Source organism: Haliotis cracherodii, unplaced genomic scaffold, assembly GCF_022045235.1.
Source record: "Haliotis cracherodii isolate W230 unplaced genomic scaffold, xgHalCrac1.p SCAF_21, whole genome shotgun sequence".
Lineage (NCBI taxonomy): Eukaryota > Metazoa > Mollusca > Gastropoda > Lepetellida > Haliotidae > Haliotis > Haliotis cracherodii.
In genome coordinates this window covers 10914397-11058575 of record NW_027266277.1, presented here as the reverse complement: position 1 = coordinate 11058575, position 144179 = coordinate 10914397, and the positions used below count along the sequence as shown (strand labels likewise).

Here is a 144179-nt window from a genome sequence, read left to right as displayed (position 1 = left end):
GGAGAGCGAGAGAGATATAAGGGAATGGAGGGTGGAGAGGGAGAGAGAGAGCGTAAGGAGAAAGAGAGAGAAATAGAGAGAGAAAGAAGAGAGGGCGAAAGAGGGGAGAGAAGGGGATATAGAGAGTGGAGAGAGAGAAGGGAGAGAGACAGATCCTGTTACCGGAGAGAACTAAGTCATTTGAGCGAGAGAGAGAGAGAGAGAGGGAGAGAGAGAGAGAGCGAGGGAGAGAAGGGAGTTAGAGAATGAGGAGAGCGAGAGAGAGCGATAGAGAGAGAAGGAGATAGAGCTAGAGTGAGAGAGGGGGGAGAGAGACAGAGAGAGGGGAGATAGAGAGTGGAGAGAGCGAGAGAGAGAGAGTGTGTGTGTGGAGAGAGAGAAAAGGGAGATAGATGGTGGAGAGCGAGAGAGGGCGAGAGGTGAGAGAGAGAGAGAGAGAAAGAGAGAGAAGGCAGATAGATAATTGAAATAGCGAGTGAGAGTGAGAGGAGAGAGAGCGAGGGAGAGAAGGGAGTTAGAGAATGAGGAGATCGAGACAGAGCGATAGAGAGAGAAGGAGATAGAGCGAGAGTGAGAGAGGGGGAGAGAGAAAGAGAGAGGGGAGATAGAGAGTGGAGAGAGCGAGAGAGAGAGAGTGTGTGTGTGTGGAGAGAGAGAAAAGGGAGATAGAGGGTGGAGAGCGAGAGAGGGCGAGAGGTGAGAGAGAGAGAAAGAGAGAGAAGGGAGATAGATAATTGAAATAGCGAGTGAGAGTGAGAGGAGAGAGAGAAGGGAGTTAGGGAATGGGGAGAGCGAGAGAGAGGGCGATAGAGAGAGAGGGGAGATAGAGTGGAGAGAGCGAGAAAGAGAGACGGAGAGGGGAGATAGAGAAAGAGAACTAACACGACGATGGACCGTTGACCCTCCCAAGGCCAACATTCACCATTCAATTTGGCATTAACATTAACAACAATAGCCATGTGTATATGTGTAAGAAAGTGTGATGCAACGTTCAGTGCTCCAGACCACAGGACCAACCATGTCCTCGGGAGGAGAGAAAGTAAGTCTGAACGAGTGATGGAGACAGAGCAGACAAAGGAGAGATGCACGTTCTAGAAACAACGGAGGATAGCGTATGTGCATATGTTGTTTGCACAAAGGATGATTTAGTGAGCTTGGGAAAGACTTTGTTCGATCAAAGCAAACTGCACGAATAAACCTCAAATATTAACCAGTGTATTAATGAAGTAATACAGCCATTAGAATGTTTCGCTTTTAACATATTTAATTTGGAGTCTCTGTATCTGACCTGTTTACTTGGTAGCTTTTATTCGTTAATCTGGTGTTATCTGGTTTATTGATGAATCACTGTCTTCACGAACGCACATGGTAGATGAATTAATTGCAATTACTTTAAAAGTACCTTTCTCAAATATTTGACATGCCTAATATGAGTCACGGGCCACCTGTTGTTGATGGAGGAAAGGGGAGGAGGGGGGGGGGGGAAGAGGGGGGGGGGGTCAGGGACATGGCAGTTGATGGAGTGGACTAGCGGGGTGCGGAGGAGGGACTGACTGGGTAGATTAAACATCCACAGAATATACAACGCTTTCCATTCACAATATCACATAAAATGTAATATATTATTCGTCGTTTTGAATACCACACAAAGGCATTCATATACAACAGTATAACCCAGTGTTCCAGCCTATACAATACCCCCAAACAAACACAACGGACAGTGATACACCCCCTTGTAGCGGCAGCAACAGCGTATCTTCGCAACTGGTTCTGGGTACGTATGACGGAGCGTCAGTCACTTTGAACGCGCGGGAGGTGCAAAAGAAGGGGATCGGTGACATGTTTACCGCGCAATAGGATATGCTTTTATTTCGAACGATGAAGTTTGTAAATCTTATGAGTCATATTCTCCTGGATGTACAAGCTGCTGAAACAGTCACGTCACATATATTCCAGATCGGCTTCACTGGCAAGGTAGGTACTTATTCTATCTTATGTGGCAGGCATATATTTTGAATATGGTAAATAAGTAAATACATAAATGTGTAGTGTATGGAGTCATCGCTGTGTGTTTGATGCTCTCCACTACAGTGAGAAACAGATGGTTGATTCAATACCTTTAACATTACAACACTCCATACAGATCAATAGAAAATACGTATAGATTAATAGTACATAGGTTCAATTGTATAACACCCCATACAGATCAATAGAGGTTATCACGCGAGTGTGTTTGGGGATGGTAAATATCCTGCATTAGGAATAAACATTGTATTTAGCGAGCCTTGGCGAGCTAAATACATAGTGTTTATTCCTAATACAGGATATTTACCATCCCCAAACACACAAGCGTGATAACCTCTTTATCATATAATGTCATTCTTTAATTCTGTGCTTCAAAATCGCTTTCCCTCTCTCAAAAACATTACCGAAACATTACGAGTTTTCCTGGAATGCGCGCATTAATATTTATTACGTCACAGGGTAAGTTATGTGTCAGTCGGACAGTGACAGTAGCCAATATAGTTCCAACTGAAATCTGTTTCTTATACTGTGGCGAAGCAACATATTCGCAAAATAACAGTTGTTTTTAATTGCCTTTCGCGGCAATCCATCGGTCTATCCGCTAGAGTAACTGCCCCTAGTCTATGAGACGTCAGGGCCACGGTCAGACATTGTTGACAGTCGGTCTGTCCTGTCATTACGTAAAAAAGTGTAGTCAGATGTACACACAGCGACAAAACGAAACAAGTAACAATTCAAACATAGTTCGGCCCAATCCAACTTTTTTAATATGTGGAGAAGGTTTTAAGCCGGAGAGGTCTACAAGCACTGATCCCGCTTGGCTAGGCCTCGTGCCCTCGCAAAATTGTTTCAAAATGTATATCTCCAAAGTTGCCAAAACTTATAAAATGCCTTAGCTACGTCACAGTTAGACACTGATTCTCAGTATATTAGACTGTTCTTTTGATAATGATAGCAATTATCCCTGTATCCAGATTGCCCATGGTTAATTCTGACTCGATCGCCGAATGACGAGGGCGACGCCATGTTTGTTTACAAACAGTGAAAGTAGTCCTACTTGACCTTTGATAATTGCATCTCTATCCGCATATGACCCCAACGGATATCGTTTTTATCCGTTGGCTTTATCCTGCCGAGAAACCTACCCATTATATGATAAATAGAAAATACGTTCACTTGTACAAAAACATGTATAGATCAATAGTGAATAGGTTCACTTGTACAAAAACATGTATAGATTGATAGCAAATAGGTTCAATTGTACAACACCTTATATAGACCAAAAGTCAACTGGTTTAATTGTACATTACCCTATACAGATCAATAGTGAATAATTATGTTCAATAGTACAACACATTATATTGATCAATAGCAAATATATTCTGTGTAGATCAATAGCAAATAGGTTCCAGTGTACAACACCCTTTGTAGATTAATAGTAAACAGGTTCAATTGTACAACACCCCAAAGAGATCAATAGTAGATAGGTTCTGTTGTTCGACACTCGATCCATATTTTAATACATATTGAGTGAGTGAGTGGGTGAGTGAGTGAGTGAGTATGGTTTTATGCCGCTTTTAGCAATATTCCAGCCATATCACGGCGGGGGACACAAGAAATTGGCTTCACTTATTGTACCCATGTCGGGAATCGAACCCGGGTCTTCGGCGTGACGAGCAAAGGCTTTAACCACTAGCCTACCCGACCGCCGCTTAATACATATTGAACAATGCCAGGTTGAATTAAGTGTTTTGCTCCAAAAGTAACGACTGGTCAATCATGGATGACATACAGCCTCGATGACTATTATAAGAACGTACAAACTAGTGGAGAGGAGGTAAGCACAATATATGCCGTCTTATACCAGTTTAATTCGATGCGAGAGAAGTTCGAATCCAAACATTCCAAATCCAGGCATAGAAAGGACATAACTCGTAACTGGTGGCGCTACGATCTAGCCCGGGAATTCCAGCAAAGTTCGGCAAGGGTGGAAACTGGACTTTTAAAGTCAGTTAACTCTCTTGCCTCGGGGAGATGGTGAGAGCGGACAACGTCATCAACCATTCATGCAGCGACATAGAAATGAAGCGCACGTAAATCGGGGAAGCGCGATGTTTTGTTTGTTTGTTGTTTAACGCCGCACTCAGCATTAGTCCAGCTTTATGATGGCGGTAGACAAATAATCGAGTCTGGACCAGACAATCCAATGATTGACATCATGAGCATCGATCCACGCAATTGGAATCGATGACATGCATCAACCAAGTCAGAGAGCCTTACCACCCGATCCCGTTAGTCGCTTCTTACGACAAGCGCAGTTGCCTTTTATGACAAGCATGTATGGTGGCCGATGGGGGGAATCGCCGAATGCGCGTGGCGGATCATGGCAATACGCTCTAAATATCATGGCTGATTGTATTGCAAAATACAATCTTGTAATTGCGGGTGTTCTCGGTAGTATATGATGCTACAGTGTGTCATACTGTTGTCCGTAAATATTCTTTTTTACATTTGATGTATGATCAATTTGAATTGTGTCTCTTGTCTTATGCAAAGTATATGTACTTGCATATAGTAATTTGATAAACACCGCTGTGAGTGAGTGAGAATGGTTTTACGTCGCTTTTTAACAATAATCCAGCAATACCACGGTGGGGAACACCAGAAATGGGTTTCACACATTGTACCCATGTGGGGATTCGAACTTGGTCTTCGGCTTGACGAGCGAACGCTTTAACCACTGAGCTATCCCACTGCCCCCGTCGCTGGGGTGTTATCAAAGTTGGTATGTGTACTTGTGTAAACTACACATAAGGAGAGACATCGTAATTAGTGTGGGCACATAGTTAACGTTGATAACGATATGAAGGACGTTACTATGATTATCTTTAACATATGTTAAATCAGCTATCATTGTAAAATGTTATGTTTGTCTTAAGTATAGTTTTATCGAAATTATATATGTGTGTGTGTGTCTGACTCATTGTCTGCGAACATAGGTGGTGGATAACTCCATAACTCAAATCAGAGCGCACAATTGTTAACCATACAGTTAACAGATAGAGAATTGTTACATAAATATGTATATTCCTGCTTGAGCCTATACTATAATCAGATATCCAGTCTCCCCAAGCGGGAAAGTTCCAAGCACATTAGCATAAAATGTAATTCCCGAAGACAGTTTGATCGAAAGGAATTATAAGAAACATGTTGTTTTAAAATAATATTTACAACGCATTTCATTTCTATTGTCCAAGGAATGTGGTTACGGGTTAATGACGCTCTCAAAAGTCGTATATGTGACTTAAGGTAGAGACATATATCTTATCGATTTGTATTTAGTGAGGGAAACATAACTGTGTACATGTATAACATTTGTCTGCATAATGTACATGCATCTTTATCAATATAATTGTCATTCCGAAATCTGACGAGCACACCTTCTGCTTCAACTCCAAATCTGATGACCGACAAAATAATTCTTTGGACATTGCAAACAACAAATAGTGGCTGATAAAACGGACAATTATTTGTCAATCGCTTTCTCGCTCTATCGCTTTTTCGAATGAGTAACCATAGTCATATGAAAGAATCGGGTGTTCTTTAACTTCTTTTGAATAGTAGGTACTGTAAATCTTGAAATTTACGTTAGAGTTAATTATAACTGCAAAAAAATGAGAGTAGACTTAATTAATTAAACTTTGCATTTATGCCTCAGAAATAACTGCTGATAAAGACGGTCTCACTGCACTCTTTGAATAGCGGAAATACCAACTTGAATATAAAACCAATCAACTATCTATTTCCACATTACGGTTAACTGAGAATAATTTGTCATTCAAACACAAGGAATCACATATGGACATCCGGTAGTATTACCATTGCTAGGGTGAGGACTTCCAGTTTCTACACCGCTAGGAGAATAAACATTAATATGACCTAAGTGTTGTTTTTAGGAAAACACTCTTGTTTTTTGGGAAGTACTCTACTCGGTGCTAATATGCGGTGTTATTTGGTGTTTGTTTTGGTATCCTAGGCCTGGGGGCGGGGGTCCAAAAAAACTCCTAAATAGGGCAGTATTCAATGAAATACCTTTTTTACGCAGCAATCCGTGGATTGTACCTCTGTACTGTTATATTATGTTTAAGTAGATAGTGAGAAAATGTCAACATTCCATCCATATGTATAATTTGAAATGTGACTGGAAACATCTCAGCTCTCTTTTATGATTAAAACCCACCTCAGCCTCCGCCCACTGAGGTCAGGTTCAACAATTCATTAATGTTGTTTTACGTGTATACTTTTTATCGTATAGAAACACATAACACATGCGACCCCTATAGTAGCCAAGAGGGGATATTGCTAAATCGCGAGAAAGCGACAGGGTGAGAAAGCGATAGAGCGATAAAGCGAAAAAGCGAGAAAGCGATGTCCCCTCTCGGCCACCATAAGCATGGGTTGCTGAAGACCTTTTCTACCCCGAACCTTCACGGGTCGGGGAAACGAGATGAGTTTTTACGAACGTGTAAAGGCAATTGATCATACCGATGAGTTAATACATGTTGCAACTGCAAAATTAATTTTCGAAGACAGCGTTCCGACTTAAGAGAATACAAACTTTTTAATAGTCTTGTCATTTTTAACAAGCAAAGACATACTTTTACTGGACTAACTGAGGCCACTAACCCGTGTCTACGGCGACCAGTGGTCTAACGCTGGGGAAGAACATTACGGTTCATGCCACGGCAAGAATCAATCGGTCGTGGGTTCGATTCCTAGATTCGAAACGATTACGATTCTTGATTCGTGGGCATCAAACGCATGACTGGGGTATTAACGAAGATGGCGCCTTCCACATGTTTCATTTTTAGTCTTTCTTGTCACGTTCAACAGCTATAACTGAAACATGGCGGTGTTGAACCCAAATCTGTAATAAACTATGTCATGTTGTTCTACACGGGATGTATGTGCGCGACAGCTAAGATATATCGGTCGGCTATAGCTATTACATGAATGAATTACATGACGTTACAAAAGTTTACACACTCCATTAAAACAAATGTATCGGCCAAATCGCTTTCAAATAAAATTAATTTGGCGCCAAGTAGAAACGACTCTTTGAGAGAAAGCATAAAATACACAGTGTAAATATATGAAAAACACAAAGCAAATACATCTTGTTGACGTTCTAAACCGAAGATTTTGATACAGGATAGACAGAAACCATTACAGTCTAGAGTATTTTGACAAGGTTTACGGAGGAAGTATCTACAAGAGATGTAAGCCTAATTCAACAGATGGAATTCTGATTATTCTGAGACCACACTATTGAAATAAACTGAACACACCAATTCTTGAAGGAGCTAAGCGGAGCTGTGCTTCCCCTGCAACGCACTCTAACACAACCTTTTCATCATCGCTTTACACCCACTTCCAACAATCACATTCCGCAGTGGAAAGTAGTCCCTGTTTGCTCAGAGTAATCAAATTTCTTTCGGGCGGTACGTAAAGAGACGAGGGCCACTTTATAAGAGAAGCACGCGGATGAGATTGGGGGGAGGGGAAATCAACACACAGGCTTTTATGGATGGTAGTTTGATCGTGAAAGTTGAGGAAAAAAATAACCTCAGATCAAGGTACCACGGTGATCATAATTACAATGTTAATGATATCCCCAAATTAGGAATGCTTTCATGTATAATAAAATAGCTATGCTATTGACGTCTTGATAGAGTTGATATGACGCTAGGGCAACTTGGTAAAATGATTAATTGTTCAGCGAATTATGCCTGATGACCTAGGCCACCCAATCTCCAATTTGATGTGATCGCCTCCGTGGTCTAGTGGAGAGAAGGTCAGGAGTTCGATCCCCAGAAGCGTCAAACCAAAAGACGTTAAAAGATTATACTTGTTGTTACCCTGCCTGGCGCTCGGCATTAAGGGGCTAAAACAAGAACTTCTCGGATCTGAGTCAATATATTGTGTGTGATAGGGGTATCCATGTTAAAATGTGGCATTTCTTAGTGGGCTAGCTCTAAAAAGACTGGCATTGGTCAGGACAGGTGCACACACACACACACACACACGCACGCACGCACGCACGCACGCACGTCACTATGTACTAGTACTGTGCAATAACCTTGAACGCGACCTACAACCCAATTTCACCTCATCTCCAATTTGGTGTCAGCATTCAATCGTTCTGCGTATTGTTCAATGCCTTGTCCAAATTGCGAACTGTTTCTTTGGATTTAGTGACACCACTATTTGACAGTGATACATAAACACATTCTCATGATAAGGTCGAAATCGTACAATGTCGTTTAAATTCATGGCACGTACTTGATCGGGTATTGGAAAACGATTAATACTTTAACAAGTTATATAATCGTCAAATACGCACACAAATATCAACCTAAATCATTTATTTTTTGTAGACGGTGATCTTGGTGTGTATTTATATGCATATATATTTTTTCGATATTGCTTGGAATTAAGGAAACTATGTTTATTTATAATTTTAAGGTTCGTCTACTTTCTCATTTGCACATGACACTTAATACAGTGATATTCTTAATGTTATAATGTAGGCGACAATGTTTTGCTATTGTAAACAAATTAATGTCAAATTCCAAACTGGTGATGCCTTTTTAGACTGATGCTTAGTCTCTAAAAATATACAACTCCATATAACTCCAAATAACTCCATTCAAATTGAAGAGGAGCCCCAGTGAGATTTGAGATTCAGAGATGAACCTGGGGAAAATCTAACTTGCTTCATATAGTGCTTTTGTGTTATAGAAAGGGCTAAGCGAAAGGGAAAATGATATGGTTCAGGGGCTTAGAGACCGACAAGTGTCAATTCTACGGATATCTAGGCTGCCACCCAAACCGATCCATACGGGATCCGAGAGCTTATTGTATGCTATGTAGTCATATGGAAGTGGACCAGAATTATACAATGTATTGCGCGCGATTATGTTCTTACATTTACTTTCAAGTCAGAAAAAATGTTTTAAAAGAAGAATTGTTAAATTTAATTATAAAATGCTTCCTTCACATATTAGATACTGGTAATACTATTCATTCTTCTATTTATGTCATGTTATATATTTATATCATGTTATATATATATTTAACGAATGGAAATCTGTAACTAAAGTTTATCGTAATTTTCTGCACTTCGCACCTGCTGAACAGTTGAACTTCTTAATGACATTGTAAAATTCCTGGCTGCTCCACTATCTATGATGTTTAGACGGAGTAAATCTATTGTGTCATATATAATCTCTGTTTACTGATATCTAATATGCACATATTGTAAAATATTTACGATGTTTTAAACGTGTAATTGGATTTGGTTTTGTTTATTGTGTTGTTTAACGCCGAACTCAGCAATATTCAAGTTATATTACGGTGGTCTGTAAATAATCGAGTCAGGACCAGACAATCCAGTAATTGAAATCATGAGCCTCGATCCACACAATTGGGATAGATGACATTCATCAACCAAGTTAGCGAGCCTGACCACCCGATCCCGTTAGTCGCCTCTTACGACAAGCACAGTCGCCTTTTACGACAAGCATGAGTTGCTGAAGACCTATTCTACCCCGGATCTTCACGGGTAGGAAGTTCATGTATTACAGATAGACTAGGCATCCCTGCAATTCCAAAGTAACACTGCATGGCTAAAATACGAAGTTTGACTTCGTATTCTTGAAGATACCACAAACGGACAGTCAAATATATGAAACAATGTGCAATAAAACGCCCAATCATAAAAATCGCTGATACACCTCTTTCCTGGTTTGCAAAATAGTTCATCTTTCTTCAGCTTGAAAGAAAAACAGGACCTGTTATTTTATTCAAAACATAACATTGACGCTTAATTGTAGGATTATTGAATCTATATATATATACTATAGATAATGGTTCCAAAGGCTGCAAGAAACTAGGTTGACATGGTGACATAGTACAGCTGTATGTCTTATCTCCTTCCCAGTCCACCACGTCTGTGATAGTGAAAAACATTCACCAAAAAAGGCAGCCATATGCATGTTGTGGCACCGCTTGATGGTTGTGCTGATTCTAGTAAGTACACACGTCCATTGCAAAAGGAAAAATGTATTATTTCTTGTGGCAGATGACATGAGACCAGATCTGGATGTATATCAAGGAAGAGACACTCCCTCCCCCGTCAGAGAGAAGGTCCACGCCCCAAACTTGAACTCTCTGGCAGGGAAGAGCCTTCTCCTCCGTCGTGCTTACGTCCAGCAGTCAGTGTGTTCCCCCAGCCGCACCTCCCTCCTCACTGGGCGCCGTCCTGACACCACCCACGTGTACGACCTTCACACCTACTGAAGGAAGGCTGCTGGCAACTTCACAACCTTACCCGAGTACTTCAAAAGACACGGCTACAATACCCTAGGCTTTGGGAAGATCTTGTGAGATAATGATCCAGTGTCATGGTCGGAGCCATGCTATGAAACCAGACCAAAGGTGAATAGCTTTGCTGATGATGGGAATTCATGGCGCGCGGTACCAACGTCTCTATTAAACGGCAATTCCCTTCAAGACACCGTCACTACAGACATGGCAATTCAGAAGTTGAAGTCCATTGCACCGAAAGCTCGATCTGGACAGGAACCCTTCTTTTTAGAAGTTGGTTATCACAAGCCACATCTTCCATTTGTCTTCCCGGAGAAGTTTCTAAGCTACTACCCAGATCAATCCATTCACGTACCTCCCAATCAGTACGCCCCTCTGGATATGCCCTCTCTCGCTTGGATCACGTACCCAGAGCTGCGGCTTTACAAAGACATTGCTGCTCTGAATGCAACAGGAGCGCCCAATACAACCCTGCCAGCCAATGTAGTAAAGAACCTGAGACGAGCATACTACAGCTGCATCTCCTACATTGATGAGGAACTGGGAAGGGTCCTAGCAGAACTGGAACACCAAGGGCTGGCAAATGACACAATAATATCCTTCTTTGGGGACCATGGATGGCAGTTAGGTGAACACGGGTTGTGGACCAAACACACCAACTTCGACATAGCTACCCATGCCCCTATGATGATACATATTCCCGGACTCACCGACAAAGGAATACCGACAGAAGAGCTTGTGGAGTTTGTGGACCTGTTCCCTACACTGGTTGAGGCAGCTGGTCTGCCGTCTCTTCACGTCTGTCCTGAAGATTCCTCCAGGGTGGACGTGTGCACAGAAGGACAGAGCTTCCTCCCTTTGATCAAGCAGCCCCAAACTGATAATTGGAAGAAGGCTGCCTTTTCCCAACCAATATCCAAGACACTCCCATGGTCGCCACAAGCTGATGGGTTACTCGATGACGACCGGTCGTTATCGCTACACCGAGTGGGTCGGATTTGATGCTTCTCATTACAAACCCAAGTGGTCAGTGTCTTCTGGTGCGGAGCTGTACGACCATTATCAGGATCCACAAGAGAACATCAACTTGGTTCATGACCCTGCCCACAAAGACCTGGTGGTCAAGCTCAGGCATCGTCTTCACGCAGGATGGAGGCATGAATTGACCACTCAACATGTACCGTCTATTATTGGGTAACTTTCGAGTAATAAATAACTGAAACTTGTTTCACAGTTTTTCTATATTAGAAGTAGAAAGACATGCATGCGTGAGTGAGTTTGGATCAATGGCGCTTTGAACAGTAGTTCAGTTATATCATGGTGTGACATTTTGATGTGGGAGACCTGAAGTGATGCAGGTCTTTGTCGTGAAACACTTGATTGATTGAGTGAGTCAGTTTGGTTTTCCGCGCTTTTAGCAATATTCCAGCAGTACCACGGCGGGGTACACCAGAAATGGGGTTCACACATTGTACCTGTGTCAGGAATCGAACTCGGGTCCGGGGCGTGACGAGCGAATGATTTAACCACTAGGCTACTCGTCTGCCCCATAACTTGAGTGAAATTCACGAGCACAGGTATAATGCTGGCAGTAATAAATGAGGTGAGGTGTTAAACGTTGTATTCAATAGTGTTACACTAACATAGGGACGTGCATGTACGTGTCTGTTGCTACTTGAATCAGTCCGGACTTATGCAGGTTTTATAGCGCTTGCCCACTGATCATGAGACACCATGCCACAGTTTAACATGGATATCCCACGTGGACAAGCACACACAAGCACACACACGCTGATTCGTGATTCGAGATTCAGATAGTTTTGTAATAACCATGCTCGAAATTACATTTTCGATGTTCGTGATGAAATAATAATAACACAAAAATAAGTGATTTCTCAAAAATGAACAGATTTAATACAATACCGTTCAACCTATGAGCGGATTGCCATGACCACCAGTCATCTCAGCTCTCCATCCAGCATGTAGGTGGTTCCTCAACCGGCTGCGAAGTCCTTGTTGGGCAGCATTGAGCGCGAGGTTGTGATTCTCCTCAGGATCAGCCAGATGGTCGTACAGCTCCACTCCATGAAGCTGGTCCCACTGAGGCATGTAGTGGGGTTTGCTGAGGAACGTCACCCATTCAGTGTAGCGATACCTGTCCGTGGTGATCGTGTAGCCCATGGCTGACGTGTTGTTATACACTCGTGGGTACTGCGAGAAGGCTGCGGTCTTCCACGAGGGCAGATTTGGGTGCTGAAGCAGAGGAACTAGACTCCTTCCTTCTGTGCAGGCGTGAGTTGATGACGAGTCTACTTGACACGTAGGCAGTGTGGGAAGACCTGCTGCTTCTACTAGAGTTGGGAACAGGTCTACAAACTCTGTCAGCTTTGTTGTGCTCATCCCATGGTCCGTCATCCCTGGGACGCGGATCATAAGAGGCGAGTGGGTGGCAATATCAAAATTGGTCTCTTTGCACCATTCCCCGTGTTCTCCCAACTGCCAGCCATGATCGCCGAAAAATGACACTATCGTGTTGTCAGCTAGACCCTGATTCTCCAGTTCATCTAGAACCCTCCCGAGTTCAAAGTCCATGAAGCTAACAGTGCTGTAGTAGGCTCTGCGTAGTTGTTTAACCACCTGGTCAGGCAAGGTCGTGTTTGGGTTGCCGGATGCATTCAGTCGGGCTATGTCAGCGTAGCTCCTAAGTTCATGATATGAATTCCAGGCAATTTCAGGCATGCCGTCAGGAGCTTGTGGGTTGGGTGGAAGATGGATGGAGTCTTCTGGGTAATAATCCAGAAATCGAGCTGGGAATTGGAACGGCAAATGGGGCTTGTGGAACCCAACTGCCAGGAAGAAATTCTCTCCATTCTTTGCCTTTTGGGTGATGTCCTTAATGACTTGCACTGCGTGGTCGGCTAGCATCGTGTCCTGCAGGGCATTGTGGCTGTCCAAAAGATTATCCGGTACTGCTTCCCAACTTGACCCGCCTCTAAGGGAATTATTTGCTCGATTGGCTTCAAAATATTTCTCAGACCACGAGATAGGATCATTTCCTCCTGAAGCCACGCCCTGGTGGAATATTTTACCAGCTCCAATGCTGTGGTAGCCGTGGTCCTTGAAGAACTGGGGAATGGTCGTGAAGTTGCCAGCAGCGTCTCTAAAGTAGGTGCGAAGGTCATACACGTGGGTGGTGTCAGGACGGCGCCCAGTCAGCAGGGACGTGCGGCTCGGGGAGCATAGAGCCTGCTGGGTATATGCCCTCTTGAAAACCATACTTTTACTGGCGAGGCCTTCTAGATTCGGGGCGTGTATTGGTGGATGGACTTGAGATGGACGATAGAAGCCATTGTACATGGGCAACTCTGGACGCAGGTCATCGGCGCACAGGAACAAGACGTTCATCCGGGCGCTGACGCTCGAGATGAAGCAGACGACATATATTCCAAGCTCCATGTTTGCGTCTTTTCTGTCGTTGGACGATTTAATTGTGTGACAGGTTTAAGGTTACAGTCAAACAAGACCATCTTATATACCTTGTCACGATATAGGATTGTCTTGTGCCGAACAAAAACGTAGGACACATGTCTGCATACGTACGAAATGATAACGTCGACAGTGTTCCTCCAACATGTTGTGGTACAAATGAACTCAGTTATAAGGTCAGTTAAGTCAGTTATTAGGTTAAGAGATTATTCAGAATATGTTTGATTCCTCAGATATTATCTTATTTGACTAACTTTGATGAGCTCAAACTAAAATATATTATTGTTTTGCAATGTTAATTGACTGATTGTTTTATATAGTTCGTTTCAAATGCTCCCAACCAAGAAGTCATTTGAGAGAGAGAGAGAGAGAGAGAGAGAGAGAGAGAAAAGAGAGAGAGAGAGTGAGAGCGAGAAGGGAAAGATAAAAGGGGCTAAAAGAGTGGAGAGCGCGAAATATAGCGAGTGGAAGGAGAGCGAGAGAGATATAAGGGAATGGAGGGTGGAGAGGGAGAGAGAGAGCGTAAGGAGAAAGAGAGAGAAATAGAGAGAGAAAGAAGAGAGGGCGAAAGAGGGGATATAGAGAGTGGAGAGAGAGAAGGGAGAGAGACAGATCCTGTTACCGAAGAGAACTAAGTCATTTGAGCGAGAGAGAGAGAGAGGGAGAGAGAGAGAGAGAGCGAGGGAGAGAAGGGAGTTAGAGAATGAGGAGAGCGAGAGAGAGCGATAGAGAGAGAAGGAGACAGAGCTAGAGTGAGAGAGGGGAGAGAGACAGAGAGAGGGGAGATAGAGAGTGGAGAGAGTGAGAGAGAGAGAGTGTGTGTGTGGAGAGAGAGAAAAGGGAGATAGATGGTGGAGAGCGAGAGAGGGCGAGAGGTGAGAGAGAGAGAGAGAGAAAGAGAGAGAAGGGAGATAGATAATTGAAATAGCGAGTGAGAGTGAGAGGAGAGAGAGCGAGGGAGAGAAAGGAGTTAGAGAATGAGGAGATCGAGACAGAGCGATAGAGAGAGAAGGAGATAGAGCGAGAGTGAGAGAGGGGGAGAGAGAAAGAGAGAGGGGAGATAGAGAGTGGAGAGAGCGAGAGAGAGAGAGAGTGTGTGTGTGGAGAGAGAGAAAAGGGAGATAGAGGGTGGAGAGCGAGAGAGGGCGAGAGGTGAGAGAGAGAGAAAGAGAAAGAAGGGAGATAGATAATTGAAATAGCGAGTGAGAGTGAGAGGAGAGAGAGAAGGGAGTTAGGGAATGGGGAGAGCGAGAGAGAGGGCGATAGAGAGAGAGGGGAGATAAAGTGGAGAGAGCGAGAAAGAGAGAAGGAGAGGGGAGATAGAGAAAGAGAACTAACACGACGATGGACCGTTGACCCTCCCAAGGCCAACATTCACCATTCAATTTGGCATTAACATTAACAACAATAGCCATGTGTATATGTGTAAGAAAGTGTGATGCAACGTTCAGTTCTCCAGACCACAGGACCAACCATGTCCTCGGGAGGAGAGAAAGTAAGTCTGAACGATGGATGGAGACAGAGCAGACAAAGGAGAGATGCACGTTCTAGAAACAACGGAGGATAGCGTATGTGCATATGTTGTTTGCACAAAGGATGATTTAGTGAGCTTGGGAAAGACTTTGTTCGATCAAAGCAAACTTCACGAATAAACCTCAAATATTAACCAGTGTATTAATGAAGTAATACAGCCATTAGAATGTTTCGCTTTTAACATATTTAATTTGGAGTCTCCGTATCTGACCTGTTTACTTGGTAGCTTTTATTCGTTAATCTGGTGTTATCTGGTTTATTGATGAATCACTGTCTTCACGAACGCACATGGTAGATGAATTAATTGCAATTACTTTAAAAGTACCTTTCTCAAATATTTGACATGCCTAATATGAGTCACGGGCCACCTGTTGGTGATGGAGGAAAGGGGAGGAGAGGGGGGGGGAGAGGGGGGGGGGGGGGGGGGGTCAGGGACATGGCAGTTGATGGAGTGGACTAGCGGGGTGCGGAGGAGGGACTGACTGGGTAGATTAAACATCCACAGAATATACAACGCTTTCCATTCACAATATCACATAAAATGTAATATATTATTCGTCGTTTTGAATACCACACAAAGGCATTCATATATAACAGTATAACCCAGTGTTCCAGCCTATACAATACCACCAAACAAACACAACGGACAGTGATACACCCCCTTATAGCGGCAGCAACAGCGTATCTTCGCAACTGGTTCTGGGTACGTATGACGGAGCGTCAGTCACTTTGAACGCGCGGGAGGTGCAAAAGAAGGGGATCGGTGACATGTTTACCGCGCAATAGGATATGCTTTTATTTCGAACGATGAAGGAAATGACAGTTTGTAAATCTTATGAGTCATATTCTCCTGGATGTACAAGCTGCTGAAACAGTCACGTCACATATATTCCAGATCGGCTTCACTGGCAAGGTAGGTACTTATTCTATCTTATGTGGCAGGCATATATTTTGAATATGGTAAATAAGTAAATACATAAATGTGTAGTGTATGGAGTCATCGCTGTGTGTTTGATGCTCTCCACTACAGTGAGAAACAGATGGTTGATTAAATACCTTTAACATTACAACACTCCATACAGATCAATAGAAAATACGTATAGATTAATAGTACATAGGTTCAATTGTATAACACCCCATACAGATCAATAGAGGTTATCACGCGAGTGTGTTTGGGGATGGTAAATATCCTGCATTAGGAATAAACATTGTATTTAGCGAGCCTTGGCGAGCTAAATACATAGTGTTTATTCCTAATACAGGATATTTACCATCCCCAAACACACAAGCGTGATAACCTCTTTATCATATAATGTCATTCTTTAATTCTGTGCTTCAAAATCGCTTTCCCTCTCTCACAAACATTACCGAAACATTACGAGTTTTCCTGGAATGCGCGCATTAATATTTATTACGTCACAGGGTAAGTTATGTGTCAGTCGGACAGTGACAGTAGCCAATATAGTTCCAACTGAAATCTGTTTCTTATACAGTGGCGAAGCAACATATTCGCAAAATAACAGTTGTTTTTAATTGCCTTTCGCGGCAATCCATCGGTCTATCCGCTAGAGTAACTGCCCTTTGTCAAAGGGAAGCTACTCTAACCCTAGTCTATGAGACGTCAGGGCCACGGTCAGACATTGTTGACAGTCGGTCTGTCCTGTCATTACGTTAAGAAGTGTAGTCAGATGTACACACAGCGACAAAACGAAACAAGTAACAATTCAAACATAGTTCGGCCCAATCCAACTTTTTTAATATGTGGAGAAGGTTTTAAGCCGCAGAGGTCTACAAGCACTGATCCCGCTTGGCTAGGCCTCGTGCCCTCGCAAAATTGTTTCAAAATGTATATCTCCAAAGTTGCCAAAACTTATAAAATGCCTTAGCTACGTCACAGTTAGACACTGATTCTCAGTATATTAGACTGTTCTTTTGATAATGATAGCAATTATCCCTGTAGTTTATCCAGATTGCCCATGGTTAATTCTGACTCGATCGCCGAATGACGAGGGCGACGCCATGTTTGTTTACAAACAGTGAAAGTAGTCCTACTTGACCTTTGATATTTGCATCTCTATCCGCATATGACCCCAACGGATATCGTTTTTATCCGTTGGCTTTATCCTGCCGAGAAACCTACCCATTATATGATAAATAGAAAATACGTTCACTTGTACAAAAACATGTATAGATCAATAGTGAATAGGTTCACTTGTACAAAAACATGTATAGATTGATAGCAAATAGGTTCAATTGTACAACACCTTATATAGACCAAAAGTCAACTGGTTTAATTGTACATTACCCTATACAGATCAATAGTGAATAATTATGTTCAATAGTACAACACATTATATTGATCAATAGCAAATATATTCTGTGTAGATCAATAGCAAATAGGTTCCAGTGTACAACACCCTTTGTAGATTAATAGTAAACAGGTTCAATTGTACAACACCCCAAACAGATCAATAGTAGATAGGTTCTGTTGTTCGACACTCGATCCATATTTTAATACATATTGAGTGAGTGAGTGAGTGAGTGAGTATGGTTTTATGCCGCTTTTAGCAATATTCCAGCCATATCACGGCGGGGGACACCAGAAATTGGCTTCACTTATTGTACCCATGTCGGGAATCGAACCCGGGTCTTCGGCGTGACGAGCAAAGGCTTTAACCACTAGCCTACCCGACCGCCGCTTAATACATATTGAACAATGCCAGGTTGAATTAAGTGTTTTGCTCCAAAAGTAACGACTGGTCAATCATGGATGACATACAGCCTCGATGACTATTATAAGAACGTACAAACTAGTGGAGAGGAGGTAAGCACAATATATGCCGTCTTATACCAGTTTAATTCGATGCGAGAGAAGTTCGAATCCAAACATTCCAAATCCAGGCATAGAAAGGACATAACTCGTAACTGGTGGCGCTACGATCTAGCCCGGGAATTCCAGCAAAGTTCGGCAAGGGTGGAAACTGGACTTTTAAAGTCAGTTAACTCTCTTGCCTCGGGGAGATGGTGAGAGCGGACAACGTCATCAACCATTCATGCAGCGGCATAGAAATGAAGCGCACGTAAATCGGGGAAGCGCGATGTTTTGTTTGTTTGTTGTTTAACGCCGCACTCAGCATTAGTCCAGCTTTATGATGGCGGTAGACAAATAATCGAGTCTGGACCAGACAATCCAATGATTGACATCATGAGCATCGATCCACGCAATTGGAATCGATGACATGCATCAACCAAGTCAGAGAGCCTTACCACCCGATCCCGTTAGTCGCTTCTTACGACAAGCGCAGTTGCCTTTTATGACAAGCATGTATGGTGGCCGATGGGGGGAATCGCCGAATGCGCGTGGCGGATCATGGCAATACGCTCTAAATATCATGGCTGATTGTATTGCAAAATACAATCTTGTAATTGCGGGTGTTCTCGGTAGTATATGATGCTACAGTGTGTCATACTGTTGTCCGTAAATATTCTTTTTTACATTTGATGTATGATCAATTTGAATTGTGTCTCTTGTCTTATGCAAAGTATATGTACTTGCATATAGTAATTTGATAAACACCGCTGTGAGTGAGTGAGAATGGTTTTACGTCGCTTTTTAACAATAATCCAGCAATACCACGGCGGGGAACACCAGAAATGGGTTTCACACATTGTACCCATGTGGGGATTCGAACTTGGTCTTCGGCTTGACGAGCGAACGCTTTAACCACTGAGCTATCCCACTGCCCCCGTCGCTGGGGTGTTATCAAAGTTGGTATGTGTACTTGTGTAAACTACACATAAGGAGAGACATCGTAATTAGTGTGGGCACATGAAGGACGTTACTATGATTATCTTTAACATATGTTAAATCAGCTATCATTGTAAAATGTTATGTTTATCTTAAGTATAGTTTTATCGAAATTATATATGTGTGTGTGTGTCTGACTCATTGTCTGCGAACATAGGTGGTGGATAACTCCATAACTCAAATCAGAGCGCACAATTGTTAACCATACAGTTAATAGATAGAGAATTGTTACATAAATAAGTATATTCCTGCTTGAGCCTATACTATAATCAGATATCCAGTCTCCCCAAGCGGGAAAGTTCCAAGCACTTTAGCATAAAATGTAATTCCCGAAGACAGTTTGATCGAAAGGAATTATAAGAAACATGTTGTTTTAAAATAATATTTACAACGCATTTCATTTCTATTGTCCAAGGAATGTGGTTACGGGTTAATGACGCTCTCAAAAGTCGTATATGTGACTTAAGGTAGAGACATATATCTTATCGATTTGTATTTAGTGAGGGAAACATAACTGTGTACATGTATAACATTTGTCTGCATAATGTACATGCATCTTTATCAATATAATTGTCATTCCGAAATCTGACGAGCACACCTTCTGCTTCAACTCCAAATCTGATGACCGACAAAATAATTCTTTGGACATTGCAAACAACAAATAGTGGCTGATAAAACGGACAATTATTTGTCAATCGCTTTCTCGCTCTATCGCTTTTTCGAATGAGTAACCATAGTCATATGAAAGAATCGGGTGTTCTTTAACTTCTTTTGAATAGTAGGTACTGTAAATCTTGAAATTTACGTTAGAGTTAATTATAACTGCAAAAAAATGAGAGTAGACTTAATTAATTAAACTTTGCATTTATGCCTCAGAAATAACTGCTGATAAAGACGGTCTCACTGCACTCTTTGAATAGCGGAAATACCAACTTGAATATAAAACCAATCAACTATCTATTTCCACATTACGGTTAACTGAGAATAATTTGTCATTCAAACACAAGGAATCACATATGGACATCCGGTAGTATTACCATTGCTAGGGTGAGGACTTCCAGTTTCTACACCGCTAGGAGAATAAACATTAATATGACCTAAGTGTTGTTTTTAGGAAAACACTCTTGTTTTTGAGGAAGTACTCTACTCGGTGCTAATATGCGGTGTTATTTGGTGTTTGTTTTGATATCCTAGGCCTGGGGGCGGGGGTCCAAAAAACTCCTAAATAGGGCAGTATTCAATGAAATACGTTTTTTACGCAGCAATCCGTGGATTGTACCTCTGTACTGTTATATTATGTTTAAGTAGATAGTGAGAAAATGTCAACATTCCATCCATATGTATAATTTGAAATGTGACTGGAAACATCTCAGCTTTTTTTTATGATTAAAACCCACCTCAGCCTCCGCCCACTGAGGTCAGGTTCAACAATTCATTAATGTTGTTTTACGTGTTTACTTTTTATCGTATAGAAACACATAACACATGCGACCCCTATAGTAGCCAAGAAGGGATATTGCTAAATCGCGAGAAAGCGACAGGGTGAGAAAGCGATAGAGCGATAAAGCGAAAAAGCGAAAAAGCGAGAAAGCGATGTCCCCTCTCGGCCACCATAAGCATGGGTTGCTGAAGACCTTTTCTACCCCGAACCTTCACGGGTCGGGGAAACGAGATGAGTTTTTACGAACGTGTAAAGGCAATTGATCATACCGATGAGTTAATACATGTTGCAACTGCAAAATTAATTTTCGAAGACAGCGTTCCGACTTAAGAGAATACAAACTTTTTAGTCTTGTCATTTTTAACAAGCAAAGACATTCTTTTACTGGACTAAATGGGGCCACTAACCCGTGTCTACGGCGACCAGTGGTCTAACGCTGGGGAAGAACATTACGGTTCATGCCACGGAAAGAATCAATCGGTCGTGGGTTCGAATCCTAGATTCGAAACGATTACGATTCTTGATTCGTGGGCATTAAACGCATGACAGGGGGTTTAACGAAGATGGCGCCTTCCACATGTTTCATTTTTAGTCTTTCTTGTCACGTTCAACAGCTATAACTGAAACATGGCGGTGTTGAACCCAAATCTGTAATAAACTATGTCATGTTGTTCTACACGGGATGTATGTACGCGACAGCTAAGATATATCGGTCGGCTATAGCTATTACATGAATGAATTACATGACGTTTCAAAAGTTTACACACTCCATTAAAACAAATGTATCGGCCAAATCGCTTTCAAATAAAATTAATTTGGCGCCAAGTAGAAACAACTCTTTGAGAGAAAGCATAAAATACACAGTGTAAATATATGAAAAACACAAAGCAAATACATCTTGTTGACGTTCTAAACCGAAGATTTTGATACAGGATAGACAGAAACCATTACAGTCTAGAGTATTTTGACAAGGTTTACGGAGGAAGTATCTACAAGAGATGTAAGCCTAATTCAACAGATGGAATTCTGATTATTCTGAGACCACACTATTGAAATAAACTGAACACACCAATTCTTGAAGGAGCTAAGCGGAGCTGTGCTTCCCCGTGCAACGCGCTCTAACACAACCTTTTCATCATTGCTTTACACCCACTTCCAACAATCACATTCCGCAGTGGAAAGTAGTCCTGTTTCCTCAGAGCAATCAAATTTCTTTCGGGCGGCATGTAAAGAGACGAGGGCCACTTTATGAGAGAAGCACGCGGATGAGATTGGGGGGAGGGGAAATCAACACACAGGCTTTTATGGATGGTATTTTGATCGTGAAAGTTGAGGAAAAAAATAACCTCAGATCAAGGTACCACGGTGATCATAATTACAATGTTAATGATATCCCCAAATTAGGAATGCTTTCATGTATGATAAAATAGCTATGCTATTGACGTCTTGATAGAGTTGATATGACGCTAGGGCAGCTTGGTAAAATGATTAATTGTTCAGCGAATTATGCCTGATGACCCAGGCCACCCAATCTCCAATTTGATGTGATCGCCTCCGTGGTCTAGTGGAGAGAAGGTCAGGAGTTCAATCCCCAGAAGCGTCAAACCAAAAGACGTTAAAAGATTATACTTGTTGTTACCCTGCCTGGCGCTCGGCATTAAGGGGCTAAAACAAGAACTTCTCGGATCGGAGTCAATATACTGTGTGTGATAGGGGTATCCATGTTAAAATGTGGCATTTCTTAGTGGGCTAGCTCTAAAAAGACTGGCATTGGTCAGGACAGGTGCACACACACACACACACACACACACACACACACACACGCACGCACGCACGCACGCACGCACGTCACTATGTACTAGTACTGTGCAATAACCTTGAACGCGACCTGAAACCCAATTTCACCTCACCTCCAATTTGGTGTCAGCATTCAATCGTTCTGCGTATTGTTCAATGCCTTGTCCAAATTGCGAACTGTTTCTTTGGATTTAGTGGCACCACTATTTGACAGTGATACATAAACACATTCTCATGATAAGGTCGAAATCGTACAATGTCGTTTAAATTCATGGCACGTACTTGATCGGGTATTGGAAAACGATTAATACTTTAACAAGTTATATAATCGTCAAATACGCAAACAAATATCAACCTAAATCATTTATTTTTTGTAGACGGTGATCTTGGTGTGTATTTATATGCATATATTTTTTTTCGATATTGCTTGGAATTAAGGAAACTATGTTTATTTATAATTTTAAGGTTCGTCTACTTTCTCATTTGCACATGACACTTAATACAGTGATATTCTTAATGTTATAATGTAGGCGACAATGTTTTGCTATTGTAAACAAATTAATGTCAAATTCCAAACTGGTGATGCCTTTTTAGACTGATGCTTAGTCTCTAAAAATATACAACTCCATATAACTCCAAATAACTCCATTCAAATTGAAGAGGAGCCCCAGTGAGATTTGAGATTCAGAGATGAACCTGGGAAAATCTAACTTGCTTCATATAGGGCGTTTGTATTATAGAAAGGGCTAAGCGAAAGGGAAAATGATATGGTTCAGGGGCTTAGAGACCGACAAGTGTCAATTCTACGGATATCTAGGCTGCCACCCAAACCGATCCATACGGGATCCGAGAGCTTATTGTATGCTATGTAGTCATATGGAAGTGGACCAGAATTATACAATGTATTGTGCGCGATTATGTTCTTACATTTACTTTTAAGTCAGGAAAAATGTTTTAAAAGAAGAATTGTTAAATTTAATTATAAAATGCTTCCTTCACATATTAGATACTGGTAATACTATTCATTCTCCTATTTATGTCATGTTAAATATATATATATATATATATATATATATATATATATATATATATATATATATACATACACACACACACACACATACATGTATATATATATATATATATATATATATATATATATATATATATATATATATATATATATATATATAACGAATGGAAATCTGTTACTAAAGTTTATCGTAATTTTCTGCACCTCGCACCTGCTGAACAGTTGAACTTCTTAATGACATTGTAAAATTCCTGGCTGCTCCTCTATCTATGATGTTTAGACGGAGTAAATCTATTGTGTCATATATAATCTCTGTTTACTGATATCTAATATGCACATATTGTAAAATATTTACGATGTTTTAAACGTGTAATTGGATTTGGTTTTGTTTATTTGTTGTTTAACGCCGCACTCAGCAATATGCAAGTTATATGACGGTGGTCTGTAAATAATCGAGTCAGGACCAGACAATCCAGTGATTGAAATCATGAGCATCGATCCACACAATTGGGATAGATGACATGCATCAACCAAGTTAGCGAGCCTGACCACCCGATCCCGTTAGTCGCCTCTTACGACAAGCATGAGTTGCTGAAGACCTATTCTACCCCGGATCTTCACGGGTAGGATGTTCATGTATCTAACATTACAGATAGACTAGGCATCCCTGCAATTCCAAAGTAGCACTGCATGGCTAAAGTACGAAGTTTGACTTCGTATTCTTGTAGATACCACAAACGGACAGTCAAATATATGAAACAATGTGCAATAAAACGCCCAATCATAAAAATCGCTGATACACCTCTTTCCTGGTTTGCAAAATAGTTCATCTTTCTTCAGCTTCAAAGAAAAACAGGACCTGATATTTTATTCAAAACATTACATTGACGCTTAATTGTAGGATTATTGAATCTATATATACTATAGATAATGGTTCCAAAGGCTGCAAGAAACTAGGTTGACATGGTGACATAGTACAGCTGTATGTCTTATCTCCTTCCCAGTCCACCACGTCTGTGATAGTGAAAAACATTCACCAAAAAAGGCAGCCATATGCATGTTGTGGCACCGCTTGACGGTTGTGCTGATTCTAGTAAGTACACACGTCCATTGCAAAAGGAAAAATGTATTATTTCTTGTGGCAGATGACATGAGACCAGATCTGGATGTATATCAAGGAAGAGACTCTCCCTCCCCCGTCAGAGAGAAGGTCCACGCCCCAAACTTGAACTCTCTGGCAGGGAAGAGCCTTCTCCTCCGTCGTGCTTACGTCCAGCAGTCAGTGTGTTCCCCCAGCCGCACCTCCCTCCTCACTGGGCGCCGTCCTGACACCACCCACGTGTACGACCTTCACACCTACTGAAGGAAGGCTGCTGGCAACTTCACAACCTTACCCGAGTACTTCAAAAGACATGGCTACAATACCCTAGGCTTTGGGAAGATCTTCCATCACGGAGACGCATCGGGAGATAATGATCCAGTGTCATGGTCGGAGCCATGCTATGAAACCAGACCAAAGGTGAATAGCTTTGCTGATGATGGGAATTCATGGCGCGCGGTACCAACGTCTCTCTTAAACAGCAATTCCCTTCAAGACACCGTCACTACAGACATGGCAATTCAGAAGTTGAAGTCCATTGCACCGAAAGCTCGATCTGGACAGGAACCCTTCTTTTTAGCAGTTGGTTATCATAAGCCACATCTTCCATTTGTCTTCCCGGAGAAGTTTCTAAGCTACTACCCAGATCAATCCATTCACGTACCTCCCAATCAGTACGCCCCTCTGGACATGCCCTCTCTCGCTTGGATCACGTACCCAGAGCTGAGGCATTACAAAGACATTGCTGCTCTGAATGCAACAGGGGCGATCAATACAACCCTGCCAGCCAATGTAGTAAAGAACCTGAGACGAGCCTACTACAGCTGCATCTCCTACATTGATGAGGAACTGGGAAGGGTCCTAGCAGAACTGGAACACCAAGGGCTGGCAAATGACACAATCATATCCTTCTTTGGGGACCATGGATGGCAGTTAGGTGAACACGGGTTGTGGACCAAACACACCAACTTCGACATAGCTACCCATGCCCCTATGATGATACATATTCCCGGACTCACCGACCAAGGAATACCGACAGAAGAGCTTGTGGAGTTTGTGGACCTGTTCCCTACACTGGTTGAGGCAGCTGGTCTGCCATCTCTTCACGTCTGTCCTGAAGATTCCTCCAAGGTGGACGTGTGCACAGAAGGACAGAGCTTCCTCCCTTTGATCAAGCAGCCCAAAACTGATAATTGGAAGAAGGCTGCCTTTTCCCAATATCCAAGACACTCCCATGGTCGCCACAAGCTGATGGGTTACTCGATGACGACCGGTCGTTATCGCTATACCGAGTGGGTCGGATTTGATGCTACTCATTACAAACCCAAGTGGTCAGTGTCTTCTGGTGCGGAGCTGTACGACCATTATCAGGATCCACAAGAGAACATCAACTTGGTTCATGACCCTGCCCACAAAGACCTGGTGGTCAAGCTCAGCCATCGTCTTCACGCAGGATGGAGGCATGAATTGACCACTCAACATGTACCGTCTATTATTGGGTAACTTTCGAGTAATAAAATTTAATAACTGAAACTGGTTTCACAGTTTTTCTTTATTAGTAGTAGAAGGACATGCGTGAGTGATTGATTGATGCCATTGAAAGAAGTAATTGAGTGAGTTTGGATTGATGGCGCTTTGAACAGTAGTTCAGTTATATCATGGTGTGACATTTTGATGTGAGAGACCCAAAATGATGCAAGTCTTTGTCGTGTAACACTTGACTGATTGAGTGAGTGAGTCAGTTGGGTTTTCCGCGCTTTTAGCAATATTCCAGCAGTACCACGGCGGGGTACACCAGAAATGGGGTTCACACATTGTACCCGTGTCAGTAATCGAACCCGGGCCCCGGCCCCGGACGTGACGAGCGAATGCTTTAACCACTAGGCTACCCGTCTGCCCCATAACTTGAGTGAAATCCACGAGCACAGGTATGGTGCTGGCAGTAATAAATGAGGTGAGGTGTTAAACGTCGTGTTCAATAGTGTTACACTAACATAGGGACGTGCATGTACGTGCCTGTTGCTACTTGAACCAGTCCGGACTTATGCAGGTTTTATAGCGTTTGCCCACTGAGACACCATGCCACAGTTTAACATGGATCTCCCATTCAGACACATTATAACTTTTTTTTGTTGATTCGAGATTCGAGATTCAGATAGTATTTGTAATAACCATGCTCGAAATTACATTTTCGATGTCATTGATGAACTAATAATAACACAAAAATAAGTGATTTCTCAAATGAACAGATTTAATACAATACCGTTCAACCTATGATGGGTCTGCCATAACCACCCGTCATCTCGGCTCTCCATCCAGCACGTAGTTGCCCCCTCAACCGGCTGCGAAGTCCTTGTTGGGCAGCATGGAGCGCGAGGTTGTGATTCTCCTCAGGATCAGCCAGATGGTCGTACAGCTCCACTCCATGAAGCTGGTCCCACTGAGGCATGTAGTCGGGTTTGCTGAGGAACGTCACCCATTCAGTGTAGCGATACCTGGCTGTGGTGATCGTGTAGCCCATGGCTGACGTGTTGTTATACACTCGTGGGTACTGCGAGAAGGCTGCGGTCTTCCACGAGGGCAGATTTGGGTGCTGCAGCAGAGGAACTAGACTCCTTCCTTCTGTGCAGTCTTGAGTTGAGGACGAGTCTACTTGACACGTAGGCAGTGTGGGAAGACCTGCTGCTTCTACTAGAGTTGGGAACAGGTCTACAAACTCTGTCAGCTTTGTTGTGCTCATCCCATGGTCCGTCATCCCTGGGACGCGGATCATAAGAGGCGAGTGGGTGGCGATGTCAAAATTGGTCTGTTTGCACCATTCCCCGTGTTCTCCCAACTGCCAGCCATGATCGCCGAAAAATGACACTATCGTGTTGTCAGCTAGACCCTGATTCTCCAGTTCATCTAGAACCCTCCCGAGTTCAAAGTCCATGAAGCTAACAGCGCTGTAGTAGGCTCTGCGTAGTTGTTTAACCACCTGGTCAGGCAAGGTCGTGTTTGGGTTGCCGGATGCATTCAGTCGGGCTATGTCAGCGTAGCCCCTAAGTTCATTATATGATCTCCAGGCAATATGAGGCATGCCGTCAGGAGCTTGTGGGTTGGGTGGAAGATGGATGGAGTCTTCTGGGTAATAATCCAGAAATCGAGCTGGGAATTGGAACGGCAAATGGGGCTTGTGGAACCCAACTGCCAGGAAGAAATTCTCTCCATTCTCTGCCTTTTGAGTGATGTCCTTAATGACTTGCACTGCGTGATCGGCTAGCATCGTGTCCTGCAGGGCATTGTGGCTGTCCAAAAGATTATCCGGTACTGCTTCCCAACTTGACCCGTAATTACTGGGTTGATAGTCATCAAAATATGTCTCAGACCACGAGGCAGGATCATTTCCTCCTGAAGCCTTGCCCTGGTGGAATATTTTACCAGCTCCAATGCTGTGGTAGCCGTGGTTCTTGAAGAACTGGGGAATGGTCGTGAAGTTACCGGCAGCGTCTCTAAAGTAAGTGTTAGAGTCATACACGTGGGTGGTGTCAGGACGGCGCCCAGTCAGCAGGGAGGTGCGGCTCGGGGAGCATAGAGCCTGCTGGGTATATGCCCTCTTGAAAACCATGCTTTTACTGGCGAGGCCTTCTAGATTCGGGGCATGAATTGGTGGATGGACTTGAGATGGACGGTAGCGGCCATTGTACATGGGCAGCTCTGGACGCAGGTCATCGGCGCACAGGAACAAGACGTTCATCCGGGCGCTGACGCACGAGATGAAGCAGACGACATATATTCCAAGCTCCATGTTTTCGTCTTTTCTGTCGTTGGACGATTTAATTGTGTGACAGGTTTAAGGTTACAGTCAAACAAGACCATCTTATATACCTTGTCACGATATAGGATTGTCTTGTGCCGAACAAAAACGTAGGACACATGTCTGCTTACGTACGAAATGATAACGTCGACAGTGTTCCTCCAACATGTTGGTGGTACAAATGAACTCAGTTATAAGGTCAGTTAAGTCAGTTATTAGGTTAGGAGATTATTCAGAATATGTTTGATTCCTCAGATATTATCTTATTTGACTAACTTTGATGAGCTCAAACTTAAATATATTATTGTTTTGCAATGTTAATTGACTGATTGTTTTATATAGTTCGTTTCAAATGCTCCCAACCAAGAAGTCATTTGAGAGAGAGAGAGAGAGAGAGAGAGAGAGTGAGAACGAGAAGGGAGATATAAAAGGGGCTGAAGAGTGGAGAGCGCGAAAAAGAGCGAGTGGAAGGAGAGCGAGAGAGATATAAGGTAATGGAGGGTGGAGAGGGAGAGAGAGAGAGAGAGAGAGAGAGAGAGAGCGTGAGGAGAAAGAGAGAGAAATAGAGAGAGAAAGAGAGGGCGAAAGAGGGGAAAGAAGGGGATATAGAGAGTGGAGAGAGAGAAGGGAGAGAGGCAGATCATGTTACCGAAGAGAACTAAGTCATTTGAGCGAGAGAGAGAGAGAGAGAGAGAGAGAGAGCGATAGAGAGAGAAGGAGCGAGAGTGAGAGAGGGGGAGAGAGAAAGAGAGAGGGGATATAGAGAGTGGAGAGAGCGAGAGAGAGAGAGAGAGAGAGAGAGAGAGTGTGTATGTGGAGAAAGAGAAAAGGGAGATAGAGAGTGGAGAGAGAGAGAGAGAGAGAGAGAGAGGGCGAGAGGTGAGAGAGAGAGAGAAAGAGAGAGAAGGGAGATGGATAATTGAAATAGCGAGTGAGAGTGAGAGGAGAGAGAGAAGGGAGTTAGGGAATGGGGAGAGCGAGAGAGAGGGCGATAGAAAGACAGGGGGAGATAGAGTGGAGAAAGAGAGAAAGAGAGAAGGAGAGGGTGGAGAGCGAGAGAGGGCGAGAGGTGAGAGAGAGGGAGAGAGAGAGAGAAAGAGAGAGAAGGGAGATAGATAATTGAAATAGCGAGTGAGAGTGAGAGGAGAGAGAGAGAGGGAGAGAAGGGAGTTAAGGAAAGGGGAGATCGAGACAGAGCGATAGAAAGAGAAGGAGATAGAGCGAGAGTGAGAGGGGGGAGAGAGAGCGATAGAGGGCAGATAGACAGTGGAGACAGCGAGAGAGAGAGTGTGTGTGTGGAGAGAGAGAAAAGGGAGATAGAGGGTGGAGAGCGAGAGAAGGCGAGAGGTGAGAGAGAGAGAGAAAGAGAGAGAAGGGAGATAGATAATTGAAATAGCGGGTGAGAGTGAGAGGAGAGAGAGCGAGAGCGAGAGAGAGAAGGGAGTCAGGGAATGGGGAGAGCGAGAGAGAGGGCGATAGAGAGAGGGAGAGATAGAGTGGAGAGAGCGAGAAAGAGAGAAGGAGAGGGGAGATAGAGAGAGAGAACTAACACGACGATGGACCGTTGGGCCTCCCAAGGCCAACATTCACCATTCAATTTGGCATTAACATTAACAACAATAGCCATGTGTATATGTGTATGAAAGTGTGATGCAACGTTCAGTGCTCCAGACCACAGGACCAACCATGTCCTCGGGAGGAGAGAAAGTAAGTCTGAACGATGGATGGAGACAGAGCAGACAAAGGAGAAAACCACGTTCTAGAAACAACGGAGGATAGCGTATGTGCATATGTTGTTTGTACAAAGGATGATTTAGTGAGCTTGGGAAAGACTTTGTTCGATCAAAGCAAACTGCACGAATAAACCTCAAATATTAACCAGTGTTTTAATGAAGTAATACAGCCATTAGAATGTTTCGCTTTTAACATATTTAATTTGGAGTCTCTGTATCTGACCTGTTTACTTGGTAGCTTTTATTCGTGTTATCTGGTTTATTGATGAATCACTGTATTCACGAACGCACATGGTTGATGAATTAATTGCAATTACTTTAAAAGTACCTTTCTCATATTCAAAACTTACCATTTGAAAGGCACAAAACAAATATTTGAAATGCATAATATGAATCACGGGCCACCTGTTGGTGATGGAGGGAAGGGCAGGAGAGGGGGGGCAGGAGAGGGGGGGCAGGAGAGGTGGGGGGCCAGGGACATGGCAGTTGATGGAGTGGACTAGCGGGGTGCGGAGGAGGGACTGACTGGGTAGATTAAACATCCACAGAATATACAACGCTTTCCATTCACAATATCACATAAAATGTAATATATTATTCGTCGTTTTGAATACCACACAAAGGCGTTCATATATAACAGTATAACCCAGTGTTCCAGCCTATACATACCACCAAACAAACACAACGGACAGTGATAAACCCCCTTGTAGCGGCAGCGACTGCGTATCTTCGCGACTGGTTCTGGGTACGCATGACGGAGCGTCAGTCACTTTGAACGCGCGGGAGTTGCAAAAGAAGGGGATCGGTGACATGTTTACCGCGCAATAGGATAGCTTTTATTTCGAACGATGAAGGAAATGACAGTTTGTAAACCTTATGAGTCATATTCTCCTGGATGTACAAGCTGCTGAAACAGTCACGTCACATATATTCCAGATCGGCTTCACTGGCAAGGTAGGTACTTATTCTATCTTATGTGGTAGGCATATATTTTGAATATGGTAAATAAGTAAATACATAAATGTGTAGTGTATGGAGTCATCGCTGTGTGTTTGATGCTCTCCACTACAGTGAGAAACAGATGGTTGATTAAATACCTTTAACATTACAACACTCCATACAGATCAATAGAAAATACGTATAGATTAATAGTACATAGGTTCAATTGTATAACACCCAATACAGATCAATAGAAAATACGTTCACTTGTACAAAAACATGTATAGATCAATAGTGAATAGGTTCACTTGTACAAAAACATGTATAGATTGATAGCAAATAGGTTCAATTGTACAACACCCTATATAGATTGATAGCAAATAGGTTTAATTGTACAACACCTTATATAGACCAAAAGTCAACTGGTTTAATTGTACATTACCCTATACAGATCAATAGTGAATAATTATGTTCAATAGTACAACACATTATATTGATCAATAGCAAATATATTCTGTGTAGATCAATAGCAAATAGGTTCCAGTGTACAACACCCTTTGTAGATTAATAGTAAACAGGTTCAATTGTACAACACCCCAAACAGATCAATAGTAGATAGGTTCTGTTGTTCGACACACGATCCATATTTTAATACATATTGAGTGAGTGAGTGAGTGAGTGAGTGAGTGAGTGAGTGAGTATGGTTTTATGCCACTTTTAGCAATATTCCAGCCATATCACGGCGGGGGACACCAGAAATTGGCTTCACTTATTGTACCCATGTCGGGAATCGAACCCGGGTCTTCGGCGTGACGAGCAAAGGCTTTAACCACTAGCCTACCCGACCGCCCCTTAATACATATTGAACAATGCCAGGTTGAATTAAGCGTTTTGCTCCAAAAGTAACGACTGGTCAATCATGGATGACATACAGCCTCGATGACTATTATAAGAACGTTCAAACTAGTGGAGAGGAGGTAAGCACAATATATGCCTTTATATACCAGTTTAATTCGATGCGAGAAAAGTTCGAATCCAAACATTCCAAATCCAGTGTTCCAGTAGACATAAATCAATATGTTCCCACTCTTTACAATCTGTTACCAAAAAGCACATATTCCAGATTTCAAGCAAGGCTATAAATAAAACCAAACAAGCGTGTGAGAGCCATCCCGAGGCAAGTGAGTTAACTGAAAGTCCAGTTTCCACCCTTGCCGAACTAGGCTGGTATTCTGGAGTTACATTTTGGCTGGACTAACGAGTCTCGTTATAGTCCAATCAAAATCGCGCTCCGAAATCGAAATCCGGTTCGTAAAGTGTCATGCAGATTTCGGTCGACTGCAGGATTTGCAAATCATGTGCACCGCTAACTCGTTGTCAACAGATATGTTCTGAATTTTTTCATGTTTATAATCAAGGTGCTCACGTGATTTGATGCACTTCGAGATGTAAGACTCGTTTTATCACAATATATATCTTGATTATCTATCAGATCGTTTTGACTGGGCGCCACCGTTTTGTTTGAAGCAAATGCAAGTGATACGAGAGGTTGAATCTGATTGGTCAATAGGAGAGGCATAGACAGGACATAACTCGTAACTGGTGGCGCTACGATCGAGCCCATGAATTCCAGCAAAGTTCGGCAAGTGTGGAAACTGGACCTTTAAAGTAAGTTAACTCTCTTGCCTCGGGGATATGGTGAGCGGACAACGTCATCAACCATTCATGTAGCGGCATAGAAATAAAGCGCACGTAAATCGGGGAAGCGCGATGTTTTGTTTGTTTGTTGTTTAACGCCGCACTTGGAATCGATGACATGCATCAACCAAGTCAGAGAGCCTTACCACCCGATCCCGTTAGTCGCTTCTTACGACAAGCGCAGTTGCCTTTTATGACAAGCATGTATGGTGGCCGATGGGGGAATCGCCGAATGCGCGTGGCGGATCATGGCAATACGCTCTAAATATCATGGCTGATTGTATTGCAAAATACAATCTTGTAATTGCGGGTGTTCTCGGTAGTATATGATGCTACAGTGTGTCATACTGTTGTCCGTAAATATTCTTTTTTACATTTGATGTATGATCAATTTGAATTGTGTCTCTTGTCTTATGCAAAGTATATGTACTTGCGTATAGTAATTTGATAAACACCGCTGTGAGTGAGTGAGAATGGTTTTACGTCGCTTTTTAACAATAATCTAGCAATACCACGGCGGGGAACACCAGAAATGGGTTTCACACATTGTACCCATATGGGGATTCGAACTTGGTCTTCGGCTTGACGAGCGAACGCTTTAACCACTGAGCTATCCCACTGCCCCCGTCGCTGGGGTGTTATCAAAGTTGGTATGTGTACTTGTGTAAACTACACATAAGGAGAGACATCGTAATTAGTGTGGGCACATAGTTAACGTTGATAACGATATGAAGGACGTTACTATGATTATCTTTAACATATGTTAAATCAGCTATCTTTGTAAGATTTTATGTTTATCTTAAGAATAGTTTTATCGAAATTATATATGTGTGTGTGTGTCTGACTTATTGTCTGCGAACATAGGTGGTGGATAACTCCATAACTCACATCAGAGCGCACAATTGTTAACCATACAGTTAATAGATGGAGAATTGTTACATAAATATGTATATTCCTGCTTCGGCCTATACTATAATCGGATATCTAGTCTACCCCAGCGGGAAAGTTACAAGCACTTTAGCATGAAATGTAATTCCCGAAGACAGTTTGATCGAAAGGAATTATAAGAAACATGTTGTTTTAAAATAATATTGACAAGGCATTTCATTTCTATTGTCCAAAGAATGTGGTTACGGGTTAATGACGCTCTAAAAGGTCGTATATGTGACTTAAGGTAGAGACATATATCTCATCCATCTGTATTTAGTGAGGGAAATATAACTGTGTACATGTATAGCACTTGTCTGCATAATGTACATGCATCTTTATCGAAATAAATGTCATCCCGAAATCGGACGAGCACACATTCGGCTTCAACTCCAAATCTGATGACCGACAAAATAATTCTTTGGACATTGCAAACAACAAATAGTGGCTGATAAAACGGACAATTATTTGTCAATCGCTTTCTCGCTCTATCGCTTTTTCGAATGATTAACCATAGTCATATGAAAGACCCGAATCTTGAAATTTACTTTAGACTTAATTATAAATGCAAAAAAAATGAGAGTAGACTTAATTAATTAAACTTTGCATTTATGCCTCAGGAATGACTGTTGATAAGACGGTCTCACTGCACACTTAGAATAGCGGAAATACCAACTTGAATATAAAACCAATCAACTATCTATTTCCACATTACGGTTTACTGAGAACAATTTGTCATTCAAACACTAGAAATTACATATGGACATCCGGTAGTATTACCATTGCTTGGGTGAGGACTTTCAGTTTGATGACATCTACTCCGCTACGAGAATAAACATTAATATGACCTAAGTGTTGTTTTTAGGAAAACACTCTTGTTTTTGTGGAAGTACACTACTCGGTGCTAATAAGCGGTGTTATTTGCTGTTTGTTTCGATACCTAGGCCTGGGGCCTGGGGTTCAATAAAACTCCTAAATAGGGCAGTATTCAATCAAATACCTTTTTTACGCAGCAATCCGTGGATTGTTATAAAAGCACCTACGTCTGTACTGTTATATTATGTTTAAGTAGAATGAATTACATGACGTTACAAAAGTTTACACACTCCATTAAAACAAATGTATCGGCCAAATCGCTTTCAAATAAAATTAATTTGGCGCCAAGTAGAAACAACTCTTTGAGAGAAAGCATAAAATACACAGTGTAAATATATGAAAAACACAAAGCAAATACATCTTGTTGACGTTCTAAACCGAAGATTTTGATACAGGATAGACAGAAACCATTACAGTCTAGAGTATTTTGACAAGGTTTACGGAGGAAGTATCTACAAGAGATGTAAGCCTAATTCGACAGATGGAATTCTGATTATTCTGAGACCACACTATTGAAATAAACTGAACGCGTCAATTCTTGAAGGAGCTAAGTGGAGCTGTGCTTCCTCGTGCAACGCGCTCTAACACAACCTTTTCATCATCGCTTTACACCCACTTCCAACAATCACATTCCGCAGTGGAAAGTAGTCCGCTGTTTGCTCAGAGTAATCAAATTTCTTTCTGGCGGCACGTAAAGCGACGAGGGCCACTTTATGATAGAAGCACGCGGATGAGATTGGGGGGAGGGGAAAACACACAGGCTTTTATGGATGATAGTTTGATCGTGAAAGTTGAGGAAAAAAATAACCTCAGATCAAGGTACCACGGTGATCATAATTACAATGTTAATGATATCCCCAAATTAGGAATGCTTTCATTTATAATAAAATAGCTATGCTATTGACGTCTTTATAGAGTTGATATGACGCTTGGGCAACTTGGTAAAATGATTAATTGTACAGCGAATTATGCCTGATGACCCAGGCCACCCAATCTCCAATTTGATGTGATCGCCTCCGTGGTCTAGTGGGTAGATCCTGTGCCCGGAGAACAGAAAGTCAGGAGTTCGATCCCCAGAAGCGTCAAACAAAAAGACTATAAAAGATTATACTTGTTGTTACCCTGCCTGGCCCTCGGCATTCAGGGGCTAAAACAAGGACTTCTCGGATAGGAGTCAATATATTGTGTGTGATAGGGGTATCCATGTTAAAATGTGGCATTTCTTAGTGGGCTAGCTCTAAAAAAACTGGCAGTCCGGACGGGTGCACACACACACGCACGCACGCACGCACGTTACTATGTACTAGTACTGTGCAATAACCTTGAACGCGACCTTAAACCCAATTTCAACTCACCTCCAATTTGGTGTCAGCATTTCTAAATGAAAACATACATACACTCTTAAAAAAAGACAGGCACAGGTAGATTTTTAGTAAATTTATTTTGCCTAATAAAGTCGATATATTTAATTTAATATCATAGATACGAATATGACATTTTGGAGCTCGATAGTCACATGTTGTCGTTGTGCAAAGGCATTGAAACCTGTTCATTGTCATGTCACATTAGGCCACAAGGTTGCGCGTATATCTTGTGACTGCTCCGGGCAGCAATCACGGCTCTGCATCTCTTCGGCACTGACTTGATAAGTGTAGGAATTCTGTCCTGCGGAATTCTGCGCCATTCTGCTTGTAACGCATTGACCCCTTGTGGGTGTGTCTGCGACGTATTCTGACGTTGACGCACACGTCGATCGAGTTCATCCAAGAGCTGTTCGATTGGGTTGAGATCTGGAGATTTCGACTGCCAGGGCAAGTCGTTGATGTTGGCATTGTGAAGGTAGTCTACCGTAACACGAGCTGTGTGCGGTGGAGTGTTGTCCTGTTGAAACAGCTACCTCTGGCGGTCAATTATTGGTAAAAGGTGAGCTTGAAGAATTTTATGTTGCGATTCATGTAGCGATTTGCTGTCAAATTTCCCTGAACCACAACAAAGTCAGACCCCGTGGTGTAGGATATGGTCCCCCACACCATGACACTACCGCCACCGAAATTGTCGAATTCACGTATACAATGTGGGGCAAAACGCTCATTTCGACGATGTTAACACTGAAACACGAAAACGTCGTTTTTTCGTATATGGTCACTGGACGGGAAAACGACGTTTTTGAACGCTTTCAAACCATCGTTTTTCCGTCCAAATGACGGCGTTATTTACATCGGAGTTACTGAAAGAGAGACAGAGAGAGCGATATCATCAAGCTCCCCCTTCTCTTGATTGACATTGACATTGTCAATCAAGCAACAGCTTCTATCGGTATTTCTACTTCTCAGATTTTCATTGGTCAGTTCTCGCGTGTTAGATTACAGGCCCGAGTTTGACGCTGTACTCGTAGCGCTTAGCGGAAGTGCTGAATTCAATCGTTCTGCGTATTGTTTAATGCCTTGTCCAAATTGCGAACTGTTTCTGTGGATCTATTGACACCACTATTTGACAGTGATACATAAACACATTCTCATGATAAGGTCGAAATCGTACAATTTCGCTTAAATTCATGGCACGTACTTGTGTATGGGAAAACGAGTAATACTTTAGCAAATTATATAATCGTCAAATACGCAAACTAATATCAACCTAAATCATTTTTTTTGTAGACGGTGATCTTGGTGTGTATTTATATGCATATATATTTTTTCGATATTCCTTGGAATTAAGGAAACTATGTTTATTTATAATTTCAAGGTTCGTCTACTTTCTCATTTGCACATGACACTTAATACAGTGATATTCTTAATGTTATAATGTAGGCGACAATGTTTTGCTATTGTAGACAAATTAATGTCAAATTCCAAACTGATGATGCCTTTTAAGACTGATGCTTAGTCTCTAAAAATATACAACTCCATATAACTCCAAATAACTCCATTCAAATTGAAGAGGAGCCCCAGTGAGATTTAAGATTCAGTGATGAACCTGGGGGAAATCTAACTTGCTTCATATAGGGCGTTTGTGTTATAGAAAAGGCTAAGCGAAAGGGAAAATGATATGGTTCAGGGGCTTAGAGACAGAGAAGTGTCAATTCTACGGATATCTAGGCTGCCACCCAAACCGGTCCATACGGGATCCGAGAGCTTATTGTATGCAATGTAGTCATATGGAAGTGGACCAGAATTATACATTGTATTGCGCGCGATTTTGTTCTTACATTTACTTTTGAGTCAGGAAAAATTATTAAAAAGAAGAATTGTTAAATTTAATTATAAAATGCTTCCTTCACATATTAGATACTGGTAATACTATTCATTCTTCTATTTATGTCATCTTTTATATATATATATATATCATGTCATATACATATCAGATATACATTAACGCCTGTTACACTTATAAAGTCATCCTCGCATATAACCTTTTATTGTTTGTGGTATCAAATTTTAATGAACAATATCAAGAGCAGCAATTTAAACTACTGAAACACCCCAAATCAAGGCTGTTAACAAGCGCTAGTGCAAACGTGATGCATCGTAAAAGCTGTATCGTGATATCTTCAGAAATACAATATCTTGCAGATGTATATACTACGAGATAGTAAGGCTAACGTTTGCTCACCGGTCGAACGTACACAATATCGCTGATACAGATATCATGTATTGGAATGTTAACACTAAACACTCGCATACGTCATTATTTGTTCAGTGAAGATATAACACTTATACGCGCTTATTAGTAACTTTAAACAGCTATGCTCTTCATTAAATAACTCTGTATTCACATATATATGTAGCACTACCCGACTAGTCTGACATACATAATTATGGGGCAGCTTTCAGTCTTGTACTGACTTAATCGGGTGTCACTGAGGAAAGCCTATCGGCTAGGGTGTTATACCCTGTATTTCTAGTAATCCTGTTCTTTTTTAATGGCAATCTGTTCTCTAGATCACAGCTCTGTCATAATGCATAACAATTAATACAAGATGAACATTCAGTTCACCATACAAGTAAATGAACGAGTGTGTTTAAACGCCAATGCTGTGCGGTTTGATGACACACTTCTACCAGGTCGAACATTGTGAATCCTCATTTCATCCGGATATTCCTGGTGACGAAAAAGCCCCCCACCCACCCACCCACCACACCCCCATGTACCTGTAATATTGTCAACAATATAACCATACGTGTCACTGACTACCGTAAGAGAATCATAGTTCATATGCTAATCCATCTCCAAATACTGTCCCGCTGAAGATGACTTTTCTTTATGTTAAAACCATCATCTATCCCCCTCCCCCCCCCCCCACACACACACACCCTAAGGGAATCTGCAGGGACCATGTACACTTTATAGCAAGCTGTGATCTATATTCACACTTCCGATATTCGTCATGGAAATCTGTAACTAAAGTTCATCGTAATTTTCTGCACCTCGCACCTGCTGAACAGTTGAACTTCTTAATGACATTGTAAAATTCCTGGCTGCTCCTCTGTCTATGATGTTTAGACGGAGTAAATCTATTGTGTCATATATAATCTCTGTTTACTGATATCTAATATGCACATATTGTAAAATATTTACAATGTTTTAAACGTGTAATTGGATTTGGTTTGGTTTATTTGTTGTTTAACGCCGCACTCAGCAATATTCAAGCGGTGGTCTGTAAATAATCGAGTCTGGACCAGACAATCCAGTGATTGAAATAATGAGCATCGATCCACACAATTGGGATCGATGACATGCATCAACCAAGTTAGCGAGCCTGACCACCCGATCCCGTTAGTCGCCTCTTACGACAAGCACAGTCGCCTTTTACGACAAGCATGAGTTGCTGAAGACCTATTCTACCCCGGATCTTCACGGGTAGGAAGTTCATGTATCTCACATTACAGATAGACTAGGCATTCCTGCAATTCCAAAGTAACACGGCATGGCTAAAGTACGAAGTTTGACCTCGTATTCTTGAAGATACCACAAACAGACAGTCAAATATATGAAACAATGTGCAATAAAACGCCCAATCATAAAAATCGCTGATACACCTCTTTCCTGGTTTGCAAAATAGTTAATCTTTCTTCAGCTTGAAAGAAAAACAGGACCTGTTATTTTATTCAAAACATTACATTGACGCTTAATTGTAGGATTATTGAATTCGTCAGTTGTGTATCTTGGAGAATGAGAACTCTGTTCTGGCTCTCTCATAATATGATGCTGTTTGGACAGTGAACTTCATCAAATACAGAAACTACCGTTACAGAGATGAATTAATTGATTAATCAAAGGCATAACATGACGAAACGGTAAAGGCAGGTTCATCAACAACTCTGGCACCACGACAGGGGAACTCTCGCTAGTCACTCTTAGAATCAGGAATTCCTATTCATTCAGAGTACAGAGAGCCTTTCAGATGAGGCTTGTATTTGAGTGGAACATTCACAATTACACTCCTTCGCGTCGAGTGCCATTAAAACCACCCTGGAAGATATTTACGAAAGCCCGGCTTTTGTTAAAGAATTTTGTTTGGATAATTCATTTAATTTCAGACACACTAAAATGAAATGTTTATCTATCATGCTACATATTGATTTAGGGAATTAGTATTGGCACATGGCGGCGTGAATGTTGGATTTCAATACAGTAATTTGCGAGAGGAAATGTTATAGGTAGAGACTTACTAAAGGCTTAGGCAGTCTCTTGGGGTGGGTGGGGTTGGGGTTGGGGGACGGGGATGGGGGCGGTCCTTATTACCCAGATTTGGGGAGGGTCGTGAAACAATGGACATTTTAGGATAAAGTATATAGTGCTTTTGCATTTTATCTTTTCGGGGAGTGTCATGATAAATGAACAAGGACGAGGGGAAGGTAATTAAAAAATCTTACCTCTGGCACCAACCCCGCCTCACCCCACTAGGCCAGGGTAATAACTGACCGATCCCTTACTTGATGGAAATGGTACCACCTGCAGTGTTGTTTTAAAGGGTATGGATTCAGCCTCATATACCACGCGATTCTTTCATATTACCATAGTTAATTTGCCCTGGTATGACATATTAACTATTAAATAAAGTTAAGTTAACTCGGCAATATTTCAAATATATGACGGCGGTCCGTTAATAATCGAGTCTGGACCAGACAATCCAGCGATTGGCATTATGAGCATCGATCCACGCAACTGGGATACGATGACATGTATCAACCAAATCAGCTAGCTTGACCACCCGATTCCGTTTGTCGCTTCTTGCGACAAGCATAGTCGCCTTTTTCGGCAAGCATGGTTGCTATGAAATAAGTAGTTTTTTGTGTAGTAATATTAAAATTAAAGGCGTCAGTTAAAAAGAATCCAACTGTGTGAATGTTGGTTAACGCCGCAGTCAGCAATGCGCGAGCTATATCACGGCAGAATAGAATCTGGACCAGACAATCGAGTGATTGAATGTATGATCAATGATCCAGGGTATCCGGGCACGATGACGCGCATTTAGTCATGTCATCGAATCTGACCACCCGATCCTATTTAGTTGACGTTTACGACACGCTTAAGACAGCTTCCTGATTGATGGGACTTAACTGTAAGGACTTCTGAAATACTCACCGCCAAGAGAAACGCGAACCATAGAAACATATAGAGAAGTATGTACGTTAAGAAGATATGTTTCCAATGTGTTCCACTTAATGACAATACGAACAATCAGCCAAGTGTTACCACAGCGTTTTTATTCTTTCACGATAACTTTCACGTGATTTCCAAACTTCACACGCCAATCCTACACAAAACAAATGGTGCATCTAGAGTCATGGATGTATGACGTCACATGTGAGATATCATTTTGATCCGCCCGATAATGATCATTGGTTTGTCAGCACAATGCCCGTGCGTGTGGGTTGTACCAAATTTGTAGCCGACTACGACCTGCATCATTTTGAGACTTCCTTCTACACTTAGCTGACACGTCGTATTATACTTGAAATAGAAGTTAAAAGCAGACTGAACTCACTCATTCGCTAAAGCATCCATTCTTCCACCACCCACTCACTCACTCACCCAGCCACCCACCAACCCATTCACTCACTCACTCAATCAATCAAGAACCAATCCTCCCGCTACCCACTCACTCATTCCCTCACTCACTAAATCACCCATCCTCCCAACCACTCACTAACTCAGACGCCCATCCACCCCTTTCACTCACTCACTAACCCACTGATGCACCCATCCTCCCACCACCCACTCACTCACTCACACACCCGTCCATCAATCTACCCAACCACTCACTCACTCACTAAAGCACCCAGCCACCCACTCACTCACTCACTTACACACCCGGTGTGTTATGGTTTAGTTTTGGGTTAGATCCAACCTTGTTTCTTGAATCACCACCGGTGTGAAAAATCGAAAACAGAAACGAGTTAAAACCAAATTCTATAATGCTTCATTTTTTCTTAATAAAGAAATACTGTTCAACTACAGAAAGTACACATCCGCATCCGCCGATTTGTCTAACAAGTTTTGAAAAGAAACGCGATCTTCCATTTCTTTCTCTAACACATTGTAAACCTTGTTTCGAAGGTGTGGCTCGGCAGCCATCTGCACATCGCTCTCTGACTGTACATAGATAGCATCTCTCAGGAGATGTATGTGTGTGGAGTGAAAGTCGTTTGCTTTAGATTTAGGAACTTGTTTTTCGGTGGGCGTTTTAGGAATAAACGCACTCATGCTTTGAACCATTGCAGCTAATGCCGACAAAAACGTCCACTTTTATAGCTGTGTCGAAAGCAAACCAGCTCCGGTAGAAGGTTTTCCTATTAGTAATTAACGTACATGCCAGACATGCTACGTGAAATTGGGACAGGTTGTGTCCTCGAAGAACGAAGGTAAACATTGCCAACACAAATAAATCAAATTCAAAATCGAACATTTCTTGTGACTAGCCTATTGGAAGGAGTTCTCGATATTCTTTGTGATTACTGAGTAGTCGGTTAAAAGATGGCACGGCATATATTTTTTGTTGACCGGATATCAAATTCTTTTTACCATTGAAGGAAGGAATGGTAATTATTGAAATTAAGATGTTTCGTTTCTCACGCATGTGTCCCCAGAGAGGAAGAGTCGATACCACTTCCGCTGGAGAGTACGACCCTCTCTATAAACGCGTTAGACAAGGAGGACATCAAAAGTGCCATGTGTGAGAAAGTCCTACGTTGCTAAAATGTTTGAACTACACAGAACAGTCTCCGATTACTAAAAAACATAATAAACTCAAAGACGTTCTCAGTCACTGGAAATACGGATATAAAAATGTCAAAGTGCCATTGAAGCGTGTCGGGCTGTTTTTCTGTTATATTTGTTCCATGCTGTTTTAAATGGTGTACATGCTTTATCTGCGGAAACCCCAAAGCTCATCTGACAAACAAAAACGTCTTGTCAGTGTCTCCAGTTGCAGTGTATAAGTTTAAATCAAACGGGAAAAGAGACGCTTTGTTTAAAAAGAGTTTTTCGAGAGTGCCATGTCGGCTCCCAGCATAATGTGCATTGCGTGAAGTTTTGTTTTCTGTAGCTACTGTGTACAATCTGATACAGATTTACGAGTTAAAGGACCACACTAGACGATTATGAAGGTGGTTACGAATAAAACAGAGGATAACTAACTGTTACCAGCTGAGTAATGTCGCATGCGGGTATTAAGGCACTTACACAAACATTCACACACACACACACAAGTGTATTCAGACACTCACACAAACACACACGTGTATTCATACTCACACAAACACACACGTGTATTCAGACACCCACACACACGTGTATTCATACTCACACAAACACACACGTGTATTCATACTCACACAAACACACACGTGTATTCAGACACCCACACACACGTGTATTCAGACACCCACACACACGTGTATTCATACTCACACAAACACACACGTGTATTCAGACACCCACACACACGTGTATTCATACTCACACAAACACACACGTGTATTCACTCACACACACACACACACACACACACACACACACACACACACACACACACACACACACACACGTGTATTAAGACACTCGCACAAACACACAAGTGTATTCAGACATATTCATAAACACACCCGTGTTTTAAAACAAATACATATATTTTCAAACATACACATAAACACACAAGAGTCCATTCATACAAACACACCAACACACATGTGTATTCAGACATTCACATAAATTCACACCTGTATACAGATAGAAACATAAATACACACGTGCATTAATTCAAATATAAGGAGATAAATCAAGGTCTGGTCAACTCGGTGTTCGTATGTATTACTGAATGGGATATTCATATGAACAGCGGCATTGTACCTTATTGGGACAGCACTACAAGCAACCCCCCCCCCCCCCCCCTCCCCCCACGCACACACACACAGGTCGCTATATAAGTACAATCCCATATTTCACATTAACTTACCTCACCCTGAAGCAAAAAATGCCCAGGATCCATGAGTCTCAAAAGTTATTTAGACTTCCTAAAATACGTAATATGCGATTTAACACACTTGCAATGAACTCTCTATTTAAAGTGCACGTCAGCTGGCGTGATCGCTTATCATGACCCGTCTAATGGAAACTCATAATGTGTGAAATGAGATGTTTAATAAACATATAATTGCTTTTAAATTATTTTGCAGTTTCCTTTGATAATAGGCTCAGCAGGTCAACACTCGGGGAAGGTATTTCACCTTTTCTCGTTGTCTTGAATATTTAACGTAAGTCTTTACTCAGCGACATTAATCACTACGAGATCCCATTAACGACCCAATTAAATCAATCATCGCAAAATAGAGAGAGAATTAAGCGTCAGTTTTATTTGTATGTAACACGACCTAGGGGCTGAACATAGTGCAGATTTACTGTAACGGACGAAATAATAGTACAGCAATCAAGACCGTTCTTTGTCAGAGTTGACTGAAAGACATGAAAAGAACGATGCGTGTTTCGTGTCGACACGACCCCATCACAGCTTCCCGTAGGAAAGTCTCCTCAACGGATGTCAGCACCACTCCATTCATGACCTCCAACGAAATCCTTTTTACTTCCATTCTGACCTGTGATGTTCCGTTGTATATTTATGCATAAGCACATGTCTGCATTCTTTGAATCAATAAAGATCAGTATTCGATTTATGACATCCAATCTGCCATGATAGCATGCGTACATGAGTCGGCATCAGATCGAGGTTCATCAAGACTATCTGTCATATGGTTCATTGTTATTGCCTCTCGTTAGTGATGAACACTAATGCGAGATTGCCGGATGGGTAAGTGAGGGAGCAGGATTTTACGCCGCTTTTAGGAATATACATATCGACGTGGGCAGAAATGGGATTGACACAATGGGGGGATTAGATTCCGGATCTTCCGCGTAATGAGCCATCACTTTAACCATTAGCTATAGGCTTCCTCCTCGCCCTGGCTGGTTAAGGAACGGATTAATCATACCAATTAAGAAATCTATGTCGCATACAACGGAACTCTGTTTATCTTGACGGTACAGTTCATAGTAACATTGTCCTCAGAATTTGTCTTCAGCAACCCGTGCTTGTCGAGGAGACGCACAGGGTCGGGTGATGAGGATCGCTGACTTGCATGTCATCGTTTCCCGATTGTGTAGATCGATGATCACGATGATGGTAACCGGAATATTTGGTCCAGACTCGATTATTTGCAGACCGCCGTCATATAGCTGGAATGTTGTTGAGTGCGGCGTTAACAGCTCACAAACAACGTGGAGAAACGTCCGCGAGGGTCTGAGTGAGTGCGGATGGTTTTACGCCGCTTTTAGCAATATACCAGCAATATCACGACGGAGGACACCAGAAATGGGCTTCACACATTGTACCCATGTTGGGAATCGAACCCGGGTCTTCGGTGAACGTTTATCCGCTATGTTACCCCACCACAGGGGTCGGAGATGTTGTCGATTTGATGAGCCCAATGAATACTGGACATTCAAGGATCATAATCGGTGCGAATCTGATAACTCCTATCACTGGATCCTGGTAGCTAAGGGATACAACTGCAGAGTCAATTACCACTTGGCCACCAGTGGCACTCGATGATATTGTGGAGCAACAAATAAATGTACGAATGAGAAAAAACTCCCTGTAGACCTCCCTGCACCCTGTCACACATAATTGTAGTTGCATCAATTATTTATACTTCTGTGAATCGCAGCACTCTTCGAACAATCGTCGCGCATCCCGACCCTCATAAGTGGTAATTTATTAGGCTGACCTATTGTATAACACGCGGCATGTATACGGAATAGTCTCCTTCAACGCACCAGCCACCAAGGTAACCATGCATAAAGTTAGTTTTTATCATTAGCTACCATAGTTGTGTGAGAGCGGGTGTTGCAGGCGGAATTCAGCATAGTGCATAGTGTTATATGAAATCCTAGAAGGAACATTGTCTCGTTTTTGCATTGTGGCCCTGACAAAAACAAGCCAGAGTGTCAAATTTAACCAAAGCGCGATAATGCGACAATGTCTCTTCTAGGATTCCATAGTATAACAATAATATCACGGTTGCCTGTAAATATATATATATATATGTGTGTGTGTGTGTGTGTGTGTGTGTGTGTGTGTGTGTGTGTTGTTTAACGCCCCACTCAGCAATATTCCAGCTATATGACAGCGGTCTGTAAATATTCGAGTCTCGACCAAACACTCCAGTGATATCATGAGCATCGATCCACGCAATTGGGATCGATGACATGCATCAACCAAGTCAGCGAGCCTGACCACCCGATCCCGTAAGTCACCTCCTACGACAAGCATAATCGCCTTTTACGACAAGCATTGGTTGCTGATGACCTATTCTACCTCGGATCTCCACGGGTTGACCTGTAAATGAAAGAATCTATGAACATGCCCTATAGTATAAGGTACGACAACGCAATATCAGCGAGGTCCCACTTTGTAGCGAGTGGTTTTTTATACGCTGTTTATAGCAATAATCCAGCAATATCATGAGGGGGACACCAGACATGGCTTTACACATTGCACCCATGAATCGAACCCGAGCCTTCAGCGTGCCGAGCGAACGCTTTAACCATTAGACTAACACTTTGTACTTTGTCGATTCACGCGACAGCCGTTCTGTACTGTTTAGTCTTGCTTTACTTATATCCTTGATGGGCAGGGAGGCCAAGTCGTCTAAGCCGCCACGATTCGCTCTGCAGAGTTGCGTCCCTTGGGCACGCCAGAAACCTAGGATTGTGGGTTCGAATCCCGGTTCGCCCCGATTATGTTTCTAGGTTTGTCCGCACCATACCCGTGCTCGTGGGTTTCACCGAAGTGGTAAACATCTCAGACCTGCATCACTTCGGGCTTTCCTCCCACATTAAGCTGTCACGCCGCGATATAACTGGAATACTGTTAAAAGCGGCGTTAAACCCAACTCACTCACTCATATATCCTTGATTAGGTTATGTCAAAGTCTCAACATTAGCGAGAAACCAGCATTTTGTTAAAATAAAATAAAAATGTTTCAAAGTCAAAATATGAAATCCTTTACGAATATACTTCCACATTACGGGCGTCTTGCGAAGCACACGACCTCTAACGCCATTCATACGTCATGGTTTCGATGCCAGTTTGAAAACTCCACACCTGTTTGGCAAAGTGAGCGTGTGTCTGCCCATCAGTTAACACAAGGATAAAGAGGTGGCTTAGAACTATAGGCAGCGATATAACACTTACCTCACCCCAGGCGAACACGTGTGTGTATCTGTGTGTTTGTGTGAAACTGGCAACGATAACCAAAGGGGAACAATAAAGGAAAACAGCAGCTTCACCCAACACTCCCGAGTTGTGAAAGCTAAAGCGCCACGGCTATCAAGTGTCCCCTCGGGTGTTTGGTCTGTCCTACGCGTCCCGTTCGTTGAAAGCCGAATAGCCGCTTTTTGTCTACTTTACGTCTAGTAGGAGTTACTTGTGTTAAATGAGATTATTCCACATGCATACATAAATTTGTCTGGTTTTATAACAGTATGAAACCTGTGGTGTTGTTATGGCTTTCTATGGTGTTCCACAAGTACGTGAGTGAGTGAGTGAGTTGGGTTTAATGGCGCTTTGAAAAGCATTTCAGTTTTATCGGGAGTATCTATGGAATACCGTGAGCGACATTCTCGCTTTCTCGCGATCCCGACCTTCAGAAACAATTGAAATATGCAAAACAAAGTGCAAGAACGCGAGATATTGCCAAATACTCGACCTGCCTCCAGAGACAACAGAATAATATGGTCTCTGCTGCCTGACTGCGGAATTTCTTCCCACATTAAACAGGCAGGAACTGATATAATTGAAATACTGTTAAAGCGCCCAAAAGCCAAACTGTACACATGTCAATATATTTATTAATCAGGAGTATTTATATATTCCATTGGTCACAGTCACGCTGTTGATGCAGTCACCGACCAGCTCTTAAATCGGATGTCACATTTAGCAGAAACACAGCAGGCACCGGGTAATTTGCCCACTGCTCAAACTGACCTTTCCTGCTTTTGTAAATCTTTCAATTAATTAATATATTATTCACCTCATTAGAATAATGATTTTAAAAATAAGAATACGTCATGTAGCGAAAGGTCAGTCTTCGCTACGCGGGTCAGTTTGGTGCATCTCCGTAGCCACACAACTCGCTCCATGAAGTGCAGTTTCACATGACCCATGCAGTAAATTATAATACATGTACGTATTATTTGATACCAGGCTTTGAAGCGTGGCCCTGCAGATGTGGGATACAGATGAAACTGTAGCTCGTAACAGTGATGTTTAATTAGCAGTTAGTCATAACTAGTAGACGTTACGTGTACTCCACAGTTGTTATAATAGAGCCTACGCCTCGGCGCACCTGCATCTTTGGCGGCGAGTTTAGGACAAGTCAAATAGCCCGTGCTGCCTGATTGAATTTAAGTTGTAGGAGTGAGTGAGTTGAGTTTAACGCCGCTTTTAACAGTATTCCAGTTATATCACGCGTGTCAGCTTAATGTGGGAGGAAAGCCGAAGTGATGCTGGTCTCACACCTTTACCACTTCGGTGAAACCCACGGGAAGGGGTATGATGCTGACAAACCTAGAAACATAATCAGGGAGAACCGGGATTCGAACCCACAATCATAGGTTTCTGGCGTGCCCAAGGGACGCAACTCTGGACAGCGAATCGCGACTTTTTCACTGTCAAAACATTGGGTATATGCATACATACATTGTTGTGTGTAATAGGGTTGTCGACCGCTTCCGTGGTCTTGTGGTAGAGCGTCCGCCTGGAGAGCGGAAGGTCCGGGGTTTGATCCCCGGCCGCGTCGTACCAAAAAGACGTTAAAAGATGGTACTTGGTGTTATCCTGTCTGGCGCTCGGTATTAAGGGGCTAAAACAAGGACTAGTCGGTTCGGAGTCAGTATACTGTGTCTGGGTGGGGTATTCATGTTAAACTGCGGCATGGTATCTCAATGAGCTAGCATTATAAAATCGGCATCAGTCTAGACTAGCACAAACAGCCACACACACTATGGACGCGACGTTAAACCCAGTTGTCCTCGCCTAATAGGGATGTATGCTATTGTATGGGTTAAAAGTGGATGTGATTGAGTTGGGTGATTATAGTGCCCCGTCATATGGACAGAAGCATTTGAAAACAAGTGTTCGGTTTAACGAACCATGGGTACAGAGTAAGGTTCTTTGGATATATTTTAACGCCCCGGTAATTGCCCGTAAATATAAGGTGTCGGATTAACGGGGTTGGGCTTTACGGGATTCAGTAAATACTGTAGACTCTGTATTGTTTGTTAGTTGTTTTACGCCTCAGTCAGCAATATTCCAGTTAAATGACAGCGATCTGTACATAATCGAGTCTGGATCAGACAATCAAGTGATTGACATCATGAGCATCGATCCATGCAATTGAGATCGATGACATGCAACAACCAAGTTAGCGAGCCTAACCACCCGATCCCGATAGTCGCCTTTTACGACAAGCAGTCGCCATGGGTTGCTGAATCAAGTCTAGTCTCGAGGCCTGCATCACTGATTTGTCTGCACTCACCTGTTCCGAAACACCTGTGGTGAGATCAACGATCACTGCACAGACGCTGAACATCAGCTCATGTTGCCAAACCATGGTCATTTCTCGTTACCTACTAACATCCAACTACCCCCTGTCAGAAAGTCGACTAATTAGTTCATCATTTCACCACCGAACCAAAACATAACAAAGTTCACCAAAGGAATCGTCTCGCGCCTCCCCGCTATAACAGGAACCCGGGAACAATGCCTCAACATTACAGCAACCCCAGGAACCATGCACAGATTGGATGGCTCTGTTTCAACGAACGCTGGCTTGAGTTAGCAGCGAGTTTAAGACAAGCCGGGCGAGAGGATTGCTACATTACTGTCAAATAGCCCGTACTGCCTGATTGATTTTAGAGTTGTCTGTTTCACCGAATTCCCACCTTAGTGTTGAGGATTTAAAGTTTTGTTCATTACGACAGTCGCGGATCAGGATTAACGCGCATTTAGGTGAGTACTGTCACGCTTTTTAAAAAAAGATGAATGTTACATAATTGCTGTACTTGCTTCTGTTCTATATTTCAGATTTTAAGCGCTAATACGTGGCGGTTATTGTTCATATTCTGTTTTCCGCATTTCTGGTTCAAATAACTTTGATTCAAATTTTAACTTTTTAGGAGTAATATTAACATCATTGCCTTTGGTTAGAATATTTACATTTTCATACGCGGTTTAAAATTTACTTCGAAATTAGCATTAGGTCATTTTAACCATATGTGTTATGGCAATAGGAATTCTTTAGAATCATATAATAAGATCTTTTCACATGCGGTTTAACTTGGAATTCGAACTTTGTAAAATGCCTGAACCATAGCAGTGTACAATGGCACCTGTGTACAATGGCGCCTGTGTACAATGGCACCCGTGTACAATGGCGCCTGTGTACAATGGCGCCTGAGTACAATGGCGCCTGTGTAAAATGGCACCTGTGTACAATGGCACCCGTGTACAATGGCGCCTGAGTACAATGGCGCCTGGGTACAATGGCGCCTGGGTACAATGGCACCTGTGTACAATGGCGCCTGTGTACAATGGCGCCTGTGTACAATGGCGCCTGAGTACAATGGCGCCTGTGTACAATGGCGCCTGTGTACAATGGCGCCTGTGTACAATGGCACCCGTGTACAATGGCGCCTGTGAACAATGGCGCCTGTGTACAATGGCACCCGTGTACAATAGCGCCTGTGTACAATGACACCCGTGTACAATGGCACCCGTGTACAATGGAACCCGTGTACAATAACGTTTATGAATGAAACAGAAAGTGAACTCTGACAGATGTAAGTAACATATATCATAAAAGCACACATGATTAGGAATAGTTAATATACAGTCACACTGTGAACCATTGTTTGCGCTGCTGTTGATGAGGGCTTAGCAATCAAGGACAGTATCCACACCATGAACTGGCGAAATCGTAACGTGAACTTATGAATACCGACACACTATTAACCATAACAGTGTGAATAACAGCAAGTTGGTATCAGCCTTGAGGTTGATCGATGTTCCCATGCCCGGGAATCAAAGATGTTCTTTGGTTGGTTAGTCTTCAGCGAAGTTGTCTGCAAAAACAGATTTGTCTGCCAGGGATGTAGATGTTTTATCCCTATGGTATATAAATAATCAATAGTCGTGGAGTTCCATTACTTGTTTGCAAGTTGCTGTGCAGTCATGCCATACATTCTAAATCGAAAGAAACGTTGTTTTATTCGCAGAGAGAGCTCGAAGCTTAACACTATTGCTTGCTATGAACAGTTTAAGTTATTATTTGTTTTAAGGTTTATACCTTCATATTAGTGTATATGATATATAAGAACTATACTGAACAAAAATGGCTCGGGATCACGAATATTTTGGGGATGTTTTTTTATATATATATAAAGTTATGTGCATAGCCTAGACTCCAAAACCATTCATGGTGCCTTACTTTTTTCAGCCTTTTACGTTAGGAGAAGATGAACAAATGTATCAATGGTTTATTCATTTTTAGATTTAAAGTTAGGGGTTTAATGTCGAAAAAGCAATCTTATGAATAATAAATATTAACCAGGTCACAGAACACAGTACGTTAACGTACGTGATTAAATAATGTTTTCTACGTATGAAGAATTGCATGACAAAATACTTATTATTTACACCAGGTCGAGTAACACGCTAACAACTTGGATTGTGCTTTAAATGATACAACATGGGTTGTGCTTTAAATGATACAACTTGGATTGTGCTTTAAATGATACAACTTGGATTGTGCATTAAATGATACAACTTGGATTGTGCTTTAAATCATATAACTTGGATTGTGCTATAAATTAAATGATACAACTTGGATTGTGCTTTAAATCATATAACTTGGACTGTGCTATAAATGATAAAACATAGATTGTGCTTTAAATCATACAACTTGGATTGAGCTTTAAATTATACAACTTGTATTGTGCTTTAAGTCATACAACTTTGATTGTGCTTTAAATGATAAAACATAGATTGTGTTTTAAATCATACAACTTGGATTGTGCTTTAAATCATACAACTTGGATTGTGCTTTAAATCATACAACTTGGATTGTGCTTTAAATCATACAACTTGGATTGTGCTTTAAATCATACAACTTGCTGAGCGCTTTGAGTGGCACAACTTGGATTTGCTTTAAATCATACAACTTGGATTGTTCTTTAAATGACCTTCGCGATTTTACTGAACAAATTATTCTGCAAAAGTTTCTGCAAGACGTAGTTCTACGGTATCATTATATGGAACAATCACGGTTATGTTTGAAGAGAAAATCGGTTTTGGTGATAATGAAACACAATTTGATCTATTGTTACAATCAATGCGTTAGTAAAGCTTTCAACAAATTTTATGTAAGACAGATGCAGGACATTTCCACATTTGACACATTGACAAAATGATGTCTGATGCAATTCCTTCTTTTGACTTGTTCCATGTGTGCACGTGGTTGTAGACGAGCAATTGACTTGCCTTTGCAAGTGTTTGTAAGGGGAACCACCGGGTACTCATCTATTAGCGAACACCTGGTATTATCCCAATTTGATAGTGATTCATAACCACATGTTTCTGATATATTCGGAGTCGTACAGAGGAGACTGCTTTTACCAGACATGTCTAATGATTATGGAAAGAGTTTTGTCGCTTTTATATATAATTAATTATTGTGATCTACAGTTATGTTACATTGGTGTATGGTGAAAAATAGTTTTCATGGACTACCTTATGGAAACAGATACTTTCGATGAAGCTTCTGACAAAGGTAAAGACGTACGACTCCCTAGCTCACTCCTTACTGGTTCAGTGCATTCTAGAAGATAATCAAAATTGATAAACATTAAAAAAAAGGGGAAAAAAGGATGAATGAGTTTGTCTCGACGCAAAAAATAAGGTATGTCTTCTTATCGTTGAAAATATATTTATGATTTAAAATATGACATACTAGATTGTCTTTTTCGCGAGCGCTTAATGTCACCACTGAATTTAGTGACCTTTTCATATAACAGTATTTTTCACCACTTTTGCCTTTTGCGCCCATTGTTACACCGGATAATCAAGATGAAAATTCTTCGACGTTACAGATTTTTATTTAATCCCGTTCCTGTTTCACGTGACAAAATTATGAATTTAATTTTTTCTGTGGCTCCTACAATAACGGAGGCCGATATCTAGTGAATATGCTGACTTATAATATGAGCATCTCCCAAGCTGCTCCATGTATTGGGCACGACCCATCCCCACCATTCGCCACCATCCCAGCCACCGTCCTTCTTGTGTACAGAACGTGATTTGTGTGCTCCCAAATATTTCAAAGTCCGTTTTAATAGAGAATAGTGAAATGTAGGGTTGAACCCCCTATTGAAAACAGGCGTTACCGTAATTATTATCTCTGCAGAGTCCCTCCAAGTGGATGCACGTCACGCTAAGCCATCTTATGCTCCTTTCTAGAACAAGAACCCCCCTCTTCCACTGAACACACACTGAGTGGATTAGTGGTAGAGTTATTGACCGGTACACTGAGATGGCGTGTACCTCAGCTTAACTGACACTTACACATGAAACACGACCAGACACCTTGTCCATCTGGTCATAGAAACACTTCACTTGCACGGTAGTTACGATGATGAGGAACAAATGGTCTACAGTAAACTACGGTTATAACGAACTCAAAGGGACCACTAATTGTAGTTCGCAATAACCGATGTTCGTTATAAGCATATAAACAGCATATATCATCAAATGGCGAGGACCAAAAAAGAAGTTCGTTACATCGGTCAGTTTCTTATAAGCGTGTTCGTTATAAACGTAATTTACTGTAATTATAAACCGCACATGCGTGCAACCGTCACGAACTGTGGTGCAGCTAAATGTTACAAACCGGGCACACCTTTACAGCTATCAGATACCAAAGATGATCCTGAAAAAACAGAGGATGACTTTATTTGTTTAAACATCCCAAAATATAGTTAAGGGATTTCGTACGAAACACTACCAACACCACGCTACCCTCATCCCCCACCCGAAAGAAAACAACAATTACAAAACATAACATGAAAAACATATTCTCTGGTTTTGAAATCTGCAGTTCATAGTTTTTATTTCTTAGTTCTCCACCAGTTTCACTGCGAAGACAAGCTACTCTAAATGTGTCTATACAACCACCACCTTCTATCTGTCCCCACCCTCGACCAGGTGTCTATACAACAACCAGCCTCCAACAGTCCCCAACCTCTAACAGGTGTCTATACAACCCCCACCCTCGAACAGGTGTCTATACAACAACCAGCCTCCAACAGTCCCCAACCTCTAACAGGTGTCTATACAACCCCCACCCTCGAACAGGTGTCTATACAACAACCAGCCTCCAACAGTCCCCAACCTCTAACAGGTGTCTATACAACTCCACCCTCGAATAGGTGTCTATACAACAACCAGCCTCCAACAGTCCCCAACCTTTAACAGGTGTCTATACAACAACCACACTCGAACATGTGTCTATACAACCCCCAACCTTTAACAGGTGTCTATACAACAACCAGCCTCCAACAGTCCCCACCCTCTTACAGGTGTATATACAACAACCAGCCTCCAACAGGTGTCTATACAACCCCCACCTTCTTAAAGGTGTCTATACAACAACCAGCCTCCAACAGTCCCGACAATCTTACAGGTGTCTATACAACAACCAGCCTCCAACAGGTGTCTATACAACCCCCACCTTCTAACAGGTGTCTATACAACAACCACCCTCCAACATTCCCCACCCTCTTAAAGGTGTCTATACAAAAACCACCCTCCAACAGTCCCCACCCTCTAACAGGTGTCTATACAACAACCACCCTCCAACAGTCCCGACCCTCTTACAGGTGTCTATACAACAATCACACCCTCCAACAGTCCCCACCCTCTTACAGGTGTCTAAACAACAACCACCCTTCAACAGTCCCGACCCTCTTACAGGTGTCTAAACAACAACCAGCCTCCAACAGTCCCACGCTCTTACAGGTGTCTAAACAACAACCAGCCTCAAACAGGTGTTTATACTACCCCCACCTTCTGACAGGTGTCTATACAACAACCAGCCCCCAACAGTCCCTACCCGCTAACAGGTGTTTATACAACAACCAGCCTCCAACAGGTGTCTATACAACCCCCACCTTCTGACAGGTGTCTATACAACAACTACCCTCCAACAGTCCCCACCTTCTTACAGGTGTCTATACAACAACCACCCTCCAACAGTCCCCAACCTCTAACAGGTGTTTATACAACAACCAGCCTCCAACAGGTGTCTATACAACAACCAGCCTCCAACAGTCCCGACCCTCTTACAGGTGTCTATACAACAACCACCCTCCAACAGTCCCCACCTTCTTACAGGTGTCTATACAACAACCACCCTCCAACAGTCCCCACCCTCTTACAGGTGTCTATACAACATCCATCTTCTAGTTGTCCCCACCCTCGAACAGGTGTCTTTACAACCTCCACGCTCCAACAGGTGTCTATACAACCTCCACCCTCCAACGGTTCCCATCCTCTAACAGGTTTCTTTAAAACCTTCACGCTCTAACAGGTGTCTATACAACCTCCACCTTCGAACAGGTGTCTATACAACCTCAACCTCCACCCTCCAACCGTCCCCACCCTTTATACAACCACCACCCTCTACCTGTCCCCGCCCTCTTACAGATGTGTTAACAGGTGTTTTACTAGTCGTCCCCACCCTCGAACAGGTGTCTATACAACCACCACCCCCCAGCAGTCCCAATCCCCTAACAGGTATCTGTACAGCATCCATCTTCTAGGTTTCCCCACCCTCGAACAGGTGTCTTTACAAACACCAACCTCCAAAATGTGTCTATACAACCTCCACACTCCAACAGGTGTCTATACAGCCACCACCCTCCAATGGGGTCTATACAAACTCCACTCTCCAGCAGGTGTTTCTACAACCACCACCCTCCAACAGTCCCCACTCTCCAACAGGTGTCTCTACAAACTCCACTCTCCAACAGGTGTCTCTACAAACTCCACTCTCCAGCAGGTGTCTCTACAAACTCCACTCTCCAGCAGGTGTCTCTACAACCACCCCCCTCCATCAAGTGTCTATACAACCACCACCCTCCAACAGTCCCCACTCTCCAACAGATGTCCATACAACCACCACCCTCCAACAGGTGTCTATACAACCCCTACCTTCTTCCTGTTCCCACCCTCCAACAGGTGTCTATTCAATCTTCACTTCTACCTGTCCCCACCCTCCAACAGGTGTCTATAAAACCCCCACCCTCTACCTGTCCCCACCCTCCAACAGGTGTCTATACAGCCACCACCCTCTAACGGGTGTCCATACAAACTCCACCCTCCAGCAGGTGTCTATACAACCACCACCCTCCAACAGGTGTCTATACAACCCCCACCCTCTACCTGTCCCCACCCTCCAATAGGTGTCTATACAACCTCCACTCTCTAACAGGTGCATATACAACCCCCACCCTCTACCTGTCACCACCCTCCAACAGGTGTCTATACAACCTCCACCCTCCAACAGGTGTCTATACAACCCCTACCCTCTCCCTGTCCCCACTCCCTTACAGGTGTCTATACAACCCCTACCCTCTACCTGACCCCACTCTCCAACAAGTGTCTATACAACTCTATCTGTCCCCACCCTCAAACAGGTGTCTATACAACTCCCACCCTCTACCTGTCCACGCCCTCCAAGAGGCGTCTATACAACTCTACCTGTCCCCACCCTCCAACAGGTGTCTATACAACTCCCACCCTCTACCTGTCCACGCCCTCCGACAGGTGTCTATACAATCCCCACTCTCTACCTGTCCCCGCCCTCCAACAGGTGTCTATATAACTTCCATTCATTTGTATCTCTACCCTCTAAAGGGTGTCTACAGAGCCGCCAGTCTTACTAGAATCACTCTCCCACAATCCATCCAGAAGTTTTATCAACCTATAGGTGTCTACTGTCAAGCCCTCAGTGAGGTGTGTTAACACTACACAAGCCATACCCCTAGTCCAACGGTTGCTCCCTTTATCACCCATCTCAGGACAACGCGTTAACATAGCTCCAAGGCTCAATGAACCAAAACAGCTTCTGATGCACTGATATCGACAGAAGGTGATAGAGGCGAACTTCCTCAGGCTAAACAGTTGACTCCCCTCAACATTCAGTCGGACAAACAAACAATATGCTAAGTTTATTACGTACAGTAAAACACTAAACTGTTTAGTTAACGTCTTGGAAAATTTTGAGATAAGATGTCCCGGACAACAAAATCCTGGTACAGATGCAAGTCTAACCGACTCTTTATGCCCTTGCTTAATGGCCAAGGCCTCGTTTAAAAAGGTTTCAGCTCGTTGTGTATGTATGTATGTATGTATGTATGTATGTATGTATGTATGTATGTATGTATGTATGTATGTATGTATGTATGTATGTATGTATGTATGTATGTATGTATGTATGTATGTAAGTGTACACCTTACGCTCGTTATGTATATGCTAAGTGTATACCTTAGGGCCATAGAGGTACTCACTCAGAGCTCAACATCTCCCAATTTTCTTTATTCAATCGTCTACGGCGACAGAATTCTCTGTGCAGAGTTGCGCCCCTTAGGCGTACCCGAAACCTATGATCGTGGGTTCGAAGTCAAGTTCGCCCTGATTATGTTTCTCGGTTTGTCAGCAACATACCCGAGCGTTTGGGTTTCACCAAAGTGGTAAACGTCTTAGACCTGCATCACTCTTTTCAACATCAAAATGACAGGTTGTGATATAACTGAAACACGGTTCAAAGTGGCGTTAAAACCAACTCACCCAATCTCAGATTCAGTGTTGATAAGGTGTTATGGGAGGTCGCTCAGATAACAATCTGATCTTATTTCATCTATAACAACTAATTATATTCCTAAGCGGCATCGAAGTTAACTATTGATATGTCAGAGATATGTTACCATCAAACAATACAAATACAATACATCGAACATACCAATACTGCGACCTATACGGATAACGGACGACAATGAACATACTTAATTTGTACTGCTAGATCCATGTTTGAATCATTAAACCAAATTACATTTTAGATCGTGTACATGCATTTTCTTCAAACATGGACAATCCCATCCGTCGTTCTGACAAATGCTCTTTACGTTTCATAAGTTGTTGGGACCTTTTACCCCCATTTCATACTTTGGGACCCCAGAAGCAGAAGTGAGGGGAGGGGGGGGGGGGGGGGGGGGGGGGGGGGGGGGTTGGGGGGGGCATAGTGGTTAAAATGTTCGCGCGTCTCGCTCTGTGAGCTCTACACTGTCTGACCATTGGCTACAACTTTCCTTCGAGAACACTCCGTCTGGTTCTCTAAAACAGCCCTTTTTCATAATTCCTATACTAATTTCAATTGTTTCACCGAGGCGCTTAAGCTGATTAAAAGATGATAATTCAACAGGTAATTATAATGAGTGCATTGTTTACTGCACCAAGTGCACCGCGTGAATGCACCTGACGCACTCACGCCTCAATAACCTGCGTTTGCACAGATAACTAGAGCTTTACCAAGATGGACACGCGAATTAGTCCACTAAACGAAGAGAACTTCAAAGCTTTTCATATTAAATCTCTATTATCGAAGCTGCCAAAACAAACACAGTGAACAACGATGCAAACGGAACATTAGATTGTGCTTAAAGCTGGTGTTTCAATTCACAGGATGTAAATAACTAAAAAACTTGCCACGGCAGTGCAATCCTAACGCTCAGTGGAATGGCCTACACCGTAAAAGAGGGCTGCTGTAACGCTTGTGTAATTCAGAGAGATGTGGAGCTCTACTGAAAAAATGTATATTTTTATAAGTATCTCTCGTTATAGAAATTGGTATCTTTTCTTGACGAAATTGTGCTGAGATCTGCGTCTTTGGTGACTCATATGACGAAAAATAAACCCGTTAAGTCAAAATAAGTCGTAATAGGACCAGTGGTGAGATGAAGTGAAATGGGGCTTAACGTCGCGTTCAATCTCATTGCTGTTTTGTTTGTTTGTTTGTTTGTTGTTTAACGCTGCACTCAGCAATATTTCAGCTATATGGCGGCGGTCTGTAAATAATCGAGGCTGGACCAGACAATCCAGTGTTTGACATCAGGCATTTGGGATCGATGACATGGATCAACCAAGTCAGCAAGCCTGACCACCCGATCCCGTTAGTCGCAGCCTAGGACAAGCATCATCACCTTTTACGAAAGGTTGGGTTGCTGAAGACCTATTCAAAGCCGGATCTTTACGGGTCAGTGGGCGTGTAAGTAAATGTGGTTTGACGCCGCTTTTGCATGATTCCATCAACATCACGCCGGGAGGGCACCTACACGTGACGAGCGAACGCTTTAATTACCAGGCAACCTCACGGTCCCCTAAAAGTATGTTGTTAGGGTAATTGAGTGTGCTGATTATGAAAAAAATGTAAACTTTACTTGTGCATAGGATACAGAAATAGAGAAGTGCGAAGGGAAGGTTCTTACGACGATACGATTCTCGTGGTATCAACTTTTCTTGTAAAGTCAGGCACTATAGAAAACTTCTCTATTTTGTTTTAATTGCCGGATGCATCTTCATCTTTATATAGAACACGCTGTGTGAGTTTAACGCCGCTCGGCTTCCAGACTAACGGTCCATTGTAATGGGGTATCACTATAACTAGTGGTAATATCTTGAGATGGGCTGACGTGAGGTGGGGTGGGGTAGGGTGGGGTGGAGTTGGGTGGGGTGCGTTTATGTTGATTTGCTCCTGCTGTTTGTTTAGTGTAAAACCTTTTATAGGTGACACAACCTGGCATTTTAATCTGTTTAACGTGCAAATTCATCATCGCTTTTTGTATTCAGAGTGGTGGTTTAATTCTACCCTAAACAGTATTCAGTTATATCACGGCCTATCAGCTCATTGTGGAGGACGCCTCTGAAGTTCTTTTACAACCTATGAATGTCGTGTAAGTCGATTTGGCGATGCATGTCATGATATCCCAATTGCGTAGATCGATGTCCATGATGTCAATCACAAGATTGTCTGGTCCAGATTCAATTACTCACAGACTGCTGTCATATTGCTGAATGCGAAGTTAAATAACAAACAAACACGACTAACCTTGCCCTGACGTATAACGACCCTACGATCACTGGTGTGGTGTTAAAACAAAAAATCACGGATAATAATTGGGCAAGATCTGGGTTGCGAACCCCATGAACAGCGGATCCTGACACAGTTAAGGACTCCAACTCTGTATAGTTACTGATGTCGTACTAAGGTTTATAGGTGTACGGCCGGCCCAGTCGTCAAAGGCATCGCAACGTTTCGTGCAGATCGTGGGTTAGAATCTGAGATTCGTCCTGATTATGTTTCTAAGTTTGTAAGCACTCAAAAGTGTTAAACGTCTAAGACCTACATTACTTCGGGCTTTCCTCCCACGCACCGTATAACCGAAATACTGTTAAACTAAACTGACTCACTTCTACGTTTGAAAGAACACATGAAATTCGATGTAAATGTAAAAATGTACATTGAAAAAAGTGAACACTCACAAAAAACCCTACGTGTACCGTTTATAACTCACTGACCAAAACCTCAAAATCCGGATAATGATCAAGTCATTCTTAATTTTATTATTAAGTAACAAAAGTATTTATAACAATTATCATAACTGTCCACGACACTCTAAGATTAGGATATTATCAATCATATCATCATTCCTCGAGGCAGGAATTTTCCGGCGGAAGGTTGTAACATGTTTTTTTATTAAGGTGTTCAATTTCAGTGACGTACATTGGGGAAATGAAGCGAGACAATCCTCGCTTTCAGGGGTTATGCACTGTTGTGTACTTTAATTCCGTGTAAATCCCGCACTTGGGGTCGCTGGTTTGTAATTGGTTCCTTCTAAAACATGGAATGGGGTTTCATAATGCTGCCTAGCGGCCACGGAATTACAGCTATCATATATTGACAGAAACCGTATGCACCGCATCACTTAAAATAGTTAGACTCTAGGCTCATTTATTGAACTGTAAAATGCCAGAACGAATTAGTCTAATGAGATCCAAAACATCTTCACCGCGTCAATGGCTCCCGACATTTCCTGTATATTTCAAACGGTCGAGTCAATGGGATTAATTTAACTTAGCTCGATTGGGGCCATGCTGTGTTGTTTATCCGCTAGGTTTGGATTTTGATTTGATGCATTGACCTTTTTAAACGACACTATACCTTGTTTTTTTATCTTGCAAATTAAACTCACTGCCTGACATTCGAACAATAATGTTTGTTAGTACGTTTATTGTGGGTGAACATCCGATGCACAAGGTAGAATGAGTGAGTGAGTTGGGTCTAAAACCGCTCTGAACAGTGTTCCGTTCATTATCAGGGCGTGTCAGGTTAATTTGGGATGAAAGCCTGAAGTGATGCAGGTCTCAGACGTTTGCCACTTTGTTGAAACCCACGTTGAAACCTAGAAACATTATCGGGGCGAACCGGGATTCGAGCTCACAAACATAGGTTTCTGATGTGCCCAAGGGACGCAACTCTGCACAGCAGAATTACGGCTGCCATCCGTGGCCCCGACACAAGTGAGAATGATCAGACAGGACCACGTCATCGTCCCAACAGACGACGTCTCGTCACTATGATACAATATATGTACACCAATCCAATGTCTCGAAGAACTGATATCTCGATGGTATCATTGTCTAAGGTGGTTGGTATGGCCGAGTGGTAGTCTGTCATACAGACCCTGAAACAAATATATTCTATATAGCCCATGCAAGTCTATAATGTTTGGCAAGTCTAGATTACTGCAGTATCAAGAACGAAGAAAGGTCTTTGGGCTCCTTTTTATCATATTTTATACAATATACAACTGTTTTTTTCTGTAAAATATGTTCATTTGAGAGACTAGCTGTTAGTCTAGGCCGAGTGGGTAACGCAATGACTAAGTATGTACACTAAAAATACGTAAGTGCATGTTTTTAGCGCTCGGAGATATACGCATACATATATTAAGCTTAATCCTACAAATTCCAGAGGTAAATTCATACTTGCCGAGCGGTCATCCACCTACTCGCCGCCGCCAGTGTTACCGTTGCTTGGTGCATGGGCCCCGTCCGTGACACTATCCTGCTCGTATTCACCCAAACAGACACGTGATGTGAATCGCAGAACTGTAACGATTGCCATATACGCACGGGGATTTCCGGATCACGCACGTCCGGGACACTGGCGGCCGCTAGGTGGCAGCTGTGAACTGGGCTCTGTCTAAACAGTGATATGACTTCAGTTAAAGTCTTTGAAATGAAGTATAGCGTGTCACACATCACTCGTCTCAGACCCCTGTGTTCATACCTTAGACTTCCGAAACGCAATCGAGAGTTCTCTGGACTTGATGTGAAAATTGACAAACAAGGAACAGATGAATGCAGTGTGCCTGGCAGATCGTAGCCATATCGACCACCATTGTGGGTTGTTGCTCATGCTGTCAACCACTGGTTTGTCAGATCCCGGGTCTGATATTTAAGTACTGACCACTGGGACTTTTCTGTACCGCTACAGTGTAAGCAGCAATATAAACTGGCTCTGGTCCTGTAATCCTTGTCAAACTGCTCAATAGCTAAGGTATCATAAGGACAAGTAGAAATGTGCCTTTTTTAAGGCTTTGCTGTTTGCTATCATAATAAGCACAAGTGGACTAAACATGTTAGTTTCTAACGCTGGTAAGCCAATCCACGCATTCATAATAACAAAACAGCTCTAAAATGTGCATTTATAAATAAAAACTACATCTTGCACTTCCTCAAGCAATATTTGACTGAAATAAATAACATTGAAAATGTTATTACACATTTCTCCATGTCATAGCGGCTTTTCATTAACATACGTAAAGCGGTTTATCAACCTTTTATTAAATATCAGTTATATTTATCTTCATAAAACTCGTATTACACGCATTTACAGTCAGCCGGAAATGTAAACAATTCCTTATCTACATTCCATGGTGATTTCCGTTGTGAACGACCAATCTATAATCTATACCCTAGCGATAATTACCACTTTGGATGCGTTATCCGGGCTCAGTTAGCCCCGATAAACGAAATATCAGCAGTATTGATGGACCTTTTATTGGGCAGTTAAATAACAACATCTTGCATAATTCGAAACTCTCCTTCGGGGGTTTGAATGTGCGTGAAAACGCATATTTATGTGTTGATTCGGTGATGATAAACACTTTGATGTTGAAGTGGGTATGCAGGTTAGTGCTTACATTCTCTCCAACTACACTGATAACCGTCTATTGGTTCCGGGAAGGTGGGCGGCCGTCCAGTCACTGAACTCAATAAGCATGTATGAAGTTTGAAATTTAGATAACCTGGGTCTCGTTTAACGAAATATTCTCGGGGCGACGATGGTCGTGAGTGTGCGTATGTTTGGGCACCTGCGCCTCTCTGGTCGAAGCGCTGAGATGTCTTTGTGGTACTGGAGTCTCTCTATTCATAGAGTAAATTAGCTTTGCAGTGAGGGAGTCACTCTAGTTGTATCGTTAAGAACAATTTAAGGTATGAGAGTCACTCTAGTCGCAGCGTTAAGATCGCTTTGTGATACGGGAGTCATGATCACTCTAGTCGCAGCGTTAAGATCGCTTTGTGATACGGGAGTCACTCTAGTCGCAGCGTTAAGGACGATTTAAGGTACTAGAGTCATTCTAGTCGCAGCGTTAAGATCGATTTGTGGTACGGGAGTCACTCTAGTCACAGCGTTAAGATCGATTTGTAGCACGTGGATCACTCTAGTCGCAGCGTTAAGATCGCTTTGTAATACGTGAGTCACCCTACTCGTAGAGTAAAGTTAGCTTTGCAGTAAGGGAGTCACTCTTTTCATAACGTAAAGATGGCTTTGGAGTGAGGGAGTCACTCTAGTCGTATCATTAAGAACGACTGAAGGTACGAGAGTCACTCTAGTCGTAGCGTTAAGATCCTATTGAGCTAAGGAGTTACTTTAGTCGCAGTGCTGAGATCGCTCTGAGATATGGTGCTCAATTCATGCAAGAGGCGATATATATACAGGTAACAGCTATTTATGTTCAGTTTCTCCCCTATTTCATTATCAGCTCCTGGGGGAATCGGGGGAGAGGGAATACTGCCAAGCTGCCAAGGCGCTACAAGGTTAACAGCCATCCTACCGGGTACCCATTCAATGCTGAGTGAACAGGAACATATTTGAACAAAGTCGTCTCCCTAGTAACTAACGGGATCGGGAACAAACAAACAACATGTGTTGCATGTGTTTTGGTATATGGGACATGAATGAGCTCTAAAAACGCTCAGGAGTCAAAATGCCGAACGCAGACACTGGTCCAACTACTCTCCGTGACCAACTTAACTTCATCCATTCGTGACCTGTGACCTGTGACCTGTGGGCTGTACCAACATCGCCTTTGCTACAAAGTTTACCTTGAAGACAGAGGGACCATCGTTAAAGACAACTTACATTCAGCCGTTCACTTGACAAATACTCATAGCCTCCAACATGTAACCTTATTCAATTAATTAACAATCTATGAAATACCAATTTTTCAAAGGCAATAAATTTTTAATAATTTGAAAGTTACTTCCTTATCAACTTTACATCCATTGTTCAAGTTGCCTGAAAACAGTCTATTAATAATGCTAAGTAGGGGCTACCTGGAAGGGACCAGGATTGAGTCAAACTTCCACACGAACATAAAGTAAGACAAACAAAAGAGTCTTTCAGTCAGGTTTATTCATTCTGGAATATATTCAACATTCAACAATACATTCAACAATACATCAATACATTTTGGGCTCCGCAAGACATAAGTCTAAAATAGGATTTATGATGCATTATAATGACAAACTTCACTGTGTACTGTTTGACGGAATGAGCCTTGCTCTGCCTCTCTCGTCCCGGGTTCCTCACCTGTATATAGAGATGGAAAGTTTACTTTGTATGCTAATAATTACCTCGATAATAACGCTTTTAATTCCATACTATTTTGACAGTTTGAATTGTTTCATTTTCATTTGATACACGAAGGCTACAAATTAAAGTTTAGCTTGCTTCTGTATTTTTACAGCAAATGGACAAGGAAATTAGAATAAGAAAAAAGATCTCTGGGTGGCATTTATTGAAACATGCAAATATTGTAAGTCGGTTTTTTTATCATGTAACTCCTAATATTGTGAAACAAATATGTGAAACATGCATCAACACAGTATATCATTTTTCTCAAAAGGTATAAACCGTTTTGACGCTTTATCAGATGAAATATGTATTTACTGCTACCAACATGCACATTCACTTAATCTCCACAACATGAATTAGATGGAGTAAAATACAAAGTGATGCATGCTAGTTTAAGTGAGTGAGTGAGTTGGGTTAACGCCGCTTTGAACAGTATTCCAGTTATATCGCGGCATGCAGATCTCCAGATAACTTTTCTACCAATTGAGTTTTTACGCTAGGGTTTCTATTCTAATTGGTTTTTTTAGATTTTTCATTGGGCCACCAAATGTTTTCACTCATCTATTCATCACTCTATTGGGTCTTCTCAAAATTAGTGAACATTTTAAGATTTAAAAAAAATGAAATAATGTTTCAGATGTATATAACTGTTCTAAATATATAGGCTTGCCTCGGAAAGTAAATTAGCTTGTAATTGTGTTTCAGAAATTAGCTCGTTGGAACAAATGCTGAAAAAGCTTCATTTGGGTATTTACCCATGCTGTTTTTATACATTAGAGTTTTTCATGTAATGCATGCGTTTCTGTACACAAGTTAATTGAAAGTAATTTGGTTTTGAATTTTTTTGGGGGGGGGTATTTTACGCAAATACGCTGCTTTTCTTTAGCTCCAGGCGAACTGGGATTCGAACCCCCAATGATAGGTTTGTGGCGTAGCCAAGGGACGCAACTCTGAACAGCGAATCTCGGGGCCTTTGACGACTGGGCCACCCGTGCCCCCTGCATGCTAGTTTAAAGAGGATAAGATAAATGACCTGTTACTAAAATTATAAAATTCATAAAGCATTGATAACAATGCTAAACGTGAGTTAAAAGAAGTTGTGCTTATTTAGAATATGACATTATTTTGCATTTGTAGTAAAATGATTTCTGTAATCTAATTCAATTCATATTTTTTTATGTAAAACGCTTAATTCAGTTATTTTTCTACCCCCCTTAAAACAGCTTTTCAAATGTATAAAAAGATAAATATATTGAAAATTCATTGCTTGGTACTTCATCGCAGTAATAATACAGTCGTAATTTTATGATATCATTCAGTATTCGTCAATCAATTATATCCTCCACAGTGAAGATCCGGGGTGGAATAGGTCTTCATCAACCCATGCTTGTTGTAAGAGGCGACAAACGGGATCGGTGGTCAGGCTCGCTGACTAGGTTGATAAATGTTACCGTATCTCATTTGCTTGGATCGATGCTCATGATATTAATCACTGGATTGTCTTGTCCAGACCCGATTATTTACAGACCACCGTCATGTACCTGGAATATTGCTGAGTACGACGTTAACAACAATTCTACCATGATTTGGAATTTACTCGATTCTGATTGGTCAATCAGAGGCTATTAAATCACAATAAACCCCCTCTGATTGAAACAGCAGGTTTGACGGCCGCATCACCGCGGAAGCTAATACTCATAGAATAGTAGTATTTTCAGTCATTGTCGGTAGGCATATTTAAACAATTATATCTACAATTACAGGTTACAAAATGCACAGATGCGGTTACTACAATATTCAAAGGATGTGTGGCAATACATTTCGTGCAAAAAAACACGAAAGCAATCTACAAAGGGAATGTATTTACGTTTTGGAGACAACAGAGAGCTTGGAATTTTGGCGCTTTTCTATGTACGACTGTGACGTCATATATTTTGCGTCACAATGAGCGATTTGACGGCATAATGGTGACGTGCGATGTAGCCGAAAGCCTTGCAAAGCTTGCTTAGTTTTCTTTAGGGATTCCCACCTCATGTTAGCTTACTAAGTTGCCGTGCTTATATGCTTTCAATGCCTGTCATATGTTCCGAGTGAAGTATTACAGTGTAAACAAACTGCTTGAGTATATACAGCGCCATATTTTGTTCGGTGATTCAGTAATTCAGATCGACAACCCACTCAAAACACTGGACTCAATCCATGCTGCTTCACTCAGTATATTTGCTAACACCAAAGAATTCGCGTTTTATTTAGTCATGGTAGAATGGAGATAAACTTACTGTGTTTTCAATGTAGAGCAAGGCTACCTGTTGATTTAACCACTCTCAATTTAACATTTGAAACCTCACGCTGCGCGTTCGGTTCCAAATTCAATTTAGCGGGGTTAAATCTACAGGTAACCTAGCTCTACATTGAAAACACAGTGTGTTTATCTCCTAAACAAACAAATATAATTCCATAGTTATGAATCAGACCCTGTCTTATACAGGCTGATACTCGAAGGGAAGTAACTCGTGTGATGCCGTATTACAACAAAGAAAAAATATTTTTTTAAATCCTGATAATCACTTTACATGAATTATTCTAATTCTACAGGGTTACCATTATGTTATTTATTTGAATTGAGCTATGACCTGCCTGTGCACTGTAATTATAACTTACGTTTCTCAGCTTGTCACAAAGGAAGATATGGTTGATTTATTGTTGAGCTGTTGTTGACATATGTTTCGAATATCCGTTGTTTTCTTTTTCCATTTACCGGTATGTTTAAGGTTGGAAAATTATAATTTGATACCTAGGACTGGACTTCAATTGTAAATAACCATCTAAAAACAGTTTCTTGTTTACGAAAATAAATATAGCCATCAATATGAAACTTGTGGTTGCGGCACAACGTTGTGTGCTTTGCTGCATACAGACAGACGCGAAATACTGGGGGAAATGAATGTCTTATTTCTTTGTAGTACTTTAAAATATCGCAGCGTTGTTGAAAAGTTGGCAGCGAGAATGGATTCTTCAGGTGTTCGTGATGTGAAGTGTTGCGTCCCATAGGCGTGCCAATATCTATGGTTCCGTTTTTCGAATCCCAGATTCACCCCGATTATGATTACTGCTTTGTCAGATTTATTACCTAAGCTCGCGTGTTTTAGCTGAAGTGGTAAACGTCTGAGACATACACCACCTTGGGCGTTCTTCCCACAAGCTTAAATGACACGCGGTTCAAAGCGAAGTTACTTGAAACTCACTCACTGTTTGGGAACTACGTTACTTGTGACTTGCCTCCGTTAAGCTGGTGCAGGGTTAGCCAAGTGGTTAACGCCTTCACTCATCGTGACGAATGTCCTGGTTCGACTCTCCGCTTCCGGGGTAGAATAGGTCTTCAGCAACTCATGCTTGCCGTAAAAGGCGACTATGCTTGTCGCAAGAGGCGACTAACGGGATCGGGTGGTCAGGCTCGCTGACTTAGTTGAAACACGTCATCAATCCCAATTGCGTGGATTGATGCTCGTGATGTTAATCACTGGATTGTCTGGTCCAGACTAGAATATTTACTGTCCGCCGTCATATAGCTGGAATATTGCTGATTGCGGCGTTAAACAACCAACCAATCGACTCTCCGTGTGTACACTACGTGTGAAGTTCAGTCCTCATGTCCCTTGTCGTGATATCGCTTGAACAGTGCTACAATCGACACAAAGCCGAACAAACCTAAATGTTACACAACAAACAAATGTTATAGCCGATTGATTCGTTTCAGCGAAATGGTTTGCAAATATATGGTATGTCCCACATCCTTGGTTAAACTGATTTTGCTCGTATTGGGCCAGTTCAGTCAGCATGTCGGCTGATAGTTTGTGATTCAAACGGACAAAAATGAAACCTGAGAAATATATGAAATTGTGTCACAAGTGATACGACATTAGGTCAACACAAACAGACCTAGTTTGTACGACTGCGCGTCTTTTTAAAGGCGTTTTTGATACATTCAGTGCGAGGTGTTTATCTGTACAAACACTTCAACATGACTACAGATGCGTGTGTGTTTTCACCGGATGACGAATGTTTACAATGTGAGCCACAAGATATACATCGACAGCATCTGACAAAGTGATGCCTGGTCTGCCACTCTTCATCAGCAGCAAGAATCGATGTAACAGCTTAAGACTGGAGAAGACTGGTACATGTGTCTGGAGGAAAGAGCAATATAACAGTCTGGAATAATGGGGGTTTCATGTACAGTCTGGAATAATGGGGGTTTCATGTACAGTCTGGAATAACGGGGGTTACATGTACAGTCTGAAATAACGGGGGTTACATGTGTGCAGTTAAAGGATTGTGGCTTTGCGTTGGGAAGGGTGGATTTGATGCATGGACTGGCGCTTTGAGCATGCCCCTGAGTGTGTGGAACTATGCGCAATATATATAGCCTATCTTATTATTTGTACTACCGATTTAAGACATTTTAAATAGGTAATTGTATTCTTATTTGAATAGAGGTAACGGTTATTCACTTTAAAATTATAATATACGACGTAGATTAACGGGTGTTCTTAAAATGAAAACGTTATTCTAAACGGTAAATTATTTCTCGATTATTTAGCAGTCGGAGTATAACAAGCATGCTCAACACGAGCATGCTTAATTAATCATGAGAATCGAAAATGTATTCTCAGCTGAGTAAATTTAACTTTTCCTTTTTAACTCCCATCCAGCTCCTCGCTGCCGCCAGCTTTGATAAACTTCGGCTCATTTGCTACCGTTGCTGGATGCTTTAGGCCCCGTGCTTGCATCCTGGGTACTGTTCCACAAAGCGATAGACAGTCGTAACTGCCATACTTTAACATGGAGTTACAACAGTCGTAGAGCTATGATGGCTTTGTGCAACCGGGCCATGATGGTATTCACACAAATATACACGTGATGTGAATCGCCAAACAGCAACGACTGCCAGAAACACACGGGGATTTCCGGACCACGCACGTCTTGGCATGAACACCCGCGAGATGTCAGTAAAGCGTTTTCGCGTTAGGAACTGAGCTCTGTCTATTCCTGTCATACAACAATATGAGGCAGGACCAGTCTAACGTTAGATTAACACCAGTCGGGAAGAAGGGATGGGCGTGGCACACTGATCTTTGCCAGTGCTGTGTGTATTCACTCCTGATGGTCATACAATAATACAACCGCTGCTTCCGTGAACCATCGGATTCCGAAGTTTTGTTAATATGATGCAATTTTGACTTTAACCATCAGCCAACCCTGTTTATGCTTCTATATGTAAAGATGATGGTGAGGTGAAGGATGTAATTGCTGAGATGCAAGACATACAGTTTCCATATTTATATTGGGTGGGTAAAACAGTGACTGACTCTCCCCAATTATACCAATTTTCTGACCCCCAAGAGTTTAGTTGGTACCTGATGCCAAAGCTAAACATTATATAGGGTTTAGCCGAGGACAGCTAGATAAGCTTATCTGATCGGAATGTTTTGGAATGGCGTCATTTCCGGTTTCATTGTCTTCGAGGCATATTCATACAGTTACGTCAAACGCAAAAAAAACATTCTCGGAATCATTCCAAATTACTCGTGTCATTCCGAAAGAAACCTAGTTTTTAAAAAGTTTGAAAGATTGGTGGCCATTTATAAATAGGCCAGCTACAGGTCCCACAGTGTGATACGAATTCCTTGTCTTGGGGAAAGTGTGTGTGAGTGTGTGTGTGTGTGTGTGTGTGTGTGTGTGTGTGTGTGTGTGTGTGTGTGTGTGTGTGTGTGTGTGTGTGTGTGTGTGTGTGTGTGAGAGAGAGAGAGAGAAAGAGAGAGAGAAAGAGTGTGTATGTGTGTGCGTGTGTGTGTATGTGTGTATGAGAGAGAGAAAGAGTGAGTATGTGTGCTTGTGTGTGTGTGTGAGAGAGAGAAAGAGTGTGTATGTGTGTGTGAGAGAGAGAGAAAGAGTGTATGTGTGTGAGAGAGAGAGAGAGAGAGAAAGAGAAAGAGTGTGTATGTGTGTGTGAGAGAGAGAGAAAGAGTGTGTATGTGTGTGTGGGTGCGTTTGTGTGAGTGTATGTGAGAGAGAAGAAAGAGTGTGTATGTGTGTTTGTGAGAGAGAGAGAGAGAGAGAGAGAGAGAAAGAGTGTGTATGTGTGTGTGTGTGTGTGAGAGAGAGAAAGAGTGTGTATGTGTGTGCGTGTGTGTGTATGTGTGTGTGAGAGAGAGAAAGAGTGTGTATGTGGTTGTGAGAGAGAGAGAAAGAGTGTATGTGTGTGTGAGAGAGAGAGAGAGAGAGAAAGAGTGTGTATGTGTGTGTGAGAGAGAGAGAAAGAGTGTGTATGTGTGTGTGGGTGCGTTTGTGTGAGTGTATGTGAGAGAGAAGAAAGAGTGTGTATGTGTGTGTGTGAGAGAGAGAGAGAGAGAGAGAGAGAAAGAGTGTGTATGTGTGTGTGTGCGTGAGAGAGAGAGAGTGTGTGTGTGTGTAAAGAGTGTGTGAAAGTGAGTGTGTGTGTGTGTATGAGTGATTCTATTGTCGTAATCTTAAACTAATCATTCACCAAACTAGACGGACAACAATGGAGCCAGTCAACCAACTTGACCATCAACAAACTGGACAGACAACTAATTAAAATTCTACCAACAAGCATCTTCACGAGACAAGCGTGTCCACTAGCCTATATCAAAGCATAGTTTCTAACTTTGATAAAAAGGCTAGTGGACGGTCTTGTCTCGGGAAGATGACGAACAAGATACTCCATTTAGACGCTCGTAAACGTTAATCAGCTAGTCAAGTTATGCCAGTAGAACAAATAGACAGTTAATTGACCAACCCCGAAAACGTTGACTGGCTGGTTTGCTCTGTAGTGTTTTTAGTTATATCTTGTGTTTGGACCTTCATATTGACGCTAAATCTTCGGTATTTACTAATGCGAATACCATTGCGTCAAGTGCATGCATTGATCGTCATGTGTTCATTCATCATCGAAACCATGTTAGGCGGCCAATGACGACCAGCGGTAACAATGTCTGCCGCTGTGAGTCAATCAACATTCAGACGGCAATCGATGCTTGGAGAAGAGACTTAATGCGATCTGAAAGCCAGGTCTCTGGGGAAATATATTAAATACCATATGGCAGTCTGATATTTGATATTATTGCAACGATCTGCTTATTTTGGGAGCAACAGCTGAAGTCTATGGTTGATGTACAGCTGAGGCTAGCTCAGATGTTACAGATCATCTTTGTTTGGATGGTTCGAACTAACGCATCATTCGACCAGCCGAAGGGGAGGTAACTTCATAAGGAAAGTTATGTTACCAATATAGCCCCTGTATCCACCGCAAATAATACATAATTCATATTAAATCATTTAATTTGTACATAGTAAACGGTGAAAAGAATCATGATGTGGTGGGTGAGGTGAAATGGGGTTTAACGTCGCGTTCAAGATTATTGCACTTATATCATGACGAGCATGTACGTGTGTGTGTTTGCTTGTACTAGTCCATCTTCCCGAGGCAAGAGAGTTAACTGACTTTTTCCAGTCCAGTTTCCACCCTTGCCGAACTAGGCTGGTATATTGGGCTCGATCGTAGCGCCACCAGTGGCTATTACCAGTGATGTCCTTTCTATGCCTCCTCTATGGACCAATCAGATTCCACCTCTCGTATCACTTGCGTTTGCTTCACACAAAATGGTAGCGCCCAGTCAGGACGATCTGATCGATAATCAAGCTCTATATTGTGATAAAACGGGTCTTACATCGCGAAATGCATCAAATCACGTGAGCACCTTGATTAAAAACATGGGGGGGGGGGGGGATATGATGTGGCGATCACGGCGATGTTCCTTCTACGACGCTGATGATGATGTGACCGGGCAATGACCATGACGACGACCTTAACGCTGCTCATGATGATGAGAATGATGACGACGGTGATGGCGATAATATCGATAATAATACTTATGAAGTTGACGAATAGTGTTTTCGAGCTAGTATCTGCAGTCAAATCGTCCGGATTAACACATTTCAGGACTACTTAACTACATTAGTATAGTCCGGAGTAATAGAGTCCGGGTTAACGAGGGTTTTCTGGATGTCTTTATTACAATGTACTGTAGAACCTCGATAAAAGTGGTGATGAATGTTGAGGATGAAGGTGATGACAACATCAATGATGGCGTCTCTCATCCACAACGCAAAGAGGTTTAATAGATTCTAAAACAGTGAACCTATCGTCCTGCCGACATGATTCGCTTTGCCAGTAGGCTAACTAAGGGCCGAGTAATCTGGTTTGTTCCTTGCCAGGCGCGTCAAGCGAGATGGGATCCCAACCGTCGGTGTGATCTGATTGATATGATGCTATCAATCAGATCCGACATGCCCCAACCGGCGCTTGAGAATATGTTATTAATAGACTATTGTCTTCGATCATCAGAAGGCATAACATGTTCTGTTTCTGACAGACGTGTGATTAAACTCACTGGCTGCGGACGGAGTAGTCATGTTCGAAGAATTTCCATTGTAGGGGATTTTAATTCCGTACTTTTGTCATATTATCATGTGTTTGTGTACTATGAGAACTTATATTCATTTTTTCACTCGAATTTTGGATTTTAATTTCAATGTTACTGTTTCGCGGGATGATTTAAGGGACCGACCATTTTGTCAGTTACATCTGCAAAACCAGATATTTTTTTGTTATACCTATGAGCCTAAATAAAAAATATAGTAATAAAAAGCAGAACGTATCAATTAGGGGTGTCACGATAAATCGAAATATCGACATATTGCTATTGGTAAGCACTTTAAGTCAATCTATCGATTGTTTAATCAGTTTCCGATCAATAGTATCGATTTCAGTTAGGAATATCGATAGTTTCGATTGTATTTACCATATCAATAAAATACATGCAATGCTGTACAAATTTGTTTTTCTTTTGATCATAAGCGGAAGTAATTTACACATGGTAATGTGGAAGTTTCTTTTTCTTAAGAGTAAAGAAAAAACAAATTAGTCATATCGCAAACTTTACTTTTTTATTTGTTGTTATGGTTGTCACAATCAAAGGAAACTTCAGTTCCAAGGTTTAATCCAACTCTAAAATTCATCTAAAATGATACACTGAAAACTATCGATATTTATCGCAATAGTTTCTTTCAATATCAATAGTTATCGCAATAGGGATTTCCAGACCAATAGTGACCCCTAGTATCAATGTATCTTTTATGGCAGACAAGTTCTTTCATTGTTTTCAAGTGTCACATGCTGATGTTTTACAAACATTTTCTGAGATGATTTAACAAATAAAACAAGCCTTTACACATCCTTCTGCGAGTTATCAGATGATGTGCGGCGCCAGGCAACATACAGTTACAATTGTATGCAAATTGTCGAAGTGGCAGGAACACCCCTTTCGCGAACACCTGGTGTCATCACCGTTTTCAGTGATCTATTCGTATAATGTTTACTGGTAGTTTGACTTTTACGCCAAGTGGAATCTCTCTCGGCAGAAAATCGACACTGTTTAATCCCTCGTGAACCCTGAAATGGGCCTTATCCTATCTCTGTCTTGGCATAACGTGTTTGAGTGAGTGAGTGAGTGGGCTTTAACGGGGCTATTAGAGTTATATCACGGTGTTTCTGCTTAATGTGGTAGGAAAGCCCGAAGTGATGCAGGTCTGAGACGTTTACCACTTCGGTCAAACCCTCGAGCACGGATATGGTGCTGACAAACCTAAAAAACATAATCGTGGCGAACCGGGAATCGAACCACCAATCATAGGTTTCTGGCGTAGCCAAGGGACGCAACTCTGAACAGCGAATCGCGGACTGATTTAAAAAATGCAGCAAAGAGGATTTGGGTGATCCTGGCAGTCAGGCTGGTTAGGCCCATCATCAGTTCAGGGCCCAGACAGCCAATGGAACTTCTCCAAAGAAGCGATGCCACCGAGGACTTTTCGGAGAATGTGAAGACACCCCAACACTGCAGCCTTCTGCATTACCTAGATTGTCAGAAGGGCTGTATTCCTGGTTGCAAACCCGGGTTCACTCCCAATGTCAGTCAACAGATTGGGAGGTACCAAACCTAAGGCACCGAGTACAATGGGGAGTCGGACAACTTGGTACTTGTATTCAAAGGTTACTTTTCGAAAGCGACGTCTGCATATTTGCCATGTTTTTCCTGAATCTTGTCAATCACATTAGTGTCAAAAGGGACAGAAAATTCAATAATATAAAATTAATGATTTCATTGGATTTATCAAAAAGGACAAGATCAGGTTTGTTGGCCGGAATACGCCTGAGGCTGTACACGGACCTATTCCAAACAATTGTGTATTTATCATTTTCAATGACGCCCTCTACTTATTCAGGGTCGTACGATAGGTGGACCTCTGTGTCAAAACCACAAGCATGGCGAAGACGGTAATAAAATGCTCGAGCCACCCCATCATGTCGCTTAAGATACTGTGTCTGTGCCAAAGCTGGGTACCCACTGACAATGTGTTGGAGAGTCTCATTAAATTCAATACATACTCTACATTTCATATTTACATTTACATACAAAATAACATCGACGGTTTCGAATTGGAAGTGACTGGTCATGAGCAGCAAACAGAAAGCCTTCTGTTTCACTTTTCAGGCCAGTCGACTTCATCCAACGGAAGGACTCTGCAGGGTTGCTGATCCTCTCAACACACTGCACATAATCCACACATGCAGTGGTCGTTCGATGCAGTCTGGGCCGTTTTGATATTGCAATTCTCTTAGTTGACACTCATTTCTGTACCGTATTTGGGAGTTGGAATCAATGTCCACGTGCACATTATTTCAGTAACCTCACAAGAGTTCCAGCAAGATGTGGGTGGAAAGGTCGTAGGCGGGCAAAAGAAAGTATACATTTGAGAAATGGATTTGACCCAAAAATTACAAACGTTATGGGCAGAAAACAGTCGCCGAAACACTTTAACCTTAAGGACCCAAACACACTAATTATGATCCTTGTGTTGTCATATCTAGGGGCGGTCGGGTGGCCTAGTGGTTAAAGGGTTCGCTCGTCACGCCGAAGACCCGGTTCGATTCCCGACATGGGTACAATGTGTGAAGACCATTTCTGGTGTCATCCGCCGTTATATTGCTGGAATATTGCTTTAAGCGGTGTAAAACCATACTCACTCACTCACTCACTCACTCACTGAGTGGGGTATTCATCTTAAACAGCGGCGAGGTATCTTAGTGGGTTAGCACTGTAAAACCAGTATTAGTCAGGACTAGTTCAAGCAGATATACACGCACATGCACACGCACGCACACACACACGCACACACACACACACACACACACACACACACAGACACACACACACACACGCACGCACGCGCGCGCACGCACGCACGCACACACTATCGCTATATAATCTTGAACGCGACATTTAACCCCATTTCACTTCCATTTCTAGATTTTCGAGATCTGCAGGAATGTACCGCCTTAAAACATATACCTCTTTCCGCAGAGTTGGTCTATTTCATGATGGCAGCTACCACACACACCTTGGTAACAATTTGACCTAAAAACTTATTTTTACTAATTTTTAAAAAATATAGTTTTAAAACTTCATTGAAAGTCTATGGTCCTCTGACAAGATCTTCTTGACATATCGGCAAATATCAATGCAATCATATACATTTATAGCGCATTCCTTACCCCAACCAGGATTCGCGTGGTCGTTGGTTCGAATCTTATATTCTCCCATGGTTTACTAATATAACAAATAGCACCATATGGGATTTATCAAATACATCACTATGTGCTTCTTTCCAATATTAAGCCGTACATTGAAATACTGTTTAAACTCACTCAGGGGGCATGGGTGACCCAGTCGTCTAAGGTGCCGCAATTCGCAGAGTTGTGCCCCTTGGACAGGCCAGAAACCTATGATTGTGGGTTCGAATCCCGGTTCGCCCCGATTATGTTTCAGGGTTTGTCAGCACCATATCCGTGCTCGTGGGTTTCACCGAAGTGGTAAACGTCTGAGACCTGCATCACTTATGGCTTTCCTCCCGCATTAGGTTGACACGCCGTGATATAACTGGAATACTGTTAAAAGCGGCGTTAAATCCAACTCAATCACTCACTCCACATTAATGCACATCTGTGTATCATGTGAATTAGGCCATGCAAGACGGGTTTGTGTTGTCGAAAGACTATCGACCACTCCAGAGCGGAGATAAAGTACAATGGTGTATTCATATCGATTTCAAATTACCTTAAACAGAAAAGGGAAAACAAAACTACAAACGTCGATTTATTATACAAAACGTCTCCCAATTGCCACTTAAAGTGCGTTCTTGAACGTTGGTGCATTATTTAGTACGTGTGTTTCATTAGTTTTATAAGTGACTTCATTTTTTGTTGTTTTATGGCTAACTCTCCTTTTCGCTTCAATATCTTCAGGAAATGGTAGGCCCGGCAGTCTGGACGCTGGACGCTAGACGCTAGATGCTAGACTCTGATGAAGGAACGTGCCACATTGTGAGGGAACATAACGGTGGCGACACGTGCACGGGACATCGACAACATGGCTCTACACAACGTGATGAAATCGTGAGAAGCAATATGTCATAGATAATATCTACACGAACGTGTAAAGAAAACAACAGTTATTGGAGGTTCTGCAGATACATAAGGCATGGTTCAAAGTGTGGTCTACGGATGAGACCAGTTGACGTCTTTCACGCGACACACGTGTGTTTGTGACATCATAATAAACGCCCATTTTAGCCTTTAAGGTGTACCTGTATATAAAAAAAGTCATTTCATTGTTTCTCCAACACCGCGACTTTAAAGACTTTGGATGTAGGGGATCTTACTGCGAGGAGGTGAACGTCATTTCACGTAATTGGCCTTCGATGACAAGGATCTCTAAGTTAGGATGCAGGCTTGATCCAGGACTGTGACCTATTGGTATTTACTACAGCCATCGTTGAGATGCAGGAGTTGATGTGTTAGGCTCTACAACTCAACGATCTGGAGACACACTCGCATTTTACAAGCAGTGTTTATGCAATAGTAGTATAGATGAGCTCAACAGGTAATACTGCTGAAGAAAGGGTCATCGTGGTCCTTTATTGACCAAACGTGGACGTAGAGACCTCACGAACGTGTAACTATTCTGTCCAACTATTTCATAGGACCAATTTCATCTGGATCATAGTGTCAACTCCTTAAAACACGCCACCGTATATAAACATCTGGATGGGTATGTCATAAATCGTAATTGGAGCGGGAGTTCAGCAATTGTTGGAAGAAAGTTACCAGGTCATCATATTACCCAAGACGGAAATCAGAGTTCATTCCAGTAATTCATTATTTTGGAAAACGTCACGGGATTAAAGCCGAAGAGGATTAACTGCCCATTAGCCAGAAGTGCGAAAAGGACCGGATTTCAATCAATCATTGTTTAGGACAAGGATACCATCATCTGACCAGCGATGCGTCTCTTGACCATTGTCCGCGCCCTGCTGGTGCGGCTGCTGTTCGCCACCCATGGTTTCATCGCCATCTGGAGACTGTACATGGTGAAGGGGAAGATATGGTGCTGGTACCTGTCTGGGGCTCTGGCCGGTCTGCTGATTGAGACCATCGTCACCCTCTGTAAGAAGAAGGGCAAGGAATGGAAATGGTGAGTACCATTACTGTCTGAGCATCACTACCTCAATCCTTCGGAGATTTTGACCCTCGGTCAGACTGCACTATAATGATCTTTTGTTTTGTTTTTTAAAAAGTGGCAGGTACACGACCTGCGTCATATTTGGATTGATATCTACCAGAGACCATATACCGATGGTATATGGTCTCTGTATCTACATTTAGTCGACACGCCGTTCGATTGGAAGAATTGTTAAAAGCGGCGCTTAAACTTCAACTCGCCACTCTAGTTCTCTCCTAAGAATATTAAGGACCAGAAATTATGATTTTAATATTCAGAGGAAAGGGACATTTTCTGGAACAAATTAATATTTTTATGTCATATATGTTTATTAGCCGAACAATGTTTTTCACGACAAAAAAACAAATAATTTGTGTGTATATAAAACCTGAGAACAAATTTGTGAAAAAAGGTCATCATCTTAAGTGACACGTTATATAAATACTCCCAGGCCCCCACCCTGAATAGCAAACGACTGGCCGTTAATCCCCCTCCCGGGACATCTACTTCATCACATGAGACAAGATGTGTGTTTACTGGGAGACCGTGTCGCACTTACTAGCGACCATGTAATACATTATCGACCGGCCCTTTCCCCTCTCTGTTTCTACAACGCTGTATCCCGCGCCATGATGCCAACACTCTGGTTGACCATTACGCCCCACGTGTTATCTGAGCCGTATCTTGTGCCACACTGACTGAATAAGATAAAGATAGTGATGTAAAAATATACTTAATCCTAGGGTTGGACATATTTGTCTGATGTCAGATTAGTTTCAAGACATGATATTCCCATCAGAAAATGTCCTATAAATGGACATGTGTCATATTTATGGTAAAACGTCTTAAGATATTTATCGTGACATTTCAACATGGAATTTTATCTGATTCCCGAGAACGATCTTACTACCTCTCTTATGAGGGTTTGACTGAAAGGGCGAGTGCTCATATGCATTCCGGGTCATTAAAGATGTGTAGTGTACATTGCATGTGTACTGATGACAGGGAGATACTGACAGATACAACGCATCATCATCATCATCATCATCATCATCATCATCATCATCATCATCATCACCCATTACAAAAAGTAGTTTTGTCACTTTTTTGGCGTATTACTAGCAGTGTCATTGATTCATGTAATGCAAATATTTTATTTACCCAGTTGACGTATTACTGGTAGTAGTATGTTCACATCCCATGGCGTATTGCAATTCTTAGTATTGTTACACGGCCACACAAAGGGCATCAAACCGAATTCCACTCGCCTACAACATATAGCACCACTCAGAATTTAATCACCCATTTATTACTGATAGTAGTATTTTATCACTCATGTTTTACACTATTAGTATGTGTACCACGACAACGTATTACGAGTTGTAGTATTTTATCACCCACGTTTTACTTTTATCACTCATGTATTACGAGTAGTAGTATTTTATCACACACGCATTACTGGTGGTATCTTATCACCCACGTATTACTAGTAGTATTTACCATTCATGTATCACTTACTAGTATTGTATCACTCATGTATTACTAGAAGTATTTTATCACCCATGTATTACTAGTAGTATTTTATCACTCATGTATTACGAGTAGTAGTATTTTATCACACACGTGTTATTAGTAGTATCTTATCACTCATGTATTACTAGTAGTATCTTATCACTCATGTATTACTAGCAGTATTTTATCACACGTATTACTAGTAGTATTTTATCACACGTATTACTAGCAGTATTTTATCACCCATGTATTACTAGAAGTATTTTATCACACGTATTACTAGTAGTATTTTATCACCAATGTATAACTAGAAGTATTTTATCACACGTATTACTAGTAGTATTTTATCACCCATGTATTACTAGAAGTATTTTATCACACGTATTACTAGTAGTATTTTATCACCCATGTATTACTAGTAGTATTTTATCACACATATTACTAGTAGTATTTTATCACCCATGTATTACTAGACGTATTTTATCACATGTATTACTAGTAGTATTTTATCACCCATGTATTACTAGTAGTATTTTATCACACATATTACTAGTAGTATCTTATCACCCATGTATTACTAGTAGTATTTTATCATACATATTACTAGTAGTATCTTATCACTCATGTATTACTAGCAGTATTTTATCACACGTATTACTAGTAGTATTTTATCACACGTATTACTAGCAGTATTTTATCACCCATGTATTACTAGAAGTATTTTATCACACGTATTACTAGTAGTATTTTATCACCAATGTATAACTAGAAGTATTTTATCACACGTATTACTAGTAGTATTTTATCACCAATGTATAACTAGTAGTATTTTATCACACATATTACTAGTAGTATTTTATCACCCATGTATTACTAGAAGTATTTTATCACACGTATTACTAGTAGTATTTTATCACCCATGTATTACTAGTAGTATTTTATCACACGTATTACTAGTAGTATTTATATCACCCATGTATTACTAGACGTATTTTATCACATGTATTACTAGTAGTATTTTATCACCCATGTATTACTAGTAGTATTTTATCACACATATTACTAGTAGTATCTTATCACCCATGTATTACTAGTAGTATTTTATCACACATATTACTAGTAGTATCTTATCACCCATGTATTACTAGTAGTATTTTATCACACATATTACTAGTAGTATCTTATCACCCATGTATTACTAGAAGTATTTTATCACACATATTACTTGTAATTACCCACTTATTAATCACCCATGTATTACTAGAAGTATTTTATCACACGTATTATTTGTAATTACCCACTTATTAATCACCCACATATAACCAGTACATAGTATGTTGGCACTCATGTATGGCAGGCATTGTTTGTTTTTGCCACTCCGTAAGTATTTGAAATATGATTCTTAAATGTGACATGATACTTTATCAGGATTGTTTGCCGGCTTGGTTGATGCTTTAATGATTGACGGTGCATTTCATCATGCATTTTTTAATTATGTTGGCCCTATGATCAACAAAATGGACCTAAAACTTCTGTGCCGCTCATCAAAGAGAGCAAGCCCACTAGCCGTAGCTCAAGGTGTTCTTCCTGTCACATGTGTCTCAACAAGTGAATTCGTTATTGCAGAATGTTTACTAAAAAACAACCAGGTCAAATGTTACACCAAACGTACGAAACATTTTTCACAATACATAATTCATTCACGAACGTAAGTGTTCGGGATAACGAGGGTGCAGACTAACGAGAATACGCCTTATGGTGAGTACGAACCAACCAGTGGACGAATTAACGTGTGTTCTGATAAATGAGAGTACGTACTAACGAAAGTATGAACACACGAGTGTTAAAGAAACGAAAGCCGGACTGACGCAGTTGTATTGTGGAGCTGTCACGTCAGGCTGGTTTCCTGTAGCCATACTGTAGCGCAAGCGCAGCCTACTCAGGAATCCAGACTACTGTCATGTAACACGGTAATCAGTCATACAGGTAAGGTATCTCACAGGGCGTATCGTTGGCGAACCCCTACCACAATATGTGGCATCGTGTTTTGGAAGTAAGCCATGCGTGCTAATGATTGCCATCCCACCTAATAATCTATGACTGTTACTAGTTTTGAAGTATTCCCGGCCGAGGCGGTAATGAGTTGGTGGTTTGATTTTTCTCTCGACACCTAAAACTAAAACAATCTATCACGCGCAACACTGAGTGAGTGAGTGAGTGAATGGAGTAGGGGGTGCAAGCAGGCGAGGGGAGGAAGACAGTAATAGATGATGATGATGATAGTGATGATGGCAGGGGGCCATGAACGTTTTTAAGAGGACATTGATGTTGATAATGATGATAGTCAAAATGTGTTGCTGATGATGAAGATGACGATTGTGATGACGATGGTGGAGATGAAGATTATTAAGTGGACGTTGATGATAGGTATGGTGGTCATAGTGAAGATGTGGTGGTTGTGTTGATGATGAAGATGACGATAGTGATGACGATGGTGGATTATTAAGAGGACGTTGATGATAGGTATGGTGATGATAGTAAAGATGTGGTGGTTGTGTTGATGATGAAGATGACGATAGTGATAATAGTGACGATGATTGAGATGATGATAGTAATTGTGATCGAGGGGATGAGGGTGATAGCGATAGTGATGATGATGGAGGCGATGATAGTCACGAAGATGATGATGATGACGATACTGATGATGAGGAGGAGGATGATGAAGAAGGGGATGATGATGATGGTGATGATAACGACGTCGATAATGATGACAATATAAATCCCCTATGCAGAAATAGCACAGACAGAAGCAATGCCAACCCTCGCTGTTTTGGTACACTCAATATGTGACTGATACTTGCTCCTAAATATCCCCAAACGAGCATCCCGCCCAGTGCACACCTGTAACACCACCACAAGGTAAATTAGCCGTTAAAATACACCCTGTAGAAAACCAGATCATGTTAGTAATAACACGGTTTGCTACAACGCGGCGATGATAAATCATACATCACAAACTGTCTTACAAATATTTCTCGCACAAAGTAATTTTCTTTACTTAAAAAAACCAAATGTTTTATTTTATTTTATTTACTAAATAAGTACCACCAATGGATTAGGGTGTCAGTAATAAGTGTATACTGTTGTCTAATAGCATATAATTATAACAACATTCTCCTGAAGCAAGATCTGAACCATTTCAACATTTCTCAATGAACACGGGGTGGTTTAACACTGAAGGTTACCCACACGGCTCACTTCATTTGTAATTATAGAAAATGGGGTAATGTATTTACAGCTTATTTTGTCATAAATAACCTGCAATAAGTCAACACGTTGTTCGCAGATGATAAAGCCATCGTAACGTCTGTTTTGCTTCAACAATGCCGATTTCAAAAATACCTCGAATGCTTCTTGGTTGATGAGTAGACTCATTGCCCGCATCAAATTATAATATGTTTCTGTTTTCAATCTCCACAAGAACCACACCACAAGCCCCGTGCTAACCAAATCTACGTTAAAGTGTAGAAAAAACAAGTCTTAGAGCGCCCATGACGTGGAACGAAGCCAAAAGAATCGAGTACCACTTTTTACCGTTTTTTTGAAAACATACGTTCATACTTGTAGTTTGAATCTCCTTCTCAGGCATGTCGCCCTTTCTACTTGTCTGAGTTTATTATGGTTACTTCGAAACATACTAAGGGGTTACAGGTGTTCAAGAAAGATGGTCTACAGAGTTGCCCCCCTAATTAGGCGTGTCAAGATCCGCTGATCGTTTATTCGCCGCGATCATGATTCTAGGATTGTCCGCATCATAATCTTGATTTTACCAGAGTGATTAACGTCTAATACCTGGATAACTCAGGCTGACATATGTCACTGAAATTAGCTTTTAAAGCGCAGTTAAACACAACTCATCCGCTCACACATCGATACACAATTCTTCATCTCGATCAAATCTAGTATAGCATCATGGCGATGTATGGTAGCCAAGTGGGCAAAGCGTACGTTCATTTCACTGAAGACCCGGGTTCGATTCCAGGAAAGAGCATAATGTAATAATCTTATTCTTGGCGATGTGGTTGCAAAATGGCCAAACTGTTTATCCGTCAAGCCGAAGGTCAGGTTGCTCAGTTGGTTTCTCAACTGTGATATCAAAGAATTTTGTTGAAATTAGCCCAAACCCTCTCACTCATAAAACATTTTTACACGATTTTATTTGGATTTTTTGATTGATTAATTAATTCACACTTTACTCGCTGCGGACCCCCGTGAAGATCCGGGTTGGAATTGGTCTTCAGCAGCCCATACTTGTTGTAAGAGGCGACTAACTGAATCTGGTGGCCAGGCTCGCTGACTTTATTTAATTATGTCATCGTATAGATGCTCATGATGTCAATCACTGGATTGCCTGGTCCAGACTCGATTATTTACAGACCTCCGTCACATAGATTGAATATTTCTGAGTGCGGCGTTAAGTATCAATAAAACACGCCAAAAAACAAACAATACGCAAACAAACTTTTTCCGCAACATGTTTTCTGATAGTGTCTCAAATCTATACTTCAACTATGAAATCTCCCCTACAAGTAAATGCTGTGCCTATCCTATAGTATCATTATTTATAATTATGAATCGGGGGCACGGGTGGTCCAGTCGTCTGAGGCGTCGCAATTCGCTCTGCAGAGTTGCGTCCCTTGGACACGCAAGAAACCTAGGATTGTGAGTTCGTATCCTATGATTGTGAGTTCGAATCCCGGTTTGCCTCGTGGGTTTCACGGACGTGGTAAACTGAGACCTGCATCACTTCGGGCCTCCCTCCCGCATTACGCTGACACGCTTAATGCTGGAGCTGATATAACTGATAGAACCGTGATACTGTTAAAAGCGGCGTTGAACCCAAATCACTCACTCACCAATGTGAATCATTTGTCCGACGGAATCAGAACGAACAAACTATACGAAAAATATACGAATAATGAACATTTGATAAATACACAAACGATTTTCATAACATATACATTAGTTACTGGATAAGTATGAAATATTTGAATACTGGTGGCACAGAAAATTTAATTATGTAGAAACGATTCATGATAGAAAACTATTCATGACACATTCCGGCACGTGTTATTACTTAGGAACAAAAGCTGGTATCTGGCCAATGAAATTTTCTGTTTATACGCCAATGAGGAATTTAAATAAGATTATTATTCAATATTTTATGATCCAAGTTAATATCGACGTATCGATTTTCCGTCATAATTTACTCAAAAGGATTTTGCTGCAGTAGTATTGCTCTTGTGTCAAAGCGCAGTGTGAAATGCGCTCAATAAGCCTGAATTGACGAGCTTTAGAAACCCGACACCAAAGAGATACTGTATACTATTATTGAGAATTAATGGAAGTTAATTTAAGTTTAAATATTTGTGAGTAACATATTTGACTGGTTTTAGACCCGTGTGCCACGCAGACATATAATTCTGGTCACGTGGTGTTTTTGACATAATCAACACGTTCTGCAAAAGTAAACTGATCCACATGACGCTACACATAAGCGGCTGCGCACCAAGCAAGTAAAACCTGTCAGTATGCCCACTGACATTTATCAAACGTCTCATACAGACCAATCTTTGGGCAGCCGCCATTTTATAAACATGTAAATATAAAAAGTCAACGCGAGGGAATAACCAGTCTCCGCCGGAAAAGATTTCATAGGGCGTAAAAAGGTAAAAAAAAGAGGTGACAATTATATGAATGGATCACAGAAAGTCAGTGATGACACCAGGTATTTGCGGAAAGGGTATTATGTCTGAAATAACCTTTAACATGCTACGAAAACAAAATGTCGTAAAGCAGTACAATGTTACAAAGTATGTTCGCAGAGGTTTAGGCATTCGGAATAGATCGGATGACGTCACGCATGACCCTGACTCTATCAACGAACACACACACTGATAATGTTTTCAGGAGTGTTTATTGGAAATATATGGCAAGTTTATGAGATAATGACTTGTTATTTCAGGTGACGGGTGCATTCTCCCAAGATGCACTGCATATCAGCTGATCTGAACGTGTTAATGATAAAACCACTTTGCTTACACAATCTAAAAGACACATTGCAAAAATGTATAACACGATTTAAGCCGAACTGCGACGTCCATACGACCGCGCGCGACCGACCACGACATGACCCGAATGAACACGAATGAACACGAATGCGTGCGCGGCCTTCATACGTTCTAACACGATTTAAGGAAAAACGTTAAATCGTGTTCATTCGTGTTCAGATTCGTGAATGTGAGATAGGGGCTTATCACAGCAATATCACGTAACGCTTTATTAATGTCACTTATGAGGCAATCCTGTTTCACGTGACACGAGGACAACATTGGTGCCACACCGACGAGACTTCCATTAGCTATGTAGGAGTGTTCAGCGCCTATTTATTATCTGAAATTATTAACGTTAGGATTCGGTATAATTGGACACTGAGACTATGGTTTCAAACAGTGCACCCCGTGATATCTCTTAATAGAAAAAAACATTCCATGACTCATCTTGATTTGAACGCTGTTTATAATTATGGATCACGCGATTATTCAGCCAGGATTCCAATCGCTAGAACACCTTCCTGATAGGAATAATATCCCCAGCAATCTATGCTTGTCGTGATGGAGCAGCTGAATGGATCGGGCAGCCAGGTTTGGTGACCTGGTTGACTGTTCATCATCGTATCCCATTTAAATGGATAGATGCTCATGATATCAATCACTCGATACCCTCACATAGTGTGTACAGTGTGGTCACGGCGTACTGATTACTTGATCCTTGTGGTCGCCGATTCTTTTCACTTGTAATATAAGATATGGGACAGTTCCTGAAAAACTGGCTGATGATGACCTTACTTATAAGAGCGACAAGAGGGTGATTCGAGGCCTGTCCGCCCTGACTTTTTTCTAACTTACGTGTGGGGCGGTCGGGTAGCCTAGTGGTTAAAGCGTTCGCTCGTCACGCCGGACCCGGTTCGATTCCCGACATGGGTACAATGTGTGAAACCCATTTCTGGTGTCCATTGCCGTGATATTGCTGGAATATTGGTAAAAGCGGCGTAAAACCATACTCACTCACTCACTTACTCATAAGTGATCGAATGTTGCTTTACGTCGCAGTGGACACATTTCATCCTTGCCATGTGCATGTATTGCAGCACCCCGATCCTCATCTTCAGGGCTCTGATGACAAACGTCGAGTGCTGAGGAGCTATTCCGCCCTGGAGTCCTAATTAATTTTCATGACACAGGGCTTTCCTCCGACTCAAACTGACACGCCGTGATAAAACCAAAATACTGTTCAAAGCGGCGTCGAACCAAACTCACTCACTCTGATAAGCGGTCTCTGTATTCTCAACTCCCTGGGTAAATTCCTACTTGTACTCCGATACGTTAACCATCTGTTGATTATTCATGTTCCATCTTAATTGCCATCCTGTTGATCCTGGTTTTGCATTAACCATGCCTTGTTGTGGAGGAGGGTTTGGGAAACACGACAACCAGGGAGACAGGGAGTGTATCTTTAATTTATTTTGTAATTTAGAACAATGTTGTTTTAGGAACTACGTCACGTGACACCGAAGACATGTGTCAGTGAAGATTAATGTCCCCTGACGCTCCCTTCCGTTCGTGACGGAATGGCTTACTCGATGACCAACCACTAAAACATTGGGAATATGTCAATGCTTTTCTTTCATCGTGATATAATTAGCCGACCAGATTTCCACAGATGGCTGTGTCATTATAATTCTATATGTAGCTGAAGGATGGCAATTCCTCAAATATTCGGCCCATCACAGTACTTGTTGCACTCTATAACCAAGGGGCAATGGTGCCCTTTCATTTCCATATCTGCGTGTTTGAGATTTTATCTATATCCCATCAAAACAAAATATTTATGCTTCAAATATGGAAACTGTAACTACACAAATTCGTACTCGTAGAACAATTCAAAGTTGTTTTTAATGTGAAAGATTCTTAAATTAGTCTCTTAAGAAATATCCTGCTTGTTTTTGAAGTGTCAAATACCAAAAACCTCCAACCACCTGTTGCGATGTCGGTTTAAAGAGCTGCTTGATTGCAACAAAAAGGTTACGAAGTATCTCACTGACAGGATTGTCGTTTTTAGAAATATACTTATGTCAGCAACTGGGGAATCTAGGACTTACTGTGGGTTCTTCTCGTGAGTTGGCAACAGTGTCAGTTGCTGTGAGAAGTTAGGAGAGTTGGGTATGAGTGTAGAGAGTGTGGCAGTGTTGATGGTTATCTACATCAAACTCACAAGTGTTGATATTGCATGGCGCACTGGAGTCGTAATTCTTACTGAGGCATTCAGGGCGTGGACCGTGTGTGTGTGTGTGTGTGTGTGTGTTTGAGTGAGTGTGCGTGCGTGTGCGTGCGTGCGTGCGTGTGTGTGTGAGTGAGTGAGTGAGTGAGTATGGTTTTATGCCACTTTTAGCAATATTCCAGCAATATCACGGCGGGGTACACCAGAAATGGGCTTCACACATTGTGCCCATGTCAGGAATCGAACCCGGATCTTCGGCGTGACAAGCGAACGCTTTAACCACTAGGCTACCCGACCGTCTCGAGTGAGTGAGTGAGTGAGTGAGTTGGATGTATGCTGATTTAGTCCTATTTTAGTTTCGGTCATAACCGAGTGTCAGCTTACGATGGGAGGAAGTGGGAGAAGAGTCAGCGCGTAGAGTGAGCGAGTGGGTTTGGTTCAACGCCACTTGAACAACATTTCAGTTCTATGTAGCAGGAGGTCTCAAACGGTATCCACCTTGGTGAAAACCACACGAACACAGGTGTGGTACTGACAAACCTCGAACAATCATCAAGTCGCTTCCGGGATTCGAACCAACAGGGTTTTTGCACACCTGAACGACGTAACTCTTCATGTCGAATTGCGGGGCCTTAAACGACTGGGCCACCCTCGGCACCGGAATAGTGTTGGCTAACCACGGATCATAATCGGGGCAACAGAGGCTGGAATCTAAACCCACGTACATCGAACTACATGTATACCACTGGGTCCCGCTAACTCTGAACAGCAAATAGAGTGAGTGAGTAGGGTTTTACGCCGCGTTTATAGAGGTTATCACGCGAGTGTGTTTGGGGATGGTAAATATCCTGCATTAGGAATAAACATTGTATTTATCGAGCCTTGGCGAGCTAAATACATAGTGTTTATTCCTAATACAGGATGTTTACCATCCCCAAACACACAAGCGTGATAACCTCTTTATCATATAATATCATTCTTTAATTCTGTGCTTCAAAATCGCTTTACCTCTCTCACAAGCATTACCGAAACATTGCGAGTTTTCCTGGAATGCGCGCATTAATATTTATTACGTCAGAGGGTAAGTGATGTGTCAGTCGGACAGTGACAGTAGCCAATATAGTTCCAACTGAAATCTGTTTCTTTTACAGTGGCGAAGGAACATATACGCAAAACAACAATTCTTTTTAATTGCCTTTCGCGGCAATCCATCGGTCTGTCCGTTAGAGTAACTGCCCTTTGTCAAAGGGAAGCTACTCTAACCCTAGTTTATGAGACGTCACGGCAACGGTCAGACGTTGACAGTCGGTCTGTCCTGTCATAACGATAAGAAGTGTAGTCAGATGTACACACAGCGACAAAACGAAACAAGGTAACAATTCAAACATATTTCCGCCAAAACCAACTATTTTAATTTGTGGAGGAGGTTTCAAGGCGCAAAGGTCTACAAGCACAGATATGGCTACTGATCCCGCTTGGCTAGGCCTCGTGCCCTCGCCAAATTGTTTCTAAATTTATATCTCCAAAGTTGCCAAAACTTATAAAATGCCTTAGCTACGTCACAGTTAGACACAGATTTTCAGTATATTAGACTGTTCTTTTGATAATGATAGCAATTATCCCTGTAGTTTATCCAGATTCCCGATGGTTAATTCTGACTCGATCGCCGAATGACAAGGGCGACGCCATGTTTGTTTATAAACAGTGAAAGTAGTCCCTAATTGACCTTTGATATTTGCATCTCTATCCGCATATGACCCCAACGGATATCGTTTTTATCCGTTGGCTTTATCCCGCCGAGAAACCTACCCATTATATGATAAAGCAGTATTCCATTAATATCACGGCAAGGAACACCAGAAATGGCTTCACACATTGTACCAATGTGGGGAATCGAGCCCGGGTCTTCGGCGTGACGAGCGAACGCTTTGGCCAATGGGCTACCCAAACACGCCTTTAGATATAGAAGTAACGGAACAAGTTTTCTAATGTTACACAAAGACGTTACAGCAGTAAGTTTAAAATAACTGAAATATATATATTTTTATTTCAATTATATTCTTTATGCATTCCACAATTTTGACATGAAAGGGCAATCTTTTATAAATAGTTAACCGTTTCCATTGACATTTCTAATTAACAGTTTGGCACTGTGTTGATCTGAGTGAGTGAGTGAGTTTGGTTTAACGCCGCTTTTAACAGTATTCCAGTTTTATCGCGGCGTGTCAGTTTAATGTGGGAGGAAAGCCCGAAGTGATTGATCTGATTATCGGGCTTTTCCTTGATATCATAATGATAAATAAAAAACCAGCAACCCCTCTTCTCGAAATCCCAAATCCTCAGGTCTCCCATCACCTTACATCATCACGTTGCATCAAGGTAGAGTAGATGCGGTGGGATAGTCTAGTGGCGAAAGCGTTTGCTCGTCACGCCGAAGGCCCGGGTTCGAATCCCAAAATGGGAAAATTTGTGAATTTCTTAATTGCGGCGTAAAACCAAAGTCACTCACTAAAAGACACTTATATTTTGTTGTTTAACGCCGCACTCACCAATATTCCAGTTGTGAGAAAAAAGTTGCATTATAGTACCTTAATAACGACAAGGATGGCTTCTTCAAGCATTACAGAGTTTCAGACGTAATATCCCAACATCCAGCCCTTCCCAACGGGCCGAACCTCAAGCACAGCTAGGGTGAAACTAGTACGGCTTAAGTGCACGTATATGGTTGATTGCTTCATCATACGATGGACAGATATACACATGCCACACGCAGAGTAAACGAGAATACACCATTCGGAGCACACCGGTCAAAGCCAGACCGTTATGCTGCTCGTGCCCATGGGTACGCTTTCCTAGGACATTTTGACAGGACAGGTGCTTGAATACACATGGCACTGACACGTCATTCTGCAGACTATATCCTTCTGTTACATTCACAGAAATTGATATATACGAATGTTTAACACATTTCCAGAGCAGAATATCACTTGATTACAGGATGGGCTGATGGAGGGGAGATTAAGTGGTTCCGAGGGTGGCAGTATATTTCATGATTTATTATCACTTCATTGCAGGATGAAGATAAATATCTAGACGTTTAGCGTGTTTTCTTCTAAATAGATGCAGGTAATTTATGATAAGCCATTGCATGTCAGCTACCGAATTTTTCTTTTCGTTTTTGGCAGCTGTAGAATTTAAACTTTTCTTTACTTAGAATGGGAAACCACTTAACAACTTTCGGAATGTTGATAATTATAAATAAAAACAAGACAATCCTTTCCCTAGTCAGAAGAAATATATGATAAAAGCAGAGCCCACTGAACGATTCCGATTGTATCATGAACATGTGTTTATCAGTCATATCCTGCCAAAATCACAAACACTTGCAAAGGAAAGTCAATTGTTCACCGGAAAAACACGTGAACATATGGTACAATTCAAGATAGGCAATAACATCGGACATCATTTTTGATATATCCTCAATATGTCTGCCATAAACCTTTTTGAAAGCTTGGTTGAGGCCTTGAATGTTGTTATGTTGATCGAACAACTTTTGAGCAAGAGTCGTATGACGCTCCTCGAAATCTTGGTAGAAAGAGTATGCTCGAGTGTGGCTCAAAAGTTGTGAAATGAAAGACACCATGCTGGCATATTGGTCAACATGAAGAGAAAGTTGACAATTGGAAAGTTGAAGTCCTCCCTCTTTTCACACACTTTTGTGGAGAGTTAAACAGAGCTGTGTTATTTCAAATTACCGGACATGGTGTGTACTGTGTGTACCAAGGCTCATCCTGAACGTGACAGTCATTGAAATGACCCTGGATTTAATCAGCAATAGAATATTTGCTCAAAACGATATTAAATCTGCCTTTTACATTTTGCGAACCGAGCCAAGCATATCCGGATATGAGTAATCTGCAGTTTGATTTCGTTGTTTTTCTGTTCGATGCTTTTATCAACCCGCCGCCATTTCGTATGTCCTGAATCGGGTAAAACATATGGCCGCAGCACGTGAAACTATGACGACATTAGCCTAACTTTCATCTCAGCCTCGGGAACAGGTGGGTAGCGTTGAGTATACACACGAAGAAAGCCAATATCAAATTCGTTTCAAGTAATTCATCATGGCAAGCGTTAACGACATTTTAAGTCAATGGTCGGAAGGAAGTGGAACTCGTGATATGGAATATTTGGTCGTTTATAAGAATGATGATGACTTGAAAGGGATTAATCATGATAACAAAACCAGGATTTATTTGGTATTTCCAAGTGCCGCTGCTATGCGTTGCTGTGTTTGGTGCCAGACTGAGGGTTAGTCTTAAGTTGTTATTTGGGGGGGGGGGGGGGGGGGAAATATTATATAATGTATTCACAGTAAAGTAAGACACATGGTATATGCATATTTATGTACCTGCTGGTGGACGTGGGTGACAAGAAGATGAGATTTACAACGCTGTATGGATGAAGATGATGATACAGTTGATGGTGAAAATAATATAGGTCGTGCTGCTGCTGCTTGTGATGTAATTACTGTGGTGATGGTGATCATTGCAGTGATGTAGGTTTCGGGGGCAAAGATGATGATGACGATGACGACAGTGATGTTGATGGTGATGGTGATGGTAATGATAATAATGACCATTGTGACGATAGTGATGACCAAACCAGTGTTGGTGATGATGATGAAGATGATGATTATGTGATGATGATGATTGTTGTTGTTATCATTATTATTATTAAGATTGTGATGGTAATGATGATGATGAGGATGATGATATGTGATGGCAATGATATGCGATGAGTATGAACATGAGTTATTACATATAATGTATACGTCTTCGCGGGGGGTTGATATCAGTCATATCAACCTAGACAATCTCCCGAGTCATGAATCATACAAAAACACATATACATTCTACATTTGCACATAAAAGCGTTAAGATTCATCAAAAACTGACATTTTCACCAAGATCAAAAGCGGATAGCGTTTTGTTGTCTAGCCATGTTAATCTGTTAGCATTGACTCATGCAACAAAAGAGTGTGTGGGATTTTTTCATTAATATTTACGAGAATTATAAAAACAGAAGTAAACAGGTTTGATCCGTTATATCTCTCGCGACCTGAAGAATATCTTTCACATTTAGCCGTTTAGTAAGGCCGGGTATACCCCTTACCTGGAGCGCTTTCAAAGAATGTACGTATCGTTCTTGTTATATTGCAATGAAGAAATCATGCCATTGGCAATTATTCGGTGACACAGTCTCCATACACACTACTGGCCTCCTAGATCTAGTTAAAACACGATGATTTTCGCGTTAATGGTCCACTTTTGCCTCGTCAAAGAATCCATGGCGTGACATCATTATTCTGAACATTGACTTTAAGAAAACATCGATTCCCAAGTTTTTTTCCAACATAAAGTCCCTTTGAAAAAGTAATGTTTATCTATATTTTTAAATCTTAACGGTATTAGCATGAGGAGGAATGGAATACATAGCTACACATTAATTTATGTGGAAAATGAAATCAGGCCGTACACACTGTAACCCCGTCAACCCGGGCACCCGTCTGTCCGGACTCTTATATACTTCTATTGGTATTGTTTGTTCTTACCGTCGCACTCAGCAATATGCCAGCTATATGACGGAGGCCTGTAAATAATGGAGTCTGGACCAGACAATTTATTGTGATCAATCGTGTGAGCATCAAACAACACAGTTGTGATACGATGAAATGCAATCAGCCAAGTCATTGAGCCTGTCCACCGGATTCCATCCTCCCGAACCACTAGCCTGTTTCAAAGTCGGGTTTCTACACAATTTGATAAAAAGGCTAGTGGATCCATTTCGTTACCCCTTTAGACAAGCATATGTTGCTGGGGGCAAGTATTCATCCCCACCGGTTGACTGACTGTTGTTATAACTATGTAGGGTGATTTTGGTGTCAGGGGAAACTGCTGTGAGTGTATCTGTGGTGATGGTTAAGGTGATTTCAAGAATGGTTTTGTTCCAGAATTATAGTTATCTACCCTTGATGTGAATATTCAAATGGCAGGTTTGATCGTTCTAGAAGTTTCTGAAAGATTGGCTGTACGCACTAATAAGAGCGACAAGAGGGTGATTCGAGGCCTGTCCGCCCTGACGTATTTCTAACTTACGTGCAGTTTGGGTAGGGTTTGGAAACACCGACTTCCTTCCAGCACCTAACACAATTCTGAATTCAAGAACGGAGCCAGACACAAGGCCTCAGTCAAGACGTTAAAGAGTACCAACAGATTTACGGGTTAACTCTTCGTTTCAATTTGAAAATCACCTCGTTAGACTGCAGTACTTTATTTTACGTAAGTGATGTTTTCTGATTTCGTTTTTCCGAATTAATGTTTTCTCTGCTGTCGGCTGAATGAGACAAAACGAAGAATTTGCAAATATTAAACAACCCTTTTGTTCTGTCATCATAAGAACATGTTCACAGCTCAATCCCCGTGGGGATCCAGGGATACAACTGGCCCACATTAGCCTATACTTAGCGAGGCAACTAAAATGACTCGGCGACTTGTACCCCGACGGCGTGGAATGTAATCATAATACAAAGGAATGGGGCCCGTGAAGATCCGGGTTAGAACAGGTCTTCAGCAACCCATGCTTGCCGTAAAATGCGACTATGTTTGTCGTAAGAGGTGACTAATGGGATCGGCTGGTCAGGCTCACCCACAATTTTAAAATTATAGAAAACGTTTAATATCGGTTTTAAAATCTTCAAACATATCCAAAAGCCTGACAGTTAGTCTCTTCTTTCTTATCCTTGAAACTTCTGGACTTCTGGCATGATCAAGTTTACAATAACGGCTAAAACTAGTGTAAAGGGCTGAAACACTTCAAGATAAACACTAACTATGTGCAAGTCTGTGAGATTATATGTTAATTAATATATGGCAAATGAGCTTGGGTCAAACACTTGATCATGTAAGTGAAAAAAACGCTACCTGGAAACCTATATACACTTGGCGTTGTATTAAGTCCAAAACATGTCAGTGCGAAATGAACAATAGACATATCTGATAACTTTCATAACGATTACTAAAGGGTTTGTTAACTTCTTGATTTATTCGATCCTGTGGGCAAACAACGGACCTTTTCAAACCTCGTTCTTTTCTTTCCCTTTATGCTGTGCACATCGTTAATTTTGAAAATAACCAGACATTTACCCATAACATGGGTCAAGGAGTTGCCTGTCAGAATGAGTTTGTGTCTAATGTTTTAGAGCATCCTTCAGGTGTACGCTATGGTTTTCATCTTCCGAGTTTGGTGTGACCGCCTCCGTGGTCTAGTTGTAGAGTGTCCGCCTGGGGAGCGGAAGGTCCGGGGTTCGATCCCCGGCCGCGTGAAAAGATGGTATTTGTTGTTACTCTGGCGCTCGGCATTATGGCGGTAAAACAAACTTGTCGCCTCCGAGTCAGTATACTGTGTCTGAATGGGGTATTCATGTTAAACTGAGGCATGGTATCTCATTGGGCCGGCACTATAAAATCGGCATCAGTCCGGACTAGCACACGCAGACATACACACACACACACACGTGCATGCACGTCGCTAATTACGTGCAATGGACGCGACGTAAAACCACATTTCACCCCACCCCATCAGCTGAGTTTTGAGTTGAGTATATGGCAAGAGAGATGACTTCAATTCTCCAGTAGTCAACTTTCCCTTCATGTCGACCGATATTCCAACACCTCCAGCCTTTGTCTTCTTTCACAACCTTTGAGGTACAATCGAGAGCGTCATACGACCCTTGCTCCAAAGTTGTTTGATCAAAATTACAACATTCAAGGCCTCAACAAAGCTTTCAAAACTGTTTATGGTAGACATGTGGAGGACATTTCCAAAACTGATGTCCGATGTGATTCTCTATTTTCAATTGTACCATATGTTCCCTTGTTTTTTTCCAGGTGAACAATTGACTTGAAGTTGCATGTGTTTGTGACCGTTGCCCCTGATGGGGAAGGATACATTCACCTTTTCGACAAAACCTGGTATTATCACTATCTGATAGTGTTTGTTAGTTTGTGTTTTAACGCCGCACTCAGCAATATTCCATCTATATGACGGCGGTCTATAAATAATCAAGTCTGAACCAGACAATCCAGTGATTAACATCATGAGCATCGATCCACGCAATTGCAATTGGGATACGATGACATGCATCAGCCAAGTCAGCGAGCCTGACCACCTGATCCCCTTTGCCGCCTCTTATGACAAGCATGGGTTGCTGAAGACCTGTTTGATAGTGATTCATAAATACATGCTCATGATTAGTCGAAATCGTACAGCGGAGTGTGCTTTTCCTGGAGATTTCTTTAGGGAAATATTTTTGTCGCTTTCTATTTCTACAAAATCTCAACTATGATCAATGGGAATTAATATGAGCGCGGGGTAATCTCCCCTGCTTGCTCCTACCGCCTCCTAGCGCCACCATCACTAATGAGTACCTACTTAACCTCTGACCCCTAAATGGGCTGATATTTGCTAATCAATTACTGACTACATAAAAACTGTTAATGACGCTAATATAGTTAGTCATTCTCGTGCTATTACGTGGAAAAATCTACAGAGATGCTTATCTCATCGGAGGCTAGAAGCAAATTTTATCTTTTGATGCGGAGTGTTTATCATTAGTATCGTGTATTAAACTCTTGCTGAGCCTAGCAAACCATCTGATGCTGGGAATACTGGTCAATCTGCTTTTGTGTGTTTGAACCGCGTAATTAGCAATATTATTGCAGTTATAGACACTCGTTTACTTGCTGAAAGGGATTTTTATTCGACATTAAACTATTTGTAAAATTAAAGGGACCCACCAGAATATTGATCATTAAATCATTGCTCAAATCAAGTGCGAAAATATCCCTATAGTTAGTGAGTGAGTATGGTTTTACGCCGCTTTCAGCAACCTCCCAGCAATATCACGTCGAGTGACACCAGAAATGGGCTTCACACATTGTACCCATGTGGGGATTCGAACCTGGATCTTCGGCGTGACGAGCAAAAGCTTTAACCACTAGACCGCCCCAGAAATATTCCTTTAATATGCATGGAGACTGTTCGGCTACTTCCGGGTTCTTTTTCGAGGACCTATAATGAGAACATGTATATTTTACTGTATAAAATCAATAATACATTGGAGTGTTTGAACCTACGATTTGATTGTGCTAGGTCGACGAATAGTGAGGTGAAATGACCGGAAGTAAGACCCATGGCCGGCACTTCCGGAACTGCAGGAAGTGGATGCCCTTCGGCTGGCTACGTGACATAATCGACACACATTTCTTACACAGACGTGTCAGAGGCCAATGCGTTCACACATAACCCAAATTAACCCCTTGTTATTTATCGACATAATTAGGTGAGTTGTAAATACTTTGTCAGGCCTTAATGTCACGAAATGTCGAGAAGTGAATGCGGTTATTACATACGTGACTATCCTCAGTGCAGCTGGAATGCACGGTCAGATCATTATTTGGCGTGTTTTTACGAAAGCCAAATGATGCCACTTTGGTACCATAATTTATTTATTTTCAGATCGAAGTTTCTCGTTATTTCACTTATTTTCTCGTTTCTTCCAGTTTTTTTCTCGTTACTTCGATTATTTTCTCGTTATTGTAATTATTTTCTCGAAATTTGGATTTTTAAAAATAAACTTGAAACAACAAGAAAAATCGAAGTAACGAGAAAATAATCGCAGTAACATGAAAAAAATCAAAATTTCGAGAAAATAATTGAAATAACGAGAAAAACTAGAAATTTCGAGTTTTTGAAATAAACTTGAAATAACGAGAAAATAATCAAAGTAACGAGAAAATAATCGAAGCAACGAGAATAAACTCGAAATTACGAGAAAAACAATCGAAAATACGAGAAAATAATTGAAATAACGAGAAATTAAAAAAGAAATACAATTAAGGTACGAAAGTGGCACCACTTGGCTTTCGTATGTTTTGAGGGTGTGGGTTAGTTGTGTTTAGCGCCGTTTAGCATAGTACTTAACTTAAGTCGGCATGTAAGCTCAATGTGGGAAGGAAAGTGTAAACTGTTGCAAGACACTGTGTGCGCTGCCCGAGAGCTGTTAAGCGGACAGCTGTAAAACAATTATGCAGCCTTCTTCAGCTCACAAACACGGCAACGCTTTTGCTCGGATGATCCGCTTTTGAGGTTAACATTGATTTACCACTGCAATCTACAGTTATACACATTCTAACTTGTTATGCCTTACATTTAAATTAAATCTCTTTTAAAATTGAAAACAATTCCTCTGAATATCTCTGGGACAATCATCGCACCGTGGTTTGAACAAGAACAGTACTTCCAAACTACGTCAATATATCCCGCTTTGAGCTGTTGTTGAATTCCTCCTGTGGCTGAAGTAAATAGGTGATGGAAATAGACATGCTTCTCTTCAGTCTGAGATTGAATTTTCTAAGTGCCACTTTATTTCAGCTTAGAGCGACTTGCGTCAAAAACATACTTGTCTCGGCAACGTCTTTCATTTACTGAAGACACGCCGAGAGAGTTATCGTCAGTATTAAACATAAGTTTACACTAATTTCGACTCAACGCTGTGCTTAATAAAATGACGTTGACTTGGGCGTCGATAGGGGACCGCTGTTTAATATTCTGTTGGGGGATAGGTACTGGGATTTTAGTGAGAGACAGAATATTTCCGGTTGCCGCTCCGCAATACACACAACGTATTCTATGAAAGTGGGGAGCGTCGACCACATTATATGTCAGGACATCCAGCATATTGGTGCGTGAGTGTGAGTGTGGATGGGGTGGGGTCATCCCTCTCCCCCTCAAATGGTCGGTCCCTAGCAACCAGTGCCGATGACTGAGGATGCAATGATGTGATAGGCATCAATAGCTTTGACTGCAGCATGATAACATTAATGGCGTTGACTGAAGCGTGATAGCCATCAGTACCATTGACTTCAGCTTGATAGCCATCAATAGCGTTGACTACGGCGTGAAAGGAATCATTAACGTTGACTGCAGCGTGATAGCCATCAATGGCGTCGACTGCAGCGTGATAGCGGTCAATGGCGTTGACTTCCGCGTGATAGCGATCTATGGCGTTGACTGCAGCGTGAAAGGAATCATTAGCGTTGACTGCAGCGTGATAGCCCTCCATGGCGTTGACTGCAGCGTGATAGCGATGTTTGGCGTTGACTGCAATGTGATAGCGATCTATGGCGTTGACTAGCGTGATAGGAATCAATAGGGTTGACTTCAGAGTGATAGTGACTGTAGTGTGAAAGCCATCAATAGCATTGTCTGCAACGTGACAGCCATCAATAGGGTTGACTGTAGTGTGAAAGCCATCAATAGGGTTGACTGTAGTGTGAAAGCCATCAATAGCATTGTCTGCAACGTGGTATCTGAAATGTAGTTATCATTTGTCACAAACCAGGTGTCAAATAAAAGAGTAGACATGGCGGTTTGAAACGGGCACACATTTTGTACTATTAAGCGTAGAGAGCATAATTCGGATACAACGACCCGAAGCTACATACATCAGATCCGGAGACCGTGATGCTACCTGCCCGACACAGGAGTACGAGACCTGTGCAGTCCGCACACCTGTCCAGTGCAGCAACCACTGACACAAACAAGCCCCCCCCCCCCCCCCCCCCCCCCCACCACCACCCCCCTTACACATATCTAACACAAACCACCACCAAAGCCGTGTCCATGATCAATCTCACTTCAGCATCACCACGGCGACGGCAGACATTAATCTTCATTAGTGCCTTCTCACTCTCTACGTGTTTATTAGGAATAGATGGCCTTTTTTCAACGTTTTAAAAAAATTCAATAAAACGCGAAATATCTATTTTTTCTTAATTGGTGTATATGAGGAGTCGATACGAACTTGTCTCGACAGAAATGCTTAATCTATATATCAGTTCACAAATTCGATCTCCTTCACCTCCCACCCTTGCTTTCAACGTTCTAACCAGCATGAACTACAGGCTCACGGTTAGTGAGTGAGTGAGTGAGTGAGTTGGGTTTAACGCCGCTTTTAACAGTATTCCAGTTATATCGCGGCGTGTCAGCTTAATGTGGGAGGAAAGACCGAAGTGATGCAGGTCTCAGACGTTTACCACTTCGGTGAAACCCACGAACTCGGGTATGGTGCTGACAAACCTAGAAACATAATCGGGGCGAACCGGGATTCGAACCCACAATCCTAGGTTTCTGGCGTGTCCAAGGGATGCAACTCTGTACAGCGAATCGCGGCACCTGAGACGACTGGGTCACCCGTGCCCCCCACAAGGTTAGACTAACACATAGTCTACGAAATCTCTTATTGCACATTACATCCCTCTCCTGCAAACCTTTCTCTCTGATGCTGATGCTGATGTGGAACAGTGAGTGAGTATTGAGATACGCCGCTTCTAGCAATATTCCATCAATATCACGACCGGGAACAAAAGAAAGGGGCTTCACGCATGGTTTTAAGCCGCCTTTAGCAATATTCCTACAATATCACGGCGGGGACACCAGAAATGAGCTTCACAGAATACCAATGTGGGGAATCGAACCCGTGCTTTTGGTTCGATAAAATACATATGTATCCCACTGTCATGGTACAGGACCAGTACAGCCCTTTCGCACACTGCCTGTTGACATATTTTCACAGGTCGGCTGGACGGCCTTGAGAGTAAGTGTTAGTTCGTTACGCCGTAGACCGGGTTCGCTTCCCAAATTTCGTCAAGGCTTTTCGTTGTGCCCCTGTGGAAATATTGATGAGAGCGGCGTAAATCGACTTATAATAACCTGCCTTATGAGATATGCTTCACAATAACTGAAAGCTAGATTTGTTTCGTATTAAGGATAATTATCAAAGGAGGGCGGTGGGATAGCCTAGCGGTTAAAGCGTTCGCTCGTCACGCCAAAGAACCAGGCTCAATTCCCCACATGGTACAATGTGTTAAGCATATTTGTGGTGTGCCCCGCCGTAATATTGATGGCATATTACTAAAAGCGGCGTAAAACCATACTCTCTCACTCACTCACATTATCAATGGATTGAATAGAGAACCAACCGACACTTATCTATCAAACCAGAGCAAGCTATATATAACCATGACGTGTTCTCTTCACAAACGGCTTGTGAGTATAAATAAGAATGTGTGATCACAACCGCAGGGCACTATACTCTTGAAGTAATATTGTGTGTGCTTTGATGCATTCAGTCAGCAGTCATACTGCTGCAGAAGCTGCATTCCACTGGGCCGTAGTTAAGCCACGTGTTCCTTCGTGTCCTCAAGCCTTTAAATAAGATTCGATGATTACCTTTAAGCTAACAGTAGACTGAAATGTTTGCACCGTCTGTCCGAAATTAGCATCAACATGCATTCGATATCATATAAACTCTTAGCATTATCATCCACTGGGTGCCGTTGTACAAAACAGCCTCAGATCTACGACTGTCGTAAGTCTTTGTTACGCTAGCAGCTCAGCGCTAAGATCGTTTCGTACAACGGCAATCTGGGCCCCGTTTCACAAAGCGACCGTAGCGCTACGTTTGCCGTAAGTATATGTTAAAATATGAGAGTTACAATCGTCTTATCGCTAAGATCGCTTGGTGGAATGAGGCCCTGAATATTATTGTTTCACGAGCCTTTTTTTCAAAACTTATACTAAACAAATCCAAGCATTGCTAGCTGTATGTCATTTTGTGCCGTCACATATCATCACATCACACAATACGACACAAGACTGGAATTCGCAATTTTTTATTCAAACGCATAATTGCGTTACCATCGAGTCGATAAATAGTTCCATCTTAGTCTGCACAGTATGGCTACTAGGGGTGTCACGATAAATCGAAATATCGACATATTGCTATTGGTAAACACTTTAAGTCAATCTATCGATTGTTTAATCAGTTTCCGATCAATAGTATCGATTTCAGTTAGGGATATCGATAGTTTCGATTGCATTTACCATATCAATAAAATACATGCAATGCTGTACAAATTTGTTTTTCTTTTGATCATGAGTGGTAGTAATTTACACATGGTAATGTGGAAGTTTCTTTTTCTTAAATTAGAGTAAAGAAAACATAAATCAGTCATATCTCAAACTTTACTTTTTATTTGTTGTTATGGTTATCACATTCAAAGGAAAGTTCAGTTCCAAGGTTTAATCCAACTCTAAAATTAATCTAAAATGATACACTGAAAACTATCGATATTTATCGCGATAGTTTCTTTCAATATCAATAGTTATCGCAATAGTGATTTCCAGGCCAATAGTCACCCCTAATCACTACACTTGAAAGCTCCATCTGAATTACGCTATTCAAGTGCATATAGGGCACGGCTATACCGTCCGTGTCTTACAGGCCATTCACACGGGTGTATATCAATCCTACCCTCATTACCCGGGGGTCAAATAGTGTCCAGAATTTGCTACATTCACACATAACATGGGTTCAAGTCATTCCCGCCCTCGTTACCCGGAACGCGTAGAAGCGATGTGTAGTGTTATGTTGACATGAAAAGCTGAGCACTTCTTGGTCCGTACCGATTTCACATTTCACGATTTTGAACGTGCTTCATTGCTTTTCTGTTTGGAAAATCGCTCTCGTTCAACCAGCAGTGGGAAGTCTGTTTCGCGAGAGGGAGATGATGTATGTAGCTCTCGATGGTAGACTAATAAATTCCGTGGGGAGGAGAGGTCGAGTAATTTGCATCCATCAAGGCTCATGAAACACAATCCGCCAGCACTATAGCTCCACTCTCTCCCCACGTGAAGAGGTTAAGTGATGTTTATGGCTATTTCTATATCAGCAAGTGCATCTGATATTTCATGGCCTTAATTAGCGGCAGACGTTGTGGTCGATGTTGCAGTCGTGTACACAGGCAACGTGGACGGGGCAGGTGGTGTGGGTTAACGCATCCTCGGCATTCAGGGGTATAACCCCTGACCCCTTTTTTAAAACAATGTAGGTTATGTTGGTGATTAGGAATATGTGATTTATAGAATTTGGATCCGAATATTTCGAACTCGAAGCAATCATTTTATAACTTTTACACTCATTTAGCAGGAATCAATAGCTGGTTTATACTCTCGAACTCTTTCACACCCAGGAACCCTTGAATCAGGAAGCATTCATCTAAATGCGTTCATCAAATTAAAAAAAATACCTCGTGTTATTATCTGCATTGTTTATCAAAGAAAATGAAGCACCGTAAGCTGAACGAAGGTCAAGGCATGTTAACGAGGGGAGCTAACTCAATTTGGCTGCCACATTGCCCCAAGGCACAAGAATCAATGTAACTACATTTATTTAATTTCCGTACAGCTATTGCCAGTTGTGATACTTGATAGGGGGCAGATTCATCCAATCGAAAACGCCAAGTGCATTTTTATCTTTGTAACAGGGCATGTTGACATAGCAGAGTTGATCTAGAGGTATCTCAGTTCGTCGTTATGACGTATCTTATCATTTACAGTCACCATGACCTCATCATTGGTTGCAATAAACCTTACAAGCTGCAGGGATGATGTGAGCATCTTTCTATTTCCGGAGGTAAACACCTTCTCAGTTTCATTTATCTGACGACCCATGAAGATCGGGTTAGAACAGGTCTTCAGCAACCCATGCTTGTCATAAGTGGAGACTATTCCACTCGCCCCTTTCCGTAACCGCTATTCGGCTTGTCCCGTAATAACACGAGTTTGTCACGAATGGAGACTATTCTTGTCGTAAGAGACGACTAACGGGATCAGGTGGTCAGGCTCGCTGACTTGGTTGATGCATGTCATCGATCCCAATTGTGTTGATCGATGTTCATGATGTCAGTCACTGGATTGTCTGGTCCAGACTCGATTATTTACAGACCGCCGTCATGTAGCTGGAATATTGCTGAGTGCGGCGTTAAAACAACAAACAGACAACAAACACTTATCTGAGTCATCAGGTACGAGGTATTTCTTTCCCCTTGGTTTAAGCCTAACGTATGTCATGACACAAGTAGCAAGCCACGCTGTCTCGTTGAACTGGTTTATTATAAAGAAATAGAGATGGCATGTTATTTACTTTGGCAGAACGTTTTCAAATTTAAGTGAGAGAGTTGGCATATGTCACGGCGTGTCAGCTTGATGTGGGATGAGAGAAAGAAGTGATGCAGGTGTTAGACATTTACCGGGGCGGTCGGGTAGCCTAGTGGTTAAAGCGTTTGCTCGTCACGCCGAAGACCCGGGTTCGATTCCCGACATGGGTACAATGTGTGGAGCCCATTTCTGGTGTCCGCCGCCGTGATATTGCTGGAATATTGCTAAAAGCGGCGTAAAACCATACTCACTCACCCACTCACTCACTCACTTAGACATTTACCACTTTGGTGAAACCCACGACCACGGCCATTGTGCCGACAAACCAAGAAACATAATGAGGGCAAACCGGGATTCGAACACACGAATATTGGTACCTACTGATGTTTGATGATCTCTATAAACCAGTAAAGATAAGGTATAAGAACTCAAGAACAATATGCTAAGGAAACGTGACACACAAACTAAACGGCGTAAATCAAAATTTCGAAATGAGTTGGCAACTACAAAAAGCTTCGTCCAACATAGGAATGCTATTATTCCTAACGAGGCAAGACTGTAGGGTATGTGACTACTGATATATAGACGTCCCTTAAACGGCTAGGATGGGAGGTATTTAACAGGGGTGATAATTGCGTTCGTGCAACAGGCTTCACAAGCCTACAATATACTTTTACTTCATCAATCACTGTGTTGGATATAAACTTGCCATGATAATTGTTGAATAATTCTTACACTGTGATTCAAAGGTTATCGCTGTGTGCAGGTCACAATTTCGGACTTCGATGCAGGAAAAAGGTGGAAAATGTTGACTGTTATTACCGGTTTGTTTAAGTTAAAAGACACGTGTTGCAACCGTGTTGGTTTGAAATAGGACAATGTTTGTTTCCAACCCTTTAATTTTCTAAAGAGTGTATTGTGCCATTCTATGCAATCCGAAATATGTCTTTGACGGAATACTGTATTAATCTACAACTCTGGGAACAATAAAAACGTTTATAAAAAAAAGAAAAAGTTAAAAGACACATTTACAAATACATAAATATAGGACATGTTCCCCACCCGGTTATCATTCCTTAATAGTTTCATGTAACTGGCGGAGGTTGAGTTTGAGTTTGCATTGTCTGCTCCCGTGCCTATGCCCACACGACCCCCCCAACGGCAATCGACTCGTGAAGATCTGGGTTAGAATAGGACTCCAGCAACCCATGCTTGTCGTAAGGCTCGCTGGCTTGGTTGATGCATGTCATCGTATCCCAGTTGCGTGGATCGATGCTCATGATATCAATCACTGGATTTTCGGGCCCAGACTCGATTATTTACAGAACGCCGTCTTACAGCTGGAATATTGCTGAGTGCGGCGTAAAACAACAAACAAACAAATCCAACGGCAATCGCCCCAACCTCAAACTAACCAACGTGTACATCTCCCCCCATCCCACTCCCCCACCACCACAACCCACCAAAAAAACCCACCAAAAAACAAAACAAAATCCAATTGTAAGCTAGAAATATGTGAAATATGTTCAAACTATTTGTATATGTAATATTTGTTTATGTTGTGTCCACATAGTTTCTGATTGTTTACACATATTTCACCACTGTTTCCACCACTTTCAACATTGTGTCTACCTTTCCAACCTTGTGTCTACCTTTCCAACATTGTGTCTACCTTTTCAACATTGTGGCTACCTTTCCAACCTTGTGACTGCCTTTCCAACCTTGTGTCTACCTTTTCAACATTGTGTCTACCTTTTCAACATTGTGGCTACCTTTCCAACATTGTGACTGCCTTTCCAACCTTGTGTCTACCTTTTCAACATTGTGGCTACCTTTCCAACATTGTGTCTACCTTTCCAACATTGTGACTGCCTTTCCAACCTTGTGTCTACCTTTTCAACATTGTGTCTACCTTTCCAACATTGTGTCTACCTTTCCAACATTGTGACTGCCTTTCCAACCTTGTGTCTACCTTTTCAACATTGTGTCTACCTTTCCAACATTGTGTCTACCTTTCCAACATTGTGACTGCCTTTCCAACCTTGTGTCTACCTTTTCAACATTGTGTCTACCTTTTCAACATTGTGTCTACCTTTCCAACCTTGTGTCTACCTTTTCAACATTGTGTCTACCTTTCCAACATTGTGTCCGTCTTTGTGTATGTCATTAACACCTCAATCTTCGTCCAGAGCCCAGTCCATATAGAGACTAGTTAAAGAATAAAGTAATCAAATAAACGATTATTCTTCTGGTTAACTGATGTAATTTCATACCTGGCACATACTGACACAACGGCAGCAATCAGCAATCAGTGTCTTGCCCGACCAGGGCAGCGTCCTACTCAAAACCCATCACTCATCACACGGATGTCTGAGTGGAACTTGGACAAGTCATTTCACGAGTAATAAGATCGCCAAAATGGACGCATGTTGCTTTACAACGCTTTTATCCAGATTGGCATTACATCTGGTGTATGTCCTTGCACGGTAAAGTGATAGTGGCCCACCGAGTTGTGCCGAATGTTATCAATGAACCGAGCTTGATTGAAACGAGGGAATTGGAGGTGTTTTTTCTGACCGGTATACGTCCAGTTTGTGTTGTTGCAGATTGTGTTTCCGAGCGAGTGAGAGCATTAATACACTGCCCAGAGGGACACTGCAGTAAAACTGGGACTTAACCAGATTAAACAATTTAATGAACGCATGGTGGCGTCAGAGATGCACCGTCACTCATGCAATCTTCTCTCTTCCTGAGTGGGTGAGTGAGTATTGTTTTGCGCCGCTTTTAGCAATATTCCAGCAATATCACGGCAGTTGACACCAGAAATGGGCTTCGGTGTGACGAGCGAACAAGGCTATCCAGCTGCCCTTCAATTTGTCTGCTGGGTAGATCTGATGAAATATTGTGTCTCTTTGTGTGGGATATCATACATCTGTGGGAAATTAGGACCGCTGGTTTGTATTTGCCCTGGTTAGTATCCCAGCCTGTCAGCAGTATAACTGTGCTTCGCTCGTTTCAGCAAAGCGATAAACATCTAATGTCTGTCCTTGGGCTTGCCTGCGACGCTCATGATCAGCTGTCATTCTGTGAACCAACGTAAACTGGCAGAAACCAAACTCACTCAGTTATACCTTCAGACTAGATTTGCACAAGTGGCTCGGGAAATTATTATTAGTTTCATCATAATTCCCAGATTAAATAAATGATAAAGACAAAACAAGTGTACTTTTTTGTAATATCGACTTACCTAGACTTGCCTATTATAAGAAATCCGATAGAATTCTTATATATGCATGGACTTGGAGTAAGGCTACTTTCATCGAAATGATAAACGTCTATGATGGGTCCTGAAATAATCCTTTGGTATACCTTCAACATTCACTTGACAGAAACCAAACTCACTCAGTTACCCTACGACTAGCGTTATCCCATGTAACAGTCGTGAGTGAGTGAGTGAGTAAGTTAGTAAAACTTATAATGTCAGTTTGACGTCGGAATAAAGGTAAACGTGACACATAGACGTCACAACCTTGCATCTTTGGTGACGGGAACGGTGCCGACAAATCAAGAATCAAATCATTATCAAGGCGAATGTGGCATTCGACGATCATGGGATTCTGGCACTCCCAAGGGCTGCAACTCTGCACAATCCCAACGTAATCCCCTAGCTGAGTGTATGTCTCCTTGCATTCCCATTTTCATGCATAACAAGCATGGATACTAAACACATGTTCTGAAATAGTGTTGATGCCTTTAACATGACGCTGCAGTGAGAGAATCTGTTCTGTCCACACTCTTGTTTCATCAAGTGATAGCAAACGCAACAACATAATGGTTTCTCAAAGCAATAAATACGTCGTTGTAGATGTCGTCGGTGACAGAATCCGTCAACAGCGTTACCAACAGCCAACACGTAACCAATCCCTGATGTGTAATCAGTCAAGACGTCTTTATCTCATATCTCAATACGTTTACCGTGTTCTTCCCCGTTCCGACCAGTCAGAGCTTTTACAATATACGATGTTACTGTGTGGTAACCGTTATCACCCTGGGTGTTCAGCAGCAGTACTAAGCGAAGGTAAGCCGGTACTGAAGGCTTGCGTTTTCATGTAACTAGCGTAGCTAAAGTTGGCTGACATGTTCAACAATAGGTCCCGTTAATGTTTATCAATATAAAGTTGCATCGTGGGCAAGCGCTAAGCTTATCAACCAGTTATGAATTATACATTTATTGTGGTAATGACCTTTTTTAATCATAATTTAATGGACTAATGTCACGTTTCTGTCTAGGTTCGTAGGCAGTGGGCTGTTTCTGCTTTGTTGTTTGTTTGTTTGTTGTTTGACGCCGCATTCAGCAATATTCCAGCTATATGACGGCGGTCTAAAAAAATAAGTCTGGACCATACAATCCAGTGATTGACATCAACAGCATTTTGGGATCGATGACATGCATCAACCAAGTCAGCGAGCCTGACCACCCGATCCCGTTAGTCGCCTCTTACGACAAGCAGAGTCGCCTTTTACGGCAAGCATGGGTTGCTGAAGGCCTATTCTAAACCGGATCTTCACCGGTATTTCTGCTTTGTACACAGTTGATAATAATACATTATATGCTTATGATGTCGCTTTCGCTAACTGTATTTATAGTTGTGTTCACCTTCGGGTGACATAACCTTATTATTGCTTTCGTATATTTTTTCCCAAAGGTGAGAACACGCATATCGAGAAACATTTTTATTTAAAAAGACGTCATTGTTTTGCCCCAATATTTTGATATCTTCGCCTGTAAATGGTAACAAGTCACAAACAAGTAAAATATCAATGTTTAGATATAACTGACTTTAGAATTTACTTCTTTCCTTGGATCAAGTCTCATGAAGAAAGTTTATCAAAGTCCATCTACATCTCTTTCGGCAATGATAGTATTTCTCAAACACAGTTTGACAAAAGGAACAAGCCGGTTCCGAAGAATACATGAGTGACTGAGTGAGTGAGCGAGTGACTGAGTGAGTGAGTGGGTGGGTGAGTGAGTGAGTGAGTGAGTGAGTGAGTGAGTGAGTGAGTGAGTGCCGTCGTTGTCTGACAGTACCATGAGTGAGTCTGGGACCCATTTTACAAACATCATTAGTCCATCGTCGGTTCAGATGCGCTGTGTAAACCTGGGAGGTCGCTGAAGTTTACCACTTTAGTTTAAGACTGCTTCAAACAATATGTTTTACATCACGACATGCCAGCTCAGGAAAGCTACATCAGCCCAAACAGTTCATCTCTGAATTAGATTTTTTGTTTTGTTTGTGTGTTTGTTGTTTAACGTCGCACTTAGCGATTTTCAAGCTAAATAACGACGGTCTGTAAATATTCGAAAATGGTCAATCCAGTGATAGATATTGTGAACAACGATGAACGCCGTCGGGGTTCGAGTACACGCTATTAACCAGCTTGACAAGCAAGTCGGCTCTTACGACCAGCATAGGTTGCTGGGGACCCATTCTAACCCGAAAACCCCACGGAGTGCCTCTGTTGTTAAACCCACGAGCACAAATATACTGCTAATATACCAAGGATCGTAAATGGATCGAAACGACGACATGCACCGGGCGTCAGGTTATGAGATACCATGAATACCCCACCTAGACACAGTACACTGACCCCAGTCCGTCTTTGTTTAAGCCCATTAATGCCGAGCGCCAGGCAGGGTAACAACAAGTATCATATTTTAACGGCCTTCAGCTCTCCAGGGGGACGTTCTACCACTAGACCACGGAAACGCTCTCAGATTATACATTTAATTAGCAATATCTCACAAGGTGGTCACAAACGCAAGCCCTATACAAACGCCATCTTGCCCACCTGAACCCCGTTTCAATCGCACCCAACACCAAACATATGATTCAAAGATCCACCGTCAAGACAATAATCATGACAATAAAGCAACTATGAAATCAAAATTGTCATTGTGACGTCATTCCTTTATACTTTCGTAAAGTTGATTCGCATGTTTTTCAGCGTAATCATGCATATGCATCGTGCAAAGCATCCTTCGATTCCAATTGGACGATGAATATTCATGATTATCGCTAAATGATGGATGTGGATGATTTATACCAAAATATAAACACATAATAAAATGATAACGATGATGGTAGCATGCAACTATGACATCATAATTGTCATTGTGACGCCATAATTCAAATTTGATGCCATTTTGAAGTCGAATACAATTACCCAAACATCACGCAATCAAATATACTTCACATTTTTTTAATTAGCAGTGTCTGTTTTTCAAACCGATTTAATATTTGCAGTTAAATTTGCACCATCAGAAACTTGATATTGTACATCTCTGCATACTTTTTTAGCCAGAGGTAGATCCAGTGCCGCGTGAGCGCAATTCTCGCACAACCTTGACTTTTCAGATCTTAGGAAAATGTGCGTCAGAAATAATAAAAAGTCGACATCCAGCGGGTTAAACGAAACCATGTACATGGTTCAGTTTTAATGTGGAAACATCTGTGGGAAATCAAATCATAAAAAATCAACACTGTTCAATGTCACGAAAATGTTAGGAACAGTTTATTTTCATTGAATCGTGTCCAAGTTGTTTTCAAACCACCGGAGACAGATATGGCCATTGTATGGAGCACTTCCATCGCTATTACCACCTCTCATATTGTTACGTATCATTTAATTATATTTGCTTCCGTTAATTAAAGCCAGTCATTGAGTACGTGTTTTCATCGGCATCATCAGGGACTTCAAGGCTTGCATGGTCACTCCAGCGTTTTAACAGCAAGCGTACGAGCAGTAACACGTCAGAACAGGACAGCCAAATGGGCATGTCGTGAGCATTACCGTTGTCATTACCATGGCGTCCGAGAAATAATGACAGATGTTGTCATATTTATAGAATTGTGAATCTGTCATTATAACTGTTTACTATCTCCCTGATGTAAAGATAGTCCTCCGTCTTTGATCGTTCGGACCGCCACGCAATTCGTTCTTTACTCTGCAGGAATGGAGAGTTTCTCGTTTCATTCTTGTTAATTTGTTCCAGAAAATTAAACTTTCGTGATCATACTTACATAATTATGTAGAGTGAATTGTATAAGCATAAGGCAAGACCGATTTTACAATTCCTATAGGTCAGAGCTCTTTCTGTATCCGGTGCAGTTGGGTAGCCTGTATTTATAAGTGACATTGAGAATATCAAGTGTAAATCTAAAATATGGAGAATATATTTTGCAAAAGGAAAATGTTCTTTCAAACGTATAATCCCTACACACACAAAACAAAACAAAACAACAACAAACAAACAAACAAAGCCTTAGTTTGATCTATCATATGTTTTTATGTCAGTTTACTTGCAACAAGATACATGTAATGATATCCACGTTCAAGGATTTCATTGAATCTGTTCCATATGCACGTTCGTGGCTCTCTCGCTACTGAGTGCGCCATACGCACGTTCAAGGATCTCATTGAATCTGTTCCATATGCACGTTCAAGGATCTCATTGAATCTGTTCCATATGCACGTTTGTGGGTCTCTCGCTACTGAGTGCTCCATGTCCACGTTCAAGGATCTCATTGAATCTGTTCCATATGCACGTTCAAGGATCTCATTGAATTTGTTCCATTTGCACGTTTGTGGGTCTCTAGCTACTGATCCATTAGTGCTCCATATGCACGTTCACGGATCTCATTGAATATGTTCCATTTTCACGTTTGTGGGTCTCTCGCTACTGAGTGCTCCATGTCCACGTTCAAGGATCTCACTGAATCTGTTCCATTTGCACGTTTGTTGGTCTCTCGCTACTGATCCATGAGTGCTCCATATGCTCGTTCAAGGATCTCATTGAATCTGTTCCATTTGCACGTGTGTTGGTTTCTCGTTACTGAGTGCTCCATGTTCGTGAACCTCTCTTCATCGGATCTGTTCAGTGACCTATCGTGAACCTTGACGAGTTTGAGTGGCATTGTCGTAAATATGCTATATGCATGGCACAAGACCTTTGACGAAGCAGGGTATAGCGAATAGTATCAAAACCCTTAGGAATACTAATATTCATGTGATACTATCTCCGGATGTTAACAACTGGTTTTACTTGTAATGTTCGCGGAGTGTCATGTACGAGGCGACATGGCGTGAGTATAAGGGAAATTATACCAGCGCACTCATAGTTTAAGTGGATGGGCAATCTTGTGAAGAAATTAAACAAAAATGATATAGACGACAACGACATAAAACATTATAAGACATTATTCAACCCATGTGAGTGAGTACATGTTGTTTTACACCGCTGGAAGCAGTATTTCAGCGATGTCACGGATGCATCTAACTAACTGAGTCTGGCCCAGGCACACCAGTGTTTGATGGCATGAGAAACGACCCACGCTGTCTGGGCAGTAGGCCATGAACATTAGATATAACCTGGAAACAAATAGTAGAAAGCGGAGACCCTCAGAAAGCCCTACTGATGCTCATGGCACAAAGTTCACAAGTTCCCCCTGGGGGTATTTTTCTCCGAAATGACATAGTCCAGGTTACACACACGACGACAACGACAACGACAACGTTGCCTAACTTCCAATGTTGCAGAAAGATCATATTCATATCAGCCATTGTCAAAAATGAAATAAAAACACCATACTTTTGGTGAACTATCACTTACAACAGCTAGCCCTGTGTTGACTGATTGCATCGCTGTACGTTCGTGTTCAACAAAGAAACACTTGGCAATCTCTTGTTTGTAACACATTCGCCTGTCTGTAAACCTGTAACTGAAAACCTCTCTGGTTTGTAATGCAAAAAATGCTGTTTCTCAAAATCGGTACCTCACAGCTGTATGCATGAGTGAGCTGTATTTCACTCACGTCAGTTTAGTTTAAGGATGGAGAAAAGATTAGCAATTTAGTTGGATGACATGTCTTCAGATATCTATGTTTACATCAATAATAGCAGGAATCGGACAAAGGGTCAGCGCATCCTGACAGCAAAGGGGGACAACTCAAGTAACTTACATAAATGAGCTATTCAGAAGAAAGTATTATTTTCAGTGTAGAGCTTTACCGAAGGCGTTGGCCAACATTAATTGTGAAAACCCTCAAGAAATATGGACAAACCTTTCACAGTTTTTTTTCTTCACCGCAAGTTTCTATAAGGTCGCCACACCGACATATTATGACGCCAAAGAAACAAATCAAGCTCTCTGTTGTCCCTAAAATTTGAAATAATTCCCATTGTCCATTTTTACATGTCTTCTGCCCAAAATGTATTGCCACACATACTTGGAATATCATTGTAACCGCATTTTGTAACCTATTATTGTACCGTAAACTACGACTATAGCGAACTCAAAGGGACCACTAATTTTAGTTCGTTATAAGCATATATACAGCATAACTACAGCACATTTTAGGGACAAAAAGTAAGTTCGTTATATCCGACAGTTCGTTATAAGCGTGTTCGTTTTAACCGTATTTTACTGTAGTATCATTTTTTTTCAAAATGCATACCGACAATGATTATGAAAATAACTTTTCCATGAATATTAGCTTCTGTGCCTCATCGCAACGAAGTAAAATTAGATCGGAACAGAAAAAAGGGATGCATTATGCACCCACTGGAACATGGTCAGTAACCCTTGCTTTCGGGGGTACCAGGACACACACTCAGTCACATCAGTCAGTGTACGTAACACCTGATCCTCAATATAGTCGGGATAGCGGGGTCCCATGCTGCCCCTACCATGGTCCGTCCCTCTTATTAAAACACAGGCGTACATTTGCAGACTGATATACGTATCAGTGTACCTGTTTGTGACCAAGTATGAGATTATGGGACCTCATGGGTGAAACATCACATTTAAACTTTTCATTATATTTTAAAACTACAGTCTCTTCGGAAAAAATTGCTTCAATTCATGACTTATAACTATTGATATAATAACTGCAGTTTTCAGACATAATGCGTGATGAGTTGACTGCGTTCTGAAAGGTTTTGAAATAATGTTATTATTACATTGCTAACTATAAGAAAAATGAGATATGTTTGTACAGTCCGCACAAATGGCGATCTTCACTGAAATATGTTGACGTCAAACATCTTTATGACGTCATTGTACAATCGTATCCTGGCACCATAAAATTCCTTTTCTCCTGGTGGGTTATATTTGTGGTTCTGGTTCGCAGGTTCTGTCCGAGCGTGTTCTTCTATCTGGGCAGCGTTGTGCCCGCTATCTGGTTCCTGGAACTTCACGCCATGGAGGAGCGGATTGCCGAGAAGGAAAATCTCAACACCACCATCATCGGTCGCAACAACACCGCCGAGGACCTCACCATGACCATAGCAGAGTTGGGGGTAAGTTATTCATTCCTCTCAACAACCCCGTAGGTGTATCAGCAGCATCACTCGGGTTTCATGAGTGAATTTAATACTGCGTGGATATATTTATATCACTGTGGTTTGTTGTGGTTAGTCCTTGTTTGTTTGTTGTTTAACGCCGCACTAAGAAAAATTCCAGCTATATGACGGCGGTCCGTAAATAATCGAGTCTGGACCAGACAACCCAGTGATTGACATCATGAGCATCGATCCATGCAATTGAATATGATGACATGCATTAACCAAGTCAGCGAGCCAGACCACCCGATCCCGTAAGTCAACAAACAAACAAATAAACAAACAAACAAACAGGGTCAATATTACAGCTACATCACGGCGGCCTGATCATTATGGACTCTTGACAAGGCAACCTACATTTATAAACTGTGTTCTAGATCCTAAACCGAAACCCAAACACGTACCGCTTTCCATCAGTGGAATATGGATTGAGGCCAAAGAATGTTTTGAACATGAACATTAGTTCAGGTTATAAAATATTTGCAGTTTAATCATTTTCAGAGTTGGGGACGGTGCAGGGATGTAGTGAGGTCTGAGCCCGTTTCATGTGAAAAACTTTATTCCGTATGTTAGGATTTAGGTGCAAAGTGTTTAGAGCTAAACATGTGTTTTACAGTGTAATTGGAAGCATGTCATTGGACAACGATCCCCGCACTTAGGGTACAGTGACACACATCAGCCAGGTGATATAGATATTACTACACGACTGAAACAACGAGTTGTAAGACAAATGGTACCGACAGACACAAGTGCAGACGCCCGTTACTTACACAGCCTAAAATCGCACCATTTTTGCACATTTTGTCTGTTCTCAATATCATAATCATACATTATACATAAATACATAACACAACGACCGTACGTGACGTCATCAGGCTTACTTCTTACTTCTCATACTGTGTGTGACCCTCAACAAACCTGGGGGTGTGAGTTTTGTTTTACGCCGCTTTTAGCAATATTCCAGCAATATTATGGCGGGGGACACCAGAAATGGGCTTTACGCATTGTTCCCACGTGTGGAACCGAACCCGGGTCTTCGGCGTGACGAGCGAACGCTTTAACCACAAGGCTACCCCCGGCCCCGGCTCTCCGGACAAACGCTCTATCTACTAGACCACTGAGACTTTTGGATAAAGGAGTTATATATGTTAACGTATTTGAAGGGGTATGTACTGTAAACTACGGTTATAACGAACTCCAGGGACCACTAATTTTAATTCGTTATAACCGTAGTTCGTTATAAGCAAATGTACCGAATATATACAGAAAATAGACGGGACCAAAACTAGTTCCTTATATCCGTCAGTTGGTAATAAGCGTGTTCTTTTTAAACGTAGTTTACTGTACATCATAAAAGAATATCAAATACCCACCCTTAACATAATTGGAATAATTCAACTTTTTGCTTTGATATACATTCATTCCTGCATTAACCGTCAGACCCAACAAACACAGACTAAATTTAACAAGTGTATTTCTGTACTTGTAGTTGAGTTATTTAACGACCTCTCTGGGTCAAAGCAGGTTTCAAATGGTCTATAAACATCACCTAGAACCGTGATTAAATATGCATTCCTGACGAAACTCTACAGCAGTTTGTCGAAAATATCTTAAAGAATTTTCTCTTTACCAAAACATCCCTAAACCATGAGCAGATCATAAATAACGGTTTCTGCTCGACCTCAGATTTGACATGTTTCTGCTTTGACATGTCCTGACTCAGCCGTGATGCTTTAGGAGTCGCCAGCGTGAAAATTCAGCAGCTTGAACCAATACTTGATGTGCCATGTGAAGGAACATAAATTAGGCATTATGATTCATAATTCATCGGAATTTCCAATATGGATTCGCAATTGCCACCAGGGCTATCGCTAAAACGTTGTTAGTTCCGCTTTGTGTGGAGGGATCCGCATCAGACAGGTCATCGCGTTCCTCTGTTCTTTACTTAGGGTTATCTTTTCTGTCTTTTGTCATGTTATCCGCTGTCGTGGTAATTTAATCGACCCACTTGTCACTTCCGGTGTTTGAGTGTGAAGCTACACACTTCGTCACCACTCTACACTCTCGTTACTTCTAAGACGTCTCGTCACACTATCGATCAATGTTAAATTCGATAATGGTTCAACAAGGTGGATTTTTTAGCCAGCGCCCGTTTGCTCTAAGACGGAACCCAGTTCATTAAATGTCCCCGAGTGGGTCACGAGTAGTCATTGGGCTTGTTTCGGAGCGTCACAAAGTGGTCACGAATGAAACTAACACTGTCAATGCAGCCCACGCGCTCCAGTTCATTTATACGCATTCTCTGTTGTTTTAGAGGTTATATATGGTTATATCGACCTGTATGATATAGTCCAGTTTCAAGAACTAATCTGTACAGCCAATAACAAAATTCATAAGCTAACGACAGTACATTTACTATTAGATAGGATTTATCATGCGTACTATAAGATTTATTGACCATTGCTATAAACCGTCATTAATTAATCTGGACAGTTAGCCCAACAGATTAGAATCTTCTGGTCAGACGCAACAAGGAGGTCGTCCAGTTTGACTTCACTGTCATATGACGGTGATCAATTGATTCATTTGACCAGCGGTCACATCTAACCAGTGTCCATAAGGCAATATTAAGGTCTTTCGGACCAGAACCAGTGACCCTATCATGCAGGCGTTGGGTGCAGTGGTTCTGTGTCATTTCAGATAATATGCATGGCCTCTGTTATTACCGATTAAGGAAAAGGGTAATTTCGTACTTTCGCCGATTCTACTTTTGATACCCAAGTGCTTGGTTATTGGCAAAACGCGAATATGGCCTTGTTAGCGCTGTTACGCTGGAATTAAGATAAAACAGGATTATTAAGTTTCATGTTCTTTGTTAAGAAGTTGGATTCATTGTTTGATGAAATTACAAACTGGCAACAGTAATATTTAACCTGTTTAAGACTCAATAATTTTATAGAAAATACAAAAAGGGAATTTAGACGTGTTTATCCTGTTAATACAGAAAAAAACGCGACAGACGGTAGCGAGACCTATCATCACGGCATCAGCAGGTCGGTCGTTTCAGATATCCAGCATTTATTTATCTAGATATGTAATAGATCCTTGCATCCCCGTCTATCAAGTTTGGTGGCCTCGGCGGTGTTTGAACTTTCAGAAAGAAAATATACGTACATCAAGCAAGAACAAGCTCATTATTTGTTTCTCAAATAGTTGGTTGGTTGTTTTGTTGTTTAACGCCGCACTCAGCAATATTCCAGCTATATGACGGCGGTCTGTAAATAATCGAGTTTGGATCAGACAATCCAGTGATTGATATCACGATCATCGATCCACGCAATTGGGATCGATGCCATGCATCAACCAAGTCAGCGAGCCTGACCACCGATCCCGTTAGTCGCCTCTTACGACAAGCATAGTCACCTTTTATGGTAAGCATGGGTTGTTATTATCATTCTCAATTCGAAACTGTCCGTTTACGTTCGTTGTTGAGATAAAGAAATCAGATACGCTTCTGCAAATCCTTCTCGGACCGAGAAGTCAGAAATCTCTGTGATGATTGGCCGGGTTTGGGGGTTTGTCAGATCTTCACGGAGAGAGATGTCGGAGTAAGAGATCTGATTTGGGCATGATTGTTCCTGTCATACCACACACCCTGGTGTAGATGTTCTATTGCAGACAGCACGGTACAGCCCTACTCTCTGTACCGCTCTATCACGGGTCATGCAAGTGTATCGACAGAAAAACAGCGCTGTCTTACGTCCTTGTGGCATCAATTTAAAGATAAAACAGAAAGTCGGCAGTCAAGGTCTGAAATCTCCATTACACAATTTCTAAGTTTTGCTTTCTCAAGGGGATTGGCAAAATAATCAAGAGACTCTGGGCCCAGCAACATATGTGTTGCTTTGTTGGTAAACAAACCAGTTTTCAGAGGACTTAGACTTATATAATAATAAATGCCAGGTGCTTCAATGTAAAAGGGGCATCGCCAAGATAGGTGTTCTGATTGAGGTTTCGGTCTCCATGGTAACGAGGATATGTTTGTAAACAGACTCTGAGTGGCATCAGGGAACACTAATGAACCCTACTCATCTCTTCTTGGAAATTAATATCATATCCGAATGTTAGCAAGGAAGGTACACTCAAGATGAAATAGGTTGAGTCGTGTATGAAATTAATCTTCTACGAGGTGGCCAATCAAATTGATTTCGTATTCAATTTCAAAGGGCTGAAATTGTTTTGTCACACATCACGACCTACTCATCACTTCCGGCGCACGTGCTGCACTCTCAAACCTAGTGCTTCTCAATTGTGTTTACATTCAATGACCGTGTTATTATCTACGCCTATTGTAAAACAAATGAAATACAGCTAGCTTGGTGTGGTGATTTATAGAGATGATATCTTCATAACAACTTTCTTTGATAGTGCAATATAAGATGAACTATTCGGTGCAAACGCATGCTATACAAAGTACCAGTCTCGTCGTCTCGGTTGTTAATAACCCGCCTTACACGTGTTTATATACACCGAGATTACACATGTTTACATACACTATTCACCTGTAATTTATGCTCCCAATTCCTTGAGGTTATCTTGGAGATGACTTCTTGTTCATAACCAAAAAAACATAAGCAGTGAAAATGTTATCGTAGACTGATCAAAGATATGATGTCGCACGAGCTTGCTGGGCGTGCAATTACGAAACCAGATAATGGATGCAGGTAGAGCTTGAGAAACATGTTATAACCATAATAATGTGCCGTTGCTTTTGAAATGAATCATAAAATATATTTAAGAGTGAATGCTATCAGGTTGGGATTGGATCTCGTTTACACGTTGTTTAAAGTTTTATTTACATGTTTTAAAAGCATCTCATCTAATAGAAATTCTATATTTTATTCAGCCAATATAAACTCATTGGTTAGAACGAAATTCGAATATTGTTGTCCTTTTTTTTTTGCTTTTTCGTTTTTAATCTTAACTATTTAGTTTTCCTACGTGGCATCATCGAATAAAACATATCGATATTTATTGGTGAAGGGAGGCATATCTGTAATCTTGGAGAAAGGAGATTGAATAAATTGCCCTCACCCACTGAATACTAAGTGGTTGGTCCCTTACTAATGCCATCTGAAGTAATTATCCATAGTAATGCTTTCCCGAAGTAGTGATTTTCGACAACAATATTTTACCAAACTAGTACCAGCCCACAACAATGCTAACCAATCAGCAGCGCTTTCCCGAAGTAGTGATTATCCATAAAAGAGCTTGTCAGAAGGAGTGATTATCCACAATGCTTTCCAAAAATAGTGCTTAACCACAGTAGTGTTTACCCATAGCAATGTGCTTACCCAAAACCGTCCTTACCCACACGAAGACTTACCTGCAGCAGTTATTTCCCGAAGTATAGCTTACCCACATCATTGCTATCTTGTGCACTGATCATACACAACAATACCTACCCAAAATAGTACTGACCAACAGCATTGCTATCCGAAGTAGTGATCATACACAGCAAAACCTACCCAAAATAGTACTGACCCACAACATTGCTATCCGAAATAGTGATCATACACAACAATACCTACCCAAAATGGTACTTACGCACAGCATTGCTATCCGAAGTAGTGATCATACACAGCAATACCTACCGGTACTGGCCCACAGCATTGCTATCCGAAGCAGTGATCAAACACAGCAATACCTACCCAAAATGGTACTGACCCACAACATTGTTATCCGAAGTAGTGATCATGCACAACAATACCTACCCAAAATAGTACCGACCCACAGCATTGCTGTCCTAAGCAGTGATCAAACACAGCAATACCTACCCAAGATGGTACTGACCCACAGCATTGCTGTCCTAAGCAGTGATCAAACACAGCAATACCTACCCAAGATGGTACTGACCCACAACATTGTTATCCGAAATAGTGAACATACACAGCAATGCTTACCCAAAATAGTACTTACCCACAGCATTGCTATCCGAAGTAGCGATTATCTACAGTATTACTTACCCCAAAATGGTACACAGCATTATTATCCGAAGTAGCGATTATCTACAGTATTGCTTACCCTAAAATGGTACACAGCATTATTATCCGAAGTAGCGATTATCTATAGTAGGTTCATGGCAGAGCTTACCCGCAGTATTGCTTGACTGCAGCTATGCTTACTCGAAGTATTTATCATTCATAGCTTTGCTTACCAAAAATAGTACGTACTCAAAGTAATGTTTTCCCAGAACTGTACATATCTGCAGAAGTGAATACCTACATGCTTTCCAGTAATAACTGACATAGCCCAAACAACAGTATCAGCTCAGCACCTCTTGCTTGGAATAGCAAACATAATATATCAGACCCTCCCTTTCAAAATACAAAAGTCCGTTTGAACCAAGTGAAGTGTTAACTTTACCATGTGAAGTCTCGCTTTTTGTTTTGCTTCTTCGTCTTATGATGTCACGTCTCGCTCACTTATAATGTATTAGGAGTTGTGGACCGGATAAAATACAAGCGGAAAACGGCATTGCTGTTTAACACTGGCAATGAGGTGAGGTGATATTGGAGTTAACGTCGCGTCCAAGATTATTGCACTTATATAGCGACGTGCACGTGCATGCGTGTGTGTGTGTGTGTGTGTGTGTGTGTGTGTGTGACTGCTTGTACTAGTCTGATGCCGATTTATAGTGCTAGCTCACTGAGATACCATACCGCAGTTTCATGTCATGACCTACTTACCTCGGCAATGGAAGGGTTCATTTACTTCAAGGGGGTGTAGTGTACATTTTTGTTTAATAGAGCCAACCAGCATTGCGAAAAAGGATAGAATTATTTTCTGCATATAAAAAAAAATCGGGCCACTGTAACGTGATAGCAGCCCACATTCCCTCACGACAGGTTATCTATTCTATTGTTTTGTGACGTGATTGGCGTCACGTTTCTTGTTTGTGATCATGAGGTTACCCTATATTATTTTTCTAGGACGTTACTATTTGTAAATCAGCGACCTTCTTTGTCACGAAACGTATGCTGCTGTCTGTTGTTTTGTTAATTTGGGGATTAACTACAAATTTCAGCTATGAAAACGGTAAGGTTATTTTTCAGGGTATTATTATTTGCAGAAGCCCCCAGTCTGTTCATTACAGACCTGAGGCTTCTGAAGATGATACTGATCTGAAAAATAACGATACCCTTATAATACTACGCAGCATTAGCTCGTTATTCCTTGAGACCCGTTAAGATCCGGGGTAGAATAGATCTTCAGCAATCCATGCTTGCAGTAAAAGCTGTCTTTGCTTTTCCTAAGTAGCGACGAACGGGATCGGGTGGTCAGGCTCGCTGACTTGGTTGACGTATGTCATCGTATCCCAATTGCGTGGATCAATGCTCATGATGTCAATCACTGGATTATCTGGTCCAGACTCGATAATTTATAATCCGCCGTCATATAGCTGGAATATTGCGGAGTGCGGCGTTAAACAACAAACAACCATTATTCCTAGAAGGAAAATGATGAGCAGTTTACAATTATCAAATTAATCATGAATGTCATAACATTTGAATTAAACCTTTTATGCACCATTGACATGGTAGGCAATAACAAGAATGATATCATTTAAACAAAAACAAAATTTCTTAGTTCACAAAATGGTGTACCATATTCATAACGGTGTCTTCCACAGCCCATAATCTCACAAACGTTTTCAGAAGTCACAAACAAGGTCCACAAACACATACCCTGTTGCTCACACATTTTGTGAAATCACCAGTCACCAAATGTATGTAAATGATACGCATATATTAGGAGAATAAGATTACTAAAAACCAGTGGACTTAGCAACTAAAAAGTGTACTCTCACTGAATAATACAAACAAGGAGGACATCCTGTTATTCGTACATGTACGGTCCACAATCTAAAGTCAAGAAAAATAATCAATGAATTGTCTGGTCATTTGGATATACTGTAAACGGCTATGGTATCAGTAATATCAAATGTTAATAGACCAAATTGTGCCAAGAAATAAAAAACACACATGATAATACCATATCGTCTCTTGCAAGGCCCATCATGTTCCTTTGATTTCAAAAAGCTTTTAAGAAATCTAAAACAAATTGCCTATGAAATGAAAATAATTGAAGCATTAATATTTGGAGATATGTGTAAGATCTACGGTCCACAATCTAATGTCCATTTTATGTCATAGTTCCCTGCAGAAATATGTCATATAGGAAGCAAAATAACCAATGAAATATGTAATTTCACTTGTCTGGTCATTTGGATTTGCTATTAACAGATATGGTTTCAGTAACATCAATTCTTAATATACCATATTGTGTCAAGAAAAAACAAACACACATGATAATACCATATCGTCTCATGCAAAGCCTATCATATTCCTTTTGATTTAAAAATGCTTTTCAGAAATCTGTAAAACATTGTACTCATCTAATGAAACCATTGTATCATTAATATTTAGTTACAGACCACACCTAAGAATTATCGACACAATAAAACAAGTTAAGAAGCTTGAAAAATCAGATAATTATGTTCAGTGTTGCCGGGAAAGATCCATAACAGAAGACAGTATTTGAGCATTTCAGGGATCATTTTCACAGCTTCTACTATTATGACCTGTGCTTTGACAAAGAGAACATTTTCCTGCCCTCAGTGTTTTCGCTCTGCTGTATTTTGTAATAACTCGAGACGGTTTTGTTTAAGCATTATTTGTTTCAATGCAGCTCTACCCTGTTGAGATGTGGATCGAAAATACCAAACCGTAGTGCAGTCATTTAGTTTTTCAAAACCTTGTTGACTGAAGGACGCTAAGTCACCATGGAGTCTTATCATTTCTGAAATATGACACGCAAGAATGTGCATGAAAGGGGTCACATCTTTCCTCTGGTAGACATCACCATATGTGTGTACCCAGGACTTACACCTACACGCCAATGCCATTATCTCACTATCTGTGAAATTCTTTTGACCCAGGACTGGCATAATGCTACCAAGTTCCCCCCAAAGGAAGATTATAGCTCTTAGTTTTGGATGACCTGGGATCATGTCCCCAAGGACTATCTGAGCAGCAATTTTCCTGTGCTCTGGTCCTGATGAAAGTGAACCTTCCAGATTCTCTCTCATTTCTGAAGTGAAACTCAATTCCAAGACTTTGAACAAAGGTTTTAAACCTTGATATGTTTTGACATTGATCTCTTTTGTATGTGGCATTGCTCCTTCTAGTGTTGTCTCTTTAGCTCATATATCAATTGCTTCACCAGTTGATCTGATAAGCGTAAATACAAGTGTAAAGTGTCAGGATTTCTTCTAGTTATTGGTATAAATTTGAATAGGGGAGGGTGTACACAGTTAGATTTCTGTGATCTTTTCCTTGACATTGATGCTATCTCCTCAACAGTTCGAGCCCCGTGTGATATATCTGAGGCTGACCATTTCATATGATATTCCTCCTTCTCCCATTCATGAAGAAGCCGTTTCAATTGGTTACCACCCTTTCTTTTAGCTTTACCATACCTTGATAAAAGTTTCTTAAGATATGAAGATACTGTTGGAGTTACTTTATCAAACAGGATAACGCGTGGGTCTATATTCCTCTTCATACATAAGGATGAAATAATAATATTACAAATATCAGAGGTAAAACTGTTACTAACTTGTGCTACACTTTTATATTCCTCATACAATGAACGTTTTGTCACATTGATTTCAAATAGTGACATCTCTAAGAAAGTACCTGATAGGCATAACACAAATAAACCTAGTATAGTGAACATTTCACAGCTGTCAAACAGAATCTATAAACAAAACACCTTGAGGAAAGGTTTGAAAGAATCTCTAGTTTAAACCATGGGTGAAAATATATGATAGAGAGAACACACATACATAATCCCACAAGCTGAACATATCAGCTTTAAAAAATACTTAGATAGAAACGAAACACCCAGAAGGATGACTGGTAACTTATTTCATGCTATGAATTCACACATGGTTCAGTGTGTGTCTGAGTTGGTCCATTTCGACATGGTTCCCCTTTTCTTTTACAGATGTCATGTAGAATACAAATCCACGATGGATCAAGGTTTTCTAGAAGTCTGTGTCATACTCCTCTCTCATTTTTTGCTCATAACAGCCAAAGCTTAGTGTCTCTCTGTTAACAAAACAGAAGTCTCCTGCAGGGTTTATAACCCTGTACCACCAATGTTCTCCGAATAAAACATTTGGTGCATGCACATCATTGAAGCGGTAGAGTGATCTGTTGCAGATGCCTTTGTGGGAGTAGATAGGAGTTGACAGATCAGTCAGAGGCTTTATCACTGCAGGTGTACAGACAGGTGTTTTAATGGAAACCAAGGAATCGGTTCCTCTCTGGCAATGTAGGTTGTCTCATATAGCTGAAAACACCTGGAACTGGAACATATCTTCAGGGCAGGACTGAGAAGCGATGACCGAGTCACAACTGACTCAACTGTTACCCACTGGTCATATTTTGATGGCAATCCGATGTAGTGTACCTTCTGGAGAGTTCTTCCATCTTCAGTTTTTGTTTCTAACACTTTGACATTGAAGAACTGTTTAGGATTCCTTTCAACAGAAGTCTTGGGATCCACTGGAATTGGTGCTCCGAAGTTCAAGTTCCCATAATTCACCTCATTCCCTCCTTCTTCTCAATTTGGGGGGCATTCTGTCTACAAATAAGGCAAACATATCGGAAATACAGTGGGAAATAAATGGATCCACGCATGTATGTTATAAACTTTTCCTGTCACACACAGATAATCGTATAACAGATAACCGTGTCACAATGTTCATCACAAACAAATCAAAAATAATTTTTAGAAATAATGGCATTCCTAAAACCAATGTTTAAAGCTTAGTCCTGAATACTTACAGTTAGTGATAGATCCAGTGATTGATAAACAATAAAATGATGATGATTAGTGTGGTCACAATGATCCCTAGGGCAATATGAAGGACCACTTTTGACCACTCCATTTGAGTGGATTCTAAAGATAAAAAATATACAATTATGAACATTTAGACATTACCACTAAAGCTATGCTTAACTGTCAATTATTTTTCATAATCCTCACTTTACAACATAACAGTGGGGACAGGACAGTGTGGCCATAATGATTTATGATGATAAGAATTGAATTGACCTGAAATTGTTTGATATTTATTACTGAATAAAAATATAAGAGGTAAACATGTACATAATCCCTACGAACAGACATAATTCACACGCCTAGCAACTACTATGTAGCAAACTTTATGAAACAGTGTCCGTATCTGGTGAATATCTGTACATATTCCGTTTTAAGGATATGTATGCTATAAATATGTATGCTTGTATGCGAGTAAAATGTTCTTTGGAGTTGTCTCCCTTATATGTATGTCAACAGGGTCATCATGGCGGCAATGTCCGCAATATTGTTCAGGTTCAGCATGTTTTGGCTGCAATACAAGTGCTGTAATTTCATGAGATTAAATTTAAAATAAAGACACTTTGTATGTCTGTGCACCTGCGTGCGTGTTATGAATGAATGGTGTGAATATTTTGAATACTTGTTTGAGTGAATGCTATCTTACACATACATGCAAAAGTGGACGTTATGGCTTTATATCTGTGATTAAGGTTATGGATGTCTGTTTCGAATCGCGTAAGATGTAAGATTCATGAACTGTTTTAGTTAATATGGGCATAGATCTAGGCCTATCCTTTATATAGCTACGTGTGATGTCAATATCAGCTGTTATAAACATTTGTCATTATGCCACGGACATAACATACGGTATATATCATATTATTTATGCTAACTTGTTGTTGTTTTAAGCATAAGTTAAAAACTATAGCAATATTGAATCAATACAGCTATAAAAATGTTGGCAAGCAATCTTTCTGAGTTATCTCCCTTAATCAAAGCTGTCTCCCCTATGTACTAAATAAAAACGTCCAGAACGATCGTGCTCCGTGGGTCGCCTGAAGTTTTAAAAGACCCCCTCAGGCGCAAATAATTCAACAATGGCATTGAAAGTGTGCAGGTTGTGCTGTCTATTGCAAACTTAACTTACTAAAATGTGATATACTTACCATATAGCCGTGAATAGAGTAAATTTCCTTGTAATATACATAGAACGTTGCTGCTCTGACCCACGCTGTCGACGTCGAGAGGAAGTAAATCGAAAACGAGGCTTCATGATATTTCTATACATGGTCTCGACTTCATGGTTAGAGTAACAAATATTTGAATTACGGCGCCAATTCTTAACCAATCTCGATGCATCTTGCAAGTGTTGTTTGGAGATATGTTTGGCGGGCCTTTCAGCTGTAACCACTTTTATTGCATGAAGCGGGAAGAGTTTTAAGGGTGCTTTATAAAAGTGCATTTTATTATTGAAACAATGCAGATTTCTTACTCATCAAACCATCATAAAGTACGACAACAACAGCTAAATATTTCTAAAATTAATTTGACATACTTGTTTAGAGAGGTTATTAGATTGTGTTTTCACTGTAACCGGTTCAAATGGCGTGTTCTATATAGTCACTTGTGTTGAGGAATACAGCGTCCTATATATGAATTCCATGGAGGAAGTTAGATTTATGTATGATTATCAGAATTATGTTTCGGTATGACATGATATACCCCACACAGACACAGCATACTGACTCCGAGCCGACCAGTCCTTGTTTTAGCCCCTAAATGCCGAGCGCCAGACAGGGTAACAACAAGTACCATATTTTAACGTCTTTGGGTATGACGCAGCCGGGGATCGAACCCCGGACCTTCCGCTCTCCGGGCGGACGCTCTACCACAGGACCACGGATGCGGTCGACGCTGGCAATGAATGTCGATCACGCGCAGATCGTGTAGTCTAACTTAGATGTATGAATGAGTGTTGTTTTACACCGCGTTTAGTAATATCACAGCAATGTCACAGCAATATCACAGCAATGTCACAGCAATATCACAGCAATATCACAGGGGATGACACAAGAAATGGGCTTCACACATTTCACCCACATGGGGATCGAAACCGGGCCTTAGGCGAACGCTTTAACCACTAGGCTACCCAACCGCCCATCAACATGGACCGTCAGTTCTAAATCCGTATAGTCCAAGGAACATGACATGTCACATTTCCAGAGGCAATGTGTAACCATGTTGTGTGTACCAGTAGTTCGAAAAGCAATTTTAAAAAGAGTGCTGTAAGTCAAAAGTATGCAGTGTAAATTTAGTAAAGGATAAACTGAGAAAAAGCTTACTTAATATAAAAGTTATCTTTATATGTATAACTACTTGAGCCTACAACATGATATAACCAAGATCTATAGACTAATCTGTTCCTGGTGTTCGCGAATAGGTGAGCGTATCCTGCCCCACCGGTGGCACAAGTCAAAAACACATGCAAAGGCAAGTCAATTGAAAATATATGGGAACATATGGTACAAGTCAAAATAGGGAATTGCATCGGACATCATTTTTGTCAAATTTGAACATATAACATATAAACTAACAGGCGGCACGGGTTGCCCAGTCGCCTAAACCGCTGCGATTCGTTGTGCAGAGTTGCGTCCCTTGGACAGGCCATAAACCTATGATTGTGGGTTCGAATCCCGAATCAAGGTTTGTCAGCACCATACCCGTGCTCGTGGGTTTCACCGAAGTGGTAAACGTTTCCTCCAACATTAAGCTGACACGCCGTGATATAACTGGAATACTGTTACAAGCGGCGTTAAACCCAACTCACCCACTCACTATAAACCAACATATCCACGTTTTATTGCAGCTGGAGATCAACATCCCCCTGTCTCTGGACGCGGACCTCTGGCTCCGGACAATAGAACAGTTCCTCCTCCTCATGCTCATCGTTGGGCGATGGATGTTGCCCAAGGGCGCCCTGTCACATGACCAGCTGTCTCAACTCTTATTGGTCTACGTGGGTACGGCAGCTGATATAGTCGAGTTTTACGAGGCCTTCAACGAGGAGGAGGTAAGTAACACATTGACTTTCCAGGATTGACGAACCTGGCGTCAGTGCAAATTCGTTACATGTTGAAAAAAACCTTCTGATGCCAACGAGTTTCTCATGCTTTCGTATAAATGCTTTGGACGATTTGACTCCAATTTTATCGAGGACAGCTGTTTTCCAGAATTTAAATCCTTGCAGATTTTTAATATATTAAAACGTTGAACATATTTACTTTGTAGAAAATATTAATGTCCATTTCCTGAGAAAATAATTAATCCGAATGATCCGTCTTGAACCTTTATCGCCTTGTACTTGACCTTTTGCGTTTCCTGCTTCCGGGCAACATACGTGGGAGAATAGTCAATACGTGGTAACAATGAGAGAATATTATTTCACGCCGCAGTCAGCAATATTCCAGCTCTATAACGGCAACCTGTTAATAATCGAGAATGGAGTGAGTGAGAGAGAGAGAGTGGTTTTCGCCGCTTTTAGCAATATTCCAGCAACATCACGGAGGAGGACACCAGAAATAGGATTTATACATTGTAACCATGTGGGCAATCGAACCCGGGTCTTCGGCGTGAAGAGCGAACGCTTTAACCACAATTGTACCCTACCGCCCGAATCGAGTATGGAGTATCAGACAAATCAATAGTGGATATCATAAGCAACCTCCCACTTAGTCGGAGTACGAGGACACCCAATCAACCATGTGACCGGGTCTGACCACCCTTACACAAACCATCACTGCCAGTGGTCCCGTGGTCCTATGACCTAATTGAAATCCTGTTAAGATTTTGAGGTGAGGTGAAATGGGGTTTAACGTCGCGTTCATGCACGTGTTTGTGTGGCTGCTTGTACTAGTCCGGACTGATGCGGATTTTACCATGCCGCAGTTTAACATGAATGCCCCATTCAGACACAGTATACTGACTCCGTGTTTTAGCCCCTTAAGGCCGAAAGCCAGGCGGGGTAACAACAAGTACAATCGACTCTATCCACTAGGCCACGGAGGCGGTCTTCTCGTACGACAAATGAAGCATACTACCTTATTTTACCATAAGTACCATATTTTATCATCTTTTGGAATGACGCGACCGGGAATTGAACCCCGGACGTTCCGCTCTTCGGGCGGACGCTCTACCACTAGACCATGGAGGCGGTTTGTCATTTTATTAATTTATATTGATGACTAATGAGTCTATGAATAGTCCAATCAAAATCCAAAACGAAATCCACTTTTGGTTCGTAAACTGCCGTACAGATTTCGGTCGATTGCAGGATTTGCAAAGCATGTGCACCGTTATCATGCCGTCAACAGACATTTTCCAAATCTTTTCATGTTTTTAGTCAAGGTGCTCACGTGATATGATACACTTAGCAAAGTAAGACCCTTTTCTTACAATACAGATCTTGATAAACGATCACATCGTCTTCACTGGCGCCGCCATTTTGTTTGAAGAAAATGCAAGTGATATGAGATTTGCAATCGTATTGGTCAACAGGAGGGACATAGAAGGGACTTAACTCGTAATAGCCACTGGTGGCGATACCATTGAGTCCAGAAATTCCAGCGTAGTTTGGTAAGGGTTGAAACTGGCCTATTAGGGACACAACTCATCGAATTGCGGTCACCTGTATCATTGGGCCCACTTGCTCCCTTCACAGTACTGTATAGGTATGCTTAAGCACAGTGGGCGCTATGTTCTTAACAAACCTCGAGCGGTATAGGTAGGCAATGACAGATATATATATATCACTCAGTAAAGAACGTTGGATGATGTTGATGGTAGATCTGTTTGTTGTTGCCTGCATCCAGTTAAGTGATTCTGCACGTGCGAAAAGCTTCTTTTGTCATATTAATTATCTTAGACGCGGTCTTAAAACAGGAAGTGACGTCAAAGTATATCTTAACGAGGCTGGAATCAGTGCTTTATTGCAGTTCGGTAGGGTTTGTCAGACAAGTGTCATTCAATGAAACGATAACGTTCTCCCAACAGAATTAGTCCAGTCCCAGGGGAAAACATAATCTTCAAAGCATCACAGGGTAATTCGAAAAACCTTGATCAAATAAATATAATATGATTTGTAGTTTTGGATGATGACGTAGTTTCCTGGTACATTTTCACACAAACACATATATCATGTTGTCTGATCAAAGCGACAGTAAGTTTCGGATCGTTGGGACTGTGTGGTGATTCCTGGTCAGGATTGGCGTCCCACAAGTGCAACGGACTTTGTAGGCAACATTAAGCTTCGCTAGTCTTATGTAACTACAAGCTGTTAGCTCTATCAGGTGAACAGTAGGATGTTTACTGGAGACAAATTAACAAATTAAATACCCTCCTTGTTATAAGGGGTGTAGTTTCCTGACGATATAAACACGTAAAATGTTTCTAAGAAAACCCATTACAGTCGCTATCAGTATATATATAAGAAAGTTTTTAAAATACTACAATTAAAACCTGTTGATAATCTATCTTAAGAACTCACGCTCCCACACTTTTCTCTTTTTCCCCCGCCTTCTTCACATTTTGAGGAAATACAAGTAAATAAATATATACTTGAACTATTTATTTTTTAACAGTTGTTAGTGAGTGAGTGAGTATAGTTTTACGCCGCTTTTAGCAATATTCCAGACATATCACGGCGGAGGACACCAGAAATGGGCTTCACACATTGTACCCATGTCGGGAATCGAACCCGTGTCTTCGGCGTGACGAGCGAACGCTTTAACCACCAGGCTACCCGACCGCCCCTTAACAGTTGTTAGACCTAGCGAACTGAATTTGTAGGCCAACACCCTCCACCCGAATGCTTGATGGTGGCTAAAATGATACAAACATGAAATGGGTATTCGATGGTGATGCGGGAATCGGAGTTGTGTTTTGAACCTGAAGTTTGCAGTGTTCCGGCGACAGCTTTCAGCCAAGTAACGTTTTGACAACTTTTGTAATTAATTGGTCAAATCCAATATTCAAGCCCATGGAAAGTGTACGCTCTTCTGCCCGGTAGTTTATATTGTTGCACCAGACCTATAACTCTTGACTTTGGACCAGACAAGCAGTTGTTAACAGCACAAGTAATGATGCCGGAGAATCCTGGGAAAGAAAGTAGGGTATTGGTTTTAAATTTTTAAATGATTTTGACGTTTTCGCTTACTGAAATGTTAAACAATTTCATTTCCAGGTAAAACACAACCGACTGCTATGCTACATAATTCTGGGAATATGGTCCGCAAGTCTCATCCAATTCACGTTAGTTCTCACAGCCACGAGAGCTCGGCGAGACCAGTCCGGGGTTCCCACCCAGTACAACAAGGAGGAAGAAGGTGGATGCTGCAATCCGGAGATCTACGGAATCATGATTTCCATTGCCTTACAGGATCTTCCCTTCCTCGTTGTGCGCATGCTCCTCATCTTCAGATACGGTGTCGTGAGCTACACTAATATGTTTTTCACCTCCAAGAACTCCTTGGTCATCGTGTTGTTGATTTATCGCCTGGTGGTGGTCCAGATGGAGGCGGTCAAGTCGGACAAGACCACCTCTCCCGCCACGCGGCAGTCACGTGTTCATGACATGCCAATCTACGATGGTAAGGCCAGCCTTATCTCCCCTGATCGAGCCCCGAACGTGTATGCCTCAAATCCGAGAAGACCGCCTCAGTTTCGACAACAGGAAAATTCCAAAGTTTGACGTGTTTATGTGGCTTCTGAAACTTTAAACGCTCGGTGGATATAATATTATTGTTCTTATTCAAACTGATGACAATATCCATGCCTGATTATGCGACTACATGTGATAGAAGCCCTGAACATGACACATAATTTCATAATCAGAGACTCGTATTGAACAGATCGTACCAGTTGTATCCGGTCTCATCGGTATTGATTGGAAAATGTGTGTTCTATATTTTTCATGGAGTATTTAAATCAATAGGTTTACCTATGGCATACTTTGTTACCCATTTGGTAAAATACTAAGAACTGGTGTTTAGGAATACGATTTTAGATGCAGTGTTGAGTTCTTGTCAACGGCCATGTGTACCTAGCTTACAGAACTATCATTTTCTGGTGTGTGGGGTGGGGTGGGAAGGGGTGGGGTGGGGTGGGCTATATACAGGATATGTTCTTGGTCACTGCTTCAAGACGGAAATCTATATCCGTGAAAGGAGAAACAAATTACAACACATGTATTTGTCTGATGAACAATGTATTTCTGGAACAAATTATTTTTTAAAAAAGCTCCCGGTAGTCAACCCCCACCCTACCCCTAGAATATGCAATGGTCTGTCCCAGTGACGCCTTACACATTTCAGTCTTTTCACTTTGGCATTAGATTTCCTGAAAACATCTGAAAACTGTGTGGTTTCAGTGTCCCACTTTTAGAATTATTGGGCTTTGTAGAGTACCGGACCTTGGAGTATGTGAATGTTGTTTTGCCCGTGTTGGCAATATTACAGCCTTATCACGGACAAATAATCTGATTCCGGGCAAGGTATGAGGAAGTATCCAAGGTATAAGGGCACGATTACACATCAGGTCACAGTGACCACCTGATCCTCATTGTAGGCGTTTATTTTGACAGGCAACGTGTACTGGGATCTTTTGGCCCCAGAATTACCCCAGGGAGACAGGCATGGTGTACAGGGATCTCTTTGGCCCTAGAATTATCCCAGGGAGACAGGCATGGTGTACAGGGATCTCTTTGGCCCCAGAATTACCCCAGGGAGACAGGCATGGTGTACAGGGATCTCTTTGGCCCTAGAATTACCCCAGGGAGAAAGGCATGGTGTACAGGGATCTCTTTGGCCCCAGAATTACCCCAGGGAGAAAGGCATGGTGTACAGGGATCTCTTTGGCCCTAGAATTACCCCAGGGAGAAAGGCATGGTGTACAGGGATCTCTTTGGCCCTAGAATTACCCCAGGGAGACAGGCATGGTGTACAGGGATCTTTTTGGCCCCAGAATTACCACAGGGAGACAGGTATGGGTTGCAGGAATCTCTTTGGCCCTAGAATTACCACAGGGAGACAGGCATGGGTTACAGGGATCTATTGGGCCCCAAAATTACGCCAGGGAGACAGGCATGGTGTACAGGGATCTATTGGGCCCTAGAATTACCCCAGGGAGAAAGGCATGGTGTACAGGGATCTATTGGGCCCTAGAATTACCACAGGGAGAAAGGCATGGTGTACAGGGATCTATTGGGCCCTAGAATTACCACAGGGAGAAAGGCATGGTGTACAGGGATCTCTTTGGCCCTAGAATTACCACAGGGAGACAGGCATGGTGTACAGGGATCTCTTTGGCCCCAGAATTACCACAGGGAGACAGGCATGGTGTACAGGGATCTCTTTGGCCCAAGAATTACCCCAGGGAGACAGGCATGGTGTACAGGGATCTCTTTGGCCCCAGAATTACCCCAGGGAGACAGGCATGGTGTACAGGGATCTCTTTGGCCCTAGAATTATCCCAGGGAGACAGGCATGGTGTACAGGGATCTCTTTGGCCCTAGAATTACCACAAGGAGACAGGCATGGTGTACAGGGATCTCTTTGGCCCTAGAATTACCACAAGGAGACAGGCATGGTGTACAGGGATCTCTTTGGCCCTAGAATTACCCCAGGGAGACAGGCATGGTGTACAGGGATCTCTTTGGCCCTAGAATTACCACAGGGAGACAGGCGTGGTGTACAGGGATCTCTTTGGCCCTAGAATTACCACAGGGAGACAGGCATGGTGTACAGGGATCTCGTTGGCCCCAGAATTACCACAGGGAGACAGGCATGGTGTACAGGGATCTCTTTGGCCCTAGAATTACCCCAGGGAGACAGGCATGGTGTACAGGGATCTCTTTGGCCATAGAATTACCACAAGGAGGACAGGCATGGTGTACAGGGATCTCTTTGGCCCTAGAATTATCCCAGGGAGACAGGCATGGTGTACAGGGATCTTTTTGGCCCCAGAATTATCCCAGGGAGACAGGCATGGTGTACAGGGATCTATTGGGCCCCAGAATTACCCCAGGGAGACAGGCATGATGTACAGGGATCTATTGGGCCCCAGAATTACCACAGGGAGAAAGGCATGGGTTGCAGGGATCTATTGGGCCCCAGAATTACCCCAGGGAGACAGGCATGGTGTACAGGGATCTCTTTGGCCCCAGAATTACCCCAGGGAGACAGGCATGGTGTACAGGGATCTCTTTGGCCATAGAATTACCACAGGGAGACAAGCATGGTGTACAGGGATCTTTTTGGCCCCAGAATTACCACAGGGAGACAGGTATGGGTTGCAGGGATCTTTTTGGCCCCAGAATTACCACAGGGAGACAGGTATGGGTTGCAGGGATCTCTTTGGCCCTAGAATTACCCCAGGGAGACAGGTATGGTGTACAGGGATCTATTGGGCCCCAGAATTATCCCAGGGAGACAGGCATGGTGTACAGGGATCTATTGGGCCCCAGAATTACCCCAGGGAGACAGACATGATGTACAGGGATCTAGTGGGCAACAGAATTACCACAGGGAGACAGGCATGGGTAGCAGGGATCTATTGGGCCCGAGAAATACCCCAGGGAGACAGGCATGGTGAAGAGGGATCTACTGGGCCCCAGAATTACCACAGGGAGACAGGCATGGGTTGCAGGGATCTCTTTGACCCTAGAATTCCTACAGGGAGACAAGCGTGGTGTACAAGGATTTGTTGGGCCCCGAAATTCCTTCTGTACAAAAAGCCGACTTCTTATTGTTAAATGATCCCTTGTGTCGCCCTCTTGGGGATTGGCTAATAAATCCTATTATTTTTTTAAAAGGGTGACTTTGCTCCGTAGCATAAGGAGACGCGTCACTGTCTCGTCTAAGGAGGGACAAACTGATTTACATAGTTGATAGACATCATACATGTGTTGTTACCGGGCAAAGTGCTGTGAGACTTGAATCTAACTTTCTAGGCCTGAACGAGCTCACTCCCCATCAAGCAGCCGTTGTCTGGTAGTTGGACGTAACCACTGCATGCATAGGAGCTTTCAGTAACACTCATCACAGCGTATTGTACGAGTTTTCTCTGAATGAAGCACCTTATACCGAAACCCACCTCATTATTATGACGGAGGCGCCTTTACATTTTTTGTACAGAACCATTTTTCCATTTTCGTCGATATTCCTATAGAACATGCCTTTACATGTTGATATGCCTTCCGATGTCTTTAAGATCCTGTTGTACAAACGCCATATTTCAGCGATTAGTTCTTCATCGCGCGCGTAATTCTTTTTGAAGCCAGCTCGATCACTTCTGTTTATCCTCTGAACTATTTAGAGCTTGATACTCATGGATGTGCATTCAAGGTCATGCCTTATCTGAAGGTCACGTGATTTTTGTGACGTGTCAATCTCAGCTCAGATTTGGACGAGGGTCATTACAAGTTTCTACACACGTACTTTGGCAAGTCCCAGATTATCAGACATAAATCAGATGAATTGGAACTACGATCGCTCTATTTCTGATATGTGCCCAATTCAATAGCAACACTCTCAGAAAAGAATATTCAATTGGCATAAATGTATTGTAATTTTCTTTGTATATTCTTTTTGAACTGACAAACGTGTTTGCGTTTTGTTATTGCGGCATCATGTGTTTTGAAGAATTTGAAGAAGGTAAGATTTTGGGATGGATCCTTGATGCCAATGCAGTGAAACCCCGTTAATCCGAACGGCCTTATCAAATGGTAAACTGTGATTGACAAATGTCCGGATTAACGAATCATAATATATGAGTATGTCCCTTTAAAATATTAACGTCAACCCTAGTAGTCATCCAGAAAGAGGGGTTTCCGGATAAATAGGGTCGGGTCTAACGAGATTTTACAATATCTCATCAATGCATTTGTTCTTTTCTTTCAGTTTATTGTGTGTAACCATGCTTACCCAAATACGGTAAATGCTGTCAAATGTATGTTTTCTATTTTGTTTTATTTTTACTTTTGAAGCTTGATCTAAATTTCGCGTTACTCCTTACGTTGCGATACATAATTTATAAAGACGACCGTGTATAACAATATTTGAACTTCTCAAAATGAAAAATGCTAAAAGTCTTAAAAGCATTAAATTTCAGGTTGACATGTTTATTTTACGTTGTGTCATCATTTAACAGTATCTTGTATAGTATTCAATTACTTGACACTGTTAATTAAACACCTTGTACATGTCATCGCTTGTCGGACAACCGCTACATTTAAATCCATCGGCCCATTATGTCACATTTGCTTAAATAATTCATAATTGAAAGTTTTTTTCAGATATCGTAAAGGTTCAATAAATAGCATATGTTCTTTGTTATGTGTCTTGTCATTTCTTTTTGCCACACGTGTGATTGTGATTCTGTTGGAGATATCTACTGTACAAGTCAATGTACTGGTAGTCGAGTGGTCGAAGTGTTCACTGGTCACGCCGAAGATCTGGTTCGATTCTCCACCGTGTAGACTGACATTTAGTCCCAGAAATAAAGTTATCTCATTTATAAATATATACACTCTTCAAATAAAAGAAACGCACAGATAGTATGTAGTTCATTAAACCTGACTACACCAAAAAAACGGTATATAAATTGGATATATGTTATTGGAAAATGTTGGTGGCCTGATATTCGACAAACGGTGCGTCAAAACGCAGCCATCGACCGTTCCACCTACGTCATCGCAATGCCACAGCTACGGAGACTGCATGACGCATCCCTGGTTTGATGCTGGAATCCGACCCAGAAGACCAGTTATTGTCCCTGCTTTGCAACAGATCCATCGACAGCGACACTTGCGTTGGTTCCATACCTTACCGCCTTGGAATTTGAGAAACTGGGGACGAGTGTGGTTTAGCGATGAATCACCATTCATTCTTCACTGGCGAGATGGAAGACAACCTGTTAATCTTTTTGAGCGTTTTGAGCGTGTGTGTGTGTGTGTGTGTGACAATGATCAGTTTTCAATGTCTTTGTACAACGACAATATGTGACATTCGATGTCCAAAATTTCATATTTGTATCTAGGATATTGATTCAAATATATCGACTTTATTAGGTACAATACTAAAATACTAAAGTCTACCTGTGCGTTCCTTTTTTGGAAGCGTGTATCTAAAAAATCAAATCAAATGGAGCCCAGAACATTCCATAATTCAGAGCTAACGCAATCTAGACTTGCCAAATCATCCTAGACTTGAGTTGGACTCGTTTCTCTTATTCTCCAGGGTCTGGAAGACACACTATCCATAGTGTATAATGTGTGAAACTCACGTGGTGTCCCGACGTGATATTGCTGGTTACTGACGGTGGCCCAGGGGATCACTGACCAATCACATTATGTCATCTCCGGCATTGTTTTTACACAAAAATATCAACCACAGGCTTGAGGCCCCTTCATGGATAAGGGAGTGTCTGTACTGTGAGTGAGTGAGTCCAATCTACGCCCGTATTTCAGTCGTAACGGTTGGTTACCTTATGTTTATTTGTTGTTTAACGCCGCACTCAGCACTCAGCAAAATTCCAGCTATATGACGGCGGTCTGTAAATAATCGAGTCTGGACCAGACAATCCAGTGATTGACATCATGAGCATCGATCCACGCAATTGAGATACGATGACATGCACCAACCAAGTCAGCGAGCCTGCCTACCCGATCCTGTTAGTCGTCTCTTACGAGAAGCATAGTCGCCTTTTACAGCATGCATGGGTTGCTGAAGACCTATTCTACCCCGGATCTTCACGGGTCGGTTTAGCTTCATGTCGAAGGCATGTCCGAAGTCGTGGATGTTTATCACTTTGGAAAAATATACGAGAATCGAGAAGACCACGCCCACCACGCCATAACAACGTACAGTTTGGGCATGTTTTTGTCTGGATGTTCATATGTTTGCAACATTTTGTCCCTCCACCCCACCCCACCACACACCACTCCCATCCCAACCCAACCCACACCCTATATGCGACCGCCTCTGTGGACGAGTGAACAGAGCGTCTGGTCTGCGGTTCGACGCCCGTCATACCAAAAGACGTTTAACGATGTTACTTGAAACCCTGTCTGGCGCTGGACGTTAAAATAGGCACTGGTCGGCTCGGAATCAGTATACTTTTTCTGAGTAGCGTATCCATATTAAACTGTGCATGGTATCTCATCGTATTAGCACAAGCAGCCACACACGATTATTTACAGGCCGCCTTCATACAGCTGGAATATTGTTGAAAACAAACATAAATAATTCAAACTAGGGGCTGTCTGTTTGTCGCACAAACATATTCCAATGCACATGCTTTTAATGAAATTAACAATCCTTTTCGTGTTATTATATTGGAGAATATCAATCTTAAAACCACAAAAAGCAGTAATAAGTCTTGAATTAATATTTGTCCAATAATAGTGTTAGTTGTAGCACGATGATACTGTGCTGGTGTATTTTGCAGAGATGCTTCTGTACTCATGTTAGCACGTTTTAAATCTGTAGTTAATGTTCACTTGAAGTTCACCATCATTTTTATAATCTCTAACATTGTCTAAAGTTCTTTTGATCATGCATAACATAATAACATAACATCGACCATGCATATAATAATGATCACATTACATATGGTTACTCCACAAAATTAAGGATTGATGATAATTTGAAAAGAAATTCTTTAAAACATTCGACATATCCTTACATTAGCAGTATCATAACTATGTCATCAACAGGTTGCCATGGAAACCAAAGAAGTGAGTTATGTCTGCCCTCAATTAAAATAACCATTAATTATATTTTTTATATCTAAATTAATTACATACATTTGGGTGTCTGTTTGTTATAAAACTTGATTTTGAAACTTGTTAAGATGTTAAATTTAGACAGGCTCGTTCCTCACATGAACAATTTTAAGTGCAATGGGTATATTTATTAACACCGTTATAAATCACAGGAACGACATGTCACACGATGCTTAAGGCACGGAATGGCAGCTTCAACGAGGTTTCTCATGAGTTAACAGTAAATAACGCTAGTGTATACTGATTTCAGTTTAATGAGTGAGTGAGTTGGGTTTAACGTCTCAAGAGTTCACCTAGAAACATAATCAGAGAAAAGTGGGATTCGAACCAACGATCATGGGAGGCCAAAGATACGCAGATGCACCTTGGAGAAAACGAGCACGGGTATGCTGCGACCAAGGGTTATCTGGGTTTCGGATCGATACGGTGATTGGATTCTGGCTCTCCAAAGTCACACAACTCTTGACGATCATGGGAGGCCAAAGATACGCAGATGCACCTTGGAGAAAACGAGCACGGGTATGCTGCGACCAAGGTTTATCTGGGTTTCGGATCGATACGGTGATTGGATTCTGGCTCTCTAAAGTCACACAACTCTTGACAGCGAATTTTGGCGCCTTTGACGACTGGTTACCCGTACTGAATATAAAAGTTCACTGGTATTAGTCTGAATAAATTCTGTACAAATATTACATGTACATAGAAATCGACTAGGGTGGTGGGTAGTCAAGTGGTTGAAGCGTTTGCTCGTCATGTTGAAGGACCGGGTTCGATTCCCCAGGGGTACAATATATGAAGCCCGTTTTTGGTGTCCCCGTCGCGATGTTACTGGTTAATAGTTCTAAAAGCGGCGTCAAATCCTACTCAATCACTAGAAGTCGACTGCTGTTATTATAATAACAGACACATTTTCAGAAAGACGGATTTACGTAAGTCAGCTGCAGTCGGTTTGTATGATACTTCGGGCATTCAAGTGAGTGAGTGAGTTTGATTTTACGCCGCGTTTAGCAATATTGACGCAATATCACGGCAGGGGACACCAGAAAAGGACATCACACATTGTACCCATGTCGGGAATCGAACCCAGATTTTCGGATTGACGAGCGAACGCTTTAACCACTAGGCTATCCGACCGCCCCCGGGCATTCACGACAATACAGATATGCATGCTCATATTGTGAGGCAGTCACATGACTATCAGTCTGAACTGAAGTGCAAGTTGAATGACTCGGTCTTGCAAATCAATAAAACATTCCTTCCATAAGTTGCTGCTTCACAATAGTGACTCCCTTACAAACAGCTACAAACCTCTACAGCAGTGACTCCCTTACAAACAGCTACAAACCTCTACAGCAGTGACTCCCTTACAAACAGCTACAAACCTCTACAGCAGTGACTCCCTTACAAACAGCTACAAACCTCTACAGCAGTGACTCCCTTACAAACAGCTACAAATCTCTACAGCAGTGACTCCCTTACAAACAGCTACAAACCTCTACAGCAGTGACTCCCTTACAAACAGCTACAAACCTCTACAGCAGTGACTCCCTTACAAACAGCTACAAACCTCTACAGCAGTGACTCCCTTACAAACAGTTACGAATCTCTACAGCAGTGACTCCCTTACAAGCAGTTACGAATCTCTACAGCAGTGACTCCCTTACAAACAGTTACGAATCTCTACAGCAGTGACTCCCTTACGGAGAGTTACTCACAAACTCACACACTCACCAATGAACCAGCGCATTGCAAAAACGCGTGTCAGCTTTTCTGCCCCCATAAACGGCAAATATGGTCGCCCACAGCGTGTTTATGGCTAGTTCATCCCATCTGAGGCTGATGGGAATTCGGTACTGCTTCAATATACTGATGAAACATTAAGCTGCAGGGAAATCCTCCTCAAAACAACTTTTATTTCCATTTAATGAGAAGTGTATGGATCGTCGTAAGATGGATGGTCCGCTTTCCACGATGATGCTTTCAGATTACCAGGCCACTGTCATGTTTGTACAGTTAATAGGTGGGGGCGGCGAGGGAGGAGGGTCCTTTTGCAGCATTACATGGTATTTACATGGTGTCATCCTCGATAGCGATTTTACAAATATAAACCATAAAGAATGTGTGTCGGGTATGGTGGCCGAGAGGGGACATCGCTTTCTCGCCTTCAGTTACAGCCGCGAGAATGCGATAAAGCGATAACACGAGACGAGAACGGAATGTTCAATCGCTTTCCCGTCTCGTGGTATAGCTTTCTCGTCTCGCGTTATCGCTTTCTCGTCGCGTGTTATCGCTTTCTCGTTGCCATAATTGAAGGCGAGAAAGCGATGTCCCTTCTTAGCCACCATGCTCGGGCCATAGTGTTATCAATATAAAATAGCTTCATGGAGATATGAACGGATGATCTCAAAATAATGTTATATTTCAATATTGGTCAATTTATTATCTGCCCCGCATGTGATTCCGGGTTAGTATGCTTCCCTTATCATATGCCCGTCGTACGAGAAGACGGCTTCCGCGGCCTAGTGGATAGAGTCGATGGTACTTGTTGTTACCCTGCCTGACGCTCGGCATTAAGGTGGAAAACAAGGACTTGTCGGCTATACTGTCAGTCAGTATACTGAAGGGAGTGGCCAAGTTAAACTGCGCCATGGCTTCTTAGTTGGCTAGTACTCTAAGATCGGACCTAGTCCGGACTAGTTCACATATACACACACGTGTACATGCACGTCGCGAAACAAGCGCAATGATCTTGAACGAGACGTAAACGTGTTTTTTTGTCAATGCTTTACGACATGACCATGCAGCCATAACCTTGCTCCAAGGCTGTACTGAATGATAAGTCTATGGGTGTATAGTGAGTGAGTGAGATGGGTTTAACGCCAGCTTAATGTGGGAGGAAAACCTTGAAGTGATGCAGGTCTCAGACGTTTACCACTTCGGTGAAACCCACGAGCATGGGTATGGTGTTGACAAACCCTGAAACATAATCGGGGCGAACCGGGATTCGAACCCACAATCATAGGTGTCTGGCGTGCCCAAGGGACGCAACTCTGCACAGCGAATCGCGGAGCCGTGATATGACTGGAATACTGTTAAAAGCGGCGTTAAACCCAACTCACTCACTCACTACCGTTAGAAAGGCAGGTAGAAAAACAGCGGCTTTTTTTAGCCATATACTTGTACTTATTTTAACTATATCACAGATAATAGCCTGGGTCAAAAACTTTTCATATTCAAATATATCAGAGTGAGCGAGTTAGTCAGTATTACAGTTATATGTGGCGTGTCAGCTTAATGTGGGAGGAAAGCCCGAAGTGATGTAGGTCTCAGACGTTTACCACCTCGGTGAAACCAACCCACGAGCACGGGTGTGGAGCTGACAAACCTAGAAACATAATCGGGGCGAACCGGGATTCGAACCTACGATCATAGGTTTCTGGCGTGCCCAAGGGACGCAACTCTGACGGCGCCTAAGACGACTGGGCTACCCGTACCCCCTCAAATATATCAGAAGAAACACTTCTTGAAACCTGCTAAAATCCTTTTTACTCATTTGGACCTAACTTACTCGTTTAGTTGTGTTAACATGTCCCAAACATGTTAGTGTTTAAATGAACAAAGTCTAGTTCCCATTCATTAAATACGTCCTTTTCATACCTTGATGAAACAATAATGTCAAAAAGATCAAAATGATGTTCCGCTTCCATGGGAACTCGGGACAAGATGATGACACGAGTTACGTCCCTTCTTGAGGAATTCAGGGAACAAGTTGTGCATGAAATGCGATTTTATTAAATTCGCTGAGTCGGCACCACAGGGGGTAAGCATAGTCCATGTAACCGGAAGCTGGTAGGTAGCAACTTTAAGATTTCCTCGCCGGACATTAACTCGACCCGAGCACATGGAGCATAATTTAGGCACATTTTATCCCTTTTTGAACAATGTCTAATTTATATCATGCATCAAAGGGCTCACGGACAATTACAATTCTGGTATTTATGTAAAACGCTCAATAAAAAGTTATCTTTACTTTTGTTGTCATATGACGCGATAAAGACAAGTCGAAAACTAGACCTTTTCA

The 144179-nt window shown here is 41.7% G+C and overlaps 1 protein-coding gene and 4 pseudogenes across 1 annotated transcript; 3 read left to right on the top strand and 2 right to left on the bottom strand.

Moving 5' to 3' along the window:
• Nucleotides 1–10080: 10080 nt before the first annotated feature.
• On the top strand, nt 10081–11611 carry LOC139470974 (iduronate 2-sulfatase-like; annotated as a pseudogene).
• Nucleotides 11612–12297: 686 nt separating this feature from the next.
• Nucleotides 12298–13900, bottom strand: LOC139470932 (iduronate 2-sulfatase pseudogene; annotated as a pseudogene).
• Nucleotides 13901–24568: 10668 nt separating this feature from the next.
• Nucleotides 24569–26115, top strand: LOC139470901 (iduronate 2-sulfatase pseudogene; annotated as a pseudogene).
• A 761-nt stretch (nt 26116–26876) lies between these two features.
• Nucleotides 26877–28428, bottom strand: LOC139471074 (iduronate 2-sulfatase pseudogene; annotated as a pseudogene).
• Nucleotides 28429–49984: 21556 nt separating this feature from the next.
• Nucleotides 49985–133378, top strand: LOC139470804 (transmembrane protein 26-like). Its single transcript, XM_071253093.1, has 5 exons — nt 49985–50147; nt 77679–78906; nt 115098–115266; nt 129128–129331; nt 132500–133378. Exons 2-5 carry the CDS (start codon nt 78716–78718, stop codon nt 133004–133006), a joined length of 1071 nt encoding a protein of 356 aa, XP_071109194.1. The 5' UTR covers nt 49985–50147; nt 77679–78715; the 3' UTR covers nt 133007–133378.
• The last annotated feature ends 10801 nt before the right edge of the window (nt 133379–144179 follow it).

Excerpts from the sequence above, each read along its gene's own strand:
- LOC139470804 (XM_071253093.1), top strand. The coding sequence starts at position 78,716 with ATGCGTCTCTTGACCATTGTCCGCGCCCTGCTGGTGCGGCTGCTGTTC. Across the intron at positions 78,907-115,097 it reads AAGGGCAAGGAATGGAAATG|GTTCTGTCCGAGCGTGTTCT; the intron begins GTGAGTACCATT and ends TCTGGTTCGCAG. Across the intron at positions 115,267-129,127 it reads TGACCATAGCAGAGTTGGGG|CTGGAGATCAACATCCCCCT; the intron begins GTAAGTTATTCA and ends GTTTTATTGCAG.